Source organism: Microtus oregoni, unplaced genomic scaffold, assembly GCF_018167655.1.
Source record: "Microtus oregoni isolate MIOR12 unplaced genomic scaffold, Mior012 000044F_ref0000062, whole genome shotgun sequence".
Classification (NCBI taxonomy): Eukaryota; Metazoa; Chordata; class Mammalia; order Rodentia; family Cricetidae; genus Microtus; species Microtus oregoni.
Window position 1 is genome coordinate 3,106,678 of NW_024543218.1, and position 144,179 is coordinate 3,250,856.

General features: G+C 39.3%; 2 protein-coding genes and 1 pseudogene across 2 annotated transcripts; 1 reads left to right on the forward strand and 2 right to left on the reverse strand.

The window, feature by feature from the left end:
• Positions 1-11,207: 11,207 nt before the first annotated feature.
• On the reverse strand, positions 11,208-20,186 carry LOC121434678 (zinc finger protein 431-like). Its single transcript, XM_041633602.1, has 4 exons — positions 20,148-20,186; positions 14,246-14,369; positions 13,989-14,049; positions 11,208-12,336 (listed from the first exon to the last, which is right to left on the reverse strand). The coding sequence occupies exons 1-4, from the start codon at positions 20,184-20,186 to the stop codon at positions 11,208-11,210; spliced, it is 1,353 nt and encodes a 450-aa protein (XP_041489536.1).
• Positions 20,187-47,889: 27,703 nt separating this feature from the next.
• Positions 47,890-104,575, forward strand: LOC121434679 (zinc finger protein 431-like). The gene is made up of 5 exons (XM_041633603.1): positions 47,890-47,979; positions 101,412-101,523; positions 101,905-101,965; positions 103,360-103,414; positions 103,499-104,575. Exons 1-5 carry the CDS (start codon positions 47,890-47,892, stop codon positions 104,573-104,575), a joined length of 1,395 nt encoding a protein of 464 aa, XP_041489537.1.
• A 16,874-nt stretch (positions 104,576-121,449) lies between these two features.
• On the reverse strand, positions 121,450-123,134 carry LOC121434717 (annotated as a pseudogene).
• Between the last annotated feature and the right edge of the window lie 21,045 nt (positions 123,135-144,179).

The following is a 144,179-nucleotide window of genomic DNA, read 5'->3' on the forward strand; positions in this document are numbered from 1 at the left end:
TGAAGATAAACTACAGGCATTGGAACAGCTGGTGCAAGAGCAACTAGATGCTCACCATATTGAAGAATCAACCAGCCCTTGGAATTCTCCTGTGTTTGTTGTAAAAAAGAAATCTGGTAAATGGAGAATGGTGACAGATCTAAGAGCTGTCAACAAAGTAATTCAACCTATGGGCCCACTACAATCTGGAATTCCTTTGCCTTCTCTGTTACCAAAAGGATGGCCTCTTATAGTTATTGATTTGAAAGATTGTTTTTTCACTATACCGTTACAAGAAAAGGATAGAGAAAAATTTGCCTTCACAGTGCCTACTTATAATAATGCTCAGCCTAATAGGAGATATCAGTGGACTGTCCTCCCACAGGGTATGCTCAATAGTCCTACACTGTGCCAATATTTTGTAAGTAAGCCATTGGAAATAATTCGTAAACAATTCCCCAAGTCCATCATTTATCATTACATGGATGACATCTTGTTATCTGATTCAAATAAAGATACTTTAGAAAGGATGTTTGAAGAAGTAAAGAAAGTCTTGCCTAGGTGGGGATTACAAATTGCCCCTGAAAAGATTCAAAGAGGAAATTCTATTAATTACCTAGGTTACAGAATAGGGTTAGAGAAAATTAAAACGCAAAAGGCACAAATTAGGAGAGACCGGTTAAAGACTCTTAATGACTTCCAAAGATTGTTAGGAGACATTTCCAGTCTACGACCAGCTGTTGGGATAACACCTGATCTAATAGTTCATTTAAACAAAACCTTAGATGGTGATAAAGATTTGAATAGTCCAAGAGAACTGACAGCTGAAGCAGAAAAGGAACTGACAATGATTGAGGAAAAATTACAGGAGGCACATGTGGATAGGGTGAACCCAAATCTTAGCTGCATCCTAGTCATATTGCCTTCCAGAATTTCTCCTACAGGGATTCTAATGCAGAGGGAAGATATTATTTTAGAGTGGATATTTATACCTAATAAACCAAGTAAAAAATTAAAAACTTATGTGGAAAAGGTCTCTGAATTAATTATAAAAGGTAAGCTGAGACTTCGTCAACTAGCAGGTATAGACCCAGCAGAAATTATAGTGCCTTTTACTACTGAAGAAATAAAAAAGTTATGGGAAGACAATGAACTGTGGCAAAGAGCTTGTGCTAACTTTTTGGGAGAAATTAATAGCAACTATCCCAAAAGTGATAGACTTAATCTCATAAAAAGAACTTCTTGGATTCTTCCTAGAATTGTACGTGATGCTCCAATAACTGGAGCCCGTACGTTCTATACTGATGCAAATAAATCAGGGAAAGCAGGTTACAAGTCAGATGAATTGAGTAAGGTGGAACAAAGCCCTTATAATTCTGTCCAGAAGGCAGAATTATATGCCATTCTTATGGTGCTAAGGGATTTTAAAGAACCTCTTAATATAGTTACAGATTCACAATATGCAGAAAGAGTTATCTTGCATATTGAAACCGCTGAATTTATACCAGATGACACAGAGTTGACTTCATTGTTTATCCAGGTACAAGACATAATCAGGAACAGGCTTTGTCCGATGTACATAACACACATCCGGTCCCATACAGGTCTGCCTGGTCCTCTAGCCCAAGGCAATGCTGAGATTGATCAATTATTGATTGAAAGTGTGTTGCAGGCCTCAGAATTTCATAAGAAGCATCATGTCAATAGTAAAGGCCTAAAGAAAGAATTTTCCATTACTTGGCAACAAGCTAAGGACATTATAAAGAGATGCCCTACTTGTTCTTTCTATAACCAAACACCGTTGCCTGCAGGGAGTAACCCAAAGGGTACTAAGAGAAATGAAATCTGGCAGATGGATGTGTTCCACTTTATGGAATTTGGTAAATTAAAATATGTACACCACACCATAGACACGTATTCAGGTTTTCAATAGGCTACAGCCCTGAGCTCAGAAAAGGCTGATTCAGTAATCACACATTTATTGGAAGTTATGGCCATCATGGGTATACCTGCGCAAATAAAGACAGATAATGGTCCAGCATATGTATCTAAGAAAATGAAACGCTTTTTTGATTATTATAATATAAAACACATTACAGGTATACCAAATAATCCTACAGGTCAGGCAGTTATAGAAAGATCAAATCGTACTATAAAGGATATGCTTAACAAACAGAAAGGGACTGAAAATACCCCCAGAAATAGATTACATAATGCTTTATTAACCTTGAATTTCTTAACGCTAATGAGAAAGGAACGACAGCAGCAGAAAGACATTGGATAATGGAAAAGTCTGCTGAACTAAATCAACCGATTTATTTCAAAGATGTGCTGACCTCTCAGTGGAAGCCAGGAGATGTGCTACGTTGGGGAAGGGGTTTTGCTCTTGTTTCCACAGGAGAAGAAAAATTGTGGATACCATCAAAATTAATAAAGTTTCGATTTGAAGAGGAGAAACCTCTTGGAAAGGAGAAATGACAACTCATCCACAATGATGATATTCATACAGGTGGTAAGAAAAACATAGAATGGGGGCAGGGTTCTGTTCTTATCTCCACAGGAAAACACTCATCTTTGAGAAATTCAAGGGACCCTGGATGTTTGGATACTGACAGATGGAAAAATACCTGCCCAATAGGAAATATCAAGACAACTGAATGGATTGTGTAAGTAATATTAAACCATATTTCTAAATTTATAAAGCTGGTTTTGAAGTTGGACTCTGGCTCAGTCCCTCTCCAATTCCAAGCCTGTTAGTAAGAGAAAAACCCAGAGTTTCTGGAGTTTCTGTCTCATGTCAAGAGCCATGATCTGGGACAGAAAGAAATATGAGTTTAGAAAACATCTTTGCTTTTCTTCATATCTATCATACTTTTCATTGAATATATCTATCATGTCTTTCATTGAATATATATATATGTCTATATATGTCTATATGATTAATGTTTAAGTTTTTCATAATGAACAATGAGTTTTTCCTGAAGTGACATTTGAAGTTTCCAGGAAGAAGATGGGGCCCCATAACAGCAACTCCACCTGGTTGATATGACGTCATGATACTGATAGCGCTACCACAAGACCTGCTTTTGGTACCAGCTGCACAAGACAGTTCCAACTTGGTTAGCTGAAATGGTGCACATCTTATACAACATTTTGGCCAGACCTGCACAAAATACTCAGAGACTATTGGCAATTTAAAAAGACATTGATCTTGAAATTTAACCATCATTTCACTTTCACAGGATCCCCCAGAAAGAACGTCACCCCCATGACAGCTGGAAGTAATTCTAGAGGACAACGTCCCCTTTCCCAATAAAACTTGCCCTTGGGTTTAGGGACATCATTTAGGGGTCGATTATAATTAGTATACGATTGAGGGTTGGGGGAGGAATTTTATACGCTCAGGGATCATTTTGAAAGAAAAAAGAGGGATGATGGGATAATAGATTTGTAATTGTGAGTTACTGTTTTTAGACAAATACATTGCTATAGATTCTTGTATATTGATACAAAGTTAAATTATATTGACTATTGTACGCATGCATGTTTCTACCTCTGTTTAAAACATTTTTTATGTATTGACATATATTGTATTGATATATATATATATTGTATATATTTACCATATTGCAGTGTACATTTCTACCTCTGATTAAGATACTTATATAATGATTGTGTATTGATATATATTTACCTACTGCAATGTTTATTTGTACATTGTTTATATTTGGAGGTCATTGTCCTCATTTGTTTCACAGTCGTTTATTGTCTTAGTCTTTAAGTTAGATAGATATTGAGAATTATATAGACTAATAGTCATCTAAGTTTGTCATTTATAATAGACTAATCAGGTTCTTTAGATATATAGAGATTATACTCAGTATAGATAGATAATCTTCAACTTCTTCAAAGAGCTGTAGAAAATGGCCTTTAATCTAACTCAGAGTTTTGTGGTCGTGAGACACAATTGCTCCTGGCAACACCACTCTATTCCCGAGAGAATGTTGAGCACCAAAGACACTCCACCTGGAGCCTTTCTTTTTGGCAGAACTGGCGTTTGGGCAAAGAAATGCCCATACCTCAACAACTGACAAAGATACAGAGCATGCATCAATGGATAAAACAGGACTGTCATATCCTGCCAAGACAGGGTAAGATAGTTTTGAAAAGTTGCTTGCCTTAGAAAATGGTATGTCAGTTATGTTAGGCCTTAGCCAAAGTTGGTTGCTTTAACGCTGCTAATGTGACTTTGGGTGATTGCCCAGGTAGCTAGTTGTCTCTGTAATTTGTTGCATGTTTTGGAAGTTGTTTTACTGAACTTCCTAATTACCCAGGTAACATTATTTCCCTTCTCAGATCTTCGATGGGGTTGAAGACTATATAAATGTAGTTACTTTCTCTCATGACTTGGCCAAGTTATTTATTATACAAGACCTAAGCTAGTTAGAATAGGATATTTGTACTTATTGTATATAATTTCATAGTAGGTTTAGAACTCTCTTATTTAAACAAAAGGGGGAGGTGTTGCGGGAGGTCCTCCCACTCCTCCAGCCTATCACCGCTGAGGTACCAGCCCACTGGGGCATGGTTTCTCTCCCTTTAAAAAAAGCGGCCACTTCCCTCTCCTCGCTCTCATCACTTCCTGCTCCGCCTGCGACTAGACTCCTTTCCTGGTTGCATAGAGGGCTGTTGCCTGGGACAGTGATCTGTAAGTTTTTTCCCCTTTAAATAAATACCACCCTAATAATCATAACCCCGAATTGGTGTGGCATTGTTTGTGACTTACGCCTTCAAGTCTATACCAATGTAAATCCATAAATAATAGTTCACAAGTATTCCTTATATTACAAACTGTTATTAGTGTTAGAACATAATCTATTATCCATTTCCATTTCCCTCTTTTTGAGATCTCTGTGTGTACATAATTTCACCCAACCCTATATGAGTAATAATCAGCTCTGAAATGTTGTCCCTGACCGTGAAGACAAACTTTGTTGGGAGAGAGAATGGGTTCCTCTAGACTGGCTTCCAGATGTCATGGGGGTGATGTTCTTCCTATGGGATATGATAAAGGTAAAATGATGGTTAAATTTCAAGATGGCTGTTTTGGATAATTGCAAATGGTTTCTGAATATTCGATAGGGTTCTTCTGACGTTCTTATTTGGAATTCTGGCCAGAACATTGTAAGAAGGTGCCTCATATCTGCAGCTTGTACCCATAAATCAGTCTCGTAGTGCTATCAGCATCATGCCGTCATATCAACCAGGTAGAGACATTGTGGGGCCCCAATGTCTTCTTCTTGGAAGCTGTTCTTTGATGAAAATGTAAGCATTATTCATGTAGACATATATTCATTGAAAGATAAGATAAAGACAAAATGGGCATGAAGGAAAGTAAAATATTCCTTTAAAATTGATCTTCTTTCTGTCCCATACCAGAAGGCTGTTGACATGAGACAGAATTTTGAGTTTTTCTTTTAACATCAGGCTTGGATTTAGAGAAAGATAGACATTGTCTAATTCTAAAACCATTTCTGGTTCTGAAGTAGAGATGTAAACACAAAAAAGACATCTTCTAAAGTTGTAGCCCATACAAAGCACCTAACAGATTATCTCTCTGGGGGTGTGCCTCCTCACAGGTTTACAGGTCAGTATCTGCCCCCTTCCTGAGATATAAAGCATACAGTGTCACAAAAAGAACCAGAAGTGACAGATCAGCTACTACAGGTGAGGGAAAAATGAAAAATATTCCATATATTGAGAACAGTGTAAGCCATGGCTTAGAGGCTGCAGCAAAGTCAGCAGGACCTTTAGAGACATTCATCCCTGTGCCATCAGAGTAGGAACAGCACACATCTGCCCTAAGCCAGGAACTCTGGAAGGAAAACACATTGTGTTTTGACAGTCTTCTAAATAATTCCAGTACGTGTGTAAGTTTTAGGACCTCTGATCCAGGCTACCAGTTCTCAAATGCTGTTTGCAAATGTGTGTTTCGATCTTCCCTAATCTCCCTGCCCCACAAACTCTTGTGTTCTTCTTGTGAGACAGTGATTATTAGCACTCATTCAAGAGCAATAGTTGCCTAGCTACCGAGCCCCTCCTTCCCTTCCCCCTTTCCAGAGTTCACCCTGCCCGAGCTCCTTTCTGAGGAGTATTTAAGATATGAAACTTGCTTCAATAAACGGATGCCTTGACAAAATACTGCTTGGCATCCATTTCTCTTTCCTCCCATGTCTTTCAGATAGTGCCTCTTCAAGAACCTGGAGTAACGTAGGACCTGCTGGGTGGGTGATAGGATTGGGTGAAATTACGTACACCCAGAGATATCAAAAAGAGGGAAAATGGAATTGGATAATAGGTAGATTACTTACTCACACTAATAATAACAGTTTGTAATATAAGGAATACATGTGAACTATTTATGGATTTACATTGGTATAGACTTTTGTATATTGACACAAATTTGAATTATATTTATTATACATAATGTTTCTATTTTGTTTAGAATATTTGTAACAACTATATAAGGTTATTTTGTCAGATTGTATAAATGCATGATTCTACCTGTTTAAAACATATTTTTATTGACACAATTTTATGATATATTTATCATATTGCATTATGTAACTCTACCTTTGATCAAGATTTTAATCCATTTTGAGGTCATTGTCCTTCTTTACTGCATAGTTGTTTAAAGATTCTTTTATATTCTGATATGAAATCTTATTCTTCAACACTGATGAGACTTTGGTTGATTGCTCAGTCAGTTGTCTCTGTCAACTACTATACTTTTAGGAAGCTACTAGACTGCACTACCTGCCTACTCAAATAATATTATTGCTCTTCTCAGGTCTTTGATGGGGTTGAAGATGGGATAATCATGCTTACCATCCTCTTATGATCTAGTTAAGCCATTTCTACAACAACATGGACTCCTTAGGATAGAATGCTTACCAAACCATTAAGATGTATTCCTTCCTTAATATTGATTATGCTTATTGTAATTCTGGTTTTTTGCTTTGGTTTTTTGAGACAGGGTTTCTCTGTGGTTTTGGAGCCTGTCCTGGAACAAGCCCTTATAGACCAGGCTGGTCTCGAACTCACAGAGATCCGCCTGTCTCTGCCTCCCAAGTGCTGGGATTAAAGGCGCCACCACTGCCCGTCTGCCTATTGTAATTCTAACTTGACATCTGTTTCTTGTGTACATAGTTTTTTATAGGGTTTGGAATTTCTTATTAAGTTAAATGGGTAGGTGCTGTGAGAGCTCCTCCACTCAATAGCTTTAAGATATCAATCCACTTGGGCATGGTCTCTAACAGTATAAATGAATCTGTAAAGTGTGTGGTTGCTTTCTTGAATCCAGCTCTTGATTCTGGATGCTAGCTATATTGTATATAAGATCCATTGCTCTGTAGATGCTCATATGACCTATAAAAGCCCAAGGTATTTTTACACTCTAAGTTGGTGTTTTCAAAATTCAAAGATTTATTTAGTACTCACATAGTTCAGGGTTTCTCACTCTGACTTGTACAGCCTTCAAAATTCATCATTAAAACATGAACTCAGTGTTCCAAGTTTAGGAAGATCTTGTCTTTCTCTATGTCCTATATAGAATAGATTTATGTATGTATGTGTTTGTTTCCTTTTTGTTGTATATGTTCTGGGAATTGTGAATTGTAGGCTGACTGTCCTCTGTTTTATATCAAAAAGCCACTTAGGAGTGAGTACATATATTTTTCTTTCTGGTTCTGGGTTAACTCACTCTTTTAGGATGTTTTTTAGATCCATAAAATTGCAAATAAATTTCAAGATGTAATTATTTTTATCCACTGTGTAGTACTCCATTGTGTAAATATACCACAATTTCTTTGTCCATTCTTCAGTGGAGGGGTTGTTTTCAGGTTCTGGCTCTGACAATGTTGCTGTGAACACAGTTGAGCATTTGTCCTTGTGGTATGATTGAGCATCCATTGAGTACATATTCAAAGGGCATGGCTGGGTTTTAAGATAAGTTGTTTCCTAATTTTCTTTCATTATTTTTTTTAATTTTTGGTTCTCCAAGACATGGTTTCTCTTTAGCTTTGGAGCCTGTCCTGGAACTAGCTCTTATAGACCAGGTTGGTCTTGAAGTCACAGAGATCTCTCTCTGCCTCCCAAGCACAGAGATTAAAGGCATGCCTAACAACCAGGAAGGTGGCTTTCTAACTTTCTACGAAATAACCATACTGATATTCCAAGTAGCTGGCTCAGTTTGTAATCCCATCAGCAATGGAGGAGTGTTCCCTTAACTCTACATCCTTTCCAGCTTAAGTTGTCATCAGTGTTTTGATCTTGCCTATTGTTACAGATATAAGAGTGTATCTCAGATTTGTTTTGATTTTCATTTCTCTAATGACTAAGGAGTTTGGAAATTTCCTTAAGTGTCTCTCAGTCATTTTAAATTCATATGTTAAAAGTTTTTTATTTAGGTCTGTATTCCATTTTTTCTTGGATTATTTGTTCAAAAGATGACCAATTACTTAAGTTCTTTTTTTTATTTTTTTATTGAGAAAAGGAGAAAAAAAACAAGTTTTCACCTCCTCCCAGCCTCCCATTTCCCTCCCCCTCCTCCCACCATTCTTCCCCTCCTCCCCCTCCCCCCACTCCTTTCCCCCTCCCTCTCCAGTCCAAAGAGCAGTCAGGGTTTTCTGCCCTGTGGGAAGTCCTAGGTCCTCCCTGCTCTGTCCATATCTAGGAAGGTGAACATCCAAACTGGCTATGCTCCCACAAAGCCAGCACATTAAGCAGGATCAAAACCCCGTGCCATTGTCCTTTGCGTCTCATCAGCCCTCATTGTTCACCATGTTCAGAGAGTCCAGTTTTATCCCATGCTTTTTAAGTCACAGTCCAGCTGGCCTTGATGAGCTCCCAGTAGATCAGCTCCACTGTCTCAGTGGGTGGGTGCACCCCTCGTGGTCCCGACTTCTTTGCTCATGTTCTCCCTCCTTCTGCTCCTCATTGGGACCTTGGGAGCTCAGTCCAGTGCTCCAGTGTGGGTCTCTGTCTCTATTTCCATCCATCACCAGATGAAGGTTCTATGGTGATATGCAAGATATGCAAGTTAGAAGGGAAGGAGGGGGGGCCTTGGGGAAACAGGAGGATTGGGATCAAGGAAGGTTGGACAGGGGAGCACGGAACCACAATTCTTAGTTAAGGGAGCCACTGTAGGGTTGGCAAGAGACTTGAACCTAGAGTGGCTCCCAGGAGCCCAAGGCAATTTCCCCAGTTAGTTCCTTGGGCAGCTGAGTATAGGGAACCTGAAATGACCCTATACTATATTAATACTTAAGTTCTTAATATGTTTTGAAGATCAGTCTTCTGTCCAATGTGGGGTAGGTGAATATCTTTTCCCATACTCCAGGCTGCTTTTTTTGTATTGTTGATCATGTCCTTTGTTTTACAGAAGTTTTTACTTCAGATCTCATTTATAATTTTTCTCAGTGTCTGTGATGCCTGGGGTTATAATTTAAAAGTGGTTCTCTTTACCAATGTGTTCAAGTGTAATTCCAATATTCTGTTTTATGTAGTTCAGTGTGTAGGTCTTTATGTTGTAGTCTTGAGTTCTGTTCATGATGATAGATGTGGATCTACTTTCATTCTTCCCCACATTGATATTCAGTGATGCCAGCACCATTTGTTAAATGTTTTCTTCATTTTTTATTTTTTGGTGCTTTGTCAAAAATCAGGTGTAGTAGGTGAGTGGAGTGATGTCTGGGTCTTAGCCAGCATCAGTTCCATTGGTCCTCCTATCTGTTTTTGTGCCAACACCAGGCTCTCTTCAGTACTGCAGCTCTCTTTTCATTTGAAGAAGTCAGGGAATGAAATTATTTTTTATATATAATTGTTTTGACTATTTTGCATTTTTTTGGTTTTCTATATGAAGTTGGTGTTTTTATTTTGAGATCTGTGAAGAATTTTCTGATATTTACATGGGAATGGTAGTGAGCCTGTAGATTGCTATGTTGATTTCTACCTAACAAGGGCAAGGGACATCTTCCCATTCTCTGCTGTCTTCTTCAAAGATTTAATGTTCTTTTCCTACAGTCCTTTCACTTCTTTATTTGGTAATTCCATAATATTTTATATTATTTGCGGCTACTGTTAAGAGTGATGTTTCCATCATTTATTACTTCAAACCATCTTTCCTTTTCAGAAAATATTCCTTGTAACCACCTTCTATCTACCTTCCTGATGACCACTCCCAATCTTCTGATAACTATAATTATATTCCCAACTTCTAAGGATACTTTTATACAAAACATACAAGTAAGCGTATGAGTGATTTGACTTTTCATGCCTCTCATATTTCAGTTAATGGTATCCTTTGAGCTTAATAACATTGTTGAAACTTTTTAGGATTTTATGGTTGTGGTTTGAGAGCCAAATTGTGTCTTTCACAAGGCCTTTTTAATGTTTTGGCTGTTTTCAGGGAGATGTTGTTTCGTTATCTAGTTCTAGATTCAGAGACAAAGTTCTTTCCTTTGGCTCTGGTTTGAAAACCACAGTTGGAATACCCTTCCTGTAACCAATAAGGTTTTATCCATTACTTTGCTGGTTCAAACTAAAATAAAGAGAGGTATAATCATGCATAAACAAATTGTTGACATTATCAAACTTTTTTCTACACAGTAACTGATTTAGTTAACTGACAATAAGTGGCTTAACATATGAAAGCACAATTTAAAATAAGGCCCCAGTTTTTTCCTGAGGTCCAAAAGATTATGATAATATGCACAAGCTTTCTCAGATGACTACACACAAAGTCGTACTCTTCTGTGAAGCACAAAACAATATGACACTGAATTCATTTATAGAGTTTCACTACAGTATAATTTTTTTTCATGGTTTTGAAAAATACACAAATTAATTCAGGGTTTCTCTACAGAAGGGCTCATATTATGTATTTGGAGATAATTGTGAAAAAGAATTTACCACATTCCATTCACAGGTATCTCTAGAGTATGTTACATTTTAAGCCTTTGAAGAGTACAGAGGTCTGCAAATGCCTTATCACACAGATATCATTTCTAGGGTTTCTTTCCAGTATGTGTTCTTCTATGCATTTGAAAAGCACCATGTTGTACAAAGGCCTTACCATACTGATTACATTCATAGGGTTTCTCTCCAGTATGTGTTCTTTTATGCAAAAGATGATTATGTCATGCAAAAGGCTTACTACAGTGATTACATTAATAGAGTTTCTCTCTAGTATGTGTTTTTTTATGGCTTTGAAGATTGCTGTGGCGTGCAAAGGCCTTACCACACTGATTACATTCATAGGGTTTCTCTCCAGTATGTGTCCTTTTATGGTATTGAAGAGCAAAGTTCTGTGCAAAGGCCTTACCACACTCATTACATACATAGGGTTTCTCTCCAGTATGTCTTCTTTTATGGTATTGAAGAGCAAAGTTCTGTGCAAAAGCCTTATCACACTCATGACATACATATGGTTTCTCTCCAGTGTGTCTTCTTTTATGATCTTGAAGATTACTCTGAGTTGCAAAGGCCTTAACACACTGATTACATTCATAGGGTTTCTCTCCAGTATGTGTTCTTTTATGGTATTGAAGAGCAAAGTTCTGTGCAAAGGCCTTACCACACTCATTACATACATAGGGTTTCTCTCCAGTGTGTGTTCTATTATGATTTTGAAGATTACTCTGAGTTGCAAAGGCCTTACCACACTGATTACATTCATAGGGTTTCTCTCCAGTATGTGTTCTTTTATGGTATTGAAGAGCAAAGTTCTGTGCAAAGGCCTTACCACACTGATTACATGCATAGGGTTTCTCTCCAGTATGTATTCTTTTATGGCTTTGAAGATTACTGTGTTGTGCAAAGGCCTTACCACACTGATTACATTCATAGGGTTTCTCTCCAGTATGTGTTCTTCTATGCAATTGAAGATGATTAAGTCGTGCAAAGGCCTTACCACACTGATTACATTCATAGGGTTTCTCTCCAGTATGTGTTCTTCTATGCAATTGAAGTTGATTAAGTCGTGCAAAGGCCTTACCACACTGATTACATTCATAGGGTTTCTCTCCAGTATGTGTTCTTCTATGCCTTTGAAGATCACTGTGACATGCAAAGGCCTTATCACACTGATTACATTCATAGGGTTTCTCTCCAGTATGTGTTCTTCGATGTTCTTGAAGAGCACTGTAGCGTGCAAAGGCCTTACCACACTGAGTACATTCATAGGGTTTCTCTCCAGTATGTGTTCTTTTATGGCTTTGAAGATTACTGTGGTGTGCAAAGGCCTTACCACACTGATTACATTCATAGGGTTTCTCTCCGGTATGTGTTCTTTTATGCAATTGAAGGTGATGATGACGTGCAAAGGCCTTACCACACTGATTACATTCATAGGGTTTTTCTCCAGTTTGTATTCTCTTATATGTTTGAAAAACAGTACATTGTGCAATGGCTTTGCCACCCTTATTATATTCATAGGATGTCTCTCTAGTATATATTCTTTTAGTCTTTTGAAGATGACTCTGATCAGGAAAGACCTTACCATGCAGATTACATTCATATGATTTCTCTCCAGTATGTGTTCGTTTATGACTTTGATGATTTTCATAAAGAAGAAAGTCTTCATCATCTTGACCATACTCATAGGGATTCTCTCCAGTGTGTGTTCTTTTATGCATTTCAAAATGATTGTGATAAGAAAAGACTTCATCACATTGCTTAATTTCACAGCATTTTTCTCTGCTATGTGTTTTTTCATTCCTTAGAAGATGAGTGTTATAAGACAAGACTTCACCCCAGTGAGAATATACTGAAAACTTCTCTCCAGTTTGAGTTCTTTCGATCCTGCACGGATAATTTACACATGTAAAAGCTTTACCACATTCAATGAAGTTGAACCTCATACCGATATAAATTAATTTCATATTTTTTTCAAATTGTAAAAAGGAATCAACTATCAAGGTTTTATAGCTTTGTTTAAAATAATGTTTTGTTCTCTCATTAGGTATCATTTACATCTAGAAAAATATTTGTGATGAGAAATTCCATTGTGCCAGTTTATCTTTTCATCTATAACTATATCATACTTTACTTTTCTAGGATATTTTTTACATTTTTGAAGAGAACTGCATGTACTGAGTGCTTTACCAACGTTACTCCATTCATAATATTGTGAACCACATTTGGTAAGTGAACTAAGACACCCAGAAGTATTTGCATAGACCTAGAACTCATGTTTGTTTGTTTGTTTTTGTTGTAATGTGAGATTGTATTTTGGTATTAACCATGATGACAGAAAATAAATTAACTTTGTATTTTTGGATCAAATTAAACATGTATACTCTACATAGGAACTACAGTTTATCTTCTTAATTGTTCTTAAGGAGAGGTATGGTAAATCTTTTTGTATTCCTATTCTCATATACTTGTGTCAAGAGTGACATATCATATATATGAAAAAAAGAATAGTGTATAAAAGATTTCTAAATGAATCTACAAGGTTCGACTTTCACAGACTTGTTGTATAGATATTAAGGTTTCTCCACAACAACTGCCCCTTGACCCTTGACTAGTCTGGTTTCACTAAACTTAGCACAGTCACAAAAAGTATGAGTGATACAAGGCTTACCATGGGCTCTTGGATTAGTAGAAAGTTTTGCAGCTATACTCATCATCACTGAAATATGTATACATTTTCTGTCATGAATAGCAAGAAGCAAATGAAGCAGCAGTTCTACAACATAGCTCTCATGGTGCTATAAATCAAATGGTGATATCTGTTCAGGTATTGCTACCTAGAATTTTTCTTAAATGAAGGCTTTACAGATGCAATTCACATACATGAAATTGAGGGATATGGATCTGTGAGAACTGAATAACCATCAATATATTTAAAGCTGTGGTTATTTACACTGTTGCTTTTGTTTTAAAGTTCCAGAACACATTACAAACTATTCAAGGGAAATTGTTATGAACTTGCCCAAGAAAATTACCTTGCATGTCTTCTAGAACATTGACAATGCTCTTCGGTGTTAAGGTCTTCCCAAATGTATCCTGAAATACAGTACCAGAACATATGTTATATTATTTAAGAATGTGCAACAATTAGCTTATTATCTTAAGTGCACCTAAGAACTGGGACTGTGTTATTTACCTCATTCTTCTTTCTCTAAAAAAATTACAGAACAAAATCATTAACCAAAGAAAAGTTGTCTCCATATTTTGAAACATGAAAGAAATTCATTTTCACCTATAGTAGTTAGGTTCCTGTAGGTCTCCAGCATCACATCTTTGTAGAGATTCTTCTGGGAAGGATTCAGTAAATCCCACTCTTCCTTAGTGAAGTCAATGTGCACATCATCATAGGTCACTTCCTTCAAAAATATACCATATATGAGTACAGTGTAAGTATGACAGTAAAATGCATACTTCTTTGAAAGTATAGTTTTATGATTCTGGTGTTCCCCATTCTTGTTCCATGACATAGACAGTCACTTTAGAAGGAAATTGAAAAGGAGAATCAATTCTGTTATTTCTGTGTCCTTTGTATAGGATACCTCCTTATAAGAGCAGTATCTATACACGGGGAAAGAAAAAGAGAAAAGATCAACAGTATGTTGTATGCATGAGAAAATTAATGACTACAGAAAGGAAAAAAAAGATGGACAAAATGGGCATATTGGTGTTTTTTTCCTTTAGCACAACACTCAGAAAACAGAGGTGTAGCCGGGCGGTGGTGGCGCACGCCTTTAATCCCAGCACTTGGGAGGCAGAGGCAGGCGGATCTCTGTGAGTTCAAGACCAGCCTGGTCTACAGAGCTAGTTCCAGGACAGGTTCCAAAGCCACAGAGAAACCCTGTCTCGAAAAACCAAAAAAAAAAAAAAAAAAAGAAAACAGAGGTGTATATATTTGTCTGTGAGATGAATGCCAGTCAAGATTTAACAGAACTGCTTATCCATTTTTGGATACCATGTATCTTGTCAGAGGTTGAGGCATGAACATGTCTTTGCCCAAAGGCCAGTTTTGAAAACAAGAAAACAAGATTTGAGTGTCTTCGGTGCTCAACATTCTCTGGAAAATAGATCACTGCTACCAGTAGTAATTGTGTCTCACTTCAACAGTACTCTAGTTTATTTAAATTCCATATTTTACAGCTTTTTGAAGTGGTTAAAGATTACCTATCTATGCAAAATATATTCTTTATGTGTCTAAAAAACCTGATTATTCTAACTATAAGTATGACAAACACAGATGACTATTGATCTCTAATTCTAATACCTATATAACTTAAAGACTAAGACTTCATATTAGAATATTGTACAATAAACAACTGTACAACAAATGAGGACAATGGGCTCAAAATGTAACCAATGAATAAATATCTTGATCAGTGGAAGAAATGTACATTGCAATTTGATAAATATATTTATCAATATATAAAATGTTTTAAGCAGAAGTAGATGCATGAATGCATACAATATTCAATATTTAACATTATATCAATGTACAAAAATCTATATCAAAGCAATTGCCTATAAATTATAACTCACAAGCATTCACTCTATTACTCACTATTATTATTAATGTATGTAAACTCACACTAATCTATTATTCCATCCAATTTTCCCTTTTTTTCAAAGAAATCCCTGAGCCCATAAAATTTCCCTTCTAACCCACAACCCTATACCAATTATAATCAACCCCTAAATGATTTCCCTAACCCTAGGACAAACTTTGTTGGAAGTCTTTTAGAATTACTTCCAGCTATCATGGGGGTGATGTTCTTTCTATGGGATCCTGTGAAAGTAAAATGATGGTTACATTCCAAGATTACTGTCTGGTAAAATTGCAAATAGTCTCTGAGTATTTTGTAAAAGTTTTCTGAGATTCCTCTTATAAGGTCTGTCTAGAACTTTGTAAAAAGTGGACCATTTCAGCTAACCAAGTTGGAACCATCTTGAGCAGCTGGTATGCAAAGCAGGTCTGGTAGTAACACTATCATCATCATGCCATCATATCAACCAGGTTGAGTTGTTGTTGTGGGGCCCCAACTTCTTCCTGGAAACTTCAAAATTACTGCAGTAAAATTCATTGTTCATTGTGGAAAACATAAACATTATTTATATAGTCATATACAGACATATATATTCAGTGACATGTACAATAGGGACAAAAATAGAAATGTAGAAAAGTGAAAATTTTTCTAAATTCCTTTTTCTTTCTGTCGCATGCTCCTGACATGAGAGAAAAACTCTGAATTTTTATTTTAACGACATGCTTGGATTTATACAGGGACAGAGCTAGTGTCCATCTCCAAAACCAGCTCTATATATTCATAAATACACATCCACTTACAAAAGGCACCCAATGAAATGATAGGATAAAAGTGTAGATTACGGGAATCTAAAAAGAATAAAGGGGCATATATGTGTATGATGTAAAAGTGTAGATCGCTAAAATTAATTTTAAAAAGTAACTACTTATTTATATATATATTTACATTGATGTAGATATGGATGCTCCCTTTTGATATAAACTTGACATTTTTATTAAAACATCCTGTCTATGATTTTTATATTCTTAAACTATTTTACCTAATTCAACTCACTTAAACGTGTCATGAAAATTTCTAGTCCTTGAGAGTTATTATTATAAACCAATTAGGATATAAAGTACTGCATGTTAGTACTTTGTTATTTATTACAATTGAAATTATACTCGAGTCAAGTATGTTTTCAACATTATTTTGAATTTCATTAGCTGATTCAAATGAACATACTTTAGAGAAAATGTTTGGTGAAGTAAAGCAAACTTTGTCTTCTTGGACATTACAAATTACTTGTGAAAATATACAAAAAGGTGATTATATTAATCATTCATCATATAAAATACTTTTACAAAAATTTGAGCCCAAAAGTTAAAAATTAGGAGAGATTATTTGTGGAACCTTAATAGTTTTCAGAAATTGTTGCAAGACATTGATCATCTATATCCCAATACTGGAGTAAAAAATTGAAAAGAGTAATTAGAACCAAACCAAAAAATTTGACAAGGAGTTAAATAGTCAAAGAGAATTATTATCTAAAGCAGAGAATAAATAGTTTAGTGGAAATAAAATTATAGGAGGCACTTTTGGATTGTCTGGATAAATTATAGGAGGCAATTATGGATTGTCTGGATGTGACATTTTGTTACATTCAAGACTTTTTTTGATACAAGTTTCTCTGTAGCTTTGGAATGTGTCCTGGAACTACCTCTTCTAGACCAGGCTGGCCTTGAACTCCACCTGCCTCTGCCTCTGCTGGGATTAAAGGCTTGAGCCACCACCTCCTGGCCTTCATTCTAGACATCTTATGCTCTATGCATTCCCTATAGGAATTTTACTGCAGAGGAAAGATATTATCTTATAATCGATATTTTAAACATATAAACATACTAAAAAAATAAAAAGTTATGTGGAAAAAAATCTCAGTTGTTTTGTTTTGTTTTTTTTTTTTGGTTTTGTGAGACAGGGTTTTTGTGTGGTTTTGGAGCCTGTCCTGGAACTAGCTCTTGTAGACCAGGCTAGTCTCAAACTCACAGAGATCCGCCTGCCTCTGCCTCGCAAGTGCTGGGCTTAAAGGCGTGCCCCACCACTGCCCGGCTCTGAGTTGTTTTTAAAAAGAAAACTGAAACTTCATCTATAGCAAGAATTTACCAAGGTTAAATTGTAGCATGTTTTACTAATGTAGAAATTGAATCATTACGGAGAGGAAGTGAACATTGGCAAAGAGCTTACAGTAATTTCTTGGGAGAAATTAACAACAAATATTCCTTTAGCCATAATATTAATGATCATATAGAGAAGTAACTAATTCTAGGGAAAGGTTCCATCTAGCTTCCTATATTTAATTTTGGGTTTGAGTCTCTATCTGATATCTAGGCATACATAAAAAACACTCATTTTTTACCTCTTACAGATCGACTGCATATGACAATTAAAATGCTTAAGTTTTTTTGCAATGAAATATGAGCATGCATTACAGTGACCTGTGAAGTCTCCAAAAGAAGTGTGAGTCATGCAAGGAAGATTTCAACTGCACTATGTAATTGTTTCACCATCTAAACATCAGGTTTGGACTACAAACTGCTCGGGACAATATCAATATGGTACAGTCAGATGATTGAGACTTTTGGGAACATATGTTTTAATTAAGCAAACAGTTCATTTTGGAGGTTTGAGGAAGAGATGATGGGCAAAAACACAGACAGGTTGAATGACGGAATTGAATCAAAGACCCTGATATTAATCCTCACACCTATGAACACCTGGTTTTTGACAAATAAGCTAAAATTATACAATGAAAAAAGAAAGCATCTGCAACAAATTGTTATGCCGTAACTGGATATCAACATGTAAAGGAGTACAAATAGATCCGTATCTATCACCATGCACAGTACTCAAGTCCAAAGGGGATAAAGGCCTTAATATAAATCTAATCACACTGACACTGATAGGAGAGAAACTGAAAAGTAGCCTTCCAAGTATGGAACTAAAGACCACTTCCTAAATATAACACCTGTAAGACAGAATCTGAGAGGAACAATTAATAAATGGGACCTTCTGAAACTGAGAAGCTTCTGCACAGCAAAGGACACAGTCAATAACACAATAAGGCAGCTTATTTAATTGGAAAAAAATTTCCAATCCCATATAAGATAGAGGACTGATCTCCAAAATATATAAAGAACTCAAGAAATTAAACATCGAAATTTCAAATAATTCTATTAAAAATGGGGTACAGAACTAAACAGAGAATTTTCTATAGAATAATCTCAAATGGCCAAAAGACACTTAAGGAAATGTTCAACATCCTTAGTCATCAGGGAAATGCAAATCAAAATGACTCTGCAATACCACCTTACACCTGTCAAAATGGCTAAGATCAAAAACACCAATGACTGCTTATGCTGGAGAGCATGTGGGAGTAAGGGGAAGACTCTTCCATTGCTGGTGGAAATGCAAATTGTACAACCACTCTGGAAAACAGTATGGCAATTTCTCTGAAAATTAGGATTCAACCTACCTCAAGACCCAGCAATACAAATGGTGTGAACTCCTTTATACATTAATATTGGTTGTAAAGTAAAGGATATTCATGCTACAATCCATAGACACAGAGAGAGTTAGTTAACAACAAAGGATCAAGGGAGGGATACATTGATCTCCCTGAAAGGGGCACTAGAATTGGTCTTCTGAATTGAATGGTGGTAGTTGAGTATGGGAACAGGAGAAATCAGGATCAGGGTGCTTGGATGTAGGGAGAATGAGGAAAGACTACAGGAATTGGGGAACATTATGGAGTTGTTATGGTACATAGTACAGTAAATACTCATTAGATTGTATGAAAATGCCACTAGGAAGGACTTTTAGAAAAGAGGGATGAGAAACTTGTGGAGTCTTCTCTAATCAAGGAAAGTATTCAATGTTGGGACTGGGACACCACCCAGCAACAGTTACATCTACATCTAGTCCTGCTTGCAAGATATGTTGAGTTATTTGTTCCCCAGAACTTGTAGGAGTAAACAACAAATAACTCGTGAAACTTCAGGCCCATTCCATTAGAGGAAGACAATGCCCATCCTAATTGGATGTCAAAGACCTGAAGCTCACTACACTAAAATCTATGATAGAACCAAACAAGATAGGAAAAAAGTCCATGAAATGATTTCTCATGATATTCTGCTATTCTCATAGAATGGTGCCTCAGCCAATTGTTATCAAACTGGCCTAATCCAGGAACTCAAAGCAAAAGGGGCAGACACAGGTAGTCAAACAATAAGAGGAGCTAAGGAGACCCTGCTGCCAATGGGGAGGAAGTACCATAGCAACTGCCTCCCACCTTAGTTGAGGACACTAGGTTAACACAGCCCACAGAATCAACTAAGCAGGGGTTATTGGTGCTCACAGAGACTCATAATCCTATCGGGGCCTGTGCTAAATGCTTTGCATATATGTTATCAGTTCATACTTTGGTGTTTTGTGGGACTGCTAAGACTTGGTGCGTGTATATGTGGGGTGTACTTTAACTCAATTGACAGCTTTTGAGACCACTTTTCCTCATTCTGGGTTTCTATATCCAGGCTTTATATGGATTCTGCATAGTCTTACTTTAACTTGTTGTACCATGTATGTGGGCTGGTTTTCCATGTCTAGTTGACAATGACCTAGAGACATCAGAGATAAGGGAGCCTCAGAAAAAAAAAATGCTTCCACGGGATTCAGAAATGAGGCATTTTCTCAATGACTGATTAATGCCAGAGGGCACAGCCCATTGAGAGTTGTGTCATCCCTGGGCTGGTCCTGGGTTCTATAAGAAGAGAGGATGAGTAAGTCCTATGAAGTAAGAAAGTAAGAAGCACTCCCCCATCACATTTGCATCAATTCTTGACTCAATGATCCTGCCCTCCTTAAGTACTTCCTTGATATTCTTTAATAGTGAACAACAATATGGAAGTATAAGCCAACTAAACTTTTGTCACCCAATTTTGCTTTTTGGTCATGGTGTTTCAACACAACAGCAGAATCCCTAACTAAAACAAGACACCATGTTTTGTTGATATGTATGAAATTCTAAAGGTAAACAAAGAAGAGAGATTTGGGGGAAATGTCAGACTGAGATGAATGGAGGAAGGAAGCACTGCAGTCAAGGTAAAAAAAAAAAAGAAACAAAAGACTAATGAAAGAGAGGAATGAGGACAAGTGAGGGAAGACTGGGTCAAGGAAAGATGAAAATTCAGCAGAGTGAATGCCAAATCCTGTGGTTCTCTCTCAGGTACATGGGGCTACATATTTTGTTTGGTTGGGTTTTTGTTTTTGTTTTGTGTTTATTGGGACAGGGTTTCTCTGTAGCTTTGGAGCCTTTCTTGGAACTAGCTCTTGTAGACCAGACTGGCCTTGAACTCATAGAAATGCACCACCAGTGACTGGCTAGGCTTTATTTTCCAAGGGCTTACTTAATTAGCTCTATCCTTACTGAAGCATTAATCTAATTGATATTTAAAATAAAAACTCAGACAAGGCAGTTGTGGCACCCACCCTTAATTCCAGCACTTGGGAGGCAGAAGCAGGCAGATCTCTGTGAGTTCAAGGCCAGCCTGGGCTACAAAATGAGTTCCAGGACAGGCTCCAAAGCCACAGAGAAACCCTGTCTCAGAAAAACTAAACCAAACTAAACTAAACTGAAATAAAATAAAAGAAAATAAAATAAAAACTCAGGAGTCAGATAGCAGGATAAGAACTTGAAAGATCAGAAAATCAATTGATCAGCCACTGGTGACTACTACCTCTTCAATTTCTCCATGCAAGAAAAGAGCCCATATCTTCTCTCAAGCCTGCCTTAATAATCCTGATTCCTACCTGGACAAAGACCTCCAAACCTCTAGGGTTATTTTCCATCAGGTTGTTGTTAGCTCTGTCCCTCACTCCAAGCAAGCTTTATTATGAGAACATGATCAAAATGTCATAATTTCCCCTTTCTCACTAAATAAAAAGTGAAGGATTTAACTAACACAGTAAAGCTATATACAAAATATACAACAACTATGTACAAATATATATAGGAAACAATGACCAGTCCATTTGTGATTGGTAAATTTAGAGAAAATACTTTATTATCTATCCTATCTAGGTAAGTCCAAAGTATTGTACCTATTCATTTTTTATCACAACCTAAAATAAACTTTTTATATCTCTTAACCTTACATATTTCAAGCTAGTTTCTGAGTTGTTTCAATTTAGTAACAAAGAGAACTACAATTATCTAGTAATTAACTCCATTAGAGACCTAAGAAGGATATAATACTGAGTAAACAGAAAGTATAGTGTTTCTCTATCTCCATGCAGAAATCTCAAGTCCAAATAGATCAAAACATAAAAACAACCACATTGAACTTCATAGAATTGAAAGTGGGAAGGACACTTGAACACATTGGTACAGGAGACCACTTTTTAAATATAACCCCAGCAGCATGAACACTAATAGCAATATTTAATAGATGGGACCACCTAAAACTGAGAACTTTCTGAAAATCCGAAGAAATGTTCAATAAAATGGCAGCCTATAGGATGGAAAAAGTTCTTCTTCATCCCCACCTCAAACAGAGGGCTAATATCCAAAATATATAAAGAGCTCAAGGAACTGGTCATCAGAAGAACAAATAAGCCAATAGAAAAATAATTGTACAGAATTAAACACAGAACTCTCAAGAGATGACTATAAAATGACTGAAAGACACTTAAGGAAATGCTCAACATCCTTAGCCATTAAGAAATGTAAAAACAACTCTGAGATTCCACCTTATACCTGTAAGAATAGCCAAGATCAAAAACCTTTTGAGAGTTTATGCTGGAGAGGATGTGGGGTGAAGGGAAAACTTCTCCATTGCTGGTGGGCATGCAAACTGGTATAATCACTTTAGAAATAGAATGGTGATTTCTCAGAAAATTAAGACACAACCTACCTCAAGACCAAGCAATACCACTTTTGGGTGTATATCTAAATGATTCTCAATCATACCCCAAGGACATGTGTCCAGCTATATCCATATCAGCACTATTTGTATTAGCCTGGTAACAACCTAACCACTCCCTGACCAAAGAATGGATAGGAAAATGTGTTGCATTTATACAATGGAGTACCACACAGCAGAAAAAAATAATGACATTTTGAAATTGCAGGCAAATTTATGGATCAAGAACACATCATACTGAGTGAGGTAACCCATACCCAGAAAGACAAATATACAATGTCCTCACTCATAAGTGGATTTTAGACCTTAAGCAAAGAAAACCAGCCTACATTCTCAACCTCAGAGAACCTAGATATCAAAGAGGAATCTAAGCCAAATACACATGGATATAATCTACATGGAAAGTAGAAAAAGACAGAAGAGGAAGGGAGGAGAGCAGAGAAATGTATATATGTCAATAAAAACAATTAAAAAAAACAAGAAATGATATAAACTACCGACTGCCTGGACAGTCACCCAAGATTCCACTCTACTGTTGGACTTTTAACTTTAGCCTATACACCTAGAAGATCTGACCAAGTTTCTGTGAAGCAGGAATTTTGAAGGATTGTCCTTCTTTGCCATGGCAATGCTCAGCTGTCACTTTCTTTTGTGTCCTGCCTATCTAATTTGGACAGTATACTGTCAGTAGTTAACTCAAAGGGCAGTTTCTTGCCAGTGCCTAAGTCTTGCCAGCAAGAAAGTTATCCACATTTAGTCATTTCTATGATATCCATCATTTCTCTGAAGTAGATTGGTGTTGTCAGGAACAGACATGTCTTGCCATAAAAGCCTTATATAATCATAACATCTTAAAAGACATATTTTGAATAGAATGCCATATTTTGAATAGAAAATGCTTGATGACTTATTTAAAATGTATTTTTGGCCAGGGAGTAATGGTGCATGTCTTTAATCCCAGTACTTATGTGGCAAAAGCAGGTTGACCTCAGTGTGCTCAAGGCCAGTATGGTCTACAAGGTGATTTCCAGGACAACCGGAGTAATACAAAGGAACCTTATCATGGAAAAAATGAAAATGAAATGTCTTTTTGTTTCACTCTGAATGCCTACATAACATAAGTATGACTATAATATGTAACTATTAACTTGTAAATTTATTAATTTAAATAGCTTATAATAGTAATTTTCAGGACTAGAGATTCATTTTACATCGTAAAGTGACTTGTTGGGCAGAAAAACTTACATAAGAGTAAAAATGTAAGCCGGGCGGTGGTGGCGCGTACCTTTAATCCCAGCACTTGGGAGGCAGAGGCAGGTGGATCTCTGTGAGTTCGAGTCCAGCCTGGTCTACAAGAGCTAGTTCCAGGACAGGCTCCAAAACCAAAGAGAAACCCTGTCTTGAAAAACCAAAAAAAAAAAAAGTAAAAATGTATGTTCAGTATGTTTTATCAAAAATAACCTTGAATTTCCATTAATATACAAAAAATATGTTAAATAAGATTAGAAACATCTACAATATAACAAAAATAATCTCAAATATGTATTAATATACAAAAATCCATACTAATGTAAAATATTTAATAAAAATAGTTTTTTATTTAAAGTCAAATTAGTAATCTATCATTTATCCTATATTCTCTATATCTTCCAATTTTCTTTTCAGAACAAGATAATTAAATGTTATCTCCTTTGTTTATATTTTTTACCATTACCCATAGTAACTTGTTACCACCTCCACCTCAATGATGACATAAATCATGACCTAATGGATGACCAAACTGCTTACCCCAACACTTGGGAATATGGGAACCATGCTTTTAAAATTATTTTTGATGTCTGTGAGCAATGACATCTATAAGGGTCCCTGAAATAAACCCAGGATAATTTCAATTCATGGGAGAATTGCCTGTATTATCTCCTGTCCAGTCTTTGTGTAATGGGAAAGTGGTGGAATTATCTCAAGTTCTGGCTAGTGTAGTGTATGAGGACCATCTTAGATAGTAATCTTGGAATTGTCCTGAATAATTTATAGCCCAAAGCTGACCTTTGGAGGAGGGTAGTCAGTTTAGTGGCATTACCACACTCAAGAAGGATTCAATGGTGTGGGGCCCTATGCCCGTCTTTAAGATTTTAATGGTTACCACTAAGAATAATTGTGGTTTACTATAGAAAACCTTTTAAGTGCCGTATGGAGTAAAGCTCAAAGCAGTTAAAGGAGCACAGATTTTTATTTATATACAGAATTCAAAAACTTAATTTTAAGTTACTTGAGAGAGATTTAGACCCAAAATCATGAATAGGAATTAAGAAGAAGCCTTTTATTTAAATTAGATTTTAGATGTAGTGCATACTGATCTTATTCATAAATCCTGTAGTCAGATAGTAGGGCTGAAAGCTGAAAGATCAGAGAAGCACAGCATCTGGCCACTAGTTTTAGCTCTATAAAATTCCCAGTCCAATGTGGGAGCCCAGGTGTGACTCAGTTTCCATCTGGAGTCTTCTCAGACTTAAAGATTCTATTTGAGTCTGAACATGCCTGCTGTTCTTCTTCTAGTAACCTTGAGGGCTGTGAAGAACATCTGTGTTATCCAACAGAGAAAGCATTTTGCCCAGCTCAAAGAGCCCATTTTTTCTATTAATATTTGGGCTAGTGTAGGCCAGCCAGGGGCACCCCTAGTTAGTGATTAGAAGCTGCTTAGCTGAATCAGATAATGCCCAGGTTTGAGCTGCCTCCAAGCACAGTGCAGGGAGGTGGGGAGCTGACTGTACTGCTTTTTGATCTGCCTTTTGACTGTGTTTAGTATATATGCTGGCTGAGAAATAAACTCAGGCTGCTTTCTATTGACCTTTCATCCTCTCAGTCTAACCTATGATTCTGTCTTCAATTCTCTTAATCTAACTTTTCCTTTGCTTCAGCATTCCCTCCAAGGGAAACTCTAGATAAATGTTGTTAGAATCACCAAATGGGGTATCCTGTCTCTGTAAGTCCTCAGAGTGAATGCTGCTTCTACAAAACACTCAATCCTCAGCTCCTCTCTCATACCACTTTATATTCCTCTCTCTGCCCAGGCATGCAACTCCTTAGTGATAGGATTAAAGATATGAGACACCAGCATTGACTCTACAACAAACTAGTGTGACTACTGGGATTAAAGCTATGTGTCAGCCTTGCCTGTGGTGTAAGTCTGGCCATGGCATCTGTTTACTTTATGATCTTCAGGCAAGCTTTATTGTTAAAAAGTAAATGAAAAAATAAAATTCAATAATTAGAAGCAAGCATCTGAGATCAAGAAGAGAAAAGTAAAACTGTTAATCACCAAAGACTATAAAAAATATTCTGAGTACAAACTGGAGAAGGTCCATCATTTTCAAAAACAATAAATGATATAATTAAATTATGGTTCACAAAATCAACAATATAGATGACACCATTGACAAAACAAGGCACAAACACAAATCTACACACACACAAACACACACACACAAAATATATATATATATATACATAATTAATTCTTAAAGAAGAACAACAAGGTTCTAATCTAATTCACTGAATCACTGGCCATCACGCACCCTGTACACTCCTGTTCTCTCCATTACCAATAATAGAAAATGGGTTCGGTGAAAAGGGCTGTTTCACCAAAATTTACAATATTCACTTGAAGTCTTCGGATGTTTTTCCTTTACAGAAAATAGATTTGATTACTGAAAGCATTTCATTCTCTTTTGATAAAGAAAATGATGTGTTAGGATCACTTACCATGTTGTTTCCTACAATTGGTGATGGAATCCAAGTCTGCATCACAGTGAGGAAATGAAATCTTTTTAAATGGAATTTCAAGAGAACAGATTTTTAAAGAATCAGTTTACATGTAAATCAATTTGATTTACTCTAACTACTTGGAGTTCCAAGCACTTCTGAAAATAAAGTTACTGCTATTTTTTGTATATGTTTTTGTATTTTTTGGGTATGATATTTTCTATATGATTGCTGGAAGTGATCAAAGCTTCAGGGAGTCAGGGAGATAGAGGAAGAGAATGAGAAGTTAAAGGAGCTACAAAATGAGGTAGAGAAGCAGATGACTAAGAGTACAACCCCAGGCAATGCTGACTCAGTGATCACGTCTCTTGAGGAGAAGATGGAGGCTGATGCCAGTTCCATCTATGTTGGCAATGGTGCAACAGCAGAAGAGCTGGAAGCTCACTTTCATGGATGTGGTTTCATTCAACTGTGTTACTACAGTCTGTGCCAAATTCAGTGGCCCTGCCAAAGGGTTTGTATATATAGAATTCTTAGACAGAGTCAGTGAGAACTTCCCTGGCTTTAGATGATTCCCTGTTTAGAGGGAGACAGATCAAGGTGATTCCCATCAGCACAACAGACGGGTTACCCGTGTGCCCAATACTGTGCCCAAACTACCAACTAAAACAGCTCCCAGTCTGGATTGGACAGTGGTTTAAACAGCTGGCCCTTGCATCAAAAAAAAAAAAGATATAAAAAAAGAAAAGAAAAACAGAAGGTGGAAATTTATTTTTAAAAAAGATATACTGGGACATAACATCACCCAGCCCAGCCTGTCTGGGCACTGGGTCCGAATCATCGGGGCACCCAAGCGGGCGGGACTCTCTTTGTTTCTATGGCCTGCCTGCACCAAGCAGGGTAGGCGCTTTGTTTGCGACCTGCCCACCAGCATGGAGGCCTGATCTCTAGGCGCCAGGAGACCCAGCGTTGGGGTGAGTTTCTGACCCTGCGGCGCCAGCCCGGGAAGGGGAGTTCAGAGCTTCCTTGGCCCCCTATCCTTCTTGAGCTCTCGGCAGGGCCCCCACTCCCTGCATACCTCCTCTTTCTTCCTAGCCCACCCAGCTCCCATCCAGAACCCTCCCCACCTCGGCCCCACTGTCCTCTTTCTGCAAATAACATCACCCAGCCCAGCCAGTCTGGGCACTGGGTCCGAATCCTCGGGGCACCCAAGCAGGCGGGAGTTCCTTTGTTTCTTTGGCCTGCCTGCACCAAGCAGGGTAGGCGCTTTGTTTGCGACCTGCCCACCAGCATGGAGGCCTGATCTCTCGGCACCAGGAGACCCAGCCTTGGGGAGACCCAGCATTGGGGGGAGACAACGTTGGGGAGATCCAGCATTGGGTAGGCAAGGAGACCTTATCCGGAAAAGAAGATCCATAAGGGAGCATTTGGAAGAAGAGATGGGTAGACGCCAAGGCAAGAATTCGCCCAACAAGCTGAAAAGCAACATGAAGCCACCAGAAACCAGCGACCTCACAACGGGAGGACATGAACACCTTAATCAAGAAGAAGTAGAAAAGGTTGACTTCATGAAAGTGATTGACGCCCTTAAACAGCATGTAAAAAATGCCCTTATAGAAATGGATGAGAAATATAACAGAAAGTTTGAAGAACTGAATAAATCAGTGAATGATACCCTAGAAAACCAAGGAAAAACAATCAAACAGATAATGGAAACGGTGCAAGACGTGAAAACTGAAATGGAGGCAAAGAAGAAAACACAAACAGAGGGCCGGCTGGACATGGAAAATTTAAGTAAACAAACAGAGTCTACAGAAACAAGCATAACCAACAGAATACAAGAGATAGAAGAAAGAATCTCAGATTCTGAAGATACCATAGAGAAAATAAACACTCTGATCAAAGAAAACAGCAAGTCCAACAAACTCTCATCAAAAAATATTCAGGAAATATGGGACACAATAAAAAGACCAAACCTAAGAATAATAGGAGTAGAAGAAGGAGAAGAAGTGCAGCTCAATGGTCCAGAAAATATATTTAATAAAATTATAGAAGAAAACTTTCCCAACCTAAAGAAAGATATACATATGAAGGTTCAAGAAGCATACAGAACACCGAATAGGCTGGATCAAAAAAGAACATCCCCTCGCCATATAATTATCAAAACACAAAGCATACAGAATAAAGAAAGAATATTAAGAGCTGCAAAGGAAAAAAGCCAAATTACTTATAAAGGTAAACCTATCAGACTTACACCTGACTTCTCCATGGAAACCATGAAAGCCAGAAGGTCCTGGATAGATGTACTTCAGAAACTAAGAGACCATGGATGCAAGCCCAGATTACTATACCCAGCCAAGCTTTCGTTCACTATAAATGGAGAAAAAAAAATTTTCCAGGATAAAAACAAATTCAAACAATACGCAGCCACAAATCCAGCCTTACAGAAAGTAATAGAAGGAAAATCACTAACCAAGGAGTCCAACAATGACCACAATAACTCAGACATCTAGAGACCCTTCACCAACACAAATCAAAGAAGGGAAACACACAAACTCTACGACAAAAAAAATGACCGGAGTTAACATCCACTGGTCATTAATATCACTTAATGTCAATGGACTCAACTCACCTATTAAAAGGCACAGGCTAAGAGATTGGATACGAAAACAGGATCCAACATTCTGCTGTTTACAAGAAACACACCTCAACCACAAAGACAGGCACCTACTCAGAGTAAAGGGCTGGAAAAAGGCTTATCAAGCAAATGGACCTAAGAAACAAGCAGGTGTGGCCATACTAATCTCTAACAAAGTTGACTTCAAACTTAAATCAATCAGAAGAGATGGAGAGGGGCATTTTATACTCATAACAGGAACAGTTCAGCAGGATGAAGTCTCAATTCTGAACATCTATGCCCCTAATTTAAAAGCACCCACGTACATAAAAGAAACATTGCTAAAACTCAAGGCAGCCATCAAACCGCACACACTAATAGTAGGAGACTTCAACACTCCTCTCTCACCAATGGACAGGTCAAACAGACAGAAACCTAACAGAGAAATAAGAGAATTAATGGAGGTAATGAATCAAATGGACTTAACAGACATCTATAGAACATTCCACCCAAATAGGAAAGAATATACCTTCTTCTCTGCAGCTCATGGAACCTTCTCAAAAATCGACCACATAGTCGGTAACAAAGCAAACATCCACAGTTACAAAAAAATATTAATAACCACCTGTGTCTTATCAGATCACCATGGATTAAAGTTAGAATTCAACAACAATGCTACCCCCAAAAAGCCTACAAACTCATGGAAACTGAACAGTCAACTACTGAACCATACCTGGATTAAGGAAGAAATTAAGAAAGAAATTAAAGTCTTCCTTGAATTCAATGAAAATAAAGAAACAACATACTTAAACTTATGGGACACTATGAAAGCAGTGCTAAGAGGAAAGTTCATAGCACTAAGTGCCCACTTAAAGAAAACAGAGAAAGCTCACATTGGAGGCTTAACAGCCCAACTGAAAGCTCTAGAAAAAAAAGAAGCAGACTCACCTAGGAGGAGTAGAAGACTGGAAATAATCAAACTGAGGGCTGAAATCAACAAAATAGAAACACAGAAAACAATCCAAAGACTCAATGAAACAAAAAGCTGGTTTCTGGAGAAAATCAACAAGATTGACAAACCCCTATCCAAACTAATCAAACGGCAGAGAGAGAATTTGCAAATTAATAAGATCAGAAATGAAAAGGGGGACATAACCACAGACACAGAGGAAATTCAGAGAATCATTAGATCTTACTACAAAAGCCTATATGCCACAAAACTGGAAAATGTAAAGGAAATGCACACTTTTTTAGATAAATACCATATACCAAAGTTAAACCAGGACCAGGTGAACAATCTAAATAGACCTGTTAGTCGCGAAGAATTAGAAGAGGTTATCAAAAACCTCCCTACCAAAAAAAGCCCAGGACCAGATGGTTTCAATGCGGAATTCTACCAGAACTTCCAAGAAGACCTAATACCTATATTCCTTAATGTATTTCACAATATAGAAACAGAAGAGTCATTGCAAACTTCCTTTTATGAAGCTACAGTTACTCTGATACCAAAACCACACAAAGACTCAACCAAGAAAGAAAATTATAGACTAATCTCACTCATGAACATCGATGCAAAAATCCTCAACAAAATACTGGCAAACCGAATCCAAGAACACGTTAGGAAAATTATCCATTATGATCAAGTAGGCTTCATCCCAGGGATGCAGGGCTGGTTCAACATACGAAAATCTATCAATGTAATCCAGCATATAAATAAACTGAAAGAAAAAAACCATATGATCATTTCATTAGATGCTGAAAAAGCATTTGACGAAATTCAACATCCCGTTATGATAAAAGTATTGGAGAGACTAGGGATACAAGGGTCATACCTAAATATAATAAAAGCTATATACAGCAAGCCGACAGCTAACATCAAATTAAATGGAGAGAAACTTAAATCCATCCCACTAAACTCAGGAACACGACAAGGCTGTCCACTCTCGCCATAGCTCTTCAATATAGTACTTGAAGTTCTAGCAATAGCAATAAGACAACATAAGGGGATCAAAGGGATTCGAATTGGAAAGGAAGAAGTTAAACTTTCGTTATTTGCAGATGATATGATAGTGTACATAAGCGACCCCAAAAACTCCACCAAAGAACTTTTACAGCTGATAAACACCTTTAGTAATGTGGCAGGATACAAGATAAACTCCAAAAAATCAGTCGCCCTCTTATACACAAAGGATATGGAAGCAAAGAGGGAAATCAGAGAACCTTCACCTTTCACAATAGCCACAAACAACATAAAATATCTTGCGGTAACTCTAACCAAGGAAGTGAAAGATCTATTTGACAAGAACTTTAAGGCATTGAAGAAAGAAATTGAGGAGTATACCAGAAAATGGAAGGACCTTCCTTGCTCTTGGATTGGGAGGATCAACATACTAAAAATGGCAATTCTACCAAAGGCAATTTATAGATTCAATGCAATCCCCATCAGGGTCCCATCAAAATTCTTCACAGATCTTGAGAGGACAATAATCAACTTTATTTGGAAAAACAAAAAACCCAGGATAGCCAAAACAATCCTATACAATAAAGGACTGTCTGGAGGCATTACCATCCCTGACTTCAAACTCTATTACAGAGCTACAATGATGAAAACAGTGTGGTACTGGCATAAAAACAGAGAAGTCGACCAATGGAATCGTATAGAAGACCCGAATTTTAACCCACAAACCTATGAACACCTCATTTTTGATAAAGGAGCCAAAAGTATACAATGGAAGAAAGAAAGCATTTTTAACAAATGGTGCTGGCATAACTGGATGTCAACCTGTAGAAGAATGAAAATAGACCCATATCTATCACCATGCACAAAACTCAAGTCCAAATGGATTAAAGACCTCACTATCAGTCAGAACACAGTGAACCTGATAGAAGAGAAAGTGGGAAGTACCCTACAGGAGATGGGCACAGGAGATCGCTTCCTATGTGTAACCCCAACAGCACAGACTTTAAGGGCAACATTGAATAAATGGGACCTACTAAAACTGAGAAGCTTCTGTAAAGCAAAGGACACTGTCACCAAGACAAATAGGCAACCTACTGACTGGGAGAAGATCTTCACCAACCCCGCAACAGACAAAGGTCTGATCTCCAAAATATATAGAGAACTCAGGAAACTAGACTTTAAAATGCTAATTAACCCAATTAAAAATGGGGCACTGAACTGAACAGAGAATTCTCAGCAGAGGAAGTTCAAATGGCCAAAAGACACTTAAGGTCATGCTCAACCTCCTTACCAATCAGGGAAATGCAAATAAAAACAACTTTGAGATATCATCTTACACCTGTCAGAATGGCTAAAATAAAAATCTCCAATGATAGCCTTTGCTGGAGAGGCTGTGGAGGAAGGGGAACACTCATCCATTGCTGGTGGGAATGCAATCTTGTGCAACCACTTTGGAAATCGGTGTTTCGGTTTCTCAGGAAATTCGGGATCAACTTACCCCTGGACCCAGCAATACCACTCCTGGGAATATACCCAAGAGATGCTCTATCACATGACAAGAGCATTTGTTCAACTATGTTCATAGCAGTATTATTTGTAATAGCCAGAACCTGGAAACAACCTAGATGCCCTTCAATGGAAGAATGGATGAAGAAAGTGTGGAATATCTACACATTAGAGTACTATGCTGCGGTAAAAAACAATGACTTCTCGAATTTTGCATGCAAATGGATGGAAATAGAAAACACTATCCTGAGTGAGGTATCCCAGAGCCAAAAAGATGAACGTGGGATGTACTCACTCATAATTGGTTTCTAGCCATAAACAAGGGTCACGGAGTCTACACTTGGTGATCCCAAAGAAGCTAAGTAAGAAGGTGAACCAAAGGAAAAGCATATAGTTGTCCTCTTGGCTATGGGAAGTAGACAAAATTGCCGGGGAGAAAATTGAGATCTTGGGGGTGGGGTGGGATGGGGGTAAGGGGAGATGGGGAGAGAGGGGGGAGAGGGGGAGAGCTTGGGAAAGGGGGAGGATTGGGATGAAAGAAGGTTGGATGGGGGAGCACGGAAGCACGGTTCTTAGTTAAGGGAGCCACCTTAGGGTTGGCAAGAGTCTTGAACCTAGAGTGGCTCCCAGATACCCAAGCCGAGGTCCCCAGTTAGTTCCTTGGGCAGCTGGGGATGGGGAACCTGAAATGACCCTATCCTAGAGCAATACTGACGAATATCTTGCATATCATCATAGAACCTTCATCTGGTGATTTATGGAGATAGAGACAGAGACCCACACTGGAGCACTGGACTGAGCTCCCAAGGTCCCGATGAGGAGCAGAAGGAGGGAGAACATGAGCAAAGAAGTCGGGACCACGAGGGGAGCACCCACCCACTGAGACAGTGGAGCTGATCTATTGGGAGCTCTCCAAGGCCAGCTGGACTGTGACTGAAAAAGCATGGGATAAAACTGGACTCTCTGAGCATGGCCAACAATGAGGGCTGATGAGAACCTAAGGACAATGGCACGGGGTTTTGAACCTACGTAATGTGCTGGCTTTGTGGGAGCCTAGCCAGTTTGGATGTTCACCTTCCTAGAAATGCACGGAGGGGGGAGGACCTAGGACTTACCACAGGGCAGGGAAATCTGACTGCTCTTTGGGCTGGAGAGGGAGGGGGAGAGGAGTGGCGGGAGGGGGAGAAGGGTGGGAGGAGGGGGAAAGAAATGGAAGGCTGGGAGGAGGAGGAAATTTGTTTTTTTTTTCTCTTTTCTCAATAAAAAAAAGTTAAAAAAAAAAGATATACTGGGCTGGAGAGATGGTTCAGAGGTTAAGAGCATTGCCTGCTCTTCCAAAGGTCCTGAGTTCAGTTCCCGGCAACCTCATGGTGGCTCACAACCACTTGTAAAGCGGTCTGGTGCCCTCTTTTGGCCTGCAGACATACACACAGACACAATATTGTATACATAATAATAAATAAATACATAAATAAATATAAATAAATAAAAATAAATACAAAAGATATACTGTGGAAGGGGGAGAATCTCATAACTAACTGAGGAGGAACCTGCTCTGGGCAGTAGGGCAGGCCCAGGGAGTAAGACAGGATTGACCTATTCCCTATGGAGATTCAATATGGACACTTCTCAAATGTGCAACCTGCTCCCTATTTTCCTGCTCCACTTCACTCTCTTTGAGCATGCCCAAGGGTAGGTGGGCACGGATGGTAGGAGGCTTTTTTTAACCTAGAGCTCTGGAGGGCACCAATCTGTTCAGCTTGTTTCCTTCCCTCATCTTCTTTCTGCTTTTTGGAGTCCCAGCCTGTTCCTGATTTACCAGGTCAAGGAACAGGCTACCCTTCTTTCCTTGGGGCTCCTGCCTCTCCAGTTTGTCTGCTGCATTTTTTTGGTGGTGTTTTGTTTATTTTTCTGTCTTGAGTGTCTTTCTTTGCAGATTTTTGTAGCGGGAAGAACTCACTCACAGTGGATTCAGTGTAAATTCCACTTACCCCTGGGGAAATACACTACTATGTTTTGGGAAGTTTTGCACTGTGGTTTTTGTTGTTGTTTATCAGGTGTTGTTGTTTTGTTTTATTTTTGTTTACATTTTTCCCTTTTATTTGGAGGGAATGGGAAGAATTGGGAATAAGGAGGTGGGATCTGCATTTTGTTTATTTATTAACCTCAATTACAAGAGATGTGTTTTTTTTTAAATAATGTGTCATGAGGAAAGCTGTTTATGAAAAAAAGAAAAATGATTTAAAATTTATTTTCTCCTACATGGATTATGGCCCAAGGTGTGAATTACGCTCCATCTACCTGCCCAACACAATACACACCTGAGAAATCTCTGCAGATCAGAAACTCCTTTGTTCCATGGAACAAGCTTCACTGGATCACACCATTGCAGCTAATGGCAGGATCACATTAAAAAATCATGCATTGCTAGAATATCAATATCATCATTTCCTACCAGTTCCTAAACTATTTGTAATCTTTATAACACAAATCTGAAATTGGAATGCAATATTGAGAACTTCTGGAATCTAGACCTTCAGTTTTCTAATCTCTCTTCCCATTGCACACAAAGAGCAGTGTCCATGTGTGTAAAATAGACAATCACCATCATATCCTGAATTTCCAGAGACTCCCCTGCCCCAATAAATTCATATACAGGGAGACTCAGAGGACAAGGGATACTGCCAACATGAACCACATGGACCAACATAACTACAGTCTGCCTCATGATCAGTCCAAGGCACAGCAGAAATGATAGTTCAATAGGCCTGATTGCCCAACAATCACCACGGTATAGCTTGTGATCTTCCTTACTACTCCTACTGCAGAGGCAGAATAGAATCATGGAAAGAACCCACAAAGTGTCTGCTACTAGTACTCCCGATTGCTAACCCCTCCCAGAATTCCTCACAGGCTAGGGCCACCTATATGGGCCTCACATTATTAGCAGCTCCTCTATAGGAGGATCAGAGATCAAATGACTCAGACAGCAAATTCCTTCCAGTTCTGCCCTCCCAGCCCAGCATACAGTGCCCTAGTTTAGAAAGTTTGTATTTAACACATAATTCGACTCTCCTACACCACATCCTGTTTCCAAAGCACAGGGTCCTCTGTGTGCACATTGCATTGCACACTCACTTTCCAGTGCAGCCATCCCATTGCGTCAGAGATGGGAAATCCTGAAGACAAGCACAGGTCACATTCATAAAGTAATCACTGTTCCTGTATAACTGTGGTTACTTTGTAACTGTTGTTAAAGAAAAACAAACCATGAATTAGAAAACAATCTGGATCATGTTAGGGCTTGGAGGGAGCAAAGACAATGTGAATATGATGTAGTTTTAATCTCAAAAATTATTTTGAAAAGTTGAAATAGGCTAAAAGCCATGTCCTCCAGAGACTAGGGATTTGTATTAGAGCACAATAAATATTTGTCATGTATTTTCCCTAAAGATGAAGGTCTGAATCCAGAAAAGTAACAGTCCTGTTAAGCAGGGACACAATATTTTACCCAGATCATCTATTTTGGATGAACTATTGTAATATTGCAATTAGGGTCAGCCCCACACCCAGATTGCCATTGTCTGTGAACTGCAAACAATGGTCAATCACGATAATAATACAGCATCGCAACTGATCAATCAGGGCTACCTGATTCCATGTAAGTAATCTCAGTTGAAGGAGGAAAGCTCTCACCCTCAGGCCCACCTCTCACTTCCTGCACTGTCTCCACCAGCTTCAAAGTTTGTCAATGAGTTCAACTCTTATAAAAATCCCTCTTCATTTCTAAGTCCCCAATAAAAGCCAGAATGATTAGCAGACACTCATTAACTGCTCTGTTTTTCTTTCTCACTGACTAGAGAAGGACAAACCTGGAAGGAGTTGCAGGACTGTCTTCCCAGAACCGGCAACAGAGGCATGATTAGATGTTCAAAATAATTCTCAATTACATAGCAAGAGGCAAGCCTAAAGTATAGGAGACATTGTTCTACATAGAAATCAACATAACTTGAAAGAAATGAAATGAAACTCTCAATGACTTAGAAACAATGGAGAACAGAAACAAATAGAGATAAGAGAAGCAATAAACATAAAGAAAGTATTTGAAACTTATGCCAAAAAGTGATTTTTAAAGTGATGATAATAATGCACTTTTAGCTGGACAGTGGTGGTACACGCTTTTAATCCCAGCACTCAGAAGCAGAAGCAGGCGTATCTTTGTGAGTTTGAGGTCAGCCTGGTCTACAAGAGCTAGTTCCAGGACAGGCTCCAAAGCTACAGAGAAAGCCTCTCTCAATACACCAAAAAAATGCACTTTTGAGATTAAATAAAATTTTCTATATTGACTTTAAAAAAGAGTAGGCTAAGAGAGATTTACATACAGTCTTAATCTACATGGGAAGTATAAAGTATAAAAAGACAAGATCTCCTGAGTAAATTGGGTACATGGGGACCTTGGGAGAGGGTTGAAGATGGGAGTGGAGAGGGAGGAAGTGAAGCATTGGAAATTGTAGAGATCAGTAAATTTCAATTAAAAAAATATCGATCATATCTGCAGAGGATGGTTCCCTAATTGCAAATTCAATGTTCCTTGACTCAAGATAACCTTCCTAATCTGGACACCCATACAATCTGGTCTGTGTTCATTCACATGACATTAATTTACACATGCTGGGCAATTACAAACCTCTCCTGCTACCACGGTCAGGCCCTTTTTCATAGTGGTGGCTCCAACAGCTGATTGCCTATGCTGTGCCCCCTGAAGTGCATGCAATAATCTATTCTTCCTATTGTGGTCTGAGGACAGAAGAAATGCTCCATATGCAAATCCTTTTCCTGTGACTGTGTTGGCAATCAACTACATGGCTCAAATGCATTAATTTATTTTATTTTATTTTATTTTAATGTATTGGTTTTGAGACAGGGTATCGCTGTAGCTTTGGTGCATGTCCAGGAACTAGTTCTTGTAGACTGCGTGCACCACTACTGCCAGGCAAATACATAATTTTAATACTGGAACTGATACAGTCATTTAAGAACTTTGAAGGCGTAATATAGAGGACACTCAAGGTTGCCCAGGAAAGCAACAGACAGGGACCAAGGCCACCTGAGTCAACACAACAGAAGTTGTCTCAGAAACAATATTTCTATTGGGATGGAAATGCAGCTCTTCTAGAATTAATATGACTTTCTACTGAGAAATCACAAAACACATTTAGAAGATTAATAAAGAAAAGTCTCTTTAATGATCTCTGTCCAATGCTCAAGGGGAGCTAGGTTAGACAGATTTTGCATTCAATATATGCCGTTATCCATAAGTATCCCTTAAGATAATGATCCAGATTATAGTTTGAACAATTGAAATAGAAACAGGCAACTTGTCAGTCTAAATATTTAGGCAAAAGTATTCTCAGAATATTCTCTTAAGTATGCCAATGACATGTTACAGCAGGTCATTCTTAACTGACAGGGTTCTAAGGTGAAGATCATGAGAGAGGAGAAAAACTGGACTGGACGAGTAAAAGATAAAAAAGATAGGGTGGGGAGATGTTGCAGAAGATATATCCCGTACCTAGTAAGATTCTGAAGAAAAATAGCATCTTAGTTGGGCAGTGGTGGGGCACTCCTTTAATCCCTGCACTCGGGGATTTTTCGAGATGGGGATTTCTCAGTAGCTTTGGAGCCTGTCCTGGAACTCCTGTAGACCAGACTGGCCTTGAACTCAAAGAAATTCACCAGCCTCTGCCTCCAGAGTGCTGGAATTAAAGGCATGCACCACCACTGCCTGGCAACGACTTTTTATTTTGAAATCAGTGCTGGCTTCTTTGAAATAGTTTGGAGTCAAATATCTGAACAATCTGAACAGTGTATACCTGGGCATTCTAATCTCTACCAGGCCTAATTAGCATATACTTAAAGTCTGGTGTTTTAGATGCAGTTCTCCCTCTGCTAAATTCTACTTTGTGAGACTAATTATTTTTTAAGCATTGGTCAATCTATTGTATCACCAATTCTACTCTTCAACATTTTGGTACAGTAGTGGAAAGCTACACAACACGTGAGATGCCTTTGATAACCTCCACAAATTTAAATATAAATTCAGATTATATTTAAATCTTAAATGCAAAGTGCTAGATGTCGAGAAGATATTGGAGAATCTAGGCTTCTCTGAGTTTGGCAACTTGGCCATGAATGCATGAACCGTGTTGAACTTGACTAGGAAAGTGTATTTACACACAACTTCCTGCTCCCAATACTCTAAGGAGATGAAGCCACAGAACAAAGTTATTCAGAGGCCTGCCCCTAGGTTCAGGAGTTAGCAGGGACCATGAGGAAGTTCACATACAGGGAATATGGCGACAGGTTCCCACCCAGACCCATGGAGAAAACACTATAGTGTTTTCCGCACCTCACCCTCTGCTCCTCCACATCAGGAGACAGCATTCCCTCACTCACCATGTTGTGCTTCTCCATTTTGCCAAAGTTCTCAGCGCATCGTCTCCCTGCAACAGCAACTGCACCCGGGAACAGGAATCCACTAGCACAAGCTCCTCTCCAAAGCCAAGACTGAAGATGGCTGCCAGGAAGAGGCCTGCACTGCTTCTGACTGGCAGGTCACCTGGAGTACATGATTGGCTAGTGAGTCCTGAGTGACAAGAGTACCTCCCATCGGGATATAGTGTGCTTAAAGAGACAGAATACTGGTTCCTGTGCAATCCATTCCCCCTAATAGAGAACTTCTCCAGATCTGAGAATATATATATTTCAATAGCACTTTCCCAAGGCTACTAAAGCAATCAATGTCATCTTTTTGCACTCCTAGGAACGGTCCCTTTTTCTTCCAGCACACTATGTGACTTGTATGGTACACTGTGCTAGGTGGGTGGTGTAATTTCCTCTTCGACAGAGGTAAGGATGCCTAGAATACTAACAATTAAAGAGAGTTTTAAAGTTACAAAATGAAATATTTGTTCTCTGTCTTCATTCTGAAGTCAGATGAACTGAAGTTACTTTTTACATGGTTTTCACAGGGATTTTATACAACAGGAAAGAGAAAAGCAGAAACCAGATCTCGATCTAGATGATTGGTCTTTCCCCCATCAGAAAGCTGGATAATTGTTCCATTGCTTTATGGGTTTTGTTCCTTGAATTCGAAGCAAACTCCGGGCAAATGAATAATAATAAAAAGAGTAGTGGACATAGAAATTTGAATATGTAGAGAATAATGGAGCTAGAAAGAATGTCTTCATGAGCACTGTTGTTAGCCAGCACATCTCCCTCCATAGTCAAGTGAATAAAATATACAACTGGAGTATTCAAGATTCTCTACATCAACAGGACTGATAGAATGAATCTCAACATGTATGTAAAAAGTGGGCTTATTAGAATGTCTCACAAGCTGTTGTCCAGGTAACTTAAGAATAGCTGCCTACCAAAAGCAATTGAAGAATCCAATAGCTTGCTTCTCAGCCTTTTGTCTAAGGTTATGTGAAGAATCTTGTAGTTGTTCTGCCCACAAGGCTCTGTGACTCAGCTGGTTTTAAGTATTTATCAAAATTACAATGCAGTAGGCTCTAATACTAGTAAAGGAATGAGCTTGGTAGCCAGAGCTAGAGCACAGAGGCAAAAAAGATACTTTTCTTCTTCAAAATACTTTATATGTGACTGCTGCTACCAGAATGTAAGATGCTGATTAAGTTGGGCCATAGTCTTTGTTGGATTCAGTTGTTTTTGTGTGTGTGATTTCAAGACAGGATTTTTCTGTGTGGTTGTACAACTCATTCTGTAGGCCAGACTGGTCTCAAACTAGAAAATCCCACTACCTCTGCTCAAGAGTGATGGTGATAGGACTGTGCACAGATGTGGGTGGGAGAGATGGCTCACTGGTTAATTGTGAACAAACACCAAGCAGCTTAAAGTGAGTCCTATCATCTCAAATTATACAGACTAATGGAGGATTTTCCCATTTCAAAAACCTTTAAGTAAAATCTCTCTCAGGTATAATCAATTCTTTGTGTATCAGATAATCCCAGAGGTAGTCAGTTTTAACTACCAAAAATAGCCAGACATTTCAACAACCAAGACAGAAAAAATGATAAAAAAAAATTCTTGCCTGCAGGAGGCACAAAGAGTGTGGAAGTTGTTGGGTTTTTTTTTTGTTTTTTTGGTTTTCTGAGACAGGGTTTCTCTGTGGCTTTGGAGCCTGTCCTGGAACTAGCTCTTGTAGACCAGGCTAGTCTCGAATTCACAGAGATCCGCCTGCCTCTGCCTCCCAAATGCTGGGATTAAAGGCGTGAGCCACCACCGTCCAGCTTGGAGTTGTTTTCAAAACAGTATTGTTCCTCAACAAATGAAGCGTGGAGATTTTATGTAGGGAGTCTGAACATGCTCACGTATCATCTCCCTTTCCTTAAGCATGCTCAGTTAACAAGTCCACTTCTAACCATAATCACAATGTAAAAGCAGAGACATTTAGGGACATTCTTAAATCAAAATCATGTAGGAACAAATGTAAATTAGACAAATGACGGAAAGAAATGCCTCTGGCATGTTCATACTGTACCATAAGGTCTTGCTTGAAATTCAAGTAGATGACACTGTGAAAAGTCGACTATCAATCTTGATGCTTATTCTAAAAGATAACTTTACCAACACCATAATTTTCACAAACACAAAAAAATAGAGAACACAATACCAGAAAACATCAAGGAAAAGTCACCTAACAGCCATGTATACAGTGCTTCTGGAGGAACAGTTATAATGATCTCTATTAATCTCTGAGAAGGCTGACTAGGTGGAAGACCACAGCCACTACACAGTCTACAAACAAAAATTTACACAACCCAGGAAAATAAGAAACCTGAATAACATCCAAAAAAGGAGAACTGGAGAATTGGAACAATATTACCTCTTAAATTCATTCCAAATATCTGTCGCTGCTGCCCAGAAAAGCATTTGCTAAATAAATATACTCAAATATGCAAGCACATATTATTAATTCAATTCACTGGGAAAAACCGAACATTTGACAGTAGGTCACCGAAATTACTTGGCACAAGTGAGAAATGTTAAGTCTGGAACATAGCCCAAGGCTCTGACATTCATCACCGCACCCTCTGGATGAGGAGTTGCATTAGCCTGGACTACAAATCCCAGCATTCCAGGTACAACCCCCTCAGTGAGGGGTCAGGACCTCTCCAACAGTGTATTTAGGTGTGATCCTAGAGGAGAAACACTTAGTTCCCAGTTTGCATGGGCTCCTCCCTCTCGCCCCCCCCCCCTTGTCCTGTCTCCCAACATGGGATCGGTCATCAGAGGGCTCTGTACTTAATAAAATGGTAAGCATTTTGATTTGGATTCATTTTACCTAATTGGACTATGGGCTAGGATTTTTTTCTTAACATGAAGGAAACAGAGCACACAACGAATACTCTTAGGAGTGTATTAGAAGGGATGTGCACAGGCCTGGGAAGATGGCTCATCCAGCTTTTACAAGCTGTCTGGTGTATGCACACAGGGGTTGACAAGGCTACATCATATGCAGATGATAGGGCTCATGCAAGTAGAGAAGGGCTTAGCTGAGTAATATGTGGATCATGCAGGAGGGAGCCTTTAACATCCCTGGGTGCCTGAGGGCCTGTCTGTCCCTACATGACCCCTAGAACCTAGGAGTATCAAATATATGTGGCTTAAATCATTATAGTCACCACCTTATCAGGTGATGTGAAATGCCCATCATGAGCTGGGTATTTCTGGATCTATCAAGTTACAAAGTAGGACATATACAGCTGCAACCTGCTATCAAATGGAAGTGGTATATTACAGATCAGGATCAAGGAGGTCCTGAAGACACAAGGAAGGTTCATGACACAAGGAAGGTTCACTTCCAATGGTTTCTACTCCTGTTACTATGCATTCTGTTGTCAATAATACACCTATAGTCTATTCCCTATGATTGGTTGAATGAGAAAGAGATGACTAGGCCCTGGCTGATGGTTCAATACATCATGCAGGAACCACTCAGAATTAGACAGCTGCAGGATTACAATCCCTGGCTGAGACAACCCTGAAAGATGCTTGTGAAAGGAAATGTTCCCAGTGGGCAGAAAATCAAACAATACACATTTGAATGTGGTTTATTTGGAAGGAGAGATGGTCTAATCTACAACTAGCAATGAACTGATTGATGGACTTTATCCAGTGGTTTGACTGGATGCTGAGAGATTAGTAAAGAGCATGATTAGAAAATTGGTGATTGGGCTGGAAAGATGGCTCAGCGGTTAAGAGCATTACCTGCTCTTCCAGAGGTCCTGAGTTCAATTCCCAGCAACCACATGGTGGCTCACAACCATCTGTAATGAGATCTGGTGCCCTCTTCTGGCCTTCAAGCATACACACAGAAAGAATATTGCATACACAATAAATAAATAAATATTTTTAAAAAAAGAAAAAAGAAAATTGGTGATTGAAGACATCTGAGGAAGGAGAATGTGAAGAATCTCTGTGAAAGGGAAAGGAGTATAAAGACCTTTGCTGATCAAAATGTTCATTCAGCTGAGGAGGAGTTCAAAACTCATTGAGACACATTGACTCTTCCATGTACAATCAGCCTCTTTTCCCATTTATTCATGTCAGTGTCCAATGGGCCCATGACCATAGTGGCCACATTGCCAAAATGGGAGATAGGCATGGGTTCAAGAACATGGACTTGAACTCATCATGGCTGACTTGGCTACAGTTTTGCTGAGTTGCCATATTACGCATTAGCACAGACCAAAACTTAGCCCCATGTATGACACCATTACTAGAGTGACCAGCCACCAACCTACTGGCAGGTTGACTACACTGGAAAACTTCCTCTGTGAAAAGGACATTTGGGCTTCAAATGCTCTTAAACCAACAGACTAGAGAAAGAATAACAACTTTAGGCAAGGTGATATATCCAGATTAGCATGGGGAAATTGGATTGCTCTTCACAATAGAGACAAGAAAGATAATATGTCCAGAATGCAGGAGATCTTTCAGGGCATCCCCTTGTCATACCAGGGCTTGCCATTAAAACAAATGAGAAACAAAAGCAGTATAATCCAGTAAGTATGACAAACTTCACATGCCCATCAGGAATGAAGGCATGGGTCACTTCTCTAGGAAAAGACCCAAGACCTTGTGAAGTGCTTGCAGAGGTCGGGAGAAATACAGAATGGCCAGCAGAGTGTGGCAGCTCTAAATGCCATCTAAAGTCACGTGACTATTGCAGCAATGAGAACTTTAACTGATATGAGTGCTTCTGTTGTATTTTGTTGACAATGTATTTGTAAAGTTATTTCTATGTCTTTTAAATTTCCTTATCATATGTTGCAACATCAATTAAGAGAATATTTGTGGTTATCAGAACTTTGAGATACTAGAATGATATCCTCCATGAGACCTTGCCAATATTCTAAATATATAATCACTTGTATTTGACATAATTATGTTATGTTTAGTCATAATTACAACCCGGTTATTGATTTTCATTTGGAAATTAATAAGGTGATATGATTGTATGTCATGTTGACAATGAATTGATTATGACAGTTGTTCTTGGTTTTCAACTGTATTATATCGGGAATGAACTACAATTCAAAACTGGAGGGCACAGTTGTGATCTGTACCTTAAGGGAGGAGGACCACAGGCCAATGATCCAAATAGTAAGGATGAATGACACTCAACGTTGATCTAGACCTTGAAGCTAGAAGGCACAACTTCAATTTGTGTCACACCATGCTGGAAGGACAATGGAAGAAGAAAGATGGGGTATTATTTCTCTCTACCAGGGAGCCTTGAGTGCCAGCCTCAGTACCCCCAGAATGCTTAGAATTGGATGTGTACAACAGTCAAGTATCTGAGTGTAAAAGTTAAACTGAAGTACATTACCACTGCATCTTCTTTATTTTTCATGTAAGGGGAGAGAAATAAAGTGAAGAAGGGAAAAAAAAGAAAAGAAAAGAAGAAGAAGGAGGAGGTGAAGGGGAAGGGAAAGAAGGAGAAGGGGAAGGGGAAGGGAATCAAGGGGAAGGGGAACAAGGGGAAGAGACTAAGAGGAAGGAAAAGGAGAAGGAAGGAGAGTAAGTGGAAGAAGTAGAAGTAGTGAGGAGAAGAAGAGTAAGAGTAAGGGCTGGTCTCCATGAGGTTTCTAGTCTTTACAGACACAGTTGGAATATTCCCCAAGCAATAACAATGATAATAGGCATATCAGAATGACAAAATCAGGTAGAACCAGACAAAGCAGTACTCCTGAACAGGTGACCTGAGCCAAGAAAGAAAGAGCTAGCAGTCAAGGGGAATACCTGACATTCCAAACCATTAGATAAAGTTAATAAACTTGCCTAAATCCTGGATTCACCCATTCTCCTTATCTAATCTCTTTGTGATAACCAGTTTTGGGACTGCCCAGATTTTTTTTTTCGTAAAGGTGGGGCATGCTGTCTTACTGCTCAATGCCTGCCTTCTATAGAAATTTCTATGTGGTCTGTTAGAGGGTAAATTTGTGGGACTGACAAATGTCAATTTGACTGTTAGAAAAAGGAATGAATGTTATCACTCTAAAGCCCACTGGTGTGGGGAAGCAAGGTCACACCATTGCGCTGCAGAAGTCACACTGCTGAGGTGTTTCGGGAAGAATCATGGCTCCACAAAGTTAACACAGAAAGGTACGACAGTGACTTTCCCAAAAGAGAAGTGTTTCCGCAGCTCAGCAAAATAGCTTGTTCCATGTTTGGGTGGATGTATTCACTTCCTGTGGATCTGCCTAGTGCTCTGTCACATGTGCATTTCCTGTATAGTCATGGGGTCTTCAACATCTCTGTATTCCCTTACCTCATCAGCACAGGTATTCCTTCATTGTCATTGAAGTCTACTTCTTTGAGATTCCAGCATATACACAAAACAGCTGAGAAACCCAGTCTTGTTGGTCTGAGGTAGATTCCTGAACCTTCCTTTCACTGACAGCCATTTTTGGACTGCACTCTGAAAGTTATTCCCCCAAAAATCTTCATATGATCACAGATGATAGATAGATAGATAGATAGATAGATAGATAGATAGATAGATAGATGGTAGATAGGTAGGTAGATAGATAGACAGACAGACAGAAAGGCAGACAGATAGATAGATAGATAGATAGATAGATAGATAGATAGATAGATGAATGGAGAGGGATTTGGTCCATAAGTCTATGACTCTAGAGAACCCTAACTAATATAGTGTAACTTTTAGTCAATTAAATTTTTAAACTTTTAGTTTCTAATTTTTCAATTTATACTCTGTTGGACTAGAAGCCCAATCATTAGGGAGGAGTTGCTCCAGACACCACTCAAAAGCCTCAATTGATATAAAAGCAAGAGGATTTTTATTCTGTCATGACAGGACCCTTCAAGTTCGGGATATGAAGGACCTCTGATACCTGATACAGTCCATCTTTTAAAGCAAAAAGCCACAGACACAAGGGGGGAACCTGTAGATTGTTTTCCACCTTATTGGATTGGCTTATTCAAAGGGTTACTAGCAGTGATTGGTCTATTCCAGGGCAGGAGAATAGCTGCGTGGTCAGGTGATAAGGGAGAGCATCTCTGTGGTCTTCCTGACCTTGTTCTAGGGACTAAATCAACACATCAGGAACTGAGTCACCATCTGTGGGTTGTCTTTGCCTCAATTCCGAGAGTGGAGTTATGTTTGAAGATTATTAACAAGGACATAGGAAGATAAGCAGTCCAGCAAGTGTGTGTGTGGGGGGGCGACTGTCCCATTTCCAAGAGTGAGTGTAAGGTTTTAGAAGAATGTCTTAGGGTTGAGGGGGCTTAGAAATGCATTTAGAATCTTTCATTCCCTTCTCTTGTTTTGTCAAATCCCAATCTTGGGATTTTCTGAGGTCTCTCTTGAGAGCCTGATATTGTTGAGTCAGTACTAAAACTTGGGTAATATTGAGTTGTTCACAAATGAACGTCAGGAGTTGGTATTTTCTACAGACCTGGGACTCGAAAGAATCTAGCTGGGGTTTTTAGGGCGGGAGCTGGGAAATGGCAGGGCCTTAGGGCTTGGTGTGGTGCTTAGGGCCCCTGCAGGAGGGGGCTAGTTCAGCTCCCCCCACCTTGTCAAGTTTGCTTACATCCCCTCCCCCCAAACAAATATATCAGTCATAATGTCTACATGTAGGGAAGAGTCCTGGGGAGAGTTCATTTGGTATTTTTTTAAGAGTTCTTAGTTTAGCTTTGGGTGTGCTGAAGCTTTTATCTGGAGGGTCCTGAGTCGTCCTGTGGAGGTGTCAGCATTATGTGAGATGTGTTGATCCAAATCACAATGTCATCTACTTTGAGAGCAGTGGTTGTCATAAGGAGTATGGTGTAGGGTCCCTTCCAGGAAGGTTTAAGGCTCTGGGACTGATGGCTCCAGACATATATGGAATCACCAATGGATGATCTCTGGGTGTCTGGACTGGTAGCCAGCAGCCAGAGGCTTCCACACTGGGCTTGGATGATCAGGAGGGCTTTAGGTGGGCAGATAACAGTCTGGGAAAACAGCATCAGGATTATATACCTCATTTGCCTTAGTGAGCAGTGGCAGCCCTCACATAGGATCTCATAAGTGGTGAGTTTAAATAGCCCAGGAGTGTTTTGAAGCCAGAACAGGACAGAGGGATGGAGGTCTATCCAGTCATTTTGCCAGTCTCTAGGGCCAATTTTTGTTAATTTGTAAAAATTTTCTTTTAGAATTTTATTTATCTTATCTATCTGACATGACCTTTGGGGTTGGTAAGCACAATTTTCAATTGATGCCCAATGTCTTGGCCACACCCTGATCTACCTGGGCAGCAAAGGCAGGTCTATTATTGGACATGATTACCTTGGGCATTCCAAACCTCGGGAAGATTTCTTTTATGATCTTCTTAGCCATTACATTGGCGATCCCAGTAATGGTCAATGTATGATGGCTATCTTCTTTGGCAACTGTGTGGCCTCGAGGAGGCTCAAAATAATTTCCGCAGATGTCAACAGTCCTCTTTGTCTGTATATTGCTCCATGTATGTGGGTAGTGGCAAAAGCATACCTGCCGTCAGCGTAGACATTCCCTCTACCATCTGTAGAGCTTGTATCAAAGCCACAAGTTCTGCTTTCTGGTCGGGCCAATGTCCCTTCAGGGAGATTACTGGCCCAGATCATTTGCTTCCTGTCCACCATTGCTGCCCCTGTCTTCCGCTTACCTTCAGTCTTGTATACCTGCTTGGCTCAGACCCCCAGCCTTGTGCCCCAGGCAAGCTTCGCCATCATTTCCGGCTCTGCCTGGCACAGCTCAGTCTGCCATTCTGCCAGTCACATGTCCTTTCTGCAGATGCTGGTAGGATCCATAGTCCGTCGGTGTGAGCAGGGCACAGGAGCAGCAGTCCAGTGCAGGAGGGCACCTGTGGTAGCATTGGGAGTGCTCTATCACAGTCTGACATGTGTGAGGGGAGCGAGACTGCAGGGTGAGCAGCCAGGGCTCATGCAGGCTTTAGGGCAAGCATGGCACCAAGGCAGTTGCTGGGAGGCAAGGAGTTCTCTGGTGGTGTGGCAGGGGGAGGTGGTCATCCTCGTGAGGAGGGTGTGGTGGAGGTAGAGGCAGACAAGCAGCCTGCATCTCCTATAGATCTGAAAACAGCAGGGAAAGCAAAGTCCCTCGTTTGGTCAACAAAAGGCTTTGATCATACATTTAGGGGTGATCAGGGAGGAATGAGTCATTTATTTGTTCTTGTCCCAAATTTATAGTTCGTAAGGTGTCCATTTTGTTCAACAGTTGTTTTAGCACAGAGTGGTCAGTCCCTGTGTCCCTTAGAAAATCTATAGAGGAATCTAATTCCTTTTTCTTGCCATAAGCACATTGGCCTTTTTCCAAGGAGTGCCTCTGTCCATCTTCATTTGTCTTTGATCTTCTGTTGCCCAGGCTCCCTATCTGTCTGAGTCCTCTTTTTTTTTTCTAGTCAAATTTCTTTCTTGCTTATGATCCCTCTGTTTTTTTCTTTTCTCTGCCTCCCGCCTTTCTCTTTCACTTCCCTCCTCTCTCTCTTTCGCTACATTTTCTCTGTCTCTCGTTTAACATTTTCTCTGTCTCCCCAAATTCTGCAAGCTATAATCTTGCAACCTATCTACTTGCTGTAACTTTCTCCTTATATCTGATGCTGACTGTCCTATGAAGGTCATGGCTACCACTGCCTGCTGACCTTTAGTGGCTGGGTAAAATGCCTGTAAACCTCCAGTGAACATTTAAGAAACACAGATTTTAACTTGCCCCTGAAGAACCTGTTTTACCTTGGCCAAATTAGTGGGGTGCCTTGCCCCTGAGATTTGCCATGAGCCCGGCATTTTGACTGTCAGTTTCTCCCTTTAAGAATTAATTAGACATAGAAGAATGAAAATAGATCCATATTTATCTCTATGCACAAAACTGAAACCCAAACAAATCAAGACCTTAACATAAAACCAACAATACTGAACCTCATAGAAGAAAAAAGTTTTAAATACATTTTCAAACACAGCCTCAGTGGCATAGACATTGAGAGAAACAATCAATAAATGAGATCTCCAGAACTGAGAAGCTTTTTGTGTAGCAAAGGATATAATCAACAGAACATAATATCAACCTATAGAATGGGAAGGTATCTTTATCAATTATTTTTTTTTTTGGTTTTTTTGAGACAGGGCTTCTCTGTGGTTTTGGAACCTGTCCTGGAACTAGCTCTTGTAGACCAGGCAGGTCTCAAACTCACAGAGATCAGCCTGCCTCTGCCTCCCGAGTGCTTGGATTAAAGGCGTGTGCTACCACCACCAGGCTGTATCAATTATTTTTAAAAAACATAAAGAACATAAAAACTTAGTCCTAATAAGAACAAATAATCCAATAAAATTATGTTACAGACCTAAACTGTAAATTCTCAACAGATGAACTTAAAATGACTGAAACATATTTAAAATTTGCTTAAATATAACATCCTTATTCATCGGGGAAATGCAAATCAAACAATTCTGAGATTTTATCTTATCCCTTTAAAAATGACCAAGATTAAAAATATTGTTTGGCCGGGCGGTGGTGGCGCACGCCTGTAATCCCAGCACTCGGGAGGTAGAGGCAGGTGGATCTCTGTGAGTTCAAGGCCAGCCTGGTCTACAAGAGCTAGTTCCAGGACAGGCTCCAAAGCTACAGAGAAACCCTGTCTCGAAAAACCAAAAAATAAATAAATAAATATATATATAAATAAATAAATAAAAATATTGTTTGACAATTTATGCTTAAAAGAATGTGGAATAGCAGGGCGGTGGTGGCGCACGCCTTTAATCCCAGCACTCAGGAGGCAGAAGCAGGCGGATCTCTATGAGTTTGAGGCCAGCCTGGTCTACAAGAACTAGTTCCAGGACAGAAACCAAAAAGCTATGGAGAAACCCTGTCTCGAAAATCCAAAAAAGAAAAAAAAAATAAAAGAATGTGGAATAAAATTCCTCCATTTTTGGTAAAAATGCAAACTGATACAGCTACTTTGAACATTAGTATGATGAATTTTCAGAATTAGGTAACATATTACCTCAAAACTCAGCAATATCCCTTTTGGGCCTATTTTACATTATTTTCTCATAGACAGAATCTGAAAACAACTGAAAATGTACCTTTTTTATATCAATAATAAATGAGAATCGTCACCATGTGGGGCAACTCGGGGTCCCCACCTCATCACAAGTATTGCGAGCAGTCAAATGTTAAATTCAGATCTGAACATGGGCACATGGGTGGCTTAGAAGCTCAGCTGGGCTGTTTACATGGCCCTGTCCTGGGGCCAGGGCTTTTACAGCAATAGTTCTTGAAGACAGTGTAGTTCTGTCCATCTAACAGAGCTGGGAATTTACTTTTTTCTGTACACACTGTTTAGTAAGAAATATAGAAACCAACAATCTGTAGTTTTTTATAAGCACATTTTTTAAAGTGACTTAGCTCAACTTTCCCCAATTTTTAAACCTGAAGCTTTACCCTGAACACAGCACGTGATGACCAGAACAGAGCATCCCTAGAAGAAAGATGTCACAGGACTGGGAGGCCCTTCTGATGTTGGCTTGCCCTACTACCTGTTGCTCCTGAATCCACATTTGTGGTTTACCAAAAGCCACAGGGATACTTATTTGCAATCTTTCTATCTGCTGCCAAAGTGAAAAGGTCCAGGCTCTTTACAAGACTTTAGCTTTCTAATAGGGTATCTGACCCCAGAGAAACAGCCCCCAGGCTTACTGGGTCCTGTGGGGAGGAATTAGCACCAGTTTGGACCCTGCTGGCTTGTGGGCCGCCTGCAGGGAAAAGAGACGGGGGAGGGGCCAACTGCTGTTATCAAAGTCAGAGGGAAGGCAGCCTTGGTGCCCGCACTGTGCTCTGTAATGAAATGGTTTGACCCAGAGTAGGGGGGTTCTCTGGACAAGTTCTCCCAGGTGACAATATAGGGAACCTGGTCCGGGTGGCCATAAGGGTAAGGCTGGAAGACTTTTTCTTTTACCTGCAAAATAATATCTAGATTGAACGTCCCACCCTGTGGCCAGCCCACATCAAAAGTGGGCCATTCCAGCCGGGGAGCAGTGGCACACGCCTTTAATCCCAGCACTCGGGAGGCAGACAGAAGTGGATCTCTGTGAGTTAGAGGCCAGCCTGGTCTATAAGCGCTAGTTCCAGGACAAGGAACCAAAAGCTACAGAGAAACTCTGTCTCGAAAAATCCCCCCTCCCCAAAAAAAAGTGGGCCATTCCAGGAAGCAGACCACTTGCCAGTATTTCTTTCAGATTTCCACAGCTTGGTCTACAGCTTTTCTGTCAAGTCAGAGTTAGGGTCAGAGAGGTGGTTCTCACTGCCCCATCGTACCAGATTTAGACTCGAATACAAACAGATATACAAAAACAAAGACACGACATAAAAACAAAGACACAAAAAGCCAAACCAAACTCAAAATCAGAAACTGCACAGCACTACAGATTCAGAGGAAGTGAGTGGCAAAAAGCCCTGCCTCTTGGGAACTAGAGGAGTGACCTGGTCACTCTTAGCCCCTTTGGATACTGGAGTGTCCTCCAGATTTACAGATTACTGGAGCATCCCCCAGATTTACAGATTACTGGAGTGTCCTCCAGTACAGATACTGGCCCTACATAGGTACAATTTCAGAAGCTCTGCAGCACTACAGACTCAAAATAACAACAAACACAGACTACAATAATCACAGAAACAAAGCAGACAGACAAAGACAATAAGAGCACTCGATGTTACCTCCAACTGTGCCTGGATTGAGTCCAGAAGCAACTCAATTCCTGACCAATGCATCAAAATGTTGGACTAGAAGTCCAATCATCAGGGAGGGGTTGCTCCAGACACTACTCACAAAGCCTCAATTGATTCAAAAGCAAGAGGATTTTTATTCTGTCATGACAGGACCCTTCAAGTTCAGGATATGAAGGACATCTGATAGCTGTTACAGTCCATTTTTTAAAGCAAAAAAACCACAGACACAAGGGGGAACCTGTAGGTTGTTTTCCACCTTATTGTATTGGCTTATTCAAAGGGTTACTAGCAGTGATTGGTCTATTCCAGGGCAGGAGAATAGCTGCGTGGTCAGGTGATAAGGGAGAGCATCTGTGGTCTTCCTGACCTTGTTCTAGTGACTAAATCGATAAATTAGGAATTGAGTCAACATTGAGTATGTGATGAATTAATTCATGTAATGGAATATGATTTTAAGATGTGTTACATGAATTTATGCTGTGGAATATTTGTTTAATGATGCAAAGATGTATTGCATTCATTTTTTTCATTTGTTTAACTATATAAAGCTGTATTACTGTGCCTGCCTAAAACACCTGATTAATCAACTATAGAGCTTAATAGCCAATAGCTGTACTAGAGAGAGAAATATGTGGGGCTGGTGGGCAGAGGAACTCTAAAGCACAGGCTGAGAGGACACAGAGCGGAACAAGAGGTGGGTAAGCACCCACCCCACTAGGCACTCACTCTCTAGGCCCTTGGCTCCATACAAAACCCTGGGCCCTCCCCTACCTGCATCAGCTTCTCTAGTCAGCCAGCTGGTAAGATTCCTACAGGTAGGATGCTCCAAATCCACCACCCTCTCTATTGCAGCCTGTAAGCTACAAGTCCCAATCCACCCCCGAAACCATCATATCTCCTGTGACCTAAGAGAAACTTGGAAGCACAGGCTGCTACTGCACACAGCAGACAAAGAGGTAAGTGAACACCCACCCAGCTTGATACCCCACTCTCTAAGTACAGTAAGGTTCTGGTTATCCAGCCAGTCAGAAGACAAGCTTCCAGCAGTTTGGCTGTTCCAAAATTCTCAGAGTAGGAGGCTTCAAGCTAGAAGTCCTACTCTGGCCCCAAAACCTCTATCCCACATGGCTTCAGAGGAACTCTGAAGCATAGACTGTTAGTGCACAGAGAATATCAAGAGAGAAGACCAAGACAGTGGACCAAGACAGAAGGCCAAAAGAGTCCTCCGTCACTCCATAAGACACAAACAGTGTCAGTACAGAGCACGTAAAAACAGCTCCCAAAGACACAGACAGTAACTGCAATGATTGTACCAAGAGGCAAAGACTCTGTTAGCAAAAATTTGAGGAAGAGATGGGTAGGTACCAATGGAAGAGCTTATTCAACAACCTAAAAAGCAACATGGTATCACCAGAACCCAATAGAAATACTACAGGAAGACTTGACCAGCCTAACCCAGAGGAGGCTGAGAGAAATAATTTTAAACATAACTTTAAGAGGATGATGGACAGATTTAAAGAGGAAATAAAAAATTAATTTAAGGAAATGGAGGAAAAGGCAAACAAAAAAAATTGGAAGAAATCAACAAATATCTTAAAGAAAACCAAGAAAAAAAGAATCAAACATGTGAAACAAAGAGTGGAAACACTTAAGACTTGAAAACTGAAATAAAGGCAATAAAGAAAACACAAATAAGGGGAATTCTATAAATGGAAAATCCATTTAAACAAATGGGAACAACATACATAACATACATAACTAACAAAATAGAAGAGGGGAAAGGAAGAATATCAGTAGTTGAAGGTACTAAAGAACAAATAGATTCATTGGTCAAAGAGAATTTTCAATTCAACAAATTTTTAATGCAAAAGATCCAGGAAATCAGGGACATCATGAAAATTCAAACCTAAGAATAACAGGGATAGAAGAAGGAAAAGATCTCCAGCTCAAAGGCACAGAATCCATATTCAGCATAATTGTTGAAGAAAACTTTCCCAACCTAGAGAAGTATATCACTATGAAAGTAGAAGAAGCTTACAGAACACCAAATAGATGGGAACAAAAACAAGTCCCCTCACCATATAATAATCAAAATGCAGGGCTGGAGAGATGGCTCAGCAGTTAAGAGCACTGCCTGCTCTTCCAAAGGTCATGAGTTCAATTCCCAGCAACCACATGGTGGCTCACAACCATCTGTATCGAGGTCTCGTGCCCTCTTCTGGCCTGCAGGCATACATGTAGAAAGAATATTGTATACATAATAAATAAATAAATATTTTAAAAAATAAATAATCAAAATGCAGAGCATACAGAAGAAAGAGTGAATACTGAGACCTGCAAAAGAAAAAGAGCAAGTAATATTAAAGCAAACCTATCAGAGTTACACCTGAATTCTTAAGTGAAACCATGAAAGCTAGAAGGTCGTGGACAAATTTGCTGTAGACATGAAGAGACCATGGATGGAACACAGACAATTAGCCCCAGTAAATCTTTAAATGACCATCAATGGAGAAAACATAATATTCCATATAAACCCAGATTTAAACAATAATTATTCGCAAATCTAGCATAAAAAAGGAAATAAGAAAAACTCCAACTTGAGAAAGCTAATTGTACCCCCAAAAAAGCAACAGATAACTCCCTATCAGCAAACCCCAAAGAAAGGAAACACAAGCATTACCACCAAAAATAATAGTGATTATCAATCACTGGTTATTAATATCTCCAAATATTATTGGACTCAATTCAACTATAAAAAGACACACAGGCTAAGAGAATGGATATAAAAGCAGAATATATCCTTCTGCTGTATATAAGAAACACACTTCAACCTCAAGGACAGACAGTGCCTCAGAGTAAATGGTTGGGAAAAGATTTTCAATTAAATGAACCTAAGAAACAAGCAGGTATAGCTATCCTAATATCTAACAAAATAGAGCCTTCAAACTAAAATCAATCAGAAGAGATGGGGAAGTACACTTCATAGTCGTCACAGGAAAAAATCCATGAAGACTAAATCTCAATCCTGAACATCTATGCCCGAAATACAAGAGGACATACATATGTAAAAGAAACAGTGCTAAAGCTTAAATTGCAGTCAAATTCTACACATAAATAGTAGGAGATGTTAAAGGCCACTTTCCGCAGTGAAAAGGTCAACCACACAGAAACTTTTTTTTGTTTTTGGTTTTTTTTTTTTTTTTTTTTTGAGACAGGGTTTCTCTGTAGCTTTGGAACCTGTCCTGGAATTAGCTCTTGTAGACCAGGCTGGCCTCAAACTCCCAGTGATCCGCCTGCCTCTGCCTCCCGTGTGCTGAGATTAAAGGAGTGCGCCACCACTTCCAGCTTAACCACACAGAAACTTAACAGAGAAATAAGATAACTAATAGATGTCAGGACTCAATTGGACTTAACAGACATCTAGAGAACATTCCTCCCAAACACAAAAGAATATGAATTCTTCTCAGCACCTCATGGACCTTCTCTAAAATTGACCCCATACATGGTGATAAAGCAAACCTCAACAGACACAAACAATTGTAATAAGCACCTGTGTCTTATCAGATCACCATGTTTTAAAGTTAGAATTCAACAACACTAATCACAGAAATCTACAAACCCTTGGAAAGTGAATAGTGCTCAGCTGAATCAACAATGGGTCAGAGAAGAATGAAGGAAAGAAATTAACGACTTTCTAGAATACAATGAAAATGAAGGCACCACAAACCCAGACCTATGGGACTCTATGAAAGCAGTGCTGTGAAGAAAGTTCATAGCACTAAGTGCCTGCATAAAGAAAGTGGGGAAATCTCACACTAGTGGGTCAACAGCACAACTGAAAGCTCCAGAACAAAAGAAGCAGACTCACCCTGGATGAGTAGATGACAGGAAATAATCAAATTTGCAGGTGAAGTCGATAAAATAGAAACAAGGAAAAGACTATAAAGAATCCATGTAAAAAAAAAACTGATTCTATGAAAAAGAAAATCAAGAAGATAGACAAACCCTTATCCAACTTAGTCAAAAGGCAGAGAGAGAACATCCAAATTAACAAAATCAAAAATGAAAAGGTGGGTGGAGCAACAGATACTGAGAAAATCCAGAGAATCATTTCATCATACCTCAAATCCTGTATTCCACAAAATTGGAAAATGTAAAGTGAATGGACAATTTTCTGAATAGGTACCACATACCAACATTAAATCAATACACAGTGAACAATTTAAATACAGCTGTAACCTTCAAGTTAATAGAAGTAGACATCAAATGCCTTCTTCCAACCCCACCTCTAAAAAAAATCCCTGGACTTGATGGTTTCAGTAAAGAATTCTACCAGAACTTCAAAGAAGAGGAAACAGCTGTACTCCTCAAATTGTTACACAAATTAAAAACAGAATGAACATTTCCATACAAACATTTCCATTTTATGATGTTACAGTTACCCTGATACTAATCCCACACAAAAATATCAAAAAAAAAAAAGAATTACATATCAGTCTCCCTCATGATCATTAATGCAAAATTATTCAGTGAAATACTGACAAACTGAATCTAGGAATACACCAAAAAAATTATTCACCATGATGAAATTGGCTTCATCCTAGAGATGCAGAATAGTTTAACATATGAAAGTCTGTCAATGTAATCCACCATATAAATAAATTGGAAGAAAAAATATAATCATCTCATTAAATGCTGAGAAGCATTTGACAAAGTTCAACACCCCTTCATGATAAAGGTCTTGGAGAGATCAGGGATACAAGAAAGGTATCTTAACATAATGAAAGGAATGGACAGAAAGCCTACAGCAAACGTTAAAAAAATGGGGACAAACTCAAAATGAGCCCACTAAGATAAGGAACAATACAAGACTGTCCTCTCTCACCATACCTAGTAAACTTAGTCCTTGAAGCTCTAGCTAGAGCAAAGAGAAAACAAAAGAAGATCATGGGAAATCAAACTGGAAAGGAAGAAATCAAGCTTTTGCTATTCACAGATGATATATTAGTATACATAAGTGACGCCATGCACTCTATCAGGGAATTGATTATACCTGAGAGAGATTTTACTTAACGATTTTGAAATGGGAAAAACCTCCATTAATCTGTAGAATTTGAGATGATATGACCATCTTTAACTGCTTGGTGGCAGTGCACACTTTTAACACCATGACAATTATCTTTTTTTGTTACCTTAAAATTCTCTTAGCTGTTAATATTCTGAACATCTTTTTCCCTCTGGGACAGGAAATCACTACACCCACCTAGATAAGCACAGTGCACAGTACAAGCCAGCTAGCCACACTGGGTCCTGGAGGAAAAAGGGAAAGTTCCTGTGGAGTGCAGGATTGTGACATTGTCTGCTCTTGTAGCCTAGGACAAGTGCTATTGAAATGCTTACCTTGGCCTATGTAGAAACAATCTTTGAATGGGGTGGGAGAAATGGTCAGGAATCACTCTGCAGAGTCTTTAAGCACGCTACAGCCCTGTGGACAGTGTCCTTGTCACTCAGACTGCACGAGCCAATCAGACCCTCCAGGTGACCTGCCAGTCATAGGCAGTGCAGGGTTCTTCCAGGCAGCCACGTTCAGACTTGGCTTTGCCGAGGAGCTGTTCCCAGTGGTTTCATGTGCTGCAGTGAAATTGCTGCTGCTGGAAGAAGTTGATGACCTAAGAGCTTTGGCGAGCTGGGAAACAATAACATGGTGAGCGGGGGGTGGGGTGGGGTGGAATGCTGTCTCCAGATGGGGAGGAGCAGAGGGTGAGGTGCAGGAGATGGCATGGTGCATCCTCCTGGGATCAGTGTGGGAACCTGCTGCCATATTCCCTGTGTTGTAAAGTCCCATGTGGTCTTTGTTAATTCCTAGATTTAAGGAACAGGCCTCTGAATAACTTTGTGCTGTGGGTTTAATCCGCTTAGAGAATTGGGAGCAGGGTGCTGTGTGTACAAACATCTTTCTTGTCAACTTCAATATGCCATACTCAGAGAGACCTAGTTTCTCCAGTATCTTCTTGAAATTGAGCACTTTGCATTTAACCTTTACATACAATCTCCATTTGTGTTTAACTTGTGGACGGTATCAAGGCATCTCACCTGTTGGGTAGCACTGCACTTCTAAGCTGCAACATAGAAGAGTTGAGTTGCTGATATAAAGGATTTTCCAATGCCTTGGAAATAGTTCAGTCTCACAAAGTAGAATTAGCTGAGGGAGGACTGCCTCTAAATCACCCAAAAGTTAAATGTATTTTAATCAGGGCTACTAGAGATTAGGATGCTAGGGTACACATTGTTCAATCGGATTGTCCAGATATTTGGCTCCAAAAAATTACAAAGAAGCCACCACTGACTTAAAACCAGACACAAGGCACATCCCCATATCAAAAAACAACCTCTAACAAGCTTTTAAAGGAGGCATGACAGGTTCCTAAGCTATTTTAAAGCCTGGTGTGATATAAAGTTCCAGTTTTCTATTTGAGAAAAGCACAGTTCTTCCAGATGGGCAATATGACACCAGGTGACATACAAATGAAATGCAAAACATTGTTGTGTGGAGGAGTAACCTGAACAATCAAGGGTTTTCTTTTATGTCCCCTTGAGGAAGGAGGAACAATCCTGGCAGACCTAGTAATAGCCCGGGGCCTTAGCCTTGTGAGTTTCCCTAAGTATCTGATCTACTGATAATAAAACACAGCTCCTTTTCTAAAACCAGGAATATGCTTAGGGGAGCTGGTAATGTTCTGGTGCCAAAGCCTTTGTGGAGGGGTGGCTTCAGATTCTAAGAACCTCACTTGGGAGGCAGAGACAAGGCAGATCTCTGTGAGTTTGAGGCCAGCCTGGTCTACAAGAGCTAGTTTCAGGACAGGAACCGAAAGCTACAGAGAAACCCTGTCTCGAAAAATCCAAAAAAAAAAAAAGATTCTAAGAACCTAACTCTTCCCACCACATGGAGCTATAGTTATCAGTCCCATGGCCACTCTGCTCGTAGTAAAGTTCTTGAGATACCCTGTGTTCCCATTGTATAGATTTGTTTGAGTAGCCTCCTCCTAAATTCATGTGATAATTTGTACTTATAATTCTCTAATTTCTTTCATTTCTCCCTTGGAAGTATACAAGATGCTATTCTCCATTTTAAAATTCTTTTGAGACAAGGTTTCTCTGTAGGAGTGTCCAGACTATTCTGGAACTCACTGGGTAGAAGAGGCTATCCTTGAACTCACAGAGATTACTTGGCCCAGCAAGGGTGTGTGCCACCAATGCCCAGAAAAATGCAATTTTTCCTAGGAAGCTTTCTAGGCATCTGCAAGACCTCCCCACCCTAGCTTTTTATCTTTTTTACAATTTGGTTTTCCTATCCTTCTCATCCCTGTGACCTTCACCTCAGGACCCTGTCACTGAAGGAATCACCTGCTGATTATGGTTACCAGTTTAATGAAGAAATTACCCTGATAATATCTTTGCTCTGTAACTCTCCTATCTGCCTAAATGTCTAGCCTGGCAAGTTGCCTGTTTCTATTTCAATTGTTCAAAGTGTAACCCAGAGCCTGAACCTAAAGGACACTTAAGGTGAACTGCAAATGTGGAATCTGTCTAGCTGGCACCTCTTTGAGCGTTAGCTAGAGATTGATGTCTACCATCATTAAAGAGGTTTTTCTTTATTAATCTCCTAGTGTGTAAAGTTATTTCTCAATGGAAAGGGATATTAGTTCTAGAACAGCTGCATTTCCATCCTGTTAGAAAATAGTTTCTGAGAGAAGTTCTCTCTCTTTTTTTTTATTTATTATGTATACAACATTCTGTCTGTGTGTATGTCTGTAGGCCAGAAGAGGGCACCAGACCTCATTCCAGATGGTTGTGAGCCACCATGTGGTTTCCGGGAATTGAACTCAGGACCTTTGGAAGAGCAGGCAATGCTCTTAACCACTGAGCCATCTCTCCAGCCCCCGAGAGAAGTTCTCTTATGTTGACTCAGGTTCCCTAGGTCTGCTGCTGTCCAGGGCAATGACCTTGCTGTCCTGTACATTAGACTTTCAAAACCAAAAGCTATGGAGAAACCCTGTCTTGAAAAATCCAAAAAAGAAAAAAAAAACCACAAAATTCCTAAAAAAAAAAAAAAAAACCTCACAGTTTTAAAATTATGCATTTGTGTCATGTAGTTGACTGTGCATTGCAGTTGCAGGGAAAGGATTTGCATATGGTGCATATGGAGCATTCCTTATGTCTTCAGACCACAATAGGATGAATAGTTTATTGTGTACACTGCAGGGGAAACAGTAGAGGCAATCAACTATTAGAGCCACCATTATGAAGATGTTCCTGGCTGGGCAGAGGTGGCACAGGCCTTTAATCCCAGCACTAGGGAGGCAAAGGCTGGCTGTAAGTTCAAGGCCAGCCTGGTCTACAGGAGCTAGTTCCAGGAAAGGCAATTAGGCAACAATTCTATGCAGACATGGTTGATCTTGCTTGACACAGTTTTGTCTGCTTAGAGATTTGAGAAACAGGCCATTAACTAACTTTATGTGTCAGGTTACAGATCTCAGTAGCCAACATATGTATATAGAAACCATTAATCTATCTCTTATTAATGACATTCCCTCTCCTATACAAAGGCCACCTCTGTTTCAAAGTCAATATAGAAAGTTTTATTTAATCTCAAGAGTGCAATATTTTTATCATTTTAAAATCTCTTATTGGTATTTTTTTTTTTTGGTTTTTCGAGACAGGGTTTCTCTGTGGCTTTGGAGCCTGTCCTGGAACTAGCTCTGTAGACCAGGCTGGTCTTGAACTCACAGAGATCCGCCTGCCTCTGCCTCCCGAGTGCTGGGATTAAAGGCATGCGCCACCATCGCCCGGCTCTTATTGGTATTATTTTCAGATGTTTTCATTAAGTGTATTGCTGCACTTGTCTCTATTTCTGTTCTCCAATGTTTCAAAGTTATTAATAGTTGCATTTTATGTCTCTCAAGTGATGTTAATTATTGATTTCTGTGGAGAACAATGTCTCCTCTAGTTTAGGCTTGCCTCATACTACATAATTGAGAATCATTTTGAGCACCTAATCTTTCCTCTGCTCCCCAGTGCTGGGAAAACAGTCCTGCAACTTCTTATAGGCTTGGCCTTGACTTGTCAATGAAGAAGAAATGTAGAGTAGTTACTGAGTGTCTGCTAATCTTTCTAGTTTTTATGGGGACTTAGAAGAAAAGGAACCTGTGCAAGAGGTGAGCTCATTGACCAATTTTGAAGCTGCTGGAGACACAGGGCACAAAGGGAGAAGTTGTACTGAGGGTGAAAGCTTTCTTCCGTCAACAGTAGTTGAGATTAGCTATGTGGAATCAGGTAGTCAATTGTAGATATTTCATGAATGTTCAGATTGACAATTGTTTTCAGTCCACAGACCAAGGCAATCAAGAATCTGGGAAAGAAACTGACATTATCTTTAAACCACATTGCTATATTTACAGTAGCTCAGCTAAAATACAAAATCTGGGTAAAAGGTTGTGGCCCTGCTTAACAGGACTGTTATATTTCTGCATTAAGATGTTCATCTTTTGAGAAAATGTATGAGAAATCTTTAATGTGCTCTAATACAAATCCCTAGTCTCTGGAGCACATGGCCATAAAGTCTATTTCAAGTTTTCAAAATAATTTTAGAGATGAAATCCACATTATACTTACATTTTCCTTGTTGCCTTCAAACCCAAATATGCCTGGATTGTTTTCTAATTCATGGTATGTTTTTCTTTAGCAACAGTTACAAAGTAACCACAGTAACACAGTAACAGGAGTTACTTTATGAATGTGGCCTGTGTTAGTCTGCAGGATTTCCCACTTCTGATGCAATGGGATGGATGCACTGTAAAGTGAGTGTGCAATGGAATGTGCAACAAAGGATCCTGTACTTTGGATGTGGAACAGGATGTGCTCTAGTGTAGTGGAATAATGTATACTAAATACAATCTTTTTAAACAGGGGCCCTGTCTGCCGGGCTGGGAGGGCAGAACTGGATGGATTGTACTGTCTGAGTCATTTGGTCTCTGATCCTCCAGTAGAGAAGCTGCTAATATTGTGAGTCCCAGCTGGGTGGCCCTAGCCAAGGAGGGATTCTGGGAAGCCTTAGCAATCAGGAGTTCTAGTGGGAGAACAGGATTAATTTGGCTTATATTGTCATATTGTCATTCACTACTTAAGGATGTCAGGAAAGAACTTAAAGAGGGCAGGATTCTTAATAGATTTTTGTATGTTGAACCATTCTTGTATCTCTGAGATGAAGCTGACTTCATCATGGTAGATGATTTTTTGGTGTGTTTTTGGATTTCCTTTCCTAGTATTTTATTGAGTATTTTTTGAATGTATGTTCATCAGTGAGATGGGTCTATAATTCTCTTTCTTGGTTGAATCTTTGCATAGTTTTGATATAGGGGTAACTGTAGCACCATAAAAGGGGTCTGGCAATGTTCCTTCTGTTTCTATTATGTGGAACCCTTTGAGGAGTATTGCTATTGGGTCTTAGTTCTGATGGAATTCTGCACTGACACTCTCTGGCCTTGGACTTTTTTTGGTTGGAATGACTTCTCTTTCCTTGCAGGTTATAGGTTGATCTAAATTATTCACCTGGTCTTGATCTAATTATGGTATGTGATACCTATTCAGAAAATTGTTGATTTCTTTTTTCTCAAAATCATTGATTTAGTATAATACAAACAAGGAAATCTTAACATTGAAATACAAAGATTACAATATTGACTAAAGAATTTCTTCTTTACTACACAAAACATGACCCAGCATAAAAAACAAACCATTTTCCTTTTGCCATTAAAAGAAATGATATTGTTAGGAGCCAATTTCCTCCTAAAATCATTACAGGAACCATCACCCTGGGGAGTCTGCAGAGACCCCCACACCCTTAATTGTGTTAGGAATCCTTCTATTGACAGAGCCTACCCCACACCCAAATTGGCTGTTTATGGAGAGCTATCTGTTAGCGGAACCCACCCCACATTCCAAACTATCTAGGGAGCTAGGTGTGTCAACTCGTGACTTCTTGGCCTACAGTGACCTGACCTAAGACAACCTCCTGCCTACGTGACCAACTCGGACCATGTGACCAACATGAACCACGCGGCAAGAGCCCAGGACCCTGTGCCCATCCCCCAACTCTTTACCCTATAAAAGTTGTACCCCGTCTCTAATAAATGGAGGCTTTGACAAGAACTCTCGCTTAGCCTCCTTCCGCTTTCCTAGCTCATATCTTCCAGGTAGTGCCTCTCCGTGACCCTGGAATAACTGACTGCCGGGTGGGTTACTAACCCTAGACTGAGTAGCCCACCCAAAGGCAATCGACATGATATAATTAGTGTATTAAAATAATTTTGAATATAGCCCAACTATATTTACCTATTATCCAGTCAGAAAGTTTTATTATCATTTAGTGTATTGCTTGTATCTTGTATCTCCACTAACAAAATATTTAACCCCTAAAGCAGCAGTCATTTATAGCAACTCTGGTACCAACATCAAAGGGGAAAACTGGTTTAAAAAATTTCACAAAAGCCATTCTTGACTGTAAAACAACATATCACAGAAAGAGTATGAATACAAGTTTGTAATTGTATATATACATACTCCAAGAAGTTTGTCAGTACTGAAATTCTTTTTATTGCTGTATTAGCAATGGAATTTTTGGAATATATTTTCAATGCCACATAGAAATAGATTCAAGAAACAAATTAAATTGAAGTCCTAGATAAAATGTTTCATTTAAAATATTTTCTACATCAAATTTCATGTTTATGTATGAAAAGTTATATAACATTATATGAAAAAAAATGTCATGAAGTATTTTTCTACACTATACTAAATGTATTTCCCAAGAGGAAAAAGTTAAAAATATCTAAAATATTTTAGATTAAGATTATAAGACCATCATAGATCTTATGAACATGCATCTGTTTACAGAATTAACTGTATACAAAATGTATTTTTCTTTTTTTTTAATTTTCTATGGTTTATTTAACTTTATTTTATGTGCATTGGTGTAAGGGTGATCAGATCGCTGGAACTGGATTTTCAGACAGTTGTGGACTGCCATGTGGGTGCTGGGAATTGAACCTGGGTCCTCGGGAAGAGCAGTCAGTGCTCTTAACCGCTGAGCCATCTCTCCAGCCCCCACAAAATGTATTTTTCATTAGAGATCATAAAGAAATGAGTTGGGGACAACCACCCTTTACACCACATTATCAGCTCACTTTAACCACAAGTGTGTCCTTGGTATTTGAGTATATGAAACATTCACTCTTCATGAAATCATCCACAGATTTACTTAGAAGATGAAGGTGCAGAAATATGAAATATGTTACTTATTTTTTTTCTTTCTTTCCAACAATATCCCAAGCATGGCATAGCAGCCTGAAATTATAAAATACTTAACTCTGCTTTAGTTATCTATACAGGCTGCTTGAATGTGAATTAAGTTCAAAAATTAGCACATCAAATAACAAAACCAGCCATAAAGCAGGCTGAAAGCATTAAACATTTCATATATAAGTTTTAAATCATTTAATTTCTATAGAACAATTTTATTCACAATATAATGTGACAGAAATCACCACAGGAATGATATACTCATTGCAATCAGGGTGCATGCAGCAGCAGCTTTGCATTTTTATAACTATTATTTGTTTATAAAAATTAAGCCTCTCCAGTCATGCTTACCACATTTTAAGTTTGCAAGGTATGGGAATACAACATAGTTCAAAGAGAAAATGTCTCATCAATTTGAATGTAGCTTATCTGTATGAAACATGAAATATATTACTAAACCCTGAAATGTGCATGTCTAGATTTGCTTTTGTCCAATTTCAGGCCATTTGCAATCATGTTCTGTTTATATAATATCAAGAGGACCTATTAGCAATTGTGGGTGAATGAGCTGCGGTTGCAACTGTGGTGGCAATGAAGTGTTATCATTGACTCCACCAAGTCCTGGATTTGTGGGTGAAGGAAGAGCCAAAATGTTCTTAGTTTCTACAATTCCTCCATTGGAAAAGAAAAACTGACACTGTTGAATGAATGTTTCAATGACAGATTGATGGATTATAGTGGTAGACAGGAACTCCCGATTTTCAAAATCAGGTCTCATAAAAGTTGGTCAAAAACAGATGGATAAGTTGCCTGCTGTCATTGGGTTGATTTTATTTTGCTGACTAACCTTGTTTAAATGTGTTTAACCTTTCCAGTTTTGTGGAGAACAGCTTTTTTATAGTATGTCTTTATTTTCTCCTTGACACAGGGGTAGTTTAATAGAGCACTGTTCAATTTCCATGGGTTTTTAGGCTTTTTGTGGTTAGTGTTGTTGTTAAATTGTAAATTGCATATCATCATAGAACCTTCATCTGGTGATTGATGGAGATAGAGACAGAGACCCACACTGGAGCACTGGACTGAGCTCCCAAAGTCCCAATGAGGAGCAGAAGGAGGGAGAACATGAGCAAAGAAGTCGGGACCACGAGGGATGCACCCACCCACTGAGACAGTGGAGCTGATCTATTGAGAGCTCACCAAGACCGGCTGGACTGTGACTGAAAAAGCATGGGATAAAACTGGACTCTCTGAACATGGGGAACAATGAGGGCTGATGAGACGCAAAGGACAATGGCACGGGGGTTTGATCCTACGTAATGTGATGGCTTTGTGGGAGCCCAGCCAGTTTGGATGTTCACCTTCCTAGATATGGACGGAGGTGGGAGGACCTAGGACTTACCACAGGGCAGGGTACCCTGACTGCTCTTTGGACTGGAGAGGGAGGGGGAAAGGAGTGGGGGGAGGGGGAGAAGGGTGGGAGGAGGGGGCGTAGGGGGGGAGGAGGGGGAGGGAAATGGGAGGCTGGGAGGAGGTGGAAACTTGTTTTTTTTTTCTCCTTTTCTCAATAAAAAAAAGGAGATAAATTACAGTTAGTGCAAAAATAACTAAATTTATATAATTATATATGTATATATATATATATTATTGTGTGATGGATAATTTCAATTGTCAACTTGATGGGATTAGTGCTCAAGTTATTAATACGACACATTATTTGTTGTGCTCATGAGAACTGTTTTTCCTAAAGAGAAAAGACTTAATGGAGAGTAACCACGTTGTGAGGGGAGCAATCCACATAGTCAAGAGAGAGGACGCAGCATTGAAGAAAGTGCTTGTGGGAACAGCCAAGGCTAGTGGAACACAGAAGAGAATATCACAGGCCCAGGTGCCACATCCGGGCATTTGGTGTTGAGTCGGCTGGGATTCTGCCTGACTGTGGCCCAGTATTTCTTTGATCTTCTATTCCTTCCTTCTGGGGATGTTTACACTGTGCTGTTATATACTTGAAGTATGCAGTATGGTGGTCTTCCTTTCTTTGTTTTTGATCTTACAGGCCTCACTGTCAAGAAACTGTCAAAGTCTCAGTTGAAACACTGACCTTAGACGTTTGAGCAATGTTAGAATGTTAAGACTTTGGGAATATTGGAGACAAACTAAAGGCATTTTTATGTAATGAGTGCAATGTTATCTTTTGGAATAAAGTATTTGTTTATCAAGTTGATAACAGATACGCTTGCTATGGTTACTTTCCATTGTCAGCTTGATTAAATGAACAAATGCCTAGCGCATTTCATAAGACATGTCTCAGGAATTTTCTGTGAGTGCTCTCCCAGAGAGAGCTAACTGAATGGAGAAAACCTGTCACAAACATGCAAAGCACTGCCCCATGGGTTGTGATTGAAATCAGTAAAAATGAAAACTGAGAAATGCAAAAAAAAAAGAGTTAGAAATGTATTTACAGTATGTTTTATCAAAAATAACCGTGAATTTGCATGAGTATACACAAATATGTTAAGATTAGAAACATCTATAATATAACAAAAATAATCTCAAATATGTATTAATATACAAAAGCCATACTAATGTAAAATATTTAATAAAAATAGTTGTTTTTATTTAAAGTCAATTTAGTAATCTATCATTTATCCTATAATTTATACATCTTCCCTTTTTCTTTTCAAGACAACTGAATATAATCTCCTTTGTTTATATTTTTTACCATTACCCATAGTATCTTGTTACCACCTCCACCTCAATGAACACATGAATCATGACCTAATGCATGTCCAAACTGCTTACCCAAACTCTTGGAAATATGGGCACCATGTTTCAAAAATTATTTTTGGTTGTTTGTGGGCAATGGCATCTATAAGAGACCCTGAAATAAACCTAGGATAATTTCAATTCATGGGAGAATTGTCCAGTCTTTGTGTAATGGGAAAGTGGTGGAATTGTCTCAAGTCCTGGCTAGTGTAGTGCATGAGGACCATCTTAGATAGTAATCTTGGAACTGTCCTGAATAATTTATAGCCCAAAGCTGACCTTTGGAGGAGGGTAGTCAGTTTAGTGGCATTACCACACTCTAGGAGGAATCAATGGTGTGGGGCCCTTAGCCCTTGTTTAAGATTTTAATGGTCACTGCTAAGAATGATCATGGTTTACTGTAGAAAACCTTTTAAGTGCTGTATGGCTGTATGTAGTAAAGCTAAAAGAGGTTAAAGGAGCATAGTTTTTTTATTTATATACAGAATTCAAAATCTTAATTTTAAGTTACTTGACAAAAATTTAGACCAAAAATCATGAAGAGGAATTAAGAAGAAGCCTTTCTTAAAATTAGATTTTAGACGTAGTACAAATTGATCTTATTCATAAATCCTGTAGTCATATAGTAGGGCTGAAGGCTGAAAGATTAGAGAAGCACAGCATCCAGCCACTAGTTCTTAACTTTATGAAATTCACAGTCCAATGTGGGAGCCCACGTGTGACTCAGTTTCCATCTGGAGTCATTTCAGACTTAAAGATTCCATTTGAGGGGCTGGAGAGATGGCTCAGGGGTTGATAGCACTGGCTGCTTTTCCAGAGGTCCTGAGTTCGGTTCCCAGCAACCACATGGTGGCTCACAACCATCTGTAGTGAGATCTGGTGCACTTTTGGCATGCAGGTTACATGCAGCCAGAACACTGTTTACATAAAAAATAAATCTTTAAAAAAAAATTCCATTTGAGTTCAAGCATGCCTGCTGTTCTTACAGTAACCTCGTGGGCGATGAGTAACATCTGTGTTTCTCAACAGAAAAAGCATTTTTCTCAGCTAAAAGAGCATATTTTTTCTATTAAGATTTGGGCTTGGAGGCCAGCCAGGGGCACTCCTTGTTAGTGATTAGAAGCTGCTTAGCTGGATCAGATAATGCACAGGTTTGAGCTGCCTCCAAGCACAGTGCAGGGAGGTGGGGAGCTGACTGTACTGCTTTTTGATCTGCCTTTTGACTGTGTTTAGTATATATTCTGGCTGAGAAATAAACTCAGGCTGCTTTCTATTGACCTTTCATCCTCTCAGTCTAACCTATGTTTCTGTCTTCATTTCTCTTAATCTAACTTTTCCTTAGCCTCAGCATTCCCTCCAAGGGAAGCTCTAGATAAATGTTGTTAGACTCACCAAATGGGGTATCCTGTCTCTGTAAGTCCTCAGAGTGAATGCTGTTTCTACAAAACACTCAATCCTCAGCTCCTCTCTCGTACCACCTTATATTCCTCTCTCTGCCCAGGCATGCCACTTCCTATCTGCAGTTCCTTAGTGATAGGATTAAAGATATTAGACACCAGCATTGACTCTACAACAAACTAGTGTGACTACTGGGATTAAAGGTGTGTGTCAGTATTGCCTGGGGTGTAAGGCGGGCCATGGAATCTGTTTACTTTATGATCTTCAAGCAAGCTTTATTGTTAAAATATAAATGAAAAAATAAAATTAAATAATTAGAAGCAAGCATCTGAGATCAAGAAGAGAAAAGTAAAAATGTTTATCACCAAAGAATATAAAAAATATTCTGAGCCGGGCGGTGGTGGCGCACGCCTTTAATCCCAGCACTCGGGAGGCAGAGGCAGGTGGATCTCTGTGAGTTCGAGGCCAGCCTGGTCTACAAGAGCTAGTTCCAGGACAGGAACCAAAAGCTACGGAGAAACCCTGTCTCGAAAAATCAAAAAAAAAAAATATTCTGAGTACAAACTGGAAAGGTCCATCAATTTTGCAAACAATGAATGATATAATTAAATTATGGTTCACAAAATCAATAATATAGATGACACCATTGACAAACACAAATCTACACACACACACACACACACACACATTATTGTTTCTTAAAGAAGAACAAGAAGTTTCTATTCAAAATCAATTCTTTAGAAATCATTGGCCATCACGCACCCTGTACACTCCTGTTCTCTCCTTTTCCAATAATAGAAAATGGGTTTGGTGAGAAAGGCTGTTTCACCAAAATTTACAATATTCACTTGAAGTCTTCGGATGTTTTTACTTTACAGAAAATAGATTTGAGGGGCTGGAGAGATGGCTCAGTGGTTAAGAGCATTGCCTGCTCTTCCAAAGGTCCTGAGTTCAATTCCCAGCAACCACATGGTGGCTTACAACCATCTGTAATGAGGTCTGGTGCCCTCTTCTGGCCTGCAGACATACACACAGATAGAATATTGTATACATAATAAATAAATAAATAAATAAATATTAAAAAAAAAGAAAATAGATTTGATCACTGAAAGCATCTCATTCTCTTGTGATAAAGAAAATGATGTCTGTTAGGATCACTTACCATGTTGTTTCCTACAATTGGTGATGGAGTCCAAGTCTGCATTACAGTGAGAAAATGAAAACTTTTAAATTGGATTATCAAAAGAACAGAATTTTAAAGAATCAGTGTGGGAATGCAAGCTGATACAGTCCCTTTGGTTGTCAGTGTGGAAATTTCTCAGAAAATTAGGAAACAACCTTTCTCAAGACCCAGTAATACCACTTTTGGGTATGTAACCAAAGGATGCTCAATCGTACCACAAGGACATGTGCTCAACTATCTTCATAGCAGCTTTTTTTTGTCACACCCAGAATGTGGAAACAACCTAAATGCCCCTCCATAGAAGAATGGATAAGAAAAATGTGGTACATTTACACAATGGAGTGCTACACAGCAGAAAAAAAATAACGATATCTTAAATTTTTCAGGAAAAAGGATGGATCTAGAAAACATTATTTTAAGTGAGGTAATCCAGACACAGAAAGACAATTATCACATGTACTAACTTATAGGTGGTTTTTAAGCATAAAGCAATGAAAGCCAGCCTACAAACCACAATCCCAGATCTTAGACAAAAATGAGGATGCTAAGAGAGACTTACATACATCTAATCTATATGGGAAGTAAAAAGGATAAAAAGACAAGATCTCCTGAGTAAATTGGGCACATGGGGATCTTGGGAGAGGGTTGAATGGGGGAGTGGAGGGGCAGGGAGTGAAGCAAAGAGAATTGTAGAGCTCAGTAAATATCAATAAACAAAGATCAATCATATCTGCAGGATAATTGTATAATTGTAAATTCAATGTTACTTGACTCAAGATAACCTTCCTAATGTGGACACCCACACAATCTGGTCTGTGTTCATTCACATGACATTAATTTACACATGCTGGGCAATTACAAACCTCTCCTGCCACCTCAATCAGGCCCTTTTCCATAGTGATGTCTCCAACGGCTGATTGCCTACATTGTGCCCCTTGCAGTGCACACAATAATCTATTTTTCCTATTGTGGTCTGAGGAGAGAATAAAAGCTCCATATGCAAACCCTTTTCCTGTGACTGCACTGCACAGTCAACTACATGGTCCAAATGCTTTATTTTATTTTATTGGTTTTGTTTGAGACAGGGTATCTTTGTAACTTTGGTGCCTGTCCGGGAACTAGCTGTTGTAGACTACACTGGCTTCAGTCTCACAGAGATCTGCCTGCCTCTGCCTTCCGAGTGCTTGCTTTAAAGGCATGCACCACCACTGACCGGCAAATACATAATTTTAGAACTGTGAATTGGTACACTTATTTAAGAACTTTGATGGTGAGCCAGACGGTGGTGGTGCACGCCTTTAATCCCAGCACTCGGGAGGCAGAGGCAGGTGGATCTCTGTGAGTTCGAGGCCAGCATGGTCTACCAGCGTGAGTTACAGAACAGGCTCCAAAGCCACAGAGAAACCCTGTCTCAAAAGTCAAACAAACAAACAACAACAAAAAAAGAACTTTGATGGTGTAATATAGAGGACACTCAAGGTCACTGTCCAGGAAAGCAACAGACAGGGAACAAGGCCAACTGAGTCAACGTAACAGAAGTTGCCTCAGCAAAATATTTCTATCAGGATGGAAATGCATCTCTTCAAGAATTAATATGTCTTCCCACTGAGAATTCACATCACAGACTTAGAAGACTAATAAAGAAAAGTCTCTTTAATGATGTTATGCATTGATCTGTCCATTGCTCAAGGGGAGCTAGGTTAGATAGATTGTGCATTCAATATATGCTGTTATCCATAAGTATCCCTTAGGATAATGATCCAGATTATACTCTGTACAATTGAAATAGAAACAGGCAACTTGCCAGTCTAAATATCTAGGCAAGAATATTCCCAGACTATTTTCTCAAGTATGCCCATGACTTGTTACAGCAGGTCATTCTTCACTGACAGGGTTCTAAGGTGAAGATCACAAGGGAGGAGGAAGACTGGACTGGACAAGTAAAAGATAAAAATGATAGGGTGGGGAGGTGTTGCAGAAGATACATGCAATGCCGAGTAAGCTTCTGAAGAAAAATAGCATCTTTTCTGGGCAGTGGTGGTGCACGACTTTAATCCCAGCACTCAGGGATTTTTCAAGATAGGGTTTCTCAGTACCTGAGGAGCCTGTTCTGGAACTCTTGAACCTCACTTGGGAGGCAGAGACAAGGCAGATCTCTTTGAGTTTGAGGCCAGCCTGATCTACAAGAGCTAGTTCCAGGACAGGAACCAAAAGCTACTGAGAAACTGTGTCTCGAAAAATTTAAAAAAAAAAAGGACTTTGCTTCTTCATCAAAATACTTTATATGTGACTGCTGTTAGCAGAATGGGAGTTACTGATTAAAGTTGGGTCATAGTCTTTGTATAATTCAGTTTTTTTTTTGTGATTTCAAGACAGGATTTTTCTGTGTATTTGTAGAGCTCATTCTGTAGGTCAGATTGATCTCAAACCAGAAAATCCCACTACCTCTGCTCATGAGTGATGGTGTTAAAACTGTGCACAAACATGGGATGGAGAGATGGCTCACTGGTTAAGTGTACACAGAAACCAAGAGGGTTAAGGTGGGTCTAATCATCTCAAATTATATGGATTAATGTAGGATTTTCTGATTTCTAAACCTTAAAGTAAAATCTCTCAGGTATAATCAATTCTTTGTGTATAACATGATCCCAGGGGTAGTCAGTTTTGACTACCAAAAATAGACATTTCAACAGCCAAGACAGAAGAAATGAGAAAAAAATTCTTGCCTGCAGAAGGCACAAAAAGCATGGGAGTTGTTTTCAAAACAGTGTTTTCCCCAACAAATGAAGCATGGGGATTTTATATAGGGAGTCTGTTTATATTATTTTTATTTTTTTTGAGACAGGGTTTCTCTGTGGTTTTGGAGTATGTAGGGAGTCTGAACATGGTCATGCAAAGTTCTCCCTTTCCTGGAGCATGCTCAGTTAACAAATCCACTTCTAACCATAATCACAATGTAAAAGCAGAGACTCTTAGGGACGTTATCCTACTTAACCAAAAGGCAGAGAGAGAACATCCAAATTAACAAAATCATAAATGAAAAAGTGGGCATAGCAACAGACACTAAGGAAATCCAGAGAATCATTTCATCATACCTCAAATCCTGTATTCCACAAAATTGGAAAATGTAAGGTAAATGGACAATTTTCTGAATAGGTACCACATACCAAAATTAAATCAAGACCTGGTGAACAATTCAAATACACCTATAACCCTCAAGTAAATAGAAGCAGACATCAAAAGCATCCCTTCCCCTAAAAAAAAGCCAAGGACTGGATGGTTTCAGTGAAGAATTCTGCCAGAACTTCAAAGAAGAGGTAACAACAATACTCCTCAAATGGTTACACAAAATAAAAACAGAAGGAACATTTCCATACAAACATTTCCATTTTATGATGTTACAGTTACCCTGATACTAATTCCACACAAAGAATCAAAAAGGATTACATGCCAATCACCCTCATGATCATTAATGCAAAAATATTCAATAAAATACTGACAAACTGAATCGAAGAACACACCAAAAAAATTATTCACCATGATGAACCTAGTTTCATCCCAGAGATGCAGAATGGTTTAACATATGAAACATGTGGTCTGTCAATGTAATCCACCATATAAATAAATTGAAAAAAAAATAATCATCTCATTAGATGCTGAAAAAGCATTTGACAAAATCCAACACCCCTTCGTGATAAAGGTCTTGGAGACATGAGAGATACAAGGAAGGTATCCTAACATAATAAAAGAAATATACAGAAAGCATAGGGCAAACATCAAATTAAATGGAGAGAAACTCAAAATGATTCCACTAAAATTAGGAACAATTCAAGGCTCTTCTCTCTCACCATACCTAGGAAACATAGTTCTTGAAACTCTAGCTAGAGAGAAAAGAAAACAAAAGAAGATCATGGGGATCTAAACTGGAAAGTAGGAAGTTAAGCTTTTGCTTTTCACAGATGATATGACAGTATACATAAGTGACCCCACAAACTCTATCAGGGAACTCCTACAGCTCATAAATACCTTCAGTAATTTGTCAGGATACAAGATCAGCTCAAAAAATTCAGTAGCCCTCCTATATAAAAATAAAAAAGCTAAGAACGAAATCAGAGGAGCATCACCATTTACAATAGCCACAAATAATTTAAAATATCTTCAGGTAACAGTAACCAAAGAAGTGAAATACCTATTATTACAAAACTTTAAATCTTTAAAGAAACAAACTGAAGAAAATACAAGAAAATGGAAAGATGCTCTTGGATAGGTAGAATCAACTTGATAAAAATGGCAACCCTACGAAAAGCAATTAATATATTTATGCAATCTCCATCAACATCCCAAAACTCTTCTTCCCAGGCCTTGAAAGCACACTACTCCAATTTATAGCAGAAAACAAAACACACACAATAGCCAGTCTCGTCGACAGAAAAAACTACTGAATTCTTCACTTGATCTTAGACAAAACGTTGAGAAGTGATGGACTGGATTTTTCCAATTACCATTGGTAGCAAGGTATTTTTAAGTTACCTGGACTACAGCTTGTGAGACATTCTAATAAACCCACTTTTTACATAATGGTGAGATTCATTCTACCTGTCCTGGTCATGTAGAATGTTAAATACTGCAGTTGTATATTTTATTTACCTGACCAAGGAAAGAAATGTGCTGGCTAACAATAGTGCTCATGAAGACATTATTCCTAGCTTCATTATTATCTATGTATTCAAATTTTCATGAACACTACACTTTTTTTTTTTGGTTTTTCGAGACAGGGTTTCTCTGTGGTTTTGGAGCCTATCCTGGAACTAGCTCTTGTAGACCAGGCTGGTCTCGAACTCACAGAGATCCGCCTGCCTCTGCCTCCCGAGTGCTGGGATTAAAGGCGTGCGCCACCACCGCCCGGCAACACTACACTTTTTTATTATCATTCATTTGCCTCGAATTTGCTCTGAATTTCAGGAATAGAACCCATTAGGCAATGGAGCCATCATCCAGCCATCAGTTGGGGAAAGACTAATCATCTTGTTTAAGATCTGGTTCCTCCTTTTCTCTTTTCTGTTGTGTGAAATCCCTGTGAAAACCATGTAAAAAGTACCTTACGTTTATGTGACCTCAGCATGAAGCCACAGAACAATCATCTTTAGTGACCTTAAAGTTATTTTTAGCTGTTAATACTCTGTGCACCCATCCCCCTGTAGGACAAGAAATCCCTGCATACACCTAGCACAGCACAGTGCACAGTACAGGCTAGCTAGGCACACTGTGTCCTGGAGGAAAAAGGAAAAGTTCCTATGGAGTGCAAGATTGTGAAAGTGTCTCCTTTTGGAGCAAGGGGCAAGTGCTATTGAAATGCAAAGCTTGGACAATCTAGAAAAGATCTTTGACTCAGGTGGAAGGAATGGCCAGGAACCACTGTACTGTGTCTTTAAGCACACTATAGCCCTGTGGAGAGTGTTCTTGCCACTCAGACCGCACCAGCCAATCAGGCCCTCCAGGTGACCTGCCAGTCAGAAACAGTGCAGGGTTCTTCCGGGCACCCGCCTTCAGACTTGGCTTTGTGGAGGAGCTTGTGCCAGTTGTTTCCTGTGCTGTGCTGAAGTTGCTGCTGCAGGGAGATGACGGTCTGAGAGCTTTTGCGATCTGGGGAACCACAACATGGTGAGCTAGGGAATGCTGTCTCCAGATGGGGAGGAGCAGAGGGTGAGGTGCGGCAAACAGCATGGTGCATCCTTGCGTGATCTGTGTGGGAACCTGCCACCATATTCCCTGCCTCGTGAAGTCCCTTGTGGTCCTGTTAATTCCTAGACCTATTGCTATGTGCTTAATCTGCTTAGAGAATTGGGAGCAGGGTGCTATGTATACAAACATCTTTCTTCTCAACTTTAACTTGCCTTACTCAGAGAGGTCTAGTTTCTCCAGTGTCTTCTCAAAATTGAGTACTTCCATAAATCTTGATTTGTGTTTAACTTGTGAATGGTATCAAGGCAGCTCACCTGTTGGGTAGCGCTGCACTTCTAAGCTGCAACATAGAAGAGTTGAATTGCTGATATAAAGAATTTTCCAATGCCTTGGAAATAGATCAGTCTCACAAAGTAGAATTAGCTGGGGGAGGACTGCCTCTAAATCACCCAGAAGATAAATGTATTTTAATCAGGGCTGTTAGAGATTAGGATGCTAGGGCACACTTTGTTCAACTGGATTGTCCAGATATTTAGCTCCAAACTGCTACAGAGAAGCCACCACTGATTTAAAACCAGACACCACGCATATGCTCATATAAAAAGAAAACCCTCAAGCAAGCTTTTCAAGGAGGCATTACAGGTTCCTAAACAACCTTAAGGCTTGATGTGGCTCAAAGTTCCAGTTTTCTTCTTATGAAAAGCACAGTTCTTCCAGATGGGCAATAGGACACCAGGTGACATATATTTGAAATGCCAAACATTGTTTTGCTAAGGAGTTACCTGATCAATCAAGGGTTTTATTTATTCCCTCTGGCAGAGATCAGGGACATTCCTAGAAGATCTAGTAACAGCCTGGGGGCTAAGTCTTGTGAGTTTCCCTAAAGACCTGATGTATTGATAATAAAACAGAGCTCCTTCTCTAAGGAATATTCTTTGGAGAGCTGGTAATGGTCTGGTGCCAAGGCCTTTGTGGAGGGGTTCCTTTAGGACCAAGAACCCAAGCCTTTCACCATATGGAGCTATGGTTATCAGTCCCCAGGCCACTGTGCTCTTTAGTAAAGTTCTTGAGATAACCTGTGTTCCAATTGAGTAGAAATGTCTGACGAACCTCCTCCCAAATTCACATGATATTGTTTACTGACTTCTTATAATTCTCCCATTTCCTTCCATTTCCACTCTGGAAGGATCCAAGTTGCTATTCTTCTTTTACTCCTTTTTAATAATATTTTGAAACAGTTTTTCTCTGTAGGACTGTCCTGACTATCATGGAACTTACTGGGTAGACCAGGCTGTCCTTGAACTCATAGATCTCCCTTGGCTCATCAAGGGTATGTTCCATCAATGCCCAGCAAGTTGCTGTTTTTCTCAGGAAGCTTACTAGGCATCTGCAGGACCTCCCCACCCTAAATTTTTAACTTTTCACATTTTACTTTTCCTAACTTATCATCCCCTGTGACCTTCAACTCAGGACCCTTTTACTGAAGCATGATCTGCTGATTCAGGTCACCAGTGTACATAAGAAATTATGCTGAAAATGTATTTGCTCTGTAACTCTCCTATCTGACTAAATGTCTAGCCTGGCAAGTTGTCTGTTTCTATTTCAGTTATTGAAAGTGTAACCTAGAGCCTAATCCTAAAGGAGGCTTAAGGACAACAGCAAATGTGAAATCTGTCTAGCTGATTCTTCTTTGAGCATTAGCCAGAGATTGATGTATACCATCATTAAAGAGGTCTTTCTTTATTAATCTCCTAAGTGTATGATGTGATTTCTCAATGGAAAGGTGTATTAATTCTAGAACAGCTGCATTTCCATCCTGTTAGAAAAATAGTTTCTAAGACAAATTCTTATTTTGACTCAGGTGTCCTTGGTATACTACACTCTCAAAATTCCTATAAAAAATGACCGTAAAACCTCACAGGTTTTTTTTTTCTTTTGTTTTTTCGAGAATGGGTTTATCTGTGGCTTTGGAGCCTGTCCTGGAACTAACTCTGTAGACCAGGCTGGTCTCGGACTCACAGATATCTGCCTTCCTCTGCCTCCCGAGTGCTGGGATTAAAGGCATGCGCCACCATTGCCCACCCACAGATTTAGACTTATACATTTGAGTCATGTAGTTGACCATGCAATGCAGTCACTGTAAAGGATGTGCATATGGAGCATACCTTCTGTCTTCAGACCAGAATAGGATGAATAGTTTATTGTGTACACTGCAGGGGAAACAGTGGAGGCAATCAACTATTGAAGCCACCATTATGAAAAAGGGTCTGATTGTTGTAGGTTCAGTGAATTTGTAATTTCCCAGCATGTGTTATTAATTTAATCCCATGTGATTGAATGCATATCATTTGTGGGGGTGTACAGATTGGGAAGGTCATCTTGAGCCAATGAACATTGAATTTGCAATTAGGCCACTATCCTGTGCAGATGTGGTTGATCTTGCTTGACACAGTTATGTCAACTCAGAGATCTGAGAAACAGGCCATTGACTAACTCTTTTTTTTTCAATTTATTTATTATGTTTACAATGTTCTGTCTGCATGTGTCTCTGCAGGCCAGACGTTGGCACCAGATTTTATTACAGGTGGTTGTGAGCCACCATGTGGTTGCTGGGAATTGAACTCAGGACCTGTGGAAGAACAATCAGTGCTCTTAACCACTGAGCCATATCTCCAGCCCCCCCATTGACTAACTCTTATGTGTCAGGTTACTGATCTCAGCAGCCAACATATGTATATGGGCACCATCAATCTATCTTTCATTAATGACATCCCCTCTCTTATTGAAGGTCCTACTCTGTCAAAGTCAATGTAGAAAGTTTTATTTAATCTTAAAAGTGCAGTATTTTTGTCATTTAAAAAATCACTTATTGGTGTCATTTTCACTTATTCTCTTTAAGTGTATTGTTGCTCTTGTCTCTGTTTTTGTTCTCCAACTTTTTTTTTTTTGCTTTTTGAGACAGGGTTTTTCTGTAGCTTTTGGAGCCTGTCCTGAAACTCCCTTTTAGACCAGGTGGACCTCGAACTCACAGAGATCTGCCTGCCTCTGCCTCCTGAGTGCTGGGATTAAAGGCTTGCCACCACCACCAGGCAGTTCTCCAACATTTCAAAGTCACTAATATTTGCATTTTATTTCTTTCAAGTGATGTTGATTATTGATTTCTGTGTAAAGCAATGTGCCCTATAGCTTAGGCTTGCCTCATGCTGTGTAACTGAGAATCATTTTGAACTCCTAATCAAGCTTTCCTCTGCTGCCAGTGCTGGGAAAACAGTTCTGTAACTCCTTACAGGTTTGACCTTGATTTGTAAGTGAGAAAGAAAAATAGAGTAGTTAATGAGTGTCTGCTGATCTTTCTGGCTTTTGTTGGGGACTTAGAAGCAGAGAGACCTGTGCAAAAGTTGAGCTCATTGACCAACTTGAAGCTGGTGGAGACACAGGGCAGAAACAAAAAAGTTGGCCTGGTGGTGGTGGCGCACGCCTTTAATCCCAGCACTCGGGAGGCAGAGGCAGGCGGATCTCTGTGAGTTCAAGACCAGCCTGGTCTAGAAGAGCTAGTTCCAGGACAGGCTCCAAAACCACAGAGAAACCCTGTGTTGAAAGAAAAAAATAAGGTTGGACTGAGGGTGAGAGCTTTCCTCCTTCAATAGAAGTTGAGATTAGCTATGTGGAATGAGGGAGTCAATTGTAGATGCTCTATGACTGTCCTGATTGACCATTGTTTGCAGTCCATAGACCAGAGCAGTCAAGAATCTTGGAAAAGGACTGACCATATCTTTAAATCTAATTGCTCTATTTACAGAAGTTCATCTAAAATAGAAGATGTAGTTAAAATGTTGTGGCCCTGCTTAAAAGGACTGTTACTTTTCTGCATTAGGACATTCATCTTTAGTAAAATATATGAGAAATATTTAATGTGCATGAATACAAATCCCTAGTCTCTGGAGCACATGGGCAGAAAGTGTGTTTCAAGTTTTCGAAATAATTTTTGAGATGAAAACTATGTCATATTTACATTCTCTTTGCTGCCTTCAAGTCCTAATATGCCTGAATTGTTTTCTAATTCATGGTCTGTCATTTTGACAACAGTTACAAAGTAACCACAGTTACACAGTAAGAGTAATTACTTTATGAATCTGACATGATTTTCTCCAAAATTTCGCATCTCTCAGACAAGGTGATGGCTGCACTGGAAAGTAAGTGTGTAATGGAATGTGCACACAATGGACCCTGCACTTTGGATGAGGAACAGGATGTGTGTGCTCTAGGAGAGTGGAATAATGTGTGCTAAATACAAAGTTTGTATTTTTTTTTGTTTTTTTGTTTTGTTTTTGGTTTTTCAAGACTGGGTTTCTCTGTGGTTTTGGAGCCTGTCCTGGAACTAGATCTTGTAGACCAGGCATGTCTCGAACTCAAAGAGATCCACCTGCCTCTGCCTCCTAAGTGCTACAATTAAAGGCGTGAGCCACCACTGCCCGGCAAATAGAAAGTTTTTAAACTGGGGCCCTGTCTGCTGGGCTGGGAGGGCAGAACTGGAAGGGCTGTGCTGTCTGAGTCATTGATCTCTGATCCTCCAGTAGAAAACCTGCTAATATTTTGAGTCTTAGCTGGGAGGTCCTAGGCAATGAGGGAATTCTGGGAAGCACTGACAATCAAGAGTACTAGTGGCAGATAGTTTGTGGGTTATTTCCATGACTCTCCTCTGCCTCTGTAGTAGGTACCTTTAAGGAAGACCACAAGCTATCCCTTGCTGAGTGGGGGTGGTGTATAGAGCAGGTCTGTTGAACTGTTATTTCTGCTGTGATTTGGAAGAATCATGAGCCAGACTGTGGTTATGTTGGTTCATGTGGTTCATGCTGACAGTGGCCCTTGTTCTCTGAGCCTCCCTGTGTGTAAATTTAGTGGGGAAGGGGAGACTCTGCAGCCCTGGAAGGGAAAGATATGATGCTGGTTGTATCTATGTCCAGAGTATACACATGGGCACTGCTTTTGTTGTGCAGTGGGAAGAGAGATTAGAAAAGTGAAGTTCTAATTTCTAGACTATTGAATATCTGAATATTGCTTTCCAATTTCAGGTTTCTGTTCTAAAGATTACAAATTGTTTAGGAACTGGTAGAGCAATACTTGAGTAGAATTCTGTTAATGTGATTCTGCCACTTGCCACAATGGTGTGATCCAGTGAAGCTTACCAGGGGACAAAAGGAGTTTCTTTTTTCTTTTTTTGGTTTTTAGAGACAGGGTTTCTCTGTGGTTTTGGAGCCTGTCCTGGAACTAGCTCTTCTAGACCAGGCTGGTCTCGAACTCACAGAGATCCGCCTGCCTCTGCCTCCCGAGTGCTGGGATTAAAGGCGTGCACCACCACCGCCCGGCTAAGGAGTTTCTTTTTTTTTTTTTTTTTTTTTTTTTTTTGGTTTTTCGAGACAGGGTTTCTCTGTGGCTTTGGAGCCTGTCCTGGCACTAGCTCTTGTAGACCAGGCTGGTCTCGAACTCACAGAGATCCGCCTGCCTCTGCCTCCCGAGTGCTGGGATTAAAGGCGTGCACCACCACCGCCCGGCTAAGGAGTTTCTTATGTGCAGAGATTTCTCAGGTGTGCGTTGTGTTAGCCAGGTAGATAGGGCACAGTCTACCAATTCCGTCATAATTCATGTAGCAGGAAGCAGATTTTAAATCATTTTTTAGGTTGTTTTGTGATTGGACATTAGTGGGACTGTGTTTACCTTCAACCAGAAGATAGCACAAGGATCTGGAGAGCTGTAACAAGAGATCCTCTCTATTTGCAAAGAGAGCATCTATATCATGTGGCTGCATCTCAGAAGACAGATCTGTGGTCAGAAACAACAATTTAAGGGTCACTTTGAGATATCTTTGTGAAAGTTGAACAGTTTATGTTCATTTAATTTCTGTACACATATAACCAAAGATCGCTGGGTAGCATTGACCAAGATCACACTTTTCCTTGCCTAAGTTTACTTTGGTCTTTTGATTTAAAATTGACTACATATTTCTGCTTTTGTTCACGGTTCTTTCTCTTTAACACTTTATTCTTTCACAAACATTGTACACATTCTTGATTGATGGATCTTTGTGAAAAATGCAGAAACCATATCATGTGAATCTGTATATGATTTTTTTGTAATCTACAACTGAAATCTAATTTATTATTCACTTTCTTGAAAATGATGGACCTTCACCAATTTTATTCAGAAAATTTCTTACTTCATCAGTTCCTTAAGTTTGAGGTTTGGGGGATGTTTCCGTGCGGAATTTTTTTTTTCATCTTAGATGCCAGCATCTTTCCATTTCCTGGCATATGTTCCAGTTGTTGCTATCTTCATATTTGAGTCTTTGCTACTTAAATGTTGATGTGATTAACACATAATCCCAATGAGCATTCTGAGTGTTTCCACTGTGAATGTTACTTTGTAATTAGCTTTCCTCTTATAAATTGTTGGAATAACCTTGTTTTCAAAATTTTTTGCGATTTAGAAAGCAGTCTGAATAAAGCAAGTTACTTCACATGTACAGTGATTCTTTAAAAATCTGTTCTCTTTAAATTTCATTTAAAAAGCTTATATTTCCTCACTCTGATACAGACTTAGAGGCAATCACCAATTGTACGAAATGAAATGGTGTGTAAGTGATCCTAACAAACATCATTTTCTTTATCATAAGAAAATGAGGTCCTTTTAGTCATGAAAATTATTTCCACAAAGCAAAAATATCAGAAGGCATCAAGTGAATCTTTTGAATTTTGGTGGAATAGCCCTTCTTACAAAACCCTTTTTTTATTATTGTTAAAGAAGAGAACTGGAGTGTACAGGATGAATGATGGCCAGTGATTTTCTGAAGTTCGATTTTGACTAGAATCTTATAGTTCTTTTTAAGGGACCATAATGTATATTCATAGGTCTGTCTTTGAGTCTTGTTTTGGCACTGGTGACATTTTTGTTGATTTTATGAACCATTATCTATTTATATCATTAAAATTTCAAAAATAATGAACCTTCATCAATTTGCATTCAGAATATTTCCTCTGCTATCATGTTTTTGTTTTGAATAGTTTCTTTGGATTGAAAGTTTTAGTTTTCTCTTCTTGATCTTAGATCCTTATCTCTTTCCATTTTCTGGCAATCTGTGTTTTCCATTTGTTGTTACCTTCATGGGTACATGCTGCTTAAGTGATTGACAGGAATAATACATTATATTTTTTGTTCTTTAAAACATTCTCATACAATATTGTCTCTGTGTGATAATTAGCCTCAGCTGTCAACAAGACAAAGCCTAGGGTCATCTGAGGAATTATCAATTGAGTGTGTGCTTAGATCCGAATGTCCGATTTCTGTCTGAAAGTGATTATATTGATTGATGATTGATGTTTGAAGAAGACTCTTCCACTGAGTTGGCAATGTCTCTAAGCAAGTGGGCCTGGGCTGAATAAGGGGGCTAGCTGAGCACAAAACAGTGACAAAGCACAAGAGAAAACCAGGAAACAATGGTTCCAAATGTTTTGCCTCCAGTGATTAACTTGAGTTCCTATCCTAAGCTCCCACAATGGTGGATTCTGACTTAGGGGTAACAACTCAACCTGTCCATTACCAGAGTTGCTTTAGGTTAGATAATTTAATCACAGGAACAAAGAAGCAAGTTGAAATAAAAATGGTACAAGAAAAATGGTTTTGTTGCTGCAATGGACTTGGGAATATTGACTGTGGAAGAATTTTAAAGCTAACAGGACTTTAGATGGCAAAAGTCATAGAAAACTCTACACAGCTTAACTGACTGTCGTTGTAGGACCTGAAAGACGGGAGTGTTGGCAGGCAGTAGAGGTCAAGGTTATAGGATTTTAGTGGGCAAAGACTCTGCAGGGAACAAAGGAGTTGGATTGGCCCATCTACCCTGAGAGATGTGTGTCTTGGTTATGTCACATTAAAGTCCATGGCTCCTGGGGCACAGTGTGCTTTTTTAAGTTGCTGACATAGGGATGCACTCTCTGGAGCAGTGAGTCATTCAGACTAATCTGTGTTTCTCTGAGTAATCCCTTAGTGGTCAAGGAAGTATGGAAGTTCAACAGTACACTTGATCTGAGACCACAATCCTTTATTCCCTGTATAGCTTGCAGTTCATGATATCCTGGCAACTACACTGTATTGATTCTGGAAATTGCCATTATTTTCTGTTTCTCATAAAGATATAATAATTATGATTGCTCTCATAACCTCATCTTGTTCTGGTCCCTCCATCCCAAGCTTGACTTCATTCCTTGTGGCCCTATTGATTTATTTTGGCCTGGTAAGTAAGTAAAGGAACTTAGAAGACTTCATAAAAAGTTTGCTGGAGATCAGTTGTGTGACACTTTGGCCCCCAGTCTTTCTTAATCTTTCCATGTCCCAAGAAAGTGACAAAGGCAGAATTAAAAATTAATGGACTGATATCTTAGACAAAATATTACTTCTGCTGTATGGTTATTACTGCTGACTCCTTCAAATCTACAGTGAAAAAGAAACACATAAAAAGAATGAAAAAAATCTAGGTTTTTGATGAGGAAAAAAAGCACTAGGTTGTTTTAGATGGCTGTCCAGTAGTGAAAGCAAGAGGGATTTTCAAGGATTTTACACAGCTAAGGAGAAGGCCCTTGCTTTACATTTTAATCTTAACAAGGTGCCCTAATGTGTAAGGCTCTATCCAGCTAAGCTCTTAATTTATGGACAGATTATGCAAAGTAATTCCTTGTATCAAAAGCAGCATCATACAGAAACTGCAGTAAATTTTGTTCATGCATAGTTGGATACCCCATATGGTCTGTCCAACAGAATTCAGCTGGGAGTTCTCTGGGAAGGGATGCTGAGGCTGAGGAAATGTTAGATTAAGAGAAATGAAGACATAAACATAAAACAGACTGAGCCGACTGAAAGTCAATATGAAAGAGCCCCAAGTTATTTCTCAGCCAGTATAAATACTGGATATTTTATGAGTTATTCTATTTTATTTTATATGTGTTGGTGTGTAGGGATCAGATCTTGTGAAACTGGATTTACAGATATTTAGGAGCTGTCACGTGGGTACTGGGAATTGAACCCAGGTCCTCTCAAAGAGCAGTCAATACTGTTAACTGCTGAGCCATCTCTCTAGCCCAAATTTATTCTTTTTTTTTATTTTTCTAGTTTAGTAACTTTATTAGAAAGTGTAATTGATCACACGTAGGCATAAGTGCAATTAAATTGTTTAGTTTTTTTTAAAATTTATTTATTTATTAAGGATTTCTGCCTCCTCCCCGCAACTGCTTCCCATTTCCCTCCCCCTCCCCCGATCAAGTCCCCCTCCCTCATCTGCTCGAAGAGCAATCACGGTTCCCTGACCTGTGGGAAGCCCACCTCTATCCAGGTCTCGTAAGGTCAGCATCCAAACTGCCTAGGCTCCCCCAAAGCCAGTACTTGCAGTAGGATCAAAAACCCATTGCCATTGTTCTTGAGTTCTCAGTAGACCTCATTGTCCACTATGTTCAGCAAGTCCGGTTTTATCCCATGCTTTTTCAGACCTAGGCCAGCTGGCCTTGGTGAGTTCCCGATAGAACATCCCCATTGTCCCAGTGTGTGGGTGCACCCCTTGTGGTCCTGAGTTCCTTGCTCATGCTCCGTCTCCTTCTGCTCCTGATTTGGACCTTGAGATTTCTGTCCGGTGCTCCCATGTGGGTCTCTGTCTCTGTCTCCTTTCATCGCCTGATGAAGGTTAATATTCCTGAGGATGCCTATGTGTTTGTCTTTGGATTCACCTTCTTATTTAGCTTCTCTAGGAACATGAATTATAAGCCCAATGTCCTTTATTTATGGCTAGAAACCAAATATGAGTGAGTACATCCCATGTTCCTCTTTTTGGGTCTGGCTTACCTCACTCAGGATAGTGTTTTCTATTTCCATCCATTTGTATGCAAAATTCAAGAAGTCCTTGTTTTTACTGCTGAGTAATACTCTAATATGTATATATTCCATACTTTCTTCATCCATTCTTCCGTTGAAGGGCATCTAGGTTGTTTCCAGGTTCTGGCTATTACAAACAATGCTGCCATGAACATAGTTGAGCATATACTTTTGTTGTATGATAGGGCCTCTTTTGGGTATATTCCCAAGAGTGGTATTGCTGGGTCCAGGGGTAGGTTGATCCTGAATTTCCTGAGAAACCGAAACACTGCTTTCCAGAGTGGTTGCACAGTTTGCATTCCCACCAGCAATGGGTGAGTGTACCCTTTCTCCACAACCTCTCCAGCAAAGGCTATCATTGGTGTTTTTTATTTTAGCCATTCTGACAGGTGTAAGATGGTATCTTAAAGTTGTCTTGATTTGCATTTCCCTGATCGCTAAGGAAGTTGAGCATGACCTTAAGTGTCTTTTGGCCATTTGAACTTCTTCTGTTGAGAATTCTCTGTTCAGCTCAATTCCCCATTTTATAATTGGGTTGATTAGCCTTTTACGGTCCAGTTTCTTGATTTCTTTATATATTTTGGAGATCAGACCTTTGTCAGTTGCGGGGTTGGTGAAAATCTTCTCCCAGTAAGTGGGTTGCCTTTTTGTCTTAGTGACAGTGTCCTTTGCTTTACAGAAGCTTCTCAGTCTCAGGAGGTCCCATTTATTCAATGATGCCCTTAGAGTCTGTGCTGCTGTGGTTATACGTAGGAAGCGATCTCCTGTGCCCATGTGCTGTAGAGTACTTCCCACTTTCTCTTCTATCAGGTTCAGTGTGTTCGGACTGATATTGAGGTCTTTAATCCATTTGGACTTGAATTTTGTACATGGTAATAGATATGGATCTATTTTCATTCTTCTACAGATTGACATACAGTTTTGCCAGCACAATTTGTTGAAGATGCCCTCTTTTTTCCATTGTATACTTTTAGCACCTTTTTCAAAAATCAGGTGTTCATAGGTTTGTGGGTTAAAGTCAGGGTCTTCTATTCGATTCCATTGGTCGACTTCTCTGTTTTTATGCCAATACCAAGCTGTTTTCAATACTGTGGCTCTGTAATAGAGTTTGAAGTCAGGGACGGTAATGCCTCCAGACAATCCTTTATTGTATAAGATTGTTGTGGCTATCCTGGGTTTTTTGTTTTTCCATATAAAGTTGATTATTGTCTTCTCCAGATCTGTGAAGAATTTTGGTGGGATTTTGATGGGGATTGCATTGAATCTATAGATTGCTTTTGGTAAAATTGCCATTTTTACTATGTTGATCCTCCCAATCCAAGAGCAAGGGAGGTCCTTCCATTTTCTGGTGTCTTCTTCAATTTCTTTCTTCAAAGACTTATAGTTCTTGTCAAATAGATCTTTCACTACCTTGGTCAGAGTTACCCCAAGATACTTTATGCTATTTGTGGCTACCGTGAATGGTGATGCTTCTCTGATTTCCCTCTCTGCGTCCTTATCCTTAGTGTATAGGAAGGCAACTGATTTTTTGGAGTTAATCTTGTATCCTGCCACATTACTAAAGGTGTTTATCAGCTGTAGGAGTTCTTTGGTAGAATTTTTGGGGTCGCTTATGTATACTATCATATCATCTGCAAATAACGAAAGCTTAACTTCTTCCTTTCCAATACGAATCCCCTTGATCTCCTTATGTTGTCTTATTGCTATTGCTAGAACTTCAAGCACTATATTGAAGAGGTATGGAGAGAGTGGACATCCTTGTCATGTTCCTGATTTTAGTGGGATGGCTTTGAGTTTTTCTCCGTTTAACTTAATGTTAGCTGTCAGCTTGCTGTAAATAGTTTTTATTATATTTAGGTAGGACCCTTGTATCCCTATTCTCTCCAAGACCTTTATCATAAAGGGGTGTTGAATTTTGTCGAATGCTTTTTCAGCATCTAATGAAATGATCATATGGTTTTTTTCCTTCAGTTTATTTATATGGTGGATTACATTGATAGTTTGCGTATGTTGAATCAGCCCTGCATCTCTGGGATGAAGCCTACTTGATCATAATGGATAATTTTTCTTATGTGTTCTTGGATTCGGTTTGCCAGTATTTTATTGAGAGTTTTTGCGTCGATGTTCATGAGTGAGATAGATCTGTAATTCTCTTTCTTTGTTGGGTCTTTGTGTGGTTTTGGTATCAGGGTAACTGTAGCTTCATAAAAGGAATTTGGCAATGACTCTTCTGTTTCTATATTGTGAAATACATTAAGGAGTATAGGTATTAGCTCTTCTTGGAAGTTCTGGTAGAATTCTGCATTGAAACCATCTGGTCCTGGGCTTTTTTTCAAAGGGAGATTTTTGATAACCGCTTCTAATTCTTCGTGAGTAAACCGGTCTATTTATCATTCACCTGGTCTTGGTTTAGCTTTCGTACTTATTTAAAAAAATGTCCATTTCTTTTGTATTTTCCAGTTTTGTGGCATACAGGCTTTTGTAGTAAGATCTAATGATTCTCTGAATTTCCTCTGTGTCTGTGGTTATGTCCCCCTTTTCATTTCTGATCTTATTTGCGTGTTCTCTCTCTGTCATTTAATTAGTTTGGATAGGGGTTTGTCAATTTTGTTGATTTTCTCCAAGAACCAGCTTTTTGTTTCATTGATTCTTTGGACTGTTTTCTGTGTTTCTATTTTATTGATTTCAGCCCTCAGTTTTATTATTTCGAGTCTTCTACTTCTCCTGGGTGTGTCTGCTTCTTTTTTTTCTAGAGCTTTCAGGTGTGTTGTTAAGTTCCCAATGTATGCACTCTCCATTTTCTTTAAGTGGGCACTTAGTGCTATGAACTTTCCTCTTAGCACTGCTTTCATTTTGTCCCATAGGTTTGAGTATGTTTCCTTTATTTTCATTAAATTCAAGGAAGAATTTAATTTCTTTCTTGATTTCTTCCTTGACCCAGGTGTGGTTCAGTAGTTGACTGTTCAGTTTCCATTAGTTTGTCGGTGTTTTGGGGGTAGCGTAGTTGTTGCCTTCTAACTATAATCTGTGGTGATCTGATAAGACATAGGTGGACACTGATTTTTTTTTTGTATCTGTGGAGGTTTCCTTTGTTTCCGAGTATGTGGTCAAGTTTTGAGAAGGTTCCATGAGCTGCAGAGAAGAAGGTATATTCTTTCCTATTTGGGTGGAATGTTCTATCGATGTCTGTTAAGTCCATTTGCTTCATTACCTCCAATAATTCTCTTAATTCTCTATTAGGTTTCTGTCTGATTGACCTGTCCCTTGGAGAGAGAGGTGTGTTGAAGTCTCCTACTACTAGTGTGTGTGGTTTGATGTTTGCCTTGAGTTCTAGTAATATTTCTTTTACATAAGTAGGTGCTTTATATTGGGGGCATAGATATTCAGGATTGATATGTCATCCTGATGAATTGTTCCTGTTATGAGTATAAAGTGACCTTCTCGGTCTCTTCTGATTGATTTTAGTTTGAAGTCAGTTTTGTTAGAAATTAGTATGGCCACACCTGCTCTTTTCTTAGGACCATTTGCTTGAAACACCTTTTCCCAACCTTTTACTCTGAATAGGTGCCTGTCTTTGTGGTTGAGATGTGTTTCTTGCAAACAGCAGAATGTTGGATCCTGTTTTCATATCCAATCTTTTAGCCTGTGCCTTTTTATAGGTGAATTGAGCCCATTAATATTAAGTGATATTAATGACCAGTGGTTGTTTACTCTGGTTATTCTTATTGCTTTTGGTAGTAGAGATTGTGTGTCTCCCTTCTTTGAGATGTGCTGGTGGAGGGTCACTAGATGCCTGAGTTATTGTAGGCAGTGTTGGCAGTGTTGGATTCCTTGGGTTGCGATTTTCCTTCTATTACTTTCTGTAGGGCTGGATTTGTGGCTACGTATTGTTTAAATTTGTTCTTATCCTGGAATGTCTTGTTTTCTCCATTGATAATGAATGATAGCTTGGCTGGGTATAGTAGTTTGGGTTTGCATGCATGGTCTCTTAGCTTCTGCAGTACATCTATCCAGGACCTTCTGGCTTTCATGGTTTCCATAGAGAAGTCAGGTGTAAGTCTGATAGGTTTACCTTTATAAGTTACTTGCCCTTTTTCCTTTGCAGCTCTTAATATTCTTTCTTTAACCTGTATATTTTGTGTTTTGATTATTATTGGCAAGGAGATGTTTTTCTTTTTTCATTTTTTGGTTTTTTCGAGACAGGGTTTCTCTGTAGCTTTGGAGCCTGTCCTGGAACTAGCTCTTGTAGACCAGGCTGGTCTCGAACTCGCAGAGATCCGCCTGCCTCTGCCTCCCAAGTGCTGGGATTAAAGGTGTGCTCCACCACTGCCTGGCAAGGAGATGTTTTTCTTTGATCCAGTCTGTTTGGTGTTCTGTATGCTTCTTGAATATTTAACTGAATATCTTTTTTTAAGTTGGGAAAGTTTTCTTCCATAATTTTGTTGAAAATATTTTCTGGGCCTTTGAGCTGTGACTCTTCTCCTTCTTCTATTCCTATTATTCTTACGTTTGGTTTTTTTTTTATTGTGTCCCATATTTCCTGAATGTTTTGTGTTGAGAATTTGTTGTCTTTGCTGTTTTCTTTGATCTGTTCGTTTATTTTCTCTATGGTGTCCTCAGCATCTGAGATTCTTTCTTCTAGCTCTTGTATTCTATTGATTATGCTTGTTTCTGTAGCCTCTGCTTGTTGACCTAGATTTTCCATATCCAGCTGGTCCTCAGTTTGTATTTTCTTCCTTGCCTTCATTTCAGTTTTCAATTCTTGAACTGTTTCCATTGCCTGTTTGATCGTTTTTTCTTGGTTTCCCAGGTATCATGTACGTATTTACTCATTTCTTCAAACGTTTTGTTATACTTCTCATCCATTTCTATAAGGGCATTTTTTACATGTTGTTTAAGGGACTCTATTGTCTTCATAAAGTCAATTTTTTCCACTTCTTCTGTGTTAGGTTGTTCAAATACTTCTGTTGTAAGATCATTGGTTTCTGGTGTTTTCATGTTGTTTTTCAGATTATTGGGTGAATTCTTGCCTTGGCGCCTGCCCATCTCCTCCTATTGATCCTATCTAATGGGTCTTTTAAAAAACCGGATCAGGTTTCCCTGCTGGCCAAGGGCTCTGCTTACAAAATGCCCTCGCTCTGTTTCCTGGTTCCTGCTGCAGACCAAGAACCCTCTCACCCCTCTGAAGGGCCTTCAGGACAGGACCAGGCTCCCCGTGTGCCAGTGACCTGGCCAACCAAAGGCCTACCTCTTTGATTTAATTGTAGTAGGGCGATCTGCTCTGCTTATCGCACGCCTGTCCCCACTGCTTGCGTCTGCCGCCACGCTCGTCCCCCAAAGCCTCTTCCTGAATGGTCTGGCTGCCGCGCCGCTCCACCTCTGTGTGTCTAGCTGTGGCGCCGCTCTGCCTCTGCACGTCTGGCCGTGGCGCCGCTCTGCCTCTGCACGTCTGGCCGTGGCGCCACTCTGCCTCTGTGCGTCTGGCCGCCCCGCCGCTCTGCCTCTGTGCGTCTCCCAAATTTATTCTTCTTGGGAAATTTACTTGACATGAGACATAGCTTGTGCAAGACTTCCCTAACCTGTTTTTATCTTTTCTGCCTTATACTTTTCCTATCCTTCACATCCCCCGGAATCTCCATGTTGTAATTCTGGACAGAAATGTACCAAAATCAGGCCATCAACTCATTTAAGAGGCTAATGAAAAGCTTGTAAAAATAGAAGGAAAGTCTGACATCTCATGATCTTGTCGATGAAGATGGTCTTACTGTTTAAGGTCACTGGTTTATGTAAGAAATAATGCTGGGAAGACTTTACTGTGTAAGTATTCCATCTGTCCAGGTGGGTAGACTTGTAGCCTTCCACCCCTATTTAAATTGTTCAGAGTGTGGAGCCTGAACCTAAAAGACATAAGGATAAGAAAATATGTGAAATGCAAAAATTTATTCCAGCCTGGGTCCTCTTTGAGCATTAGTCAGAGATGTATGTGAATATTATTAAATGATTTTTTGTTTATTAATCTGGCAAACATGTGGAGTGATTTCTCCCTAGGAAGTCATATTAATTCTTGAACTGCTGTACTTCTAGTATTTCAGAAAATTTTTTAACACTATCTATCTTATCTTGACATAAAAGGATTTGGTCCCTGTCTTCTCCTCTCCTTAGTAATGACCTTGTCCTACTTTACACCTTTAAAATCTTAAATGATTCTACCACAGTTTCAAAGTTATAAATTTGAGTTATGAAACTGAATATCCATTGCAGGTAACGGGAAAGGATTTGCATGTGGAGAGTGGTTTCTACCTCAGTCCAGAATAGAAGCAACAGTTTTGAGTGTGCACTGCACAGGAAAATAGGACTGCTGGAGTTCCAATTATGAAAAAAAAACCTGATTGTAGCTGGAGACCAATTTCATTACTTTCCAGCATTTGTTACTTGGTTTTTTTTTATAGAGACAGACCAGACTGTCTCTATTCCCACTATTTGGGAAGATCAAAGAGATGCCATGTATTCACTGAAGGTGAAATATCCCAAAACATTACATGGTGATACATAGATGAATAGAAATGGATGAATTGAACATGTAAAATCTAACTAAGAATATGCCTGAGGTTTTTTAAAATGCTGATATAATTATATAGTTTATGTGTGATTATTTGAGTCTAGGCAGCCAGAAGATGAAAGTGTAGTCCCCATTTACATTAGGACACCAAATGTTTGGCAACTAAATCCACATAAACCCTAAGAAAGTTAAAAATGAGGGGTTGTAAAAGCACAAAAATGGAAGTCAAATGCAGCTTCCAATTACAAAAACACTCCTCATCAGAAAAGGATTACAGATACACAGTAAAAACATTCAGATAAAAAGGCCTCTGAGTGGGTGTGATAGTTTATTTGATAAATGTCCATGGGCTTAAGACAGAGAAGATAAATATAGACCGAGTCATGGATTCAAAATAGTTTTTTAAGGAATTTACACTAAGGTTCTTAAAGAAAAAAGTAAGTAAAACAATTAATGGACCTTGAAAAGATAGAAAATACACACAGAGTCTGGGTTATACTTTGTGCTTTCTTTGAATTTTTGGACTGCAGAGAGAGACATTTGATTTGGGGGCTGCTATGGTAACCCCACACATACTTTAAAGTTATCTTGACTTCAAAATTTGTTACTTTGGAAAATAGGCTCTGCTTTTGCTGCCACAGACCTTCCAGGCTAATGTTATGCCCTGGGTTTTTTGATTGAGTTGAAAACAATTATATCGTTAACGTTTTTCTTTCTTTTTTTTAAATATTTATTTATTATGTGTGTATGCCTACAGGCCAGCAGAGGGCACCAGACCCCATTACAGATGGTTGTGAGCTACCATGTGGTTGCTGGGAATTGAACTCAGGACCTTTGGAAGAGCAGGCAATGCTCTTAACCTCTGAGCCATCTCTCCAGCCCTCAACGTTTTTCTTAGTTATGGTGTGTGTAAATTATATATAAAATTTAGACTCACAAAGATAGGATAAACTTCACCTTAATTTGCCAGTTTTTTCTTTTCATTTATCTAGTTTTTTATCTCCAGAATTCCTTCAGCTTGTGGTTTTTTACATCCTTCTATTTCAATTTTCACTTCTTGAACTGAGTTATTCATTTCTGTCAACTGTTTGCTTGTTTGACTTTCTTTAAGGGGTTTATTATTATTCTCCAAAATTTCATTTATCTTTCCCTTTGCTTTTTTTATGATTAATAGAATGGATATTTATTTAAGGGGGGAAAACTTACAGATCACCGTCCCAGACAACAGCCCTCTGTGTAATCAGGAAGGGAGCCAAGTTGCCAAAAGCAGAGCCGGAAGCCAGAGAGTGAGCTGAGGGAAGTGGCAGCTTTTTTAAAGGGAGAGATGTCGATTGCCTTTGGGTGGGCTACTCAGTCTAGGGGTTGTAACCCACCCTGCAATCTGTTATTCCAGGGTCCCGGAGAGGCACCACCTGGAAGACATGGGCTAGGAAAGAGGAATGAGGCTAAGCGAGAATTCTTGTCAAAGCCTCCGTTTATTAGAGACGGGGTACAACTTTTATAGGGTAAAGAGTTGGGGGGTGGGCACAGGGGCCTGGGCTCTTGCCGCGTGGTTCACGTTGGTCACATGGTCCGAGTTGGTCACGTAGGCAGGAGGTTGTCTTCGGTCAGGTCACTGTAGGCCAGGAAGTCGCGAGTTGACACACCTAGATCCCTAGATAGTTTGGAATGTGGGGTGGGTTCCGCTAACAGATAGCTCTCATTAACAGCCAATTTGGGTGTGGGGTAGGCTCTGTCAATAGAACTATTCCTAACACAATTAAGGGTGTGGGGTTCTCTGCAGACTCTCCAGGGTGATGGTTCCTGCAATGATTTTAGGAGGAAATTGGCTCCTAACAGAGAGAGAGCCAGGCGGTGGTGGTGCACAACTTTAATCTCAGCACTCTGGAGGTAGAAGCAGGTGGATCTCTGTGAGTTCGAGGCCAGCCTGGTCTAGAAGAGCTAGTTCCAGGACAGGAACCAAAAGCTACAGAGAAACCCTGTCTCTTAAAATCAAAAAAAAAAAAAAAAGGGAGAGAGACCACGCTCCAATGGTCTGGTATCTCATCGGCTATTGGCTGAAGGAGCAAAATGAGCTACCGCAACACATGTATCTTTGTCTTAAACAAAATTTGCAAGATATCTGATGTATTTTCCTATAGGATATATAATTTCATTTTTGTCAAATATTAATTGCTATATCATTAAACCTTTTTTGTAAGGTTAATGAACTATACATATCTCACAAACTATGAATGGAACGGGTGTTATCATCACATTTAGTTCTGACTAGTATCCTTCTTTTTATATCTTCTCTTTCTATAACCAATAGACACACACAATATAAGGTTAACTTAAATATAATAAATGAGAGCTAATTTTAAATAAACCTGAGATTTAGAAGTAACTTGAAGGGGATGTACTAGACAGGTGCCAACTAGAAGACCAGAGAGCACACCCAGCATTGCCACTGATCTGTTCGAGCAGCTAATGTGGGATATTCAGTTTCTTTGATTGTATAAAGCAAAGGTGGTTATTATATCACTTATTTCCAATCTATTGAGTTTATTGTTTTTTAACTTGTAGTTTCACTATAACATTGCCTATTATTTTAGGTAACTTCTCTGATCTTACATCATATAAACTGAAATTCATAATAATATTTATTGTAAACATTATCTATTGAAATGATGTGGGATGAAACTCAAAGAATATGATACTTCTAAAAAAAAACATAACTCAGCCGGGCGGTGGTGGTGCAGGCCTTTAAACTCAGCATTCAGGAGGCAAAGGCAGGTGGATCTCTGTGAGTTTGAGGCCAGCCTGGTCTATAAGAGCTAGTTCTAGGATGGACACCAAAGGTACAGAGAAACCTCATCTCGAAAAAAACAAAAATAAATGAATAAATAAAATCAACAACAACAAATAAAAACATAACAAAGAATGTGCTACTACTTAAAAAACATGCAACAATACAAAGCCAGTGTTGAGATCACTACAGTTTGATTGGGGGAACTGAAATTATGGTTTACTAATTGTTCTTTTTTTTAATTTATTTTTTATTGAAAAAAATTTCGGCCTCCTCCCAGCCTCCCATTTCCCTCCCACTCCTCTCCCCCTCCCTCTCCAGTCTGAAGATCAGTCAGGGTTCCCTGGCCTATGGAAAATCCAAGGTCCTCAACCCTCCATCCAGGTCTAGGAAGCAGAGCATCCAAACTGGCTAGGCTCCCACAAAGCAAGAAGATGACATAGGATCAAAACCTAGTGCCAATGTCCTTGGCTTCTCATCAGTCCTCATCATCTGCCATGTTCAGAGAGTCCGGTTTTATCCCATGCTTTTTCAGTCATAGTCCAGCTGGCCTTCGTGAGCTCCCAATAGATCAGCCCCACTGTCTCAGTGGATGGGTGCACCCCTAGGGTCCTGATTTCCTTGCTCATGTTCTCCCCCCTTCTGCTCCTCATTGGGACCTTGGAAGCTCGTTCTGGTGCTCCAATGTGGGTCTCTGTCTCTATCTCCATCCATCGCCAGATGAAGGTTCTATGGTGATATGCAAGATATTCATCAGAATGGCTAAGGATAAGGCCATTTCAGGTTCCCTATTCTCAGCTGCCCAAGTAACTAACTGGGGACATTGCGCTGGGCACCTGGGAGCCCCTCTAGGTTCAAGTCTCTTGCCAACCCTAAGATGGCTCCTTTAGTTAAGATATATGCTTCCCTGCTCCCCTATCCACCCTTCCTTTATCCCAATCACCCCGTTTCCCCAAGTTCCCCCCATCCTCCCCTTCTCACTTTTCTCTCCCCATCTCCCCTTACCCCCATCCCACCCCACCCCCAAGATCTCAATTTTTTGTCCGACAATCTTGTCTACTTCCCATATCCAAGAGGATAACTATATGTTTTTCTTTGGCTTCACATTCTTATTTAGCTTCTTTAGGATCACAAGTTATAGACTCAATGACCTTTATTTATGGCTAGAACCCAATTATGAGTGAGTACATTCCATGTTCATCTTTTTGGTTCTGGGTTACCTCACTCAGGATAGTGTTATCTATTTCCATCCATTTGCATGCATAATTCGAGAAGTCATTGTTTTTTACCGCAGCGTAGTACTCTAATGTGTATATGTTCCATACTTTCTTCATCCATTCTCCCATTGAAGGACATCTAGGTTGTTTCCAGGTTCTGGCTATTACAAATAATGCTGCTATGAACATAGTTGAACAAATGCTTTTGTCATATGAGAGGGCATCTCTTAGGTATATTCCCAAGAGTGGTATTGCTGGGTCCTGGGGTAGGTTGATCCCGAATTTCCTGAGAAACTGAAACACTGATTTCTGAAGTGGTTGCACAAGATTGCATTCCCACCAGCAATGGATGAGTGTACCCCTTTCGCCACAACCTCTCCAGCAAAGGCTATCATTGGTGTTTTTTATTTTAGCCAGTCTGACAGGTGTAAGATGATATCTCAAAGTTGTTTTGATTTGCATTTCCCTGATTGCTACGGAGGTTGAGCATGACCTTAAGTGTCTTTTGGCCATTTGAACTTCTTCTGTTGAGAATTCTCTGTACAGTTCAATGCCCCATTTATTAATTGAGTTAATTAGCATTTTAAAGTCTAGTTTCTTGATTTCTTTATATATTTTGGAGATCAGACGTTTGTCTGTTGCAGGGTTGGTGAAGATCTTCTCCCAGTCAGTAGGTTGTCTTTTTATCTTAGTGACAGTGTCCTTTGCTTTACAGAATGTACTCAGTTTCAGTAGGTCCCATTTATTTAATGTTACCGTTAATGTCTGTGCTTCTGGGGTTATACATAGGAAGTGATATCCTGTGTCCATATGAGGTAGGGTACTTTCCATTTTCTCTTTTATCAGGTTCAGTGTGTTCAGATTGATATTGAAGTCTTTGATCCATTTGGACTTGAGTTTTGTTCATGGTGATAGATATGGTTCTATTTTCATTCTTCTGCAGATTAACATCTAGTTTTTCCAGCACCATTTGTTGAAGATGCTTTTTTTCTTCCATTGTATACTTTTAGCTCCTTTATCGAAAATGAGGTGTTCATAGGTTTGTGGGTTAAAATCTGGATCTTCTATACGATTCCATTGGTCAACTTCTCTGTTTTTATGCCGCTACCACACTGTTTTCATTACTGTAGCTCTGTAATAGAGTTTAAAGTCAGGGATGGTACTGCCTCTAGAAGTTGCTTTATTGTATAACATTATTTTGGCTATCCCGTTTTTTTTTTTTTTTTGTTTATCCATATAAAGTTGATTATTGTCCTCTCAAGATCTGTAAAGAATTTTGATGGGACCTTGACGGGGATTGCATTGAATCAATAAATTGCCTTTGGAAGAATTGCCATTTTTACTATGTTGATCCTTCCAATCCAAGAGCAAGGGAGATCCTTCCATTTTCTGGTATCCTCTTCAATTTCTTTCTTCAATGCCTTAAAGTTCTTGGCAAATAGATCTTTCACTTCCTTGGTTCGAGTTACCCCAAGATATGTTATGCTGTTTGTGGCTATCTTGAAAGGTGATGCTTCTCTGATTTCCCTCTCTGCTTTTTTATCCTTTGTGTATAGGAGGGCGGCTGATTTTTTGGAGTTGATCTTGTATCCTGCCACATTACTAAAGGTGTTTATCAGCTGTAGGAGTTCTTTGGTGGAGTTTTTGGGGTCACTTAAGTACACTATCATATCATCTGTAAATAATGAAAGTTTAACTTCTTCCTTTCCAATTCGAATCCCCTTGATCCCATTATGATGTCTTATTGCTATTGCTAAAACTGCAAGCTCTATATTGATGAGGTATGGAGAGAGTGGACATCTTTGTCCTGTTCCTGATTTTGGTGGGATGGCTTTGAGTTTCTCTCTGTTTAATTTGATGTTAGCTGTTGGCTTGCTGTAAATAGCTTTTATTATATTTAGGTTTGACCTTTATATCCCTAATCTCTCAAAGACTTTTATTATAAAGGGGTGTTGAATTTTGTCAAATGCTTTTTCAGCATCTAATGAAATGATCATATGGTTTTTTCTTTCAGTTTATTTATATGATGGATTACATGCCGGGCGGAGTTGGCGCATGCCTTTAATCCCAGCACTCGGGAGGCAGAGGCAAGCGGATCTCTATGAGTTCGAGGCCAGCCTGGTCTACAAGAGCTAGTTCCAGGACAGGAACCAAAAGCTACGGAGAAACCCTGTCTCGCAAAATCAAAAAAAAAAAAAATTGATAGATTTCCATATGTTGAACTAGCCCTGCATCTCTGGGAAGAAGCCTACTTGATCATAATGGATAATTTTTCTAATGTGTTCTTGGATTTGGTTTGCCAGTATTTTATTGAGGATTTTTGCGTTGATGTTCATGAGTGAGATTGGCTGTAATTCTCTTTCTTGGTTGAGTCTTTGTGTGGTTTTGGTATCAGAGTAACTGTAGCTTCATAAAAGGAATTTGGCAATGACTCCTCTGATTGATTTAAGTTTGAAGTCAACTTTGTTAGAAATTAGTATGGCCACACCTGCTTGTTTCTTAGGTCCATTTGCTTGATAAGCCTTTTCCCAGCCGTTTACTCTGAGTAGGGGCCTGTCTTTGTGGTTGAGGTGTGTTTCTTGTAAACAACAGAATGTTGGATCCTGTTTTCGTATCCAATCTCTTCTCCTGTGCCTTTTTATAGGTGAGTTGAGTCCATTGACATTAAGTGATATTAATGACTAGTGGTTGTTAACTCCGGTCACTTTTTTAGTAGTAGGGTTTGTGTGTTTTCCTTCTTTGAGTTTTGCTGGTGAAGGGTCTCTAGATGTCTGAGTTATTGTGGTCATTGTTGGACTCCTTGGTTAGTGATTTTCCTTCTATTACTTTCTGTAAGGCTGGATTTGTGGCTAAATATTGTTTAAATTTGTTTTTATCCTGGAAAATTTGTTTTCTCCATTTATAGTGAACGGAAACTTGGCTGGATATAGTAGTCTGGGCTTGCATCCATGGTCTCTCAGTTTTTGCAGTACATCTATCCAGGACCTTCTGGCTTTCATGGTTTCCATGGAGAACACAGGTGTAAGTCTGATAGGTTTACCTTTATAAGTAACTTGGCCTTTTCCTTAGCAGCCCTTAATATTCTTTCTTTATTCTGTTTGCTTTGTGTTTTGATTATTATATGGTGAGGGGATTTTTTTTTTGATCCAGCCTATTCAGTGTTCTGTTTGCTTCCTGAACCTTCATAGGTATATCTTTCCTTAGGTTGGGAAAGTTTTCTTCTATAATTTTATTAAAAATATTTTCTGGGCCTTTGAACTGTGACTCTTCTCCTTCTTCTACTCCTATTATTCTTAGGTTTGATCTTTTTATTGTGTCCCAGATTTCTTGAATGTTTTGTGATGCGAGTTTGTTGGACTTGCTGTTTTCTTTGATCAGAGCATTTATTTTCTCTATGATATCTTCAGAAGCTAAGATTCTTTCTTTTATCCCTTGTATTCTGTTGGCTATGTTTGTTTCTGTAGTCTCTGTTTGTTTACTTAAATTTTCCATGTCCATCCGGCCCTCTGTGTGTGTTTTCTTCCTTCCCTCCATTTCAGTTTTCAAGTCTTGAACTGTTTCCATTATCTGTTTGATTGTTTTTCCTTGGTTTCCTAGGGTATCATTCACTGATTTATTCAATTCTTCAAACTTTCTGTTATACTTCTCATCCATTTCTATAAGGGCATTTTTTTACACGCTGTTTAAGGGTGTCAATCACTTTCATAAAGTCAATTTTTTTCTACTTTTTCTTGATTAAGGTGTTCATGTCCTCCTGTTTTGAGGTCACTGGGTTCTGGTGGTTTCATGTTGTTTTTCAGATTGTTGGGTGAATTCTTGCATTGGCACCTGCCCATCTCTTCCTCCAAATGCTCCCCTATGGAATTTCTTTTACAGGACCAGGTCTCCTTGCCCACTGATGTACCTTCCCAGTGATGGCACTCTCCAGTGATGGCTCTTCTGGTGCCTAGATCAGATCTCCATGCTGGTTGGGTAGCTCGTAAACAAAGCGCCTACCTTTCTTGCTGCAGGCAGGCTCTTGAGACAAAGGAACTCCTGTCTGCCTGGTTGCCCTCACGATTTGGACCCAGAGCCCAAACAGGCTGAGCTGGGTGATGTAATGTGCCTGAAAAGGGGAGGGAGGCAGAAGGGGGTTTCTGGATGCAAGCTGGGTGGGATAGAAAGAGAGAGGCAGTATCTGGGGAGTATAGCCCCTGCAGGAAGTCCAGGAAGTATAGGGGGATGAGGAATGTCTGAGTTCCATGTCTAGGGCTGCTGCTGCAGGTGAAACTCATTCACCCTGGTGATGGCTCTCCTGGTGCCCAGATCAGATCTCAGTGCTAGATGGGTAGCTCGTAAACAAAGCGCCTCTTCCTTTGCTTTTTTTAAAAAATTCATTCACTTCTTTCTTAAGGACATAAAACATCTACATAGTTGATCTAACTTAATTGTACTTTGACTGGGTTTGAATATTCAGGGTGTGCTGTAGTAGGAGAGTTGGAATATGGTAGTGACATATTGTTCTGTCTGTTGTTGATCATGTTATTGTGCTCTTGTCAGGTGTCTGGGTCTGAGGTGACTGCAGGTCTAGGTGCCAGTATCTCTGTTTGTCTTTGTTGGATGCACATTTATTCCTTGGTTTCTATCTGCTCTTTGGTATTCTGGTCTGTGTTGGCTATGATAGAAGTAGCTTTTTTCCCCATTTTGGGGTCTGGAAGTCTTTCAGTAGGTGTGACATTAGTACTGCCTAAGTATTCAGAGTCATTGAATTGTAGGTGCTTGAACTTCTTCCTGCTTGTTATGCTTACTTTACATTTTTAAAATTAATATAACAATTTGATGTATCGGCATGACTATGGACCACATGAGTACCTGGTCCTCAACATGATCAAAGGATCACAGAATTTGTGAACTTGGAATAATGGATAGTTATGATTCCCAAATAAGTACTGGCAATTCTGCCACATCTATTCAAGACCATCAAAAGCTAGGTACTACTCAGTCATCCCTCTCTCAGCTTGTGTTTATTACTTATGCCCAAGATTTATATTGCTAATGTTTTCATCTGTCCATTTGTAACTGTTTAAACATAAAGCTCTGTTTGTAAAATGTTATTGGCATTACAATTTAAATTAGGGCACTTCGGATGTTTGGAAGATAAATAGAGAAGTGGAGTGAATGCATATTTCTTTGTAGGAACTCCAGTAAAAACCTCTGAGTTCCTCTATTTTTCTTGCTTGATTCACTGATATTTGCAATGTAGACAGTGTCTTTTTGTTTGTTTGTTTTTTGTTTATTGTTTACTTGATTTTTGAGTCAGGGTTTCTCTGTAGCTTGGGAGCCTGTCCTGGAACTATCTCTCAAAGTACAGGCTGTCCTCAAACTCAAAGAGACCAACCTGCCTCTGCCTCCTGATTGCTAGGATTAAAGGCATGCACCACCACTTCCTGGAAGACAGGGTTTTACTATGTACTTTCACCTTCCTGGACCTTATTGCATAGACTTGTCTGGCATTTAACTCAGGGAAAAATATACCCGCCTCTGCTTTTGAAGTTCTGAGCTTAAAGGCATGAGTCAATACAACCAGGTTGTCCAACTTATTTTTCTATTTGTAGTTAGTTAATCTTCATAAAATTTTCTCATGTGTACTATATACTGTTGATATGTTTTCTTGTTTCTCTTTGCTAATAGATATTTCACATGTAAGGTGATATCTCATTCAAAGAGTACAGAAATGACAGAGATGACTCTCCTATACACTTTCCTTCTAAAGTGAGTGTCTATGTCTTAGAATATGACTAGGGAATACCAGAATTTTATGACTATACTATCAAAGAAGTATACATTTACAATGGTGTCACTATCATGTCACTATCATGTATGGCATATTTTAGAAGGCAGTGACCTAGGATGATGTGCATATCAACTTCACTTGGGAAGAGTGGAATTTGCTGGATCCTTCCCAGAAGAATCTCTACAAAGATGTGATGCTGGAGACCTACAGGAACCTCACTACTATAGGTAAAAATTAATTTCCTTCTTGTTTCAAAATAAAGGGACAGCTTTTTCTTGGTTAATGATGTTCTTCAATAATTTGATTTAAACTGGGCAGTGGTGGCACACGCCTTTTATCCCAGCACTCGGGAGGCAGAGGCAGGCAGATCTCTGAGTTTGAGGCCAGCCTGGTCTACAAGAGCTAGTTCCAGGACAGGCACCAAAAGCTACAGAGAAAACCTGTCTCGAAAAAACAAAAAAAAATGAGAAAAAAATAATTTGATTTAGAAAGGAGAATAAGAATGAGGTAAATAAATCAAAATGGTTCTAAGGTTTAGTTAAAATAGTTACTTAAATGATGCATAGTATTCAATATTATAACATACATTTTCTGGTACTGCATTTTAGGATACATTTGGGAAGAACATAATAGTAAAGAACATTGTCAACATTCTAGAAGACATGAAAGGTAATTTTCTTATGCATGCTGAAAATAATGATCCTCTAATAAAATGATAATGTGTCCTAGAAGATTTAAATAAAAGCAACAGTGTGAATAAGCACAGCTTTAAGTGCATTTATGATTATTAACTTCTGAAAAATCCATATAGAATTTCATGTAGTTGAATTATATTTTCAAGGCATTTTTTTTAATTAAGAAGTCATGAGAAATGGCTAAACAGATATCAGCATTTGAAGCATACAACCATGAGAGCTATTCTGTAGATCCACCAATCCATTTATTTCTTACTACTCATAATACAAAATGTGTATACATTGGAGTGATGATAAGTATATCTGCAAGACTTTCTAATAAATCGAGAGCACATAGTAAATCTTGTATTACTCATATACTTCTTATTACTATATTAAGATTGGTGACAGAAGCAGTTAGAGTTAAGTGGCAGTTGTTGTGAAGAAACTTCTACTGCACATCTATGAGGAACAGAATGTCACACCGTGATAATTCAGTGTGGAAATTTTTTGTTTGTGATTCTTCCTTTACCTTGTATACCACAAATTACTCTCAATACAAGCCTATGTGCATGGGAATATGGAAAATCACAGCATATCTCTCTCTAAAAACAATTAGAAGATAAGCATTAGTCCCCATGTTAAGTACCCTTTCTCAAATTGATTGAACTATATAAAAAATTGGTTTTCTCACATAACTGTTAATACATAAAAAAAGTCACAGTGCAGAGAAGCCACATGAGTTCTAGAATTGTGCAAATACTTCTTATTGTCCTAGTTTACTTAGCAAATGTAGTATGATTTACAGTATAGGACAGTTTAAGAATGCAATAAAGTTGTTCTGAGGTTATTCAGTTGTCTTCAAATATGTGAAATATGTCAAATTGAAAAATGTTTCTGTAAAGGTGAAAATTTAAACCACATAATAAAGGAATTTACCATGACAAGTGTCTTAAAAAATGCAAAACAACCCTTAATTACAAAAGAAAGCATGAGTTTAAACAAAGTTATAAAACCTTAATATCTGAATTCTGTTTACTATTAGACTAAATGATAAAAAATAATACATACAGATATGTAGTATCATGAGTGTATTGAATGTGGTAAAACTTTTATGTGTTCCAATTATACTTGCAGGATTAAAAGAAATAATTCTGGAAAGAAATATTCAGTACATCCTCAATGTGATAAAGCCTTGGCATATGATAGTCAGCTTCAGAGGAATGAAAGAAAACATTATAGTGAGAAATCCTATGCATCTAATCAGTGTTGTAAAGCCTTTGCTCATCACAGTTCTTTTCAAATGAACACAAGAACACATACTGAAAAAAAACCCTGTGAATGTAATCACTGTGGTAAGGCCTTTGCATATCAGAGTGATCTTCAAAGGCATAAAAGAACACATACTGGAGAGAAACCCTATGAATGTAATCAGTGTGGTAAGGCCTTTGTTCAACACAGTCATCTTCAAATACATGAAAGAACACATACTGGAGAGAAATCCTTTGAATGTATTCAGTGTGGTAAGGCCTTTGCACGACATGATCATCTTCAATCACATAAAAGAACACACACTGGAGAGAAACCACATGAATGTAGTCAGTGTGGTAAGGCCTTTGTTCAACACAGTCATCTTAAAGAGCATAAAAGAACACATACTGGAGAGAAACCTTATGAATGTAATCAGTGTAGTAAGGCCTTTGCTCAAAAAAATACTCTTCAAAACCATGAAAGAACACATACTGGAGAGAAACCTTATGAATGTAATCAGTGTAGTAAGGCCTTTGCTCAACAAAATACTCTTCAAAACCATGAAAGAACACACACTGGAGAGAAACCCTATGCATGTAATCAGTGTGGTAAAGCCTTTGCACGACACGGTCATCTTCAATTGCATAAAAGAACACACACTGGAGAGAAACCCTATGAATGTATTCAGTGTGGTAAGGTCTTTGCTCAACACAGTCATCTTCAAATACATGAAAGAACACATACTGGAGAGAAACCCTATGAATGTATTCAGTGTGGTAAGGCCTTTGCACGACATGATCATCTTCAATATCATAAAAGAACACACACTGGAGAGAAACCATATAAATGTTGTCAGTGTGGTAAGGCCTTTGTTCAACACAGTCATCTTAAAGAGCATAAAAGAACACATACTGGAGAGAAAACTTATGAATGTAATCAGTGTAGTAAGGCCTTTGCTCAACACAGTCATCTTAAAGTGCATAAAAGAACACATACTGGAGAGAATCCCTATGAATGTAATCAGTGTGGTAAAGCCTTTGCACGACACGATCATCTTCAATTGCATAAAAGAACACACACTGGAGAGAAACCCTATGAATGTAATCAGTGTGGTAAGGCATTTGGACGGCCCCATACTCTTCAATTGCATAAAAGAATACATACTGGAGAGAAACCCTATAAATGTAATCAGTGTGGTAAGACATTTGCTCATCACAGAGCTCTTCAAATACATGAAAGAACACATACTGGAGAGAAACCCTATGAATGTAATCAGTGTGATAAGGTCTTTGCTCAAAACAATGCTCTTCAAAGGCATCAAAGAACACACATGGGTGCAAAAAGGTATGCATGAAATGAGTTTGGAAAAGTCTTTTCATGTCTTATTCATCTTCAAATGCAGAAAAGGACACAGATTGGAAAGAAACTTGTGAATGGATTTGTTTCGCAAATATGTTGTCACAATAATCTCCAAGTACATGAAACAAACCATCCTGGAGAGGAACTGTAAACTTAAGGATTATAGTCTTCAAAAACATGAGAATAATCATAATGTAGTGAAAAAAATAAACTTAGTGTTGTAAATGTTTTGTACTTTTTACAGGAGTAAAACTTTTTGTGTGTAATCAATCTGATAAAGTTTTTGGGTACCTGAAGAAGACACTGAGGGTTTCTTATTGCAAATTAATTTTAAGCCATCACATTTACAGTCTATTAACCAACAGTATTTATTCTGTAAAAAAAATGATTGTGTCAACAATCTGTTCAAGCATTATGATACCAGCTTTTATTTTATTTGCACCAGGAAACTCATGGACAAAACCTAATTTGTGATCTTATGAAGTCTTTTGGGAAGGAGATAGAGCCAGGGTAAGAATTTCAACCTGGTACTGAAATGAGATACAAAGGAAAACCCTTTGCCCCTAATTCCAGAACTAGTGAAAAATACAACATCACCCTGAAAACACAGTCAAACATCAAAACTGGATACTGAAAGAAATCTGCTTTGTCTCTCAAACCAGAGCAAAAAAAAATGCAATCTACCCTTGTCAATCTGAGCTCAAAACCCACCAACTCCAGAGCACAAAATCCAGCCCATGTCTGAGCTTGTTCAAGCCCAGGCATTTAAATCTGACCAATTCTCACCTTCTAAATCTCCTTAGAGCTGCTCTGCCTCCAAGACGCCCTATATGAGTCATATGCTCATTCAGTTGGCAGCTGCCTCTTTCCAAACTTGCAGAGGAACTCACACTCTGGATTCTTCCCTCCCAAATAAATCTCTTGACTGAGATTTATATGAACACCTTCTTTCACTGAAATGGATCAGGAAATCCCTAGTGGAGTTGAACAGAGATACAGTTGACATAACTGTTTGGAAACTCACTTAGCCCAGAAGAGCACAGAAGCAATGGACACCTCTTATGGGAGACTCCCTTAGGAGAGTGGAGCAGATCAGAAACTGACATTTCTGCTGGGAAGCTTTCATAGAAGAATGGAGCAGAGCCCAGCTGTAATGACTCTCTCTCAGAGAGAAAGAGAATTGCTATGTCTAGTGGGGGCAAACTTCTTTTCACAGCTGTTGGTGTTGCCTAACTTTCAGTAATCAGCGTATCCTTCCTTCCAGAATTTTAAGACTTGCAAAATGAATTTGAACAATAATGTAACCCTTTTAGATTTTATACTCTCTTCAACTGCATGAAATTTGTAATTCAGGTGTAAATATTTATGGATGTGTACTGCCTCCTTTTTGGTTGTGATATAATGTCTCTTTCAACATATAAAAGCATATAATTCAGGCCATGGTTCTAGAGGAAAACAGGATCACCATGAAAGAGCCATGACAAAAAGTGTCAGACATGGCACTAAAGCTGGAACTTAAGAACCCAAAGCTGTAATCTTCCACATGAAGCAGAGTGTTGGAACTGGAACTGGTGTATGAATGTAAATTCTCATAGCCTACTCTCAGTGACATATTTCCTTCAGCAGTGCAGCGTGTCCTAAATCTTCCCAAATGATACCACCAACTTAGAAGGATTTATTTCTCTTACTTCAAGTTTAAATTTGATTTCTCTTTACATGAACCAATACTTCATGAAGAAACACTCTGTAAGTGAGCTGTAATATGCCTGGACTCATCTTTTACATTAATAAATGCTTACAGGAGAAAAATTTCCATGCGTGAAAATTTTTTTTAAAAGTTTGCTTTTGTTGTAATGATGTGCATGTGTATGTGTGTGTGTGTGTGAGAGAGAGAATGTTAATGTGCATTCTGTATTCTGAAAACATTAACACCTTGCATCTTCTTGTAGCAGAAATTACAGGTAGCTCTTAAAAATTTGACCTGAGTCCTTGGAATGAAGATTTCTTAGTCACCTAGACATGATTCTAGTCCTATAAATATTTTAATGTCTATTCATATTACATTGAATTTTGGAAGTAGGAACAAACTCATAAGCAGAAAACAATTTTTATTGACTTTAGCCATCAAAGTTTTCTTCAGCTTGAAGAAAAATTATTTTTCATCATAACTTTGAAAGAAGTAAATTATGTAACATGTTCACTCAAGATTGATGGTGGAAATCATTGCATTTTGGTTTCTATTTTGAAACATTTGAGGTAGGTACTAAAGTGTCCTATTTTGTGACAACTTTATTTACTAAAATTTAATTTTTATACATTATATTCCTTCTATGGCTTTTGTTCAGCTTCTATTGTGCCTTTCCCTAGTAATAGGTATTTTTATGATGTAATGTATAAGATGACATCCCCATCATTGAAGTGACCCACTGGTTATTAAAATATTAAAACATGTCTGATAATAATTTTCAAGTAAGGAATTTTCAAGTAAGTGAAAGGGTGGTCAGTTGTTTCTGGTTTTGACTTTCATCTTTTCACAAAATTCCTTGAGGTCCTCATGCTGGCTTGGATGTCAGTAATGATTCAGAGATACATTTGAAGTCATGATGCTTATGTGTCTGCTACCTGAGCACAAGTTCAAGGGTAGATCATGAACTCCCAATGTGTTCTGTTTTCTCAACACAATTTAACAATGTTAATGCTAAAATGACTGAAAAATGTGATTATAAGAAACATTAAATACCTCATGTGTGTATTCAAAAATATTTTCATTTATATGATATTGATATAATAAAGTAAAATAATCAGCAATCAGTTGTGTATCTCATACCATAGCTTGATGTTCTGCTGGGATGAATGTTGGGTTTCTTGCCTAGTATACACAGTTTCTTCCCACAGAACTATATCAGTGATGATCAAATTTGATTTGAAGAAATAGTACATCAGTAAATTATTGTCTTTCAGATCGTAAATGTAAATTCATTCAAGGGTATAAGGACCCAGGATATCTTGAATAATAAATCTTTGCATATGTACTTATTTATACTACCATACATTTCTAATTTGTTCATTCTGAAGGCTAAATATATATTTATAACTCTTTCTTAGAAGATAAATTATATGGCATAGAATTGTCTCATTTAGTAAAGTTCATTGCTGCTAATTCTGAGAACCTGAGTTCTATCTCTGGGTTACCGATAAGACTTCTACAGTTGTTTCCCATATTTTCACTTGGGTGCTTCCATGTGCAAACTTCTATATGAGCTCATTGATGAATAATTTTTAAATACAAAGAAGTGCCATTGAGGTCACTTGCAGCCAAATGGTTCCCTAGGTATCATCACTAGAACTCACGAAGTGGAAGTAGATCATAGACCCCTGTTAGTTTTCCTGTCAGTGCTACATACACATCATGGCACAGGTGTATTCACACAAACACACTTCAAACATTTAAAAATGGATGGAATTAACAATGCAAAGAAAATAACCCATTATTGAGAACATACAAAATGATTTGGCTGTTCATATTATAGAATTTCAAGAAATATTGCTCATCATGAAAACAATGGTGCTCCCTCTAAATCTTATTTCTTTCTCTGATTCAATGATAAGTCCTTTAAAAATACCTATTTCAGCTGGACTTAGAGGTGTATGGCTATAATCATAGCACACAGGAGTATGTGTGGGGCCCACCACAGTAAGTTTGAGGTCAACTTGTTCCCCATCATGAATTCTTGAAATCCCTGGCTATGTGGACTTTTTCTAATCAAATCTGGCTTGACTCAGGTTTATTTTAACCAAGTTTTTTATCTTTTCACATAAGGAGATCTGTTTTATCAATGAAGATAAGAAGCAATATAGAAATTCCATTCACATTCAGTCTATTAGATCCTTTGACAACCATCTAGAGGTGATGTTATCTTTCAAGAGACAAGAGACAGAAGGAAACTGGGACACCTTCACCATCAGCATTATCATGACATATGGGAACTGGAGAGTGGTCTCAGGAGTACTGGTTCTCTTGGGTACCCAAGTGTGATTCCTATCCCACATTTCAGATTGGTCAGAACTCCATGTAATTGTAGGTCCTGAATATGTGGTACATTATTCTGGCTTCTTATGGCACAAGATATGCAAATGCTGAACAGAAAGGTCTGTATGTGATTCTTTATTTATAATAGGTTTTCTTTGCGTGCCTGTTATCTTCAAAAAGAATGAAGTTTACTTTAGACGTAGACATGGAGACAGTGTCTAATCACCTCTGACTGGAAGTATATACAGTTGTGGGTGCTGGGTATCAAGGTTGGTCCCCGTGGATGAGTCACCAGTGTTCTAACTGCTGAGTCTCATGAACATATCAGTACCAGTGTGGTTTGAGTGGTTGATCTAAGTTCTTTACCACAACCTTGATGACCCAGAAGAAATAAAAGAGTGGTAGCATGGAAAACTAACTTAGGCTTTCTTTCTTTCTTTTTTTTTGACATTTTTTATTTTATTTTTCATTTTTTTTTAATTTTTCCATTCCAAAATTTCCACCTACCCCCTCCCCGTACTTCCTGACCTATCCTCCTCCCTCCCCCTCCAGTCCCAGGATACCCCATCTTGTTGGAAGTCCAAGGCCCTCCCCCATCCATCCAGTCCCATGGACGCAAGCATCCAAATAGACCAGAATCCCAAAAAGCCAGTTCATCCAGCAGACACAAGTCCCAGTGACATTATCAATGGCTTCTCCGCCAGCCCTCACCATCACTCATGCCCAGAGATTTCAGCCTGACCATAGCCTCATTCAGTCCCAGTCCAGATGGAATTGGTGAGCTCCCATTAGATCAGGGACATTGTCTCTGTGAGTGGACCAACCCCTCTCTGCCCTGACCTTCTTGCTCATCCTCTGCTTCCCTCAGCCCCTCAACTGGACCCTGGGAGCTCACTCCAGTGCTCCAATGTGGGTCCCTTTCTCCAACATCAGATGAAGCAACCATGGAAACATGCGAGATACCTGTCAGTGTGACCATGGGACAAGGCAGGGGAGGATGTGGAGAAAGGGGATCACTTGTCCATTGTTGGTGGGAGTGTGGGCATGTGCAGCCACTTTGGAAATTAGTTGGCAGTTTCTCAGGGGATTGGGGGTCAGTCTGCCTCAATACCACTCTTGGGAATGTACCCAGAAGATGCCCAGTCATATTACAGAGGCATTTGTTCAACAATGATCATAGTGGCATTGTTTGTGATAACCAAAACCTGAAAACAACCTAGATTCCCTTTAATGGAAGGAAGGATAAAGAAGGTGTGGAACATATACACATTAGTGTAGTACTTACTCAGTGGTAATAAAAACAATGACATCTTGAATTTTGCATCCAAATGGATGGAAATAGAAAACATTATTCTGAGTGAGATAACCCAGACCCAAAAGATGAATATGGTATGTACTCACATATTAGGAGATTCTTGCCATAAACAAAGGACATTAAGCCTATAGTTTGCAAGCCTAGAGAAGCCTAATAACAAGGTGAACCCAAAGAAAACCATAAATAGATCCTCTTGGAAGTTGGAATGAAACAATATTGTCAGGCAAAATTGGAAGCATGGTGGTGGGGTTCTGGGAAGGGGAAAGAGAAAGAGAGAAGGGAGAAAGGAAAGACTGGAAAGATCTTTGAGGGAGTGGGGAAGTAGAGATGGAGGAAGGGCAGATATAGGAGCAGGGAAGAAGATATTTGTAGAACGAGCTTCGGGTTGTGTTCCTGCAGCCTGGCTCCTGGCCACCTGGCTAGCATATGCCCTGAAATAATAACACAGAAGTTGTATTCTTTTAAACATTGCCTGGCCCATTAGCTCTAGCCTCCTACTGGCTAATTCTCATATCCTGTTTTAACCCATATCTAGTAATCTCTGTAGACCATGAGGTTTGGCTTACCAGGAAGATTCTAGCCTAAGTCCATCTTGGGCTGGAGCTTCATTGCGTCTGACCTGGAGAGGAGAGGCATGGCATCTGCCTCACTTTCCCCCAGCATTCTGTTCAGTCTACTCCACCTACCTAATTTTCTGACCTATCAGGGCCAAGGCCGTTTCTTTATTAACCAATGACAGCAGAAGGCCCACCTACATCATTTCCCCTTTTTCTGTTTAAGCAAAAAAGAAAGACTTTAACATAGCAAAATTACATATAACAAAGCAGTTACAAAGCAAGAATTAAAGTGACAATATTTACATCTACTTTAACTTTTATCACAACTAAGGAAAACTATAACTATCTATATATTATTTAACTCCATCAAAGACTCCAGAAGGATATAATATTACCTAAGCAAACAAGAAATAAGCAACTTCCAAACTCTAGAAATGACAGAGACATCTCACTGCCTGGACAGTCGCCCAAAGTTCTTTTGGACCATTGGGGCATCCATCTTTGGCCTTTAGGCCCATAGTATCCAGAGACATCTCCATGAATCAAAATATTTTAAGAGTTCAGTCACTAACTTCTGTGTCCTGCAGAATGTCTCACAGACTCTTTCATGAATCAGGAACCCCAAAAAACCATCTCACCTTTAGGCAAGTTCAGCTGTCCTCTCTCTGAGGGTTCTGTGTCCAGTTCATGCAACAGTCCAGGCAAGAGCATTTTCTTGCCCAAATGGCTGTCAAACTCCATAAGGAGCCTCTTTGATGCCCATCTTCCTCTTGAAGTAAATTGGTGCTGCCATTTTCATTGTCATGAAAAGCCCTAAGTTATTAAAACATTAAATATCATATTCTGTAGTCTTTAAAAGATATGAAGAATTTCTATCTAAAATATATCTATGTACATCTAGAAAATCTAACATGACTACAAACTTGACTATTATAGATGACTATCCATTAACAACCTATATAGATTACATTTTCACATGAACTACACAATCACAATACCTCAGTCAAAGGTCACAAATACATATACATATAACAAGATTGACCTAAAATTTAAATCACTAAAGTCAAATCCATACCAATGCAAATTATTCATATCTCTATCATATCTCTCTTTAAATGTAAAATGAACATTTATAAGCAATATTTGGGAATATGGGCACTGTTATTTCATTCCAAACTGCTTCGTGCTGAATGGGGGCACTCTTAATCAGGTCTTTTAAGGTGTAACCTGTGTGCCAGGTTCATCTCAGTCAGCAGTTGAGTGAAGTAATTTTTTGAGGGTTTTCACAGCAACCTTTCAGGAGGGCATAGTCTATCATACCATATTGGGATAGAAGCAATCCGCAGGGTCTCATCCTCTGTGAAAACAAAAGAAGAATCTTTTTTCCAAAGCATCATATCCTTAGATCCAAATTCTGAAGTCAAGGTATTTTCAAAATATGTATGTTGGATTAGTTCAGCAGGATTCATAAACAAATATCTTTTAGCATCTGTTGCTCCATCCTCAGCATTCAAACAATTCAATGAGAGCATAATAGCATACAGTATTAAGATAATATGTGTATTTTCCATCTTTGTGTGGCTTTATTTTTAATTTCTATTTCATTTATTTTTACTTTTTGAGACAGGTTCTTTGTAAATCTTTGTCCTGGAATAACTCTGTAGACCAGGCTGTCCTTGAACTCTCAGAGATCTGTCTGTCTCTGCCTCCCAGGCATTGGGATTAAAGGTGTGTGTTACCACACCTTGAAGTCATAGAGGTCAATCTACTTCTGCCTCACAAGTGTTGGGATTAAAGGTGTGTACTACCACACCCAAGTACTCTTTTTCTTTTTACTTTAAGAACTTTAACTTTTAGCTGGCATATATTTTTAGCACACTGTAAATCATCTAGAGGTTTTCTTTGTCTTTGAATCTCTCTTTACTGTATATCTGTCTTTTTCTGACTACATGAGTCCTTAAGGAGAGGGTTAAAGCCATGGCTTTGCCGCCTAGATTCAGCCCATTCCTTAGCATTCCAGCATCATTTCAGTGGTACCGGCTGTAGCCGTGTTTACCGCTACAACTCTATGGCGTTTCAATGTCCCTGCCAGCAAGCAAGCTGCAGCATTCTGCTCACAGATCACACTCAGTCAGAATGTCTGTCTTACAGAGTCAGAGTCTGTCCTGGCAGCACGGCCCAGGAAGCTGGCATTTTAAAACAACTCAGCTTTTTTTCATGCTATGGCTGAAAACCGAAAAGCATGTATTCAACTTTTCATCAACACCATTTAAGTGTTTCGTGGCAGAACCTTTAAAAGAAGCTGCAGGGTTTTGCAGCTAAGACTGAGTCAGGAAGCCTCTCTTAGATGAGAGTGCTTGCTTGCTTCTAGGAAGCAGAACGGACCCAAGAAATTGCTGCCAGCAAGAAAACATGCTTTACTCTATTCTTCTCCAAGCTTTCTCAGGCTTTCTGTGGATGCAGTTATCCACGTGGGTGCCATTTGTAGAAAGAGCTTCAGGCTGCATTCCTGGTTCTTTATTAACCAATGAAAGTAGAAGGCCCACCTACATCAGATATCTATATTAAGGGAGCCATTTTAGGGTTGCCAAGAGACTTGGCACTTGAGGGGATCCCCGGTGTCTATGGAGATGTCCCCAGCTAGGTCCTTGGACAGCAGAGGAGAGAGTGTCTGAACTGGCCTTGCCCCACTAACACACGGATGATTATCTCGAATATCACCATAGAATCTTCGCCCGGTGATGGATGGAGATAGAGACAGAGATGCTCATCAGAGCAACGGACTGAGCTCCCAAGGTCCAATTGAAGAGCAGAAGGAGGGAGATGAGCAAGAAAATCTGGACCGTGAGGGTTTTGTCCACCACCAAGACAGTGTGCCTGTTCTAATGGGAACTCACCAAATCCAGCTGGACTGAAACTGAATGAGTCTGCAATAAAACTGGACTCTCTGTGGCTGACAATGGGTGTTGACTACGACCAATTGATAAAGGCACTGGGACTTGTTCCTACTGCATGTACTGGCTATTTAGGACCCTAGTCTATTTGGATGCAAAGCTTCCTAGTCCTTGGACTTCCCACAGATCAGGCTTCCTTGCTCTCTCTTAAGGAAAGAGAGGGAGGGAGGAGGGGGAGTGGGTAAGCGGGAGGGGAATGGGAGGAGGGAAGTGTAAATCTTTGAATGGAAAAAATTTTAAAAAGGTGTCAAACATGTACACATTGGAGTGCTGCTCGGTGGTAAAAAATGGTGGCTTCTTGAATTTTGTATGCATGGATGGAAATGGAGGACACTGTCCTGAGTGTGATAACCCAGACCCAGAGAGATGAATATGGTATGTACTCACTCATTGGTGGATTCTAGCCATAAACAGAGGACATTGCACCTATAGTTCAGGAGCCTGGAGAGGCTGGATAATGAGGTAAACCCAAAGAAAGACAGATATAGATCCTCCTGGAAATTGGAAGCAGACAAGACTGTCAGGCAGGGGTTGGGAGCATGGGGGTGGGGAGGGGAGAAGAGAGGGAGAGAGGGAGAGGATGGGAGAATTGGGGAGAGCTTGGGAGGGTGGACAAGGAGGAGGGGTGGATATGGGAGCAGGGAAGAAGATATCTTGATTTTGGGATCAGTTTTGGGATTGGCAGGAGACTTGGCTATGGAGAGGATTCCAGGTGTTCATGGGGATGTTCCCAGCTGGGTCCTTCGGCTGTGGAGGAGAGAGAGCCTGGACTGGCTTTCTTCTTAAAGAATTTCAGAGCCCAAGTCTCCCCGAAATGAGGGAAAGTGCAAAAAGTAATCAGAATACACACTAACAGTAAAGTTTTTAAAAGTTGATTAACCATTTAATCAAAGCAATTGGTTACAGTTGGTGCCTAGAAGCTCACACACCAGGTGTTACCGTGCTGGAGTTCATTCCTCTTGAAAAGAGAGAATCATAACTTGCAGGCATGAAGCCTGCCTTGTAGGAATGTTATCATATTCTCTATCCCAGGTGCCTGAAAAACATTCAGTTGGGAGCTCTAAGCAGTGATGACTCAAGATGACATCCAGGTTGTGAGGACTTCCAGAGACATAAAACTGAAGTCAGTATAGGGTTAAGGTGATCAGGCATTGACAAAGTGGTGTGGAATTTGAGTGAACTGATAGGAACGGAGGTTTGTGAAAGTACGAGGATCAAATGCCATAGTGTTGGTGGGTGGGCTATAGAGTTAACCAGACTAGCTTTACTATAAAATATTCAGCTTTAATAAGGGGGAAAAGGGAAGCTTACAAAGCCAGAGTTCCAGCAAAGCACAGGAAACCAGAGGAGGCAGGGAGCACACCTGCAAGTTTTAAAAGTAAATATTAGCCTAAGGGGAACACGTCCTACAAACAAGGTGATTGGTTGGGCTTCCTCTTCATCTCCCCCTTTTTTCTAAATAAGACAGAACCAAACCAAATAAAATTATATACAATAGGAACAAATAATAAATATAAAATTACAAATAACAAACAATATTAAGCAAGAAATATGTAACAAAAGTTTTACTAAACATTCTCTTTCAAGGAGTCTAAATAATGTAGAGAGTAACTCCAATTATCTAATCTTCAACTCCATCAAAGATCTGAGAAGGGAAGTAATATTACTTAAGCAACCAGGAAGTACAAACGAGAAACTTCCAAAATGTGCAATAAATGACAGAGACAACTGACTACCTGGGCAGTCTCTTTTGCAATGTTGAGTCAACCAACTTTGGCTAAGGCCTAACATAACTGACATACCATTATCAAAGGCAAGGGACTTTTTTAGAACTATCCTACCCTGTCTTGGCAAGATAAGACAATCCTGTTTTATCTATGGATAGTCTGTATCTTTCTCATTAGTCAAAGTATGGGCTTTTCTTTACCCAAAGTCCATTTTGCCCAAGAAGACAAGCTTCCAGTAGAGTGTCTGGTGCTCCATGTTCTCTCGGGAATAGAGCGGTGTTGCCAGGAGTGATTTTATCTGGTTGGCATGGAATTCTAGGTTAAATTAAAGGCCGTTTTCTACAGCTCTTTGAAGAGGTCGAAGAATATACTATCTATACTAAATATAATCTCTATGTATCTATCTATAAAACCTGATTATCCTAAATATAAAGATGCCAAACATATATGCCTGTTGATTTATAATTCTCGATACCTATCTAACTTGAGGACTAAGAGAATAAACAACTGTGCAATATATGAGGACAATGATCTCCAAATGTAAACAATGTCATTATTCTGTTCTTTATTCTGTTTCTATAAAAACTTCAAAAACCGCATTCTTCCTGGAAGAAGGAATGTAGTGAAACCTGTAACTGGGCCATTGATCATTTCCATTTTGTTTAGAAATGTAAACCATCAGTTGTCCTTTCCATGGTTGGAGTAGTGTTTCTATATTGACTTGATCATCGACTTGACCTACTGAATACCTGATCTCTTTCTGTACTTGAGTTGTTCTCATGGGTACTTTTGTCACATGTACTGGAAACCAATCACCACAGCTGTTTATTTTATCTTTACCCATTATCCAGCTATTGAATGTTAACTATTTATTGTATGTTTATCTCAATTTTTTATGTGTTGAAAATTTTTCACACCTACACACAAAAGAAAGAAATGAAAGAGAGGAAGGAATAAAGAAAGAAAGAAAGAAAGACAGACAGACAGACAGACAGAATTGGCAAAACTGAAGGCAAACTAGGCAACTGTTGAACAGTGGGTAGGTAAGGAGAACTTCTCATGTTGCCCTTTAATGCAGCCCTTAATTATATGACCAGGAAGAAGACACAGCATGATTCAGTTGAAATCCTGTGAGTACTGTATACTGTCTGTTCTCCAAAACTCAGCAGTCAATGTTAGCAAACAAAATGTGACCTTATTTACACACTGAAGCTATATCTATTTCTTCTTTCTGCATTTCTGTTATGGTTGCTAAGCAGCTTGAAATGTGACTGTGATTTCTCTTCTACTTGTGCCTGTTTTCTACTGTTGTTATTTCAACCACAATGTCCAGAGCAGCTTGAGGAGGAAAGGGCTTGTTTGTCTTACATTTTCCTGTCACATCCCATTATTGAGGAAATCACAGCAGGAACTAAAGCAGAGGAATGCTGCTTAATGGCATGCTCCTTGTGTCTTGCTTAGCCTAGCCAGGGGTTTCAACATGCTCAGTCTGGGTGTTTCCACTTAAATTATTAATTCATAAAATACCCTTACAGGCCAGATCTGATGGAGCCTTTTCTCTGTTGAGATTCACTTTTTCCAGATGTCAGTAAATTATATCATACAAGTGAAAAATGAAATGACATATTATTGGGCAGAACCACACTTCACACCTAGTGTCCCAAGCTGTATTTTGTTCTGGAGGAATCAAAGATGAATCCAACAAAGTCACTGAAGTCAGAAAGCTGAAAATGCAGAAACAAGCCAAGGTAGATAAGTACAGTTCATTTCTGCTGCTGTGAATCACATTGACTGCCTTGTTGAGAATGAGGTTTGATGTCTTCAGTCAGGCATAGGGATTTTCTTGGACAACACTTTGAAACATAAGTATGTTTGAACTTGCAAGCATGATAGAGTACACACTGTTTAAGAATTAGAGGTCTCTAAGTATCTTACAAAGGAGTGACTATCCTCATGAAGGTAGACTGATCCCCTCCAAAGTAACACTGGTGCAGCTACTAAGAAACCTGAAGGTAGAGGAAAGCCAACACTCTCACTTTTGCCTACTGCCTAAGTGATCTGAAGCCTATTTACAATATATACTGAGCAACATGAATTTTTTTACTATTGCTTATGGTAAGGTCAGGGAATTTCTTGGAATCCAAGTCACATAATGTTGGGAGGAACAATGATTGCAATCAGGTGAGAGCTTGGGTCTTAGCAGGATGTCTGTATAATTACAAAGATCACCAAAACAATGATCAATTAGCACAGTCTAATTGACCTTCTTGGATGTTGATCCTGGAACTCAGCATGAAATTCCATAGCAACAGAACTCTTCCAGGGACAGCACTCAGAGATAATAATATGGCCTTCCTGTTGAACCTTTGGAGCTGGAGCTGTGGGAACTGAGAAGTATGAGCAGAAGACCCTTAAAACTTTGGTTTATGTACTTGGAGATCCCCAAAGTCTTCAGACCATAGGAAGCCTTGGCTAAAGCACAAGTCATGGATTGAAAACTGAGAGGTGCAGTATGGATTGCAGATTGCCCAAGGATTCTGAGTCTCTTCCCATAACACATGAATATGAAGCTGGGAAGTCACATCATGCTATGTAAGAAAATAGAATTAGGGCTTGTCCTTTGACCTCCACACATGTGTCAAGGTGCATGTAGAGTGAAATGACCAGTAAAAAAAATCCTATTATGGCCCCAAAATAAGAATTAGTGAAAGAAACCAACCTTGGCCCTGGAACCAGAGAAATCCAACCTTGCCCACTGGAACCAGTGAAAGAAGCCCCTCTAGCTTTGAACAGAGTCAGTAAAAGGAAGGCACCTGACTCTAGACACAGTGCCAGTGAAATAAACTCACCGTGACACTGAAACCATAAGCAGTGAAAAAACACACCCTATCTCTGAGTCCTGATTCAGTGAAATAAACTAACCCTATTCCTGAAACCAAAACCAGTGAAAAAAAGTATACCCTAACCCTGAAACCAGAACTAAGCAAACACATCCTGAGGCAAAGAATACACTGGAATTAGAACGAAATAAGCCTCTGACCAACTGAACATAAAACTAAACACTCCCATAGCAGAGAAACCATCAATAACTGAGCATAAAACCAGCTAATCACTGAGTATAAAGTCTATCCAATCTGACCTTGTCTAAGATCAAGGAGATTGAAACCTGAACACTTCCCTTCCTGAAAATCTTCCTGGAGAAACTCTACCCTTAAGTATCCCTAGAAAAGTTTCTGTGTCTGCTTAGTTCAGAGTTTCCCTTCCACACTCTTGTAGAGTCACTCAAATTTCTGGCTTCCTCTGCTAATGAATCTTGAAATCATTTTAGGTGAAGATTTTCTATTGCTGGCAAAGATCAGAATCTCTGCTTGGCAGCTCCTTCAGGGGAACATAGCTGAAGAAATAACTTTTTTTCTATGACCACAGTGGATTGCTACATTCTTCAGGGAATTCTCTTAGCAGAGAGAAGCAGAAGTAACAACTTGGGCAGTAGCTGAGAGGAAAAGGTGCTTCTGATGTGAGTCTCCATTGGGAGCAAAGTAGTGATCAGCTGTCTCGAAGAGAAGAGCAGGTTTGCCATATTTTTTGGGAGACCATCCTACACTGGATCCCAGCTGCAGTTATAGCCTGACATCCTGACAACAGGACAGCTTTTTCCATACATTTGTAGGTAAACAGGATACTTTCCCTTCACAGTTGTAGGTATAGCCTCACTTCCTAATAAATCAGGATACCTTTCTCCTCACAGCTGTAGGCATACACAGGATATTTCCCTCCACAGCTGTTCATATTTCCTGCCTTTCTTACAAGTCAAGATACCTTTCTTCTTATAGCTGGATGTACCCAGAACACCTTCCCTTACTGCTGTAGGTACAGCATGAGTGGATGTGATGTTAAGATACTTTAGTTCCGTGTCTATAACACTTGTAGGCATATCTGGACTTCCCAACAAGTTAGGATAACTTTTTCTCCAGAGTTATAAGACTTTCAGGGATAACCTGACGTCTTGACAAGTTAGGACACTTTTCTTCTGGAGCTGTAACACTTGAAGTGGACATACACCAGCATTCATACACATACAATCATACTCATGCATATGCATGTTACACACACCCAAACTCACCCAGAGGAAATAGAAATTCTGAGTAGACTTTGTTCTGATTAATTGTCCATTAGCTTGGCACAAGCTAGGGTTATCTCGGTAGAGAAACCTAAATGAGAAAACACCTCCATCAGATAGACTGAAGACAATTCTGTAGGGCATTTTCTTGATTAGTGATGCATATGGAAGGGCCCAGGCCATTGTGGGTGGTTTCATTCTGGGTCTGGTGTCGCTGAGTGCTGTAAGAAATCAGATTGAACAAGCCCTGAGGAGCAAGCCAGTAAGCAGCACCCTACCATGGGACCTGCGTCAGTTCCTGCTTCGAGAACATGGAATAAGTTGTTTCTTCCCCATGTGCTTTGTTGGCATGTTGTTTCCTCAAAGCAGTTGGGAGCAAACTATCCTCAATAAACTTATCCTCAATAAAAAGGTTGAATTGGCAATAATAAAAAGCAGAAGCCCAGTTACTTTTCTGGTCAATTTACCCAGCATTTAAAGAAACAATACCAATTGCTCATAAACTGCTCAAAATATTAAAAAGAAAGATGCGAAGGAACCTTTAAAGACATCTTTAAGAATTTCAAGGAACCAAAAATCTTACACACAGCTACTGAGTTCGAAAATTAGGCAGCTGCTTTGAAATGGAGCCTAGTAGCTCTTCAATACATGAACCAGAGAGAAATATCTAACAGTATTGAAAAGGAGAAGAGAAGAGTAGTTATCTTTGTGCAGAGTGGAAGCAACTGTGAGCATCTCACCACAATTTTCCAGAATTTTCTACAGACTTTTTGTAGGGGAGACTTAGCCAATCACTTTACTTGGGGGCAGGGTCCCCCAAGGATATTTTTTACTTATAAAGATTGCCTGCATGCTCCCAGCCGCCCCCTCTGCTTTCCTGTTCTCCGCGGGAACCTGTGGTTCTGTAAGTCTATTTCCCCATTAAAGCTGTATATATTTTTACAATCTGTCTGCATTCATTTACGCCATTACAACTTTTCATGGGAGAGATAATTTATAAAATAAGATTAGGACAGAAGCTAATGCAATATTTGATGATTTGCCCTTTTGCCCTCCCACTGATTAAGCTATGATAATTTTCTATAATCCAATATTTCTTTTAAAATGTTTTTTCATATCTGTTGAAAACCACCATTGAATGCCACAGAAATTTATTTAAACATTGTTTTCAAATTGCACATCAAATTTTCATTATTTTTTGTAATGTGGATTAACATATATTGTGCTGTAAGTAAAATTTGTACATATTAATCATTGAATTAACGATATCTTTTTTCTATGTCTCTCTGTGTGTGTGTGCATATGTGCATGCATGCACGCATGTGGATGTGTGCATGTGTGAATGTATTTCATGTATTCCAGGCTGATCTCAACCTTACTTTGTGCTTGTGGAGTTTCTTTAACTTCTAATCTCTTCATCTCTGTCTCCTAAGTATGAGAATTATAGTTATGCACCACGATGCTATACATGTGCCCTTCATTTTTTCCTAAACTAGATTCCTAGTGATGGCAGAGAAGGATGAAAAGATCTGACATTTAAGGTCGTCTGTTCATTTCGCAATTACTGTTTAAGAAGTTTATATTGATTTATTACCCCTTCCACTTCTTTTTTTTTTTTTTTTGCTTCAGCTGCTGTTTATTGACACTCAGGTGGGCACTATAGCAACAGGCCTGGAGATGCTGCACAGTAGAACGGAGGTGGAGAGTGCAGGGTGTGACCGCAGTGACAGCTGAGAAGTGCACAACGAGCAGTGGGGGAGGCCAAAGCTGTTGGGGAAGCAAGTCCGGCCTGGGGGCCAGAGGTTATTATCTACACAGGAACCTGGGCCCCACGCCCTAAGCCCCTACTCTTGCTGTCTCCTGACTCCAGGCCAGGGCTGGGAGTTCTCTGGACAACTTTCTACAGGAGCAAAGTACACAAGAGATGTTGCTGCCCCTTTGTGATAAAGCCAGAGGGTTTCCAATTCTGCATTCCTCTGTCACCCCTGGTTTGGGTAGGGCCATATGATAGACAGACAGCTGGGCTCTATTCCATGTTTCAGCAACAGTAATTTTCCGGGGTGTCCCAGCCCACCAGCGCCACACTCTGGCCCAGAGTGAGCACTACAAGCGTTACTGGCCTAATGGATGGGATGGGGGAGGGGATGGGACAGGGGCTAGAAGAGGGGCTCCAGAGGGCCATCAAGGCACAGGCACTACACGCATGGTGTTGGTGAAGCCAGAGCCAGGGCACCACCCAGTCAGCACAATGACCACATCTCCCTTCTTGAAGAAGCCTCGGGCCTTGCCAACATTCATGGCCAAATTCACACGGAGGTCTACATCCTCAGCCCAGGCGTCCTGCACTGCATCCTTACACAGCACAGGGAAGATGCCTCGGTACAAATGGGCCTGGCGAGCTGTCTGGGGATTGCGCGTCACAGCAATGATGGGCGCACGCGGGCGGTACCTGGCCACCTGGTGAGCACTCCTGCCAGACTTGGTGAGCACGATAATGGCCCCACTGCAGCACTTGAAAGAGGCCTCCACAGCACCCACGGCAGCAGCTTCTGTGGGGTCGCTGGTGATAGGCGCCAGACGGCGGAGTTCCTCGAATAACTGCAGGTGGTAGATGGCAGCCTCTGCCTCACGGGCAATCAGGTGCTGCATGCGAACGGCTTCCAGAGGGTAGTCCCCTTTGGCGGTCTCTCCAGACAGCATGATGCAGTCTGCTCCATCTAGGACTGCATTGGCCACATCACTGCCCTCAGCACGGGTGGGGCGGGGCTTCTTGATCATGCTCTCCAGCATCTGTGTGGCGCAGATGACTGGCTTCCCAGCTCGGTTGCATCATCCAATCATCACCTTCTGAGCCAGGAAGACCTTCTCTGCAGGAATCTCAATGCCCAAATCGCCACGAGCCACCATGATCCCATCACTGGCCTCCAAAATCTCATCAAACCTGCGGACGCCTTCGTGGTTCTCGATTTTGCTGATGATCTTGATGTTCTTGCCCTTCTCTCCCAGGACCTTCCTAACCTCGTGCACATCAGCTGCCTTGCGGATGAAAGACGCAAACACCATGTCTACATCCTGCTCCACCCCAAACTTCAGGTCCTGGATGTCCTTTTCTGACACAGCAGGGAGGTCCACAGCGGCTCCGGGGAGGTTCACCCCCTTCTTGCTGCCCAAGGAACCACCATTCTCCACCTCTGTTATCAGGAAGTCAGCGCCTTTCTCCTTCACCTGCAGTGAAATGAGCCCATCGTCTACGTAGATCTTGCTGCCCACTTCCACCACCTTACAGATGTTCTTATAGTCCAGCCACAGGGTGTTCTCGTCACACTTTTCCATGTAGGCATTGTCCAGGGTGATCTTCAGGGTAGCTCCCTTCTTCAGCTCCACTTCTGCAGTGCCGCTCCCTTTGATGATCTCAGGCCCCTTTGTGTCCAGAGCCACGGCAACAGGCCGGTATAGAATGGGATCAGAGGCGAAGCTTTCTGTGGCTGCACGCACGTTCTTGATAGTTTCCGCATGGTACTCATGAGTTCCATGAGAGAAATTGAGACGAGCCACATTCATTCCCGACTTGATCATCTCCTTCAGCATCTCCACAGACCGGGAAGCAGGACCAATGGTACAAATGATGCCAGTGTCGCGGGCCGTGATGGGTGCGGAGTCAATGTCCAGGCGGCACATATGTTCCAAGAAGGTGTCAGCCATGGCCGCATGCAGCTGCTGGGTTTGAATGAAGGCAGTCCCTGCTTCGCTGTGTGGCTTCGGCATGGTTCCTGAGGTCCTCGGGCGTACTCCGAATCCTGCAACGATACCCAAGACGGACGACGGAAGGGTCGAGACGAGTCTCTGCTGTGCCCCCCTTCCACTTCTTAGTTAACAATAAGCACATGATCAAGAAAAGCCGATTCACTAAGTGTGTAAGGGAAGATGGTATCTTGTAAGAGACTGAATAAAAAGTAGCATAGCCACACTGCTGCCCCTAATCGTGCATGCTCAGAAGATATCTATGAGCAGTGGTATCTTCCCCTTGGGACACTGTGTGTATCAACTACAGTGGGGGAGATTCAGTCCAGCATTGCTACCAATCCCTTGGGGAGATCTCTACTTAGGAACCACCACTTGGGTAAAATTAAATCCTTGGCTATACAAGAGAAAACCATTTTCACCAAAATTCAAAAAGACATAGAGGGAAAAAGTATGTATAACTAAGATAGATACAACATAGAGAGAGATACTGTGCTTAGGTGTCCTTACAATAGATGCTTAAATATTTGTCAGATAGCTCAATGGATGTAATTCATAGTTGGGTATAGTGGTATATGCCTTTAATCCCCGAAGTTTGAGGCATCTGTCTCTGGTGGCAGCTACATGGTTTCTCCTCTGACTCTGTCTACTCTTTCTATATATCAATTCATTAACCAATAAAAGCAACTGTATATTGAGGGACTTTCCATACCACAAAGGCAGACTTACACTGGTCTACATAGTGAGTTGCAGACAAGCAATGGGCTACAAAAGACCTTGTCTTAAAAAAAATAAAATAATGTAATTTATAAAACTTAAAGATTTAGTACAAATTGAAAGTAGAAGTATGTGAATTTAAAAATTACTTATTTATGCCTACACACACACACACACACACACACACACACACACACACATATATATGCATCATATTTATGCAGAGTCCGTGGAAGCCAAAAGAGGGCGGTGGGTCACCTGGATCTATGTTGTGATCGGCTATGTGGGTGTGAATCCTCTGAAGAACAGTAAGTACTCTTAACTGCTGAGTCATCCTTCCAGGTTTTATTCCTCATCGTCAGGTATTTCCTTTGTAAATGAAATTGTAAGGTGTATTAATTATATTTAGAGATGAGTATGGTATGCTAAAATAGTAAAATGCAAGGCATAGACATTCTGGCCATAATGAAAGAGTTGTTGATTGTTTTGTGGTTAGGTTTTTATACATGTATTTTTACCCTGGCCACAAGGTTTCACTGTGTAACCACTCTGGTGTCCTGAAACTTTCTTTGTAGACCAGTCTGGCCTCAAACTCATTGGGATCTTTGTACCTCTCCCCCCTGAATGCAGGGATTGAAGGCATACAACCCCATCACCCATCTTGAGTTCTTGATCGTTTTGAACATTCTATTTGAGATATTGTTAGAATGATGTATACTGTCTCTGCAGAAAATCCATGTTTTATCACTTGTGTCAAAATTTCCTGACTCTTAGTGAAGAAAATATACCAACTAGACCCCAAGGAGAGCAGCTTCTATCCCTTGCCCTGCTCCTTTATTTCCTTGCTCTTTCTAGCCTGCCTCACTGAGTCCCAGTGGAGAGTGGCCAACACAAAAGGGCAGACAGAGTGCTCTTGAGGGGCTGTGGTAGCCTGAAATCAGCTAGCAGGGGGGCCACACTGATGTTTTGCATTCAACACACTGACTGCACTTCAAGCAGCTTCTGTTCCAAACAGCAATTGCAACTCCACATTTACCAGCAGCAGTTTGTGCTATGGGATACAGCAATGAAGGAATTCTGTTCCCTCAGACAGTGGCCTCAGACTCACAGAGATATGAGATAGGGGATCCCAACAAGACACAAAGAAAATCTATATCTAAATCTCTTATCCTTCTATTGAACTCAAGATTTAAATGTTGAGGGAAATTCCTGCTAGCTCAGAGAGGTTGAATAACAAGTTCCTAATGTGTCCTTGCTGTTTGCATTTATGAAAAGAGGAGTGTCCTTCTACTTGGCCCTAACTTAAAAACTCTCTCTACACTTAGTTTCTCCCTACACTTAGCTTCCTGTCAGATGGTTGCTGATGCAGCCTGTTGACCACAGGTTAATTTTATTTAATCAAAAAATGTAAAACATGTTTGTATGATTAAAAGGGCATGAAAAAATTTAGCGCACCTTTACACAGTGAAAATAATTTTCCACAACAGCAGACCACTGTTGGAGGTCAGACCTCACTCCATATGGTGTGGATGATGTGTAAATAGTCTGTACTTTTGTTTGCTGACCTCCCAGACCAGAATAATCACACAAAACTATATTAATTACAACACTATTTTGTCAACAGCTCAGGCATATTGCTATATAGTTCTTACATCTTAAATTAACCCATTTCTGTTATTTTATATTTTACTATGAGGGTCATGGTTTCTTACTTCACATCATGACTCTTGGGTGACTACATAGCATCTGCATGACTCTGCCTTCTTTCTGCCTCCATTCAATTTAGTTTTCCTAACTAGCTATAGTCTGCCCTGCCATAAGCCAAAGAAGATTCTTTATTAAACAGTGGTAATAAGGCATATTCTTACCATAATGAAGGGAATCCCAAATCAATGATGCCTACCATTGAGGCTTGTGTGCATGGGGAGTGCACACCCTCAGTGTCTCTGAAGCTCCACCTGCTCATAAGCTCTCAGAAAGGGACCCTAGGGAGGTTGGGCAGCTACCTAGGATAGAGCACAATGATAACATGATGGCAGGTAGAACAAGCCCCCTCAGATGAATCAGGAATACTGAAAGATGCAGTTGTTGGGTGGGGTTGAAGAGGAACCCCAGCTTAATGTTGTTCAGGGTGTTTGGTGTCCTCTGACCAGACAGGTCTGGATTCTTGTGATTTTTGACAGACCTAACTTCAACCTCTGGCGACATCTCCCGGAGGTCTAAGTCTTGCCTAAACTGTAAGAAATTCATCCAGCTCTGTTCATACTCGGGGAGAACACCATGCTGCCATGAATGTGTCTACATAATCATGTTCATATATGTACTACATAAAGGTATAAAAGGACTGGAATTGAGCCGGACTAGATATTAGAAAAGTAGGATTATTGTTCCCTGATCTTGGTATAATATTACAAACCAATGGGTAGAACAGAGACAGCAAACTCCATTGGAACAGGTACAGGGGAGTAACTGAAGAGTGAGTGAACCAGGGCCAGAGCCCACTGAGGGTCCGGACATAAATCTGGGACCTTCAAGGGAGTAGACCTAAGCCAGACCAGGACCCCTGTTTGTCTGGGTGTGAGTCTAGGACCTCCGAGGAAATAGGTCTGAGCCAGGACCTCTGCCACTCTGGGAATGAATCTGGGACCTCTGAGGGAGTAAGCAGAACCAGAGATCTCTGCAGGGCCAAGTGTGAGTTGTTGACCTCAGAGGGAAAAATGCTGATCCAGGACCTCTGTTGCTCTGGGCATTGGTCTGTGACATCAAAGGGAATAGACAGGAACCTGAAACCTCTGTGTGTCCAAGTTTGAATCTGGGAACTCTGAGGAAATAAGCCTGAGACAGGTCTTCTGCAGTTCTGGGTGCACCTGAGCCTGGGAACTCTGAAGCAATTGACTGGAGCCAAAGACCTTTGCAAGACCAACTCCAAGCCAGGGACTTCTGCAGGAGGGAATCCAGCTCAAGATTTACAGAAACATGTCAAAGCTGGTAACCTAGGCCAAAGTAGTCCTGAGACAGCAAACTCCAAGGAGGCAGAGCAAAGCCCAGGAAAGTTGAGCTATCTCAAAGAACACAGGGTAACCAATGGGGTAACTAGAACTATGGTACTGATAGTACCACAAAACAAAAATCTGAGCTTTGGATTCATGGACACCTAGAAAATTAATCAACAGAGTCTCAGACAGCTGCAACATGCACCTAAGAGTGGAATAAAAGAGTACAAAGGTATAACCACATGAAACACCACAAAAGCAATAAAACACCAGGAAAACCTAAAGAACCTTCAACAGCAAGACTTGAACAACCAAAAAGATGAAGCAGAAGAAAGTGACCTAAAAAATAAATTCAAGAGTTTGAAACTCATAAAGAGGAAATGAGAAATTTCCTCAAAGAATTGGAGGGAAAAGCAAACAAAAAAATTGGAAGACATCACCAAATCCCTTAAGGAAATCCAAGAAAAAAAGCAATCAAACATATGAAAGAATCTATTCAAGACTTGAAAACTGAAATAGAGACAATAAAAAAAACACAGTCTGAGGGGATTATAGAAAAAGGAATAATGACAAAATAATCAGGAACCACAAACAGAATCATGAACAACAGAATATAAGACATGGAAGAGAGAATCTCAAGCATTGAAGATACAATACAAGAAATAAACTCATCAGTTAAAGAAAATATTAAATGTAACAAAAGCTTAACCCAAAATATCCAGGAAATATGAGACACATGAAAAGGCCAAATCAAAGAATAATAGATATAGAAAAAGGAGAAGCTCAACTCAAAAGCACATAAAATATATTTAACAAAATCATAGAAGAAAACTTTCTCAACCTAGAAAGAAATATATACCTATGAAGATAAAAGAAGTTTACAGAACACCATATAGACAGGATCCATAAAAAGTCCTCTTCAACACATAATAATCAAAACACTAAACATATAGAGTAAAGAAAGAATATTAAGAGCTGCAAACAAAAATGGCCAAGTACTATATAAAGATAGACCTATCAGAATTATACCTGACTCCTTATTGTAGACAATGAAAGACAGAAGGTCATTATCAAACATTATGCAGACATTAAAAGACCACAAATGCCAGCCCAGACCATTATACCCAACAAAACTTTCAATTACCATAGAAGGAAAAAACAAGACATTCCATGAAAAAACTAGATTTAACTAGTACCTAGCCCCAAATTCAGCCCTACACAAAATACTAAAAGGAAAACTCCAACTGAAGAAAATTGGCTTAATCAACAAAAACATAGACAACTGATGGTCGCATAGCAGCAAATCCCAAAGAAGGGAAAATTGAACAAGTTAACATCACCAACAATGAATACTAAATTAACAGGAGATAGCAATCACTGGTCATTAATATCCCTTAATGTAAATGGACTCAACTCACGTATAAAAAGACACAGGCTAACAGATTGCATATGAATCCAGAATACATCCTTCTTCTGCAAACAAAAAAGCCCACATCTCAACCTCAAAGAATGACGTCTCAGAGTAATGGTTAGGAAAAAGGATTCCAATCACATGAACCTAAGAAACATCGGGTGTAGCTATTGTAATATCTTACAAAATAAAATTCAAGCTAAAATCAATCAAAAGAGACAAAGAATATCTTTTCATATTAGTCACAGGAAAAATCCATCAAGAGAAATATCATTGCCCCAAATGTAAGGGCACCCTGATATGTAAAAGAAACACTTCTAAAGCTTAAAACATACATTAAACTCCACACACTAACAGTGGAAAACCTCAATATTCCCCTCTCACCACTGTCAATCAGACAAAAAATGAACAGAAAAATAAGAGAACTAACAGATATTATGACTCAAATGGATTTACCATACATCTATATAATATTTCATTCAAAAGAAAAGAAAATACTTTCTTCTCAGCACCTAATGGAACTGACACAAAAGCTGACCACATACCCAGTAACAAACCAAACCTCAACAAATACAAAAAAAAAAATGAATACCACAATGTACTTTCTCAGATCATCATGGTTTAAACTAGAAATAAACAGCAATACTAATTTCAGATAACCTACAAACACAGGGAAATTAAATAATGTTAACCTGAATCATCAATGGGTCAAGGAAGAAATAAAGGGAGAAATTAAAACTTCCTAAAATTCAATGAAAATGACCACACAACATACCCAAATTTATGGGACACAATGAAAGCAGTGTTAACAGGAAAGTTCATAGAACTAAATGCCTACATAAAGAAGCTGGAAAAATCCCACACTAGTGAATTAACAGAAAATTTAAAGTTTTGGAACAAAAAGAAGCAAAGAGATCTAGATGGCAAGATATAATCAAATTAAGAGCTAAAATCAACAAAATAGAAACAAATAAAAAATACAAAGAATCAATAAAACAAAGTGTAGCTTCTCCTAGAAAAAGAAAACTAGACAAACCTTTATCCAAATTAGCCAAAAGGCAGAGAGAGAATATCCAAATTAACAAGATCAGAAATGAAAAGGGGGACAGAGGAAATACAGAGAATCATCAGGTCATATTTTGAAAACTTGTACTCCACAAAATTGGAAAACTTAAAGGAAATGGACAACTTTCTGGATAAATATCACTTACCAATATTAAATCAAGACCAGATAAGCAAATTAAACACACCTATAACTGCTGAATAAATAGACACAGTCAACTAAAGTCTCCTAACCAAAAAAAAAGCCCAGGACCAGAGGATTTCAGCTCAGAATTCTACAAGTCTTTCAAAGAACTAATACCAATATTCCTCACATTATTCCACACAATAGAAACAGAAGGAAAATTGCCAAACTCTTTTTATGAGGCTAATATTACACTGATACTCCAACCACAGAAAGACATTATAAAGAAAGAGAATTACAGACCAATCTCACTTGTGACCATTATGCAAAAACACCAAATAAAATACTGGCAAATCAAATCCAAGAACACATCAGAACCATTATCCAGCATTATCAAATTGGGCTTCATACCAGAAATGCAAGGATGGGTTCAACATACGAAAATCTGTCAAAATAATCCACCATATAAACAAACTGAAAAATAAAAACCACATGATCATCTCATTAGATGTCAAAAAATTTTTAGACAAAATACAACATCTCTTAATGATAACGATCTTGGAGAGAACACGACACAAGGAATATGCTAAACATAATAAAGGCAATATACAGCAAGACAACAGCCAACAACACACTATAATGGAGAGAAACTCTCAGCAATTCCACAGAAATCAAGAACAAGAAAAGGTTGTCCACTCTCTCCATATCTATTCAACATATTTCTTGAGGTCCTAGCCAGAGCAATAAGATACTAATGGGAAATCGAGGGGATACAAATTGGAAAAGAAGAAGTCAAACTCTCACTGTTTGTTGATGACATGATAGTTTACATAAGCAATCCCAAAAATGATACCAAGAAACTTCTACAACTCATAAACACTTTCATTCAGTAATGTAGCAGGATACAAGATCAAATAAAAATAAAATAATCAGTATCCCTCCTAAACACAGACAATAAAAGGTCTGAGAAAGAAATCAGAGAAATAACACCCTTCAAAATAACCACAAGTAGCATTAAATATCTCAGAATAACTCTAACAAAACAAGTGGAAGACTTATATGACAGGAACTTTGAATCCTTGAAGAAAGAAATTGAAGAAGACACCAGAAAGTGGAAAGATCTCCCATACTCTTGGGTAGGCAGAATTAACATAGTAAAAATGGCAGTCTTACCAAAAGCAATCTACAGATTCAATGTAATGCCCATCAATGTCTCAGCAAAGTTCTTCACAGACCTCAAAAGAATGGTATTCAACATCATATGGAAAAGCAAAAATCCCAGGATAGCCAAAATCATTCTGTACAATAAATGAAATTCTGGAGGAATCACAATCCCTGACTTCAATCTTTACTACAGAGCTAGAGTACTGAAAACTGTCTGGAACTGGCATAAGAACAGACAGGAAGGCCAATGGAACTGAATCGAAGACCCAGATATTAATAAGGAAATAATGCACTCTTTTTTTTTTTTTGCTTTTTCGAGACAGGGTTTCTCTGTGGTTTTGGAGCCTGTCCTGGAACTAGCTCTTGTAGATCAGGCTGGTCTCAAACTCACAGAGATCCACCTGCCTCTGCCTCCCAAGTGCTGGGATTAAAGGCATACGCCACTACCCCTGGCTTGAAATGATGCACTCTTAAGTAGTACTTAAACTGGTACTCCCAGTGTCCCACTGAGGACACATTAAGAAAAGAAATACTAATGTCTAGTATCTATTTATTTTCTTGGTACTGGTCACACCAAATAGCACAGGATGACATTAATTTAACCATCAATCTGCTTTAGCCCTACAAATGCTGGTATTATGGTTGTGAATGAAGGAACCTAGCGAAGGCTGAAGTCTTGGGATTAGATCACATTAAAATGCTGGGCACTAGCTCAGACAAGTTCAGGACAGAAGAAAAATGGGGAGTCAGATTTACAGATTTAGTGAGACTTAGACTGTGTCTCTACAGTGGAGGTCCCCATAGTTCTATAATCTGCCTTGCATTGGTATTGGCATTTGATGACACAGACAGAAATTCAAGATCCCTATCTTTGCAGATCACTGCCTGCTTCATGGGTGTGAAGTCCACAATGCAGAGGACTGTAAAGTTCATGTTAGAGATATTTCCCTTTGTGTTCATAGGGTTCCAGTACATGAACATGATGATACTATAGAAAATAGGACCACAGCAAGGTGCTCCAAGCAGGTGGAAAAGCATTTGCAGGGCCGGATGACTAAAAGCACCTTTAAGAAGGTGACCAGGATTGGCATGTTGGAAAGGCAAATGAGGTACTTGAGTAGAGGTATGTATTGGTATAAATGAAGGCAGACAGAAATTGTAATAATATATACAGCTTTAATTGGGAAATAGACTTACAGAACCAGATGTTCCAGTGGAGAACAGGAAAGCAGAAGGGAAGCCGGGGAGTGCGCCCACAATCTTTATAAGTAAAAAGTATCCTCGGGGAATCCCATGCTACAAGCAAGGTTATTGGCTGGGTCTCCCATACATCTCCCCTTTTAGTCTAAATAAGATAGAGCCAAACCAAATACAACTATATACAATAGGAACAAATAATAAATACACTAAACATTTTATTCCAAGGAGTCTAAAGAATGTAGAGAGTAACTACAATTATCTAATCTTCAACTCCGTCAAAGATCTGAGAAGGGAATTAATATTACTTAACAAACAAGAGATAGCCAAATGTGCAACAAATGACAGAGACAACTGACTACCTGGGCAATCACCCAAAGTCTTGTTTGCAATGTTGAGTCAACCAACTTTGGCTAAGGCCTAACATAACTGACATAACATTATTAAAGGAAAGGAACTTTCTTAGAACTATCCTATCCTGTCTTGGCAAGATAAGACAATCCTGTTTCATCCACTTATGGATATTCTGTATCTTTGTCAGTAGTTGAGGTATGGGTTTTTCTTAACCCAAAGGCCAGTTCTGCCAAGAAGACAAGCTCGCAGTGGAGTGTCTTTGGTGCTCAACATTCTCTCGGGAGTAGAGTGGTGTTGCCAGGAGTGATTGTGTCTCATTGGCGCAGACTCTAGGTTAGATTAAAGGCCATTTTCTACAACTCTTCAAAGAGGCTGAACATTATATATACTATCTATACTAAATATAATCTCTATGTATCTAAAAGACCTGATTAACCTAAAAATAAATATGACAAACATGTAATTCTCAATACCTTTCTAACTTGAAGACTAAGAGAATAAAAAACTGTGCAATATATGAAGACAATGATCTTCAACTGCAAACAATGTCATTACATATCAAATGTAAACAATGTTATTATATAAATAACATCAGAGGTAGAAATGTACATTGTAATATGGTAAATGTATCAATACAATATAGAAAATGTTATAAACATACTCTTATACAAAAATAGAGGTTGGAACACTCACATTCAATATTTATTCATCAATATACAAGAAACAGTACCAATACAATTTTCTAAAAACAGTAATTCACAAATACCAATCATCCCATAAAAACAGTTAACCCCCCCCCCTTTTTTTGAAAATACCCCTAATTCCATAAAATAACTCCCCCACCCCCTCACCCCTAAACAAACCACTAAATAATGTCCCTAACCCTGAGGGCAAACTCTGTTGGGAGAGGGGACGTCGTCCTCTAAGATTGCTTCTAGCTGACATGGGGGCAATGTTCTTCTTAGTGACTCCTGTGAAAGCAAATGATGGTAAAATTCCCAAATTAACCTTTGACCTAAGAAAATTGTAACTAGCCTCTGAGCGTTTTGTGAAGTGATGGAGGAAGGTCATTGGCTAATAGAGAAACTGCCTTGGCCCATTTTATTGGTTAGAACATAGGTGGGTGGAGTAAACAGAACAGAATGCTGGGAGGAAGAGGAAGTGAGCTCAGACTCTATAGCTCTGCTCTCTGGAGCAGAGGCCATGCTCCCCTCTCCCGGGAAGACACAAGCCATGAAGCAAGCTGCCAGGTCAGACAGGCTGAATCTTTCAGGGTAAGACTGATGCTACACAGATTATTAGATATGGGTTGATGGGGATATCAGAATTAGCCAGTAAGGGCTAGAGATAATGGGCCAAGCAGTGTTTAAAAGAATACAGTGTCTGTGTAATTATTTCGGGGCATAAGCTAGCAGGCAGATAGGATGCTGGGGACGCAGCCCCGCCGCTATTATTACAATAGTGAAGGTCCGGCCAGAGTGTTGTCAAAAATGTGCACCATTTGAAATTGTCTCTTGCAGTTGGTACCAAAAAACAGGACTAATTTTGGCTCTAAAAAAATATTCATGACGTCATAATAACCAGAGTGAGTTGATATCGTGGGGCCCCATCTTCATCCAGGAAACTTCAAAGATTACTGTAGGAAAATTTGTTGTTTTTATGGGAAATTTAAACATTAACAACAAAGACATATACTGACATATAAAGAAAGACACAGATATGAGGAGAGGCAAAGAAACTTTGTCAAGTATATAATTATTCTTATTCTGTCCCATTTCATGGCTCCTGACCTGAGACAGAAACTCTGAAATATCTCTTATCAACAGACTTGGGATTGAATAGGGCCTGAGTCATAGTCCAACTCCAAAACCAGCTCTACATATTTATAAAGAAATGTTTGATAAGACATATATAAAAAAATTAATACTGACAGTACATATATAGTTTTATTGCCAAACCTTAGTGGGTCGTAACTAGTTTCCATCCATCAGTAATTAAACATTCAGGGTCCCTTAATTTCTTTGAAGATGAGTAATTTCCTGTGGAGATAAGAAAAGAACCCTACCCCCAACCTATCTGTATTTCTTACCATCAGTATGATTGCCATCCTTGTGAATGAATTATTATCTTTTCCAAGTGGATTCTCTTCTTCAAACCAAACCTTTATTCATTTTGATGGTATCCACAAATTTTCCTCACCTGTGGAGACAAGAGCAAAACCCCTTCCCCAACACAGCACATCCCCTGGCTTCCATTGTGAGGTCAGCACATCATTGAAATAAACTGGTTGATTTAGTTCAGTAGACTTTTCCATTATCCAATGTCTTTCTGCAGCCATTGTTCTATTCTCATTAGTGTTGAGAAAATTCAAGGTTAACAAAGCATTATGTAACCTAATTCTAGGGGTGTTTTCCACACCTTTCTGTTTGTTCAACATATCCTTTATAGTTCGATTTGATCTTTCTATGACTGCTTTACCTGTAGGATTATATGGTATACCTGTAACATGCTTGATATTGTAATAATCAAAAAACCGTTTCATTTTCCTAGAGACATAAGCAGGACCATTATCCGTCTTTATTTGTGAAGGTATACCCATGATAGCCATGACTTCTAACAAATGAGTGATTACTGAATCAGCTTTTTCTGAACTTAAAGCAGTTGCCCATTGAAGGCCTGAACAAGTGTCAATGGTGTGATGAACATATTTTAATTTGCCAAATTCTGGAAGTGGAACACATCCATCTGCACAATTTTATTCCTTTGAGTGCCCTTTGGATTAGCCCCTGCAGGCAGTGGCATTTGGTTATAGAAAGAGAAGTAGGGCATTTCTTTACAATCTCCTTAGCTTGTTGCCATGTAATAGAAAACTCTTTCTTCAAGCCTTTGCTATTAACATGATTTTTTTATGAAATTCAGAGGCTTGTAGCACACTACAATTGATTAATAATTGATCAATTTCTGCATTACCTTGTGCTAGAGGACCTGGCAGATCTGAATGGGATCGGATGTGTGTTATATACATAGGGCAAAGCCTGTTCCTGATCATATCTTGTACCTGGATAAACAATGAGGTTAGTTCTGTATCACCAGGTATAAATTCAGCAGTCTCAATATGTAAAATAACTCTTTCTGTGTATTGTGAATCAGTAACTATATTAATAGGTTCTTTAAAATCCCTTAGCACCATAAGAATGGCATATAATTCTGCCTTCTGGACAGAATCATAAGGACTTTGTTCCACCTTACCCAAGTCTTCTGATTTGTAACCTGCCTTCCCTGATTTATTGGCATCAGTATAAAATGTATGGGCTCTGTTTATTGGAGCATCACGGACGATTAGAGGAAGGATCCAAGAAGTTCTCTTTATGAAGTTAAGCTTCTTGCTTTTGGGATAGTTGTTATTAATGTCTCCCAAAAAATTACCACAAGCTCTTTGCCATGGTTCATTATCTTCCCATAATTTCTTTAGTTCATCAGCAGTGAAAGGCACTATTATTTCTGCTGGGTCTATGCCAGCTAGTTGACAAAGTCTCAGCTTGCCTTTTATAATTAATTCAGAGACTTTTTCCACATAAGTTTTCAGTTTCTTACTTGTTTTATTTTTATTGAGAAAAGGAGAAAAAAAAACAAGTTTCCGCCTCCTCCTAGCCTCCCATTTCCCTCCCCCTCCTCCCACCCTTCTCCCCCTCCTCCCACCCTTCTCCCCCTCCCCCCAATCCTTTCCCCCTCCCTCTCCAGTCCAAAGAGCCATCAGGGTTTTCTGCCCTGTGGTAAGTCCTAGGTCCTCCCCCCTCAGTCCATATCTAGGAAGGTGAACATCCAAACTGGCTATGCTCCCACAAAGCCAGCACATTAAGCAGGATCAAAGCCCCGTGCCATTGTCCTTTGCGTCTCATCAGCCCTCATTGTTCGCCATGTTCAGAGAGTCCAGTTTTATCCCATGCTTTTTCAGTCACAGTCCAGCTGGCCTTGGTGAGCTCCCAATGGATCAGCTCCACTGTCTCAGTGGGTGGGTGCACCCCTCGTGGTCCCGACTTCTTTGCTCATGTTCTCCCTCCTTCTGCTCCTCATTGGGACCTTGGGAGCTCGGTCCAGTGCTCCAGTGTGGGTCTCTGTCTCTATCTCCATCCATCACCAGATGAAGGTTCTATGATGATATGCAAGATATTCGTCATTATTGCTCTAGGATAGGGTCACTTCAGGTTCCCTATCCTCAGCTGCCCCAGGAACTAACTGGGGACCTCGGCATGGGCACCTGGGAGCCCCTCTAGGGTCAGGTGTCTTGCCAACCCTAAAGTGGCTCCCTTAACTAAGAATTGTGGTTCCGTGCTCCCCTCTCCAACCTTCCTTTATCCCAATCCTCCTGTTTCCCCAAGGCCCACCCTCCTTCCCTTCTAACTTTTTTCTCCCCATCTCCCCTTACCTACATCTTACTTGGTTTATGTGGTAAAATGATCCATTGCAAGGTAACATCATCTTTCTACATTAAAATGCCTGTAGGATAAATTTTTGATGGTAGTATGACGAGAATACAATTGAGCTCTGGATTCACCCTGTCCACATGTACCTGTTGTAATTTTTCCTCAATCATTGTCAGTTACTTTTCTGCTTCAGCTGTTAATTCTCTGGGACTCTTCAAATCTTTATCACCATCAAAGGTTTTGTTCAAATGAATTATTAGATCAGGTGTTAACCCAATAGCTGGTTGTAGACTGGAAATATCCCCTAACAGTCTTTGAAAGTCATTAAAAGTCCGTAGGTGATCTCTCCTAATTTGTGCCTTTTCTGTCTTAATTTTTGGCAAACCTATTTTGTAACCTAAATAATTAACAGAATCTCCCCTCTGAATCTTTTCAGGAGCAATCTGCAATCCCCATTTAGGTAAAAGTATCTTTATTTCTTCAAACAGTCTGTTCAAGGTATTCATGTTTGAATCGGATAACAAAATGTGGTCCATGTAATGATATACTATCGATTTGGGAAATTTCTTCCGTATCATTTGCAATGGTTGATTTACAAAATATTGGCACAGGGAGGGGCTATTTAACATGCCCTGTGGGAGGATGGCCCACTGGTATCTCCTCGAAGGTTGGGAATTATTATAAGTAGGTACTGTGATGGCAAACTTGTCTCCATCTTGTTCTTGTAAAGGTAAAGTGAACTAACAATCCTTTAAATCAATAGCTATGATAGGCCGTCCTTTTGGTAATAAAGAAGGCAAAGGAATTTCAGATTTCAGAGGGCCCATAGGTTAAATAACCTTGTTGTACAGCTGTAGTTAGTCTTTGTAAAAAGTCACTAAAGGGTTCTCTCTGATCCTGTTTAACTCTGACAAATGATTCCATTCTCTGTCCCGGGTCTTGAACCCTGTCCCAAGCCATTAAGGCTTCTGTAGTACATATGGAGAGTGTGTGTTCATCATAATTAGCTTGTTCCTGAGGGTCGGAAAAGAGCCCTTCACCTAGAATTTGATATAGGGAAATCTCAATTCCCTATGCTCTTTCCTGCTGTTCTAAAAGTCTAGCCTCTTGCCTGAATAAGCATTTCCAGTTCAATTGCAGTCCACTCTCAAGGACCACAGAGGCTAATTGAAGCCAGTCAAAGGACGTGGCCCTGTTTGCTCCAGCCCATGATTTTAGCATCTCTTTAACAAAGGAGGCATGCATCCCAAAAGTCATAACAGCCTGTTTAATTTCTTTGAGATCATTCATACGGACAGGCTCCCATGTATCTTCCTTGATGACCCTAGGGTTTCTGGAACCAATCACCTTCTCTGTTGTTATTACTGGAAAGGCAGGTAGAGCTGTAGGTAGAGCTTTGTGGGAATTGTCCCAGAGAGATTTACCCACAGATGTAGTTAAAATTTGCCTTTCTACCCTTTGCTCCTCTTCATCAGAATTTAGAAATTCCACAAACTTTTCAATTCTATTCACCATTGCTTTCTGCAATGTCTGAATCTCCTGTCCAGAATTATGTTCCAAAGCCTTCACTGAGGATTCTAAAGTATGAAGTTTGTCCATTAGAGATAACATCTCATCTTTGGACATAATTTTCCTGGCATAAACCGTGCCTTCTTGTATTGACAATCTTTCTGCCAATCTGTCATAAGCTTTATACAAAATCTGATTGTCACATTCAACAGTTTTGATTCTCTCAGTTAATGTTTCAGTTCCTACAGAAAGGGACTGAAGCTTATGATCCAAATCAGCTGTTCCCCCTTCCATAGTAATGAATTTCTCCTTAATATCAGCCTGTACCTTTTCTAAATTTTGCTCAGTTGATCGAGTCATGTTAAACAAAGATCTATTCTCTTCCTGGAGAACTTCAAACTGATTCTTGAGAAGATTGTTGTCATTCTCAATTGTTTTTAAGCATTCAGCCTCTGCCTTAAGAATCCTGGATTCATCTCTTAAAGACTTTATCATATTTCTATCATCAAACCATATAATACCAAGGAAAACTACAAATTCCAGAAAGATCCATAGATGTGGGGTAACAGACACCTCTTGTAAAATCTCCCACATGGTACAATCAAAAAGGCTGTTAAAATCTTGAATTGTAATGTTTTCAGACATTTTCCATCAAGTCAGTATTTATTTTTATTTATAAAAGAAATTTTACCTGTAACAACCTTTCTTTCCAGTGTTGGCAAAGTGCACCTGAGTCCATATGGCCAAAAAGTCACAGCCAGTCAGAAAGGAATCCTCAAAACCGAAAGTTAACAGTAAATAGCAGAGGGGAGGGCCAGGAAATTGTGGCAGAGCCAAGGCCGGACTCAGCCACCCGTGGGGAAGGGGATGCAGAGCAGTCACGTGTGCAGAGTAGTGTTGTGTACTGATCATGCTGTTTTACTGCTAGGTGCTTGGGGGGGCTGAATACAGAGGCACTTGCACCAGTGTTGCTAGATCCGAGCAATTCTGGCGGCAGCTGTATCACGGACTCTCGCACTGGTGCCCAAGTACTAAAAAACAGCAGGGCACCTGGCAGCTGGGCCAGGAGTGTGCTGTGTATTTAGGATGCAGGCAGAGGGCTGTGAGATTTGGGCGTGCAGTTCTCTCAAACTAAAATTCAAGCCTACGGCCTGGGTCACTCATGGGCGGGGGCAAAAAAAGGCCTGACGTTGGTGCGCCAAGTGTATCGGCATAAATGAAGGCAGACAGAAATTGTAATAATATATACAGCTTTACTTGGGAAATAGACTTAAGAACCAGAGGTTCCAGCTGAGAACAGGAAAGCAGAAGGGAAGACAGGGAGCATGACCACAATCTTTATAAGTAAAAAATATCCTTGGGAAACCCTGCCCTACAAGCAAGGTAATTGGATGGGTCTCCCCTAAAGAGGTAGCAGAAGGATGGCACCCACAAGGACAAAGTCATTACTAACTGATGTGTCACCACAGGCCAGCTTCAGCACACCCAGGACTTTGCAGGTTAACTTTCTGAATACTTGGTGGCCATACAATGACAGTCTCAAGGCAATGACTGTTTCTGTCAACTACCTGATGACATTGAATACCCAGAAGGCTCTTGGAGGCATTGAGAAAAACCTGTGGTTCATGTGCACAGGTACCTGAGTTGCTGACAAATTGCAAGGTAGTAATCACAGGCCATGATGACAAGCAGCTGGTACTCTGTGGAGCCTGTGGAAAGTCTCAGATGCATCTGGATGTCACAGCCATCAGAGAGATGGTCTTCTGGGATGAGAGTAGGTGGAACAGCATTAGAGGCACAAAAGTAGATGTGTAGCAGATTTTCTAAGTGGAAATATTACTCAGAAAGTATATATGGGTGTGTGTAGGCAGGGATCCAACAGGCACACAGTCATAAAGGCAGTGTTCCAAGCAGGGTAACCGGGTACATAACTGAGGACAGAGGAAAGAGTAGGTGCTCCAGGGATGAGTAGTCAGAAAATACCTTCAAGATAAATGCAGAGACTTTCGTCCTGATTCTGGCCTACATAATGCAGAGTTATGCCTGCATACACAGTAGAATGGAAGGACAGAGGATGCAGTGTATTGAGAACACAAAAATTTTTAAGGTCTTTTCCAAAATGGATACACGTTCTGTGACTTGGGGACAGTCTCCTCATCTTCTGTAGATTACACTGCATCCATGTGAATAGTGAGAATAATTTCCCTAAGAGGGTATTTATGGAAGTATGAATAGGCAGAATCACAGAGAGCCACAGCTGAATGAGGAATAAAGGTCTTTACTGTAGGACTTCTTAAAATGATTAAATGGCTGTTTATTGGAGCTCTCCAAAAGCAATGTTGACTATGCACTTCCAAACTTATCTGAAGTTATATCCACTTCACCTCTTATCCTATCACAGAGAAGTGATCTACAAACAGCATTTGAGAGCTGGTAGCCTGGAAGACTGTCAAAACACAGTGTGTTCTCCTTCCAGAGTTTCTGGCTTAGGGCAGATGTGTGACCTTGCTGCTCTGATGGCACAGGAATGAATGTCTCTAAAGGTCCTGCTGACTTTGCTGCAGCCTCTAAGCCATGGCTTACACTGTTCTCAATATATGGAATATTTTTCATTTTTCCCTCACCTGTAGTAGCTGATCTGTCTCTTCTGGTTCTTTTTGTCACACTGTATGCTTTATATCTCAGGAAGGGAGCAGCTACTAAACTGTAAACCTGTGAGGAGGCACACCCCCAGAGAGATAATGTGTTAGGTGCTTTGTATGGGCTACAGCTTTAGAAGATGTCTTTTTGTGTTTACATCTCTACTTCAGAACCAGAAATGGTTTTAGAATTAGACAATGTCTATGCTTCTCTAAATCCAAGCATGAAGTCAAAAGAAAAATTCAAAACTCTGTCTCATGTCAAGAGCCTTCAGATATGGGACAGAAAGAAGATCCATTTTAAAGGAACATTTTACTTTCCTTCATGCCCATTTTGTCTATATCTTTTATTTTCACTGAAAATATGTCTACATGAATAATGCTTACATTTTCAACAAAGAATAGCTTCCAAGAAGAAGACATTAGGGTCCCACAATGTCTCTACCTGGTTTATATGATGGGATGATGCTGATAGCACTATGAGACCGATTTATGGGTACAAGCTGCAGATATCCTGCACCTTCTTACAATGTTCTGGCCAGAATTCCAAATAAGAACTTCAAAAGAACATATTGAATACTCAGAAACCTTTTGGAATTATCCAAAACAGCAATCTTGAAATTTAACCATCATTTTACCTTTATCATATCCCATAGAAAGAACATTGCCCCCATGACATCTGGAAGCAATTCTAGAAGATGCCATTCTCTCTCCCAACAAAGTTTGTCTTCACAGTCAGGGACAACATTTAAGAATTGATTATTATTATTGATTATTAAGGGTTGGGTGAAATTATGTATACCCAGAGATCTCAAAAAGAGGGCAAATGGAATTGGATAATAGGTAGATTACTTACTCACACTAATAATAACAGTTTGTAATATAAGGAATACTTGTGAACTATTATTTATGGATTTAGATAGGTATAGACTTTTGTATATTGACACAAATTCAAATCATATTTATTATATAGAATGTTTCTATTTTTGTTTAGAATATTTATCACAACTATACAAGGTTATTTTTCTTTTGTCCGATTGTACAAATGCATGATTCTACCTGTTTAAAACATATTTTTATTGATGCAATTTTATGATATATTTATCATATTGCATTATATAACTCTACCTCTGATCAAGATTTTTATACATTATTTACATTTTGAGGTCATTGTCCTGCTTTACTGCATAGTTGTTTAAAGACTGTTTTATATTCTGCTATGAAGTCTTATTCTTCAATGCTGTGATAAGACTGGTTGATTGGTCAGTCAGTTGTCTCTGTCATCTACTACCCTTTTTGGAAGCTGCTAGACTGCACTACCTGTCTACTCAAGAAATATTATCGCTCTTCTCAGGAATTGATGGGGTTGAAGATGAGATAATCATACTGACCATCCTCTTGTGATCTAGTTAAGCCATTTCTACTACAACATGGACTCCTTAGGATAAAATTCTTATCAAACCATTAGGATGTATTCCTTCCTTACTATTGATTATGCTTATTGTAATTCTAACTTTACTTTTGACATCTGTTTCTTGTGTACATAGTTTTGTATAGGGTTTGGAGTTTCTTATTAAGTTAAATGGGTAGGTGCAGTTAGAGCTCCTTCAGTCAATAGCTTTAAAATATCAATCCACTTGGGCATGGTCTCTTACATTATAAATGAATCTGTAAAGTGTGTGGTTGCTTTCTTGAATCCAGCTCTTGATTCTCGATGCTAGCTATATTGTATATAAGATCCATTGCTCTGTAGGCGCTCATCTGACCTATAAAAGCCCAAGATATTCTTACACACTAACTTGGTGTTTTCAAAAGTCAAAGATTCAGTTAGTACTCAAATAGTTCAGGGTTTGTCACACTGGCTTGTACAGCCTTCAAAATTCATCATTAAAACATGAACTCATTGTTACATGATGAACTTAGAATGATGCAGCTATACTAAGTAAAATCAAGCATTTCTGTCTCATGTGTTTTTTTTTTATGTGCGATTATAGGTTTCAGAAGATTGGGAGATATGGTACAAATCTTTAATTGTCTTTTGGAAAATATGTGGATTGTTTTTAATTAAATATCATAAATCAGTCTGCTTTAGGAAAAGGAAGTATTTCATTCAGCTACAAAGTTCCATATTTCAGCTATTCATTTTATACTATCACTTTGTATGTATAATTCACCCACAAACGGCTGTGAATCAAGGATTTTTTAATTGTTTTTTATTCAACTATATATTTAGCCACTACTCAACCTTCATCCCACCTCCTCTTCTCCCATGATTCACATATTCCTAATTGACTAAGATCTTGTCTTTCTCTATGTCCTATATAGAATAGATTTATGTAAGTCTCTGTTTCCTCTTTGTTGTATATGTTCTGGGCATTGTGATTTGTAGGCTGACTGTCCTCTCATTTATGTCTAAAATCACTTAGGAGTGAGTACATATATTTTTCTTTCTGGTTCTGGGTTAACTCACTCTTTTATGATGGTTTCTAGATCCATAACTTTGCACATAATTTTCAAGATGTAATTGTTTTTATCCACTGTGTAGTACTCCATTGTGTAAATATACCACATTTTTTGTTCATTCTTCAATGGAGGGGTTGTTCTGGATCTGACAAATAATGTTGCTGTGAACAGTTGAGCATTTGTCCTTGAGCATCCATTAAGTACATATTCAAACGGCATGGCTGGGGTTTAAGGTAAGTTGTTTCTTAATTTTCTTTCATTCTTTTTTTTTAATTTTTGCTTTTCCAAGAAACAGTTTCTCTTTAACTTTGGAGCCTGTCCTGGAACTAGCTCTTGTAGACCAGGTAGGCCTTGAAGTCACAGAGATCTACCTCTGCCTCCCAAGTGCAGGGATTAAAGCCATGCCTCACAACCAGCCAGGTGGCTTTCTATTTTTCTACGGAATAACCATACTGATATCCAAAGTAGCTGACTCAGTTTGTAACCCCATCAGCAATGGAGGAGTGTTCCCTTAACTCTACATCCTCTCCAGCTTAAGTTGTCATCAGTGTTTTGATCTGGCTTATTGTTACAGATGTAAGAGGGAATCTCAGATTTGTTTTGATATTCATTTCTCTAAAGAATAAGGAGTTTGGAAATTTCCTTAAGTGTCTCTCAGTCATTTTAGATTCATATGTTAAAAGTTTTTTTATTTAGGTCTGTACTCCATTTTTATTGGAGTACTCCATTTTTTATTTGATGACCAATTAATTATTTAAGTTCTTTGTATGTTTTGAAGATCAGTCTTCTGTCCAATGTGGGATAGGTGAATATCTTTTCCCATATTACAGGCTGCCTTTTTTGTATTGTTAATCATGTCCTTTGTTACAAAAACATTTGCTTCAGAAGATCTCATTTATTATTTTTCTCAGTGTCTGTGATGCCTGGGGTTATAATTTGAAAGTGGTCCTCTTTACCAATGTGTTCAAGTGTACTTCCAACATTCTGTTTTATGTAATTCAGTGTGTTTGTCTTCATGTTGTAGTCTTTGATCCATTGGGACTTGAGTTTTGTTCATGATGATAGATGTGGATCTACTTTCATTCTTCCCCACATTGA

Coding starts and splice junctions, on each gene's coding strand:
- LOC121434678 (XM_041633602.1), bottom strand. CDS start 20,186: ATGGAAAACCAGCCCACATACATGGTACAACAAGTTAAA. Junction 14,050..14,245: donor CAGGAACCTAACTACTATAG/GTGAAAATGAAT, acceptor ACTGTATTTCAG/GATACATTTGGGAAGACCTT. Junction 12,337..13,988: donor TGTTCTAGAAGACATGCAAG/GTAATTTTCTTG, acceptor TCACCTTCAATT/GCATAAAAGAACACATACCG.
- LOC121434679 (XM_041633603.1), top strand. CDS start 47,890: ATGGCACCAAGGCAGTTGCTGGGAGGCAAGGAGTTCTCTGGTGGTGTG. Junction 101,524..101,904: donor CAGGAACCTCACTACTATAG/GTAAAAATTAAT, acceptor ACTGCATTTTAG/GATACATTTGGGAAGAACAT. Junction 101,966..103,359: donor CATTCTAGAAGACATGAAAG/GTAATTTTCTTA, acceptor TGATCTTCAAAG/GCATAAAAGAACACATACTG.